The sequence below is a fragment of the Dicentrarchus labrax genome, unplaced genomic scaffold (genome assembly GCF_905237075.1).
Source record: "Dicentrarchus labrax unplaced genomic scaffold, dlabrax2021, whole genome shotgun sequence".
NCBI classification, from domain to species: Eukaryota; Metazoa; Chordata; class Actinopteri; family Moronidae; genus Dicentrarchus; species Dicentrarchus labrax.
In genome coordinates this window covers 5,188,110-5,289,167 of record NW_026136716.1, presented here as the reverse complement: position 1 = coordinate 5,289,167, position 101,058 = coordinate 5,188,110, and the positions used below count along the sequence as shown (strand labels likewise).

General features: G+C 41.1%; 1 protein-coding gene across 14 annotated transcripts; it reads right to left on the bottom strand.

Moving 5' to 3' along the window:
- Positions 1 to 1,074: 1,074 nt before the first annotated feature.
- On the bottom strand, positions 1,075 to 94,642 carry tns1a (tensin 1a). Of its 14 annotated transcripts, none has more exons than XM_051427505.1 (35): positions 93,731 to 94,642; positions 72,783 to 72,897; positions 68,282 to 68,319; positions 50,018 to 50,056; positions 47,421 to 47,462; positions 40,964 to 41,013; positions 39,881 to 40,052; positions 39,651 to 39,701; positions 39,391 to 39,513; positions 38,535 to 38,599; positions 37,913 to 37,996; positions 33,255 to 33,367; positions 33,080 to 33,140; positions 32,888 to 32,963; positions 32,412 to 32,556; positions 31,752 to 31,817; positions 31,363 to 31,488; positions 16,808 to 18,493; positions 15,157 to 15,237; positions 14,598 to 14,761; positions 14,092 to 14,236; positions 10,009 to 10,083; positions 9,443 to 9,469; positions 9,000 to 9,081; positions 7,691 to 8,244; positions 7,511 to 7,597; positions 7,104 to 7,232; positions 6,930 to 7,025; positions 6,773 to 6,850; positions 6,000 to 6,071; positions 5,670 to 5,696; positions 5,136 to 5,304; positions 4,567 to 4,635; positions 4,434 to 4,463; positions 1,075 to 4,278 (listed from the first exon to the last, which is right to left on the bottom strand). In XM_051427505.1, the coding sequence occupies exons 1-35, from the start codon at positions 93,824 to 93,826 to the stop codon at positions 4,149 to 4,151; spliced, it is 5,163 nt and encodes a 1,720-aa protein (XP_051283465.1). In that variant the 5' UTR covers positions 93,827 to 94,642; the 3' UTR covers positions 1,075 to 4,148. The 14 variants fall into 14 exon arrangements, with proteins under 14 accessions (XP_051283465.1, XP_051283475.1, XP_051283461.1 ...); XM_051427515.1 differs by having other exon boundaries at positions 14,155 to 14,236; positions 32,427 to 32,556; XM_051427501.1 differs by lacking the exon at positions 93,731 to 94,642 and adding an exon at positions 86,632 to 86,924.
- Between the last annotated feature and the right edge of the window lie 6,416 nt (positions 94,643 to 101,058).

The following is a 101,058-nucleotide window of genomic DNA, read 5'->3' as shown; positions in this document are numbered from 1 at the left end:
GATCTCAGTTCCATAAATGCTTACAAATGTTATTCAAATGTTAAATTTAAATCTTTTTAATTGTTTCCACCATCTTCACAGCATTAATGATGGCTGTGTCCCAGTAAGCCATGATATTAAGCATGTTTCCATATGTGCAGTTTAAATTTGTAGATAAAAACTTTGAGGTTTGACTGATGTTCTTTAAATCTTGCTTTCTTTAATCTTTGTTTTAAGAATGTCATGTCATTGTGGCCTTTTAATTGCACCCAGCTGGAGAACTGCCACCAACAAGTGTCTATGTTAAAGCACCCAACTCCTAGTATTTGCATTCATTTATATAAAATTTGGTTGCTCTATTTTGGATGGAAACCTGACTGGCATGACAGGGAGCCAACATGCACAGTACCAGGACGCTGAAATTGAAGCAGCTTAAAACATCTTCCATTAAGACGGAAACTTATGGGTTTCTCTGTTATGACCGGCAGCTTGGCTTAACGAGAAATGTGTTGAAATGCAAATAATTAACAATAATAAAGAGATAAATCAGCTTCCAAGAGGGGGAAGTACCAACTAAAAACAGGCAGTAGTTTGACAGTATAATAATGTGGCGGGGGAAGTAAAGGTGAGCAGGGCAGCGGGTGAACCAACGGTCACATGTACTTTCAACTCTTCAATTCTTATGCAAAGCTGTTTCATACAAGAGAAAGGTTTCGATATTAAACAGAGGTATTTCTAATTTAACTGTCACCAAAACCTTGCTTTTTGCCACATTTGATTCATATGAAGTACTTTCACTGACGTTGATCTTCGAACATGACAGGGACACACAGCACTTTGTGAGCCAGCTGCTCTTCAAGTGAACCTCATATTAAACGAGACGAGGCTAATTCAGGCCGGAGCTGCACACCTGACAGAGATACTGAATGATGAAGGCTTGGGGTTGATGTTTTGCTGCCTAAACCAATGTAAAACAAAGGTAGATGAAGGAAATGATCAAAAATAATTTAGTATACGGTCTAAAAATAAACTTTTGGCAATAAAATAATGACTTAAGCCATTTATCGAGTCACAAAAACCAAATGAACACCCGCATTGCTTTAATGTAACTGATTTGTATTGCTTTAATGTTTTTTTTTCTCCTTAGGAACAGGTAAGCCATGACAATATAATGTAAATGATAAGCGCAAACATAATCTGAGACCCTTTTGTACATCCATAGTAGCACATTCATACAACATGTCCCATCTGTACACAGGGTTTACAGAAATCACTTCTTTTTCACTGAAACAAGGTAACTCTTGACCCAAAGCCAAAAGGTACAACACAGTTTATTATTATTATTTTTTAATTCAGAGAACATTTATTTTTTTTGTTTTCTCCAAATGACTAAAAATGGCACAAAGCTTGTTAGTAGTCGATTTAAGTGCGCTGTACCTCTTTGCTTTCAATAAAGCGCCACCGTACATTCCTCCATTCGTTAACACTGACCATTAAAACTGGGATAATGTGATAATGCGACGATGAAACGAGATTTTTTAAAACATGTCGGGAAAAATAAAAGAATAAATAAGAATAAATAAATAACTGAATTTTCGGGAGGGCCAGAGAAGACACCTTTGGCAGTCTGACAAAGCTGCAGCTGTAGAGCTTTAGCATCACGGTGAGACACGTCTAACTTTATTTACCTCCATCACTGACACCCATATGGAATTTATGTCATTATTAAGTGCTTTGTTTACACACTTCCAGTTGGGGCAGGCCTGTTCTATCTTGAACAGGCGATGGAGGTGGACACATTTTTGGAGACAGCAGTCGAAACAAATATTTTTTAAAAAAGTCCATGCTTTCGTCATCTGCAGCTGAATGTCTTGCTGTGTAAATCCAAGGGGCCCTTGTGTTACTTATATGACCAATAACACACATTTCTGTGTCCTGGCTGGTTGCCCTTACTTAAATTTGCAGCAAAATGTGTGTAGTTTTAAGTGTGAAACACAAAAATGGAAACTGAGTAGCAGTTGAACATAAAAAGCGACATGCAGCCAGTCAGCATAGACGTGTAAAGTGTTTGAATCTTTGGCAAAATTATAATCGTAACTGTCATGGGTGCATACAGCTGTTTTCATATTGCATTTGAGGTTGGCTGCTGAGCTTTATCGTGCTTCCCTTTTTCTAAAAACGGCATGTCTTTATCTTAAGATCTACCGGCTACAACGCATTTGCTTCTATGAGTGTGTTTCAACAGCAGAAACGCACTCAAATGCTTTTGTCCATGCAATTCAGACTCTTGGCTTCTATCTCATTCATGCCCTACCTCGTTCTGAGAGAACGGAAAAATGAAAAACATGACAAGCCAAAAACAAACATATACATGTACAAAGTAATGTACACCATATATTCAAACACATTTCAAAATCGTCAGACTTTGAAATCATTAGCCAAAATAAGTATATATTTTTTTTTCTCAACCCCATTAGGTAATCTTCTTTATCTAGACTGTACAATATATGTATATATGAGTAATCATGAGGGACCAAAGCAACAAAAATAAATACTTTTTCGCTATGTCACCTTTCAAAGTAGTATATCTATGTACATTTATATCAATATCAATTTTCCTTAGCTTATTGTGAATGGTTGAGCGTGTGTTCAACAAGCAGGCATTTGCGCACAGTGTGGAAACTCCTTGTGTTTTTTGTTTTTTGTTTTCCTTTTGCCCTAAAAGGTATCTAAATGTAAATTTTGACGACACCGTGGAACGAAAAACAGACCGGACTGTCCTTGATACAGTGAAAGGTAACCCTGGCTCAAATGGACCAAAAATCATGAAAAAAAAATAAGTAAAAATATAGCATCTCACCATCATGTGACTACTTCAACAATGGGTTGTCTACTTCTTTTCAGGACTCTGAGAAGAGTACAAAAATGTTGTCTATTTCATGCAGTCTTTGACAAGTCATACAACCTCAGTGTACTTGTCTAAAGGTTTTTAAGTCGTTTTTAGCACAAAGCATAGAATGTTTTCAGTGATGTTGAATGTAGCTATGAGGGAGGATGCATTTTTGGACAACAACATGCATAAAGAACAGTGCATAGGTCCAGGTCATGGGGCCAGTCCCTGGTGATTTCCAGTGTGTTTCAGTGGCAGCGTCTATCAACAGATCCACTACTGCAAGCAGTTGATGATGGGCAAGTCAGGGGGCAGGGTCCAAGCCTGAATCAGTGGCGCCATCTTGTGGACAAACAGTCTTCCTCTCTCTGTCTGCCTTGCTATCAGGAGCTTGCTGATTTCAGGCAAAAGTAATCCGATAAGCGAGTTTTGAGAGAGAGATCAGGCTTGGACCGGAGGCCGAGGTGATGCAAGTGTTGCTGCACTGACACAAAGTGCGGTGACCTTAGCGTGGCGTGTTTTTTGAAGTCTGGTCTGCTATGCGCAGTTTAGATCAGTCGTTGTTTCACTGCAGAGCCCTTTCCAACACACAACAGACCCAGAAATGACCACTCTAAGGATTTCACAATGACTTTTGTGGAAGGTAGAAGAACCAAGCTTAAAGATCAAGCTAACATGCATAAGGTCTTCAGACACTGTTTTGCTAAAAGCCATCAAGGCCAACTTTTTTCCTGAAGACAAGTTCAAGAAGAAACCGTATTTCTTTTCTTTTTTTTTTTTTTGTTCAACACTTCATCTTTTGAAAAGAGGAAATAATAATGGCTTAATAGCTACATCGTTCTTGCACTTGTGTTGCAACTACCTTTGGCAAATCAATCAACGAAAAAGACAACAGAAAACCCTGAAACATACGAGTCCTTACGTGTTCCCCGACTGTACTTAGCATTGTTCCTTTAGTCTTTAGCTAGCATTTTCTTCTAGCACAGGTTACCCTGTGAGGACATTTTTCTCCCTTCAATGACCTCCATGTTTGTCACGTTCACAGCTCCACACCACACATCCACTAGCTCCACTCTGGATCCACACCAAATGCTTCACTCTTCCAAAAAAGACCAAAGTCAAGACAAACCAGCAAGGCAGAGAGAAAAAAAAGAGAGAAGGGAAACAGAAACAAACCAAGAGGAAACAGAACAAAGGACATCATCAAGTCCTGGCGAAAAAGACACCAATGACGAAGGAAGATTTCAAAATGGCCACTGCCATTTGGGCGTTGGGGGTTTCACCGCTTCATCATTTTGGAGACGAAGCTGGCGATGGCTGAGGCGGGCTGATCTGGATCCAGCTCAGCAAACAGGTGGCTGACATTGTCTGTTGTGCTTCCTTGTTTTCTTGCGACAAATCCAAAAAGCCTGGTGGGATTGAGACAAATGCCCTGCAGTTAGTGCACGTCTGTATTTAGTATTTTACTTCGAGCCAAACAATAACCTACAACCCAGATGTGTTTGTAGAACTGGATGGTGAATTAGTTTCTGTACCATTCCAGCTTTAAAGTAGTCAAACTTACTTCACTGAGCCACCTCCCTCTTTGCCCCATCTATGGAAAGAAAACACAAGAATTGTTTTTAATAACACAATCAAAAAGTAGTTTTTCCAATATTGGATATCAGGACAAGAAAACAGGTCTTGAAGTCTCTTACTTTCTGTCCTGGGGATCAGTGTCACAGTAGGTTACCGTGTTGATGGGATAGTGTCGCCTGAAGAAAAGTCTACAACAAAAGAAAAACACACCTAAGTTATCATAGGTAGGTAGTGAGTGTGTTAAGCAAAGTTTGTGTATTTATGTATGTGGGTTATTAGTGCAATTGTGAATCTATTAAAACCAGCATGTGTGTATTTGTATGTGATTTAAGCATCTTTCCAGTTCCTCTGATGGGAAAATCTGTTGCTTTTAGCCTTTAATGTCTGCCAGATTTTCTTCTTTTAAATGATCACTTTGGGTCACTAAAGTACAATATAAAAAAAAATCTTAAGCATAGTGGGTTTAATAATAAAGAGTCACATTGAAGTGGGTAAACAAGATTTACATGTGCAAATGTCAATAATAGATAAACTGTTCTGTGCAATCCTCTCCTTTGATTTTAGGTTTTTATCATCATGGTAATTACGGCACTAGGTTTTCAGGACACATTTTTTCCTCCAATCCTAAACTTTTCTATACATTTGCCACCCCAAGGGAAGGAGCTGCTTTTCCCATGCGCTGACTCACTTCCTCTGACTGTCGGTGAGGGTGATGCCTTGTGACGACACTTTGAAGTGGACAGTGGTCGCAGCAGGCAGAGGGTTGGTCGCTAACGTCTGAGTGATCGCCTTTGCAATGGCCTGAGGCCCCGTGAGAGACTCCATGTCCACAGAGTTGATGTACAGAACATTGCACGCTAGAAGTAAACAAAGAAAAGTTACAGATAAATAAAAGCAGACACAGGAGGAAATTCACGTGCATGCAGTTTAGGTGATGGAAGCTGCAGTGAAAAGCTTCCGTGAAGGATTTTGTGTAGTTACGTTTCTCATGCAATGCACAGTTTGTAGCAAATTTAGGAATCCTGCAACAGTCCACTGGCTGCGACTCTCAGATGCATGCATTTGAGCCTTTTTTTATTCCAGAGGTTTCATTTAAAGTTGCTCTCAGATGCAGATAAAACTGTAACTCTCTGAAGGTATTGTTTCTGTGAGAGCAGGCATCACCGCATTCACATTCAGTCAAAGTGCATGATGGAGCAGAGCTGTGCAAACCAGTATTTACCATGGGCGTCCTCAGGAACCTTCTGAACTGTAAGGTAAGGGTGACAATGTGTGCAAATTAACTGACTGATGGATTGAAACCACAGAACCGATTTTCACAAATAGTTTATTGCTCTTTTTTTGGTTTGGAAATTCAATTTAATACTGTAAACTGTTAGTACATGGAACTTCATCTAATGGGAGAGAGTACTGCAGTGGTAATCCTTTAAAAGTAAATTCATAGATGCTTTCCGATCTGATGATGGAAGCTGAACTGACAAAGGGACACTGTGGGACTCCAAACTATCTCTCAAATTGCAGTGAAGATTCATTTGAAGTTCTTCCTGCTTACCTGCTCCCTGTTTCAGAAGCTCAACAACCGGATCAGTAGGTGTGGCAAGTTCCAGCGCCTCTTCGTTCGGGTCTGTGAACGTCAGAATAGAATAAATAATAAAAGTAAATGTCAATTAACAAAATTAACATTAAGTACTGAATAGAAAGATATTTTAAAAAACTGTGTTTTGCATCACCTATTTTATCTTTTAGATGCGTTTTTATTGTATATTGTGATCAGATGGCAACACATGGGCCGTGGGAACCAAGGTCATTTGGCAAACCTGGGATGTTTAGTGATGAACTTTCTCTGTCTAATTAAGAGACCCCTTAGAGGCCCCCATCTCCACAAGCATTATCTTATTTGGCTGCATCCTTGAGAGCAAAGCCTAAATAGTTTATTTTTATCAAAAAACACCCTGTATCCAAGGACAAGAGAGGCAGGTGTATTTATTCCTTGTGTAATGGCGCCATCAAGTGGGTAAAGGCTATATTACAGAAGTAAATTTGGGGATTTAAACATTTATGCCTGCATAAATGTCTGGATCCATAATTCACACTCTTTGTATTTCAGATTTGTATGTACTTCTAGGAAGATTAATTAATTACTATCTAAGAATGTATGTATGTATGTATTTCTTTACTACAAAAACACACAAAAAAATACTTAATAGTTAAAAACAAGCAAATACTAATACACCACAAATAAATGCTTGTATTATTTTGAATTCCACTGTATGATAGGCTTCACTTTTAAACGAAAAGTAGAAAATAAATGAGGGTAAAGCTGACCTTTGGCGGGGATCATCAGCTTACAGGGCAGAGCCAGTGGAGTCATGGAGTGTTGGTAAACCAGAGCAGAAAGACAACCTACAAACACAAGGTAATCTCTCTGTTAGACCGGAACACCTTCGACACATCCACAAGACAAACAGAGCTGTAAACTTACCAAAGTAGGGTTCATTGGGACAACCCTTCAGACGAACGCCTTTGGCGCTCGTCTCAATCAGGAAGTGTCTCACCAGCTCATTAGTCATGTCACCAACTGAAAATAAAAGTTCAGATAAATGAAATGATCTTTCAAATAAAACATTATTATTATTTCAAAAATGTGTTTCCTTACCTTTTTTGTTCTGTTGGATGGTTGGTGGGGGGCAGGCCACCTTCATGGCCAGGCCGTAGGCTCCGCGGAAGGAATGGCTGTCCCTTATAATGAACGCCCCGGGCTCCCTGTCTTTCAGCAGATTGATGGCTGAAAGAAGGACAGAGGAGGAGACAGAGGAGAAGAACGGGAAACAGGAAGGTGAGGAGATTGGAAAGGATGAGGCAGGAAGGGAAACGACCACAGGACAACAAGATGAGGGTCATTGATTAAATAAAAAGGACGAGAGGACAAAAAGGGGATAAACAGAAGGGCGAAGACGATGAAAGGACAATACACAATCAAGCGGAGAACGGCTGTCATTGTTATTTTACTCTCTTTCACTTTGCAATCAATAAATTCATGGCGGACGGTTGTTTAACGCTCACCTTGCTCTCTGGAGATGTCTGGCTTGTACCAGTACTTGGAGGTGTCCTGGACAAACTTAACATTCATCTTAATGTCTGGATAACCATCTGTTTGGACCACAGAGACAAGGAAAAGGATTACTTCAGAGGACACTAACCTTCTGTGAGCTGAAAATATTACCTCATCTTCCTGCGCCTCACCATATATGGACTTTGAAACATCTGGGAGCGTGTGTGCACCAGACAGGTTTGGCGTGCTGCCACCGCTGGCCGGTGCTGGCGTCAGGTTCTTGTTGTCTGTCCTCTCTGCATCTCCGCTGGACATGTGCCTCTTCTCCGGCAGCTGTGGGGAGACAGGGAAAGCAGGCGTGGTGGGCGGTTGGGCGCTCCCCTGACGACAAGCAGCCCCCAGCTCATCAGGTGTGCTGTGGCCGCTCGCTGCTGTGCGGCGCCCCATCAGAGGGCTGGGAGGCACACCAGCGGCTGCTGCTTTACGGCCAATCAGAGGGCTGGAGGGGATGCAACCAACTGGAGGTGGGTGTCTGGCCAGGGAGGGGCTGGCTTGACCCAGGCGTCTCTGGAGGGCGGGGCTCGGCGGTGTGTTGGTGGCCACTGTGCGGTGGAGGGTGTTGGGGCTGCCGGGGACGGTGTGGACACCCATGATGTTGACCTGGGAGCCCTCAGGGGAGGCGGGTCTGTGAGGGTAGGAGGGGGCGGAGCTGTGCGGGGCAACGTCTGAAGAACCAATCCTCCTTCTACAGACATAAAAAGCAAAAATCAACTTTAGAAAATATATTTTGTTGTATTCTCTATCTGTTCATGATAGTAAGTATGCAAAATACTAAGAACATGTTTGTTATGTTGACTTGATATTGATTTTTAAATACTGAGTAGAAGAAACTGTTCACAATTTGCTTATCTATTCTTATCTTCTCCTCCTGTGTGGATGAAGAGACATTTAAGGAAATTAGTGTAATTTATAATCAGAATATTTTGTGTATTTCGTCTTTTTGTCTCTTTTTCCTTTAGTGTAAGCAGGGTTTTTTGGAAATGAAGAAACATTTGATGTGACGGTATGAAACTATGAATCTGTACAGCATACCCTCAATTGTTAATATTAAAGATGTATGAGGGATCTTTAACGTCGTATTTAGGCTAAAATCCAGTTCCAAAATGCATTTATTCTAACTTCTGCAGGGGTCAAATAGGAAAGCTCATTTTAAAACAGTAATTCCACAAATTTGTGAAATATATGTGTGTTTTGTATAACTGACAGCAAAGTAACTAATAATTAACGGCAATAAATTATATCATATATAAAATGAATCAATAAGCTTCTATTCGAAGTTAAAGTTATTCCCCAGTCAAACCTTGTCATTAACCTGTCTGACTTCATTGGGGTCAAGGGTCAACACCTTGACTTTCATGTATTTCCAACAGCATTACAACCAATCAATAAAATAGGAGACTGTATGGGACAGCTGGGATTTTGCTCATTAGGACTACTCACCCATCAGTGCTGTGGACGGGACTGCTGGAGGAGAGAGGAGCGTTGAACGGTTGTGCTCTGGAGTCCCCAAAATTGTAATTATCTGAGGAACACAAAGCATCAAAACACACACAAACACACACACACACACACACACACACACACGCACACACGCACATAGTCAGTCTCAACTCACACAACATTTTATGTCCAGAGTCAAATGGGATGCAGATATCAGGCGTCGGACCCAAACAGCAACGTTGAAAACAGAAAATTATTCAAGTCATTCTTAATACAACAAACATTTTGTTCAAAGCTGGGATGCAGAACTGAAAAAGAAACCACTTGGTTGCAGTGAAACATAGAAATGTTAAAAAATACAAAACAAAACTAGAGGTCAGGAGACTGTGCTGGTGTCAGGTGCAGACTTCGCTGACAGTGTGTTGCCACGGAAATGTCCTTACCTTGCTCTCCGTCATTAGAGTCAGAGTCTGACAGCAGGAAAAGAGATAGAGAGCGAGAGGAGAGGAAGATGTGTGGAAGAGGAGGAGACAAGGAGGACAAACTTGAGTGCAAAGCAAGAACTGGAGGGTGTGCGTTAGCTATAAGTGAAAGCATTTCAAGGAGTGATTACAGTTTTGAGCAGCAGAGGGCAGCAGACACTAACAATCCCAATGCTGGAGCCAGTTTCTGCTCACTCAGCTACATTGCTACAGTATGACATAATGCAGAGATGCTGCACAAAGTTAAAGCTTCTGTATATTTACTGTTATACCCCTTGATCTTCTTACGTAACTCTTAAAATAATCAAATTCTACTGTGTGGAATGATCAAATATTCTGTATGTTTTTAGCCACTATCTTAGGCAACTTTGGGATCAATCCTTGGGATAAAATCAAGAGGAAGCAAGAACAAATTGAAACTATGTGCACTATATATATGAGAGTGTCTTTAAGATGTTATGGATAATAACCCAAGTTTAAAATGTGCAGGACACTGAGTGAATTATATTTGATGTGCGTAAACTGACCTGATCCACCCTGTTGATGAGGCTTCAGTCCGAGTGCTGACAGAGGAGTCTTGGCCAGACCTGGAGGAGAGCGAGCTACAGGGGGAAAAAGACGTACAGAGAAAGAGGGATGTAAAGGAATGTTACAACAAAACAACAATGATGACAGCGAGATGAGAGCTGCACATACAGGCCATGCCAGGATGTAAAACAACCAGTGTAAGGCATGACAAAGGAGCAATTCTTTGACATGAAAATGCATTAGATGGTGGATTTACATGTCTGATGTGCACCTGGTTGCACGCCATGTAAGATTAATAAGTTATTTTTAAGAGGTCAACTTAAGTTTTTGTAGCATTGACTTGATTACAATAAATAAAAATAGTAAGTTCCATGGTCAGAAGGCCCAGAGAAATAGTATTCAGTGTTCCTCTAGCCTTGCAAAAACATAAGACCTAAGGAATAAAGCTAGATTTTTATTATTTTTTAATATCTGCTGTGTTTCCACATGCCAGATCAGGTATAAACATGACCGCAAAATCGAAAAATATGCTTGATATATGCTTGAGAAAAATACAGGTAAAATAAATACTAAATAAAGTACACACTGTTTTGTACTCTCAATAAGTGATTCAATGTGTAAAGGTCAGGTTCCAGTATTCCCTATAAATCCAAAATCATTTATTTCTTTCAAATACATTTTTTTGCCACTTTCAAAAGGAATTTGCTTGAAAAATGTCACTTTAATTTGACCCCAAACTAGTCATGACGCTGAAAACGAGCCAATGAGCATTCACCCACAACACAACTATGCAGTCATGAAAATGTTGGAAGTTATGGCATGCTGCGACCAAAGCAATGACTGGGTCCAGGTTAGATTGTGGCTAGATTGAAGATGGGATCATATTAATGTCGACATGCGAGATGGAAGAGACACGTGGAAGTGATCCAAAAAGTGAGGAGTTATTTCCAATATGAGATGCCGTCTGAAATGCCAGTGATGAATCTAAACACACTGATGCATTTCTCTCAGTTATTGCTACCAAAGTAACAATGTACAGTGACACTATGAGTAAACCAGCTAATTAGCTGCATAATAAAATCTGGAAATTGGTTGATTTAATTCCAGGTAATGGACATCTAGTCTCATTTTGGAAATGAACACTTCAGTTTTATTAATCCTCCATTTACAAAAGAATCCATGACTGGGATTCAGGCCCAGTGCTCACTTAAGGTGGCATGGAGAGGGGGTGACGGGGTGGGTAAATATGAAGGTTTTTGCAGGGCAGATTCTTACTGCAACAGCTGTGTGTTCAGGACTGACTGCAGGGGAGGGGGGCAGGGCAGGGCTGCTTTACAAAATAATCCTCACAGTTAAATAAGTATTTGATTAGGCGTGTGTCTGCGTGTGTGGCTTTTCCTTTCACTCTTTCTTAATTTCAAAATGTCAAACATAGAGAAAAGATGTAAAGGAAACAGAGAAAACCTCAAGTGCAATGAGAATCCAGCAGACCTGATATCATGCAACACCGGTCAGAAATGCTAAAACGTTACATTTATTTTGCTGAAACAAGGAGTTGTGTATCTTATGCTGAAGATTGGCTGGTTGCAAATAAGCCATCATCAATGTATTCCAGTGATGAAAGAAAAAAATGATGAAAAATGCTACATTATAATTGCTAATAATTCACAGATGCCTTATGTTGTACAGCCATTGCGCGTGCATGACAATCAATCTATCCATCCATAAGTCCATATTTCTATATATTTGACTGTAAAGTACAAAGTTTAAAAAACAAAAGATAAAGATCAGGAGAAGAATTAGAGGAAGAGAAATAAAAATAAGGAGAGGAGAGATGTTATTATATGTAATCATATTACTCTTCTGCTTCATTTTACAACAGTGATTCCAGTCAATTACATTATATATAAATGTGTTTATGGCCTCCACACATACACATAATGGCCTTGTTGGCCTTGCAAACAATCTTCTTTACACTTTTCTTTTCTCAATTGGCATCATGAGCCCTTGTGCTTAAGAACCATGATTTGCACAAACCTGCTCGCACCTGCTTGTTTGATGTCAAGCCGTGCAATGCTTTGCCTGTTTTCCCTGAAGCAAATTCAAATGTTTGTGCAATGTTATTGGGACATGGCCTTTATCGCTGTATGTTTACAACATTTTTTGAAGACTAGGACCAAAAGGGAGGGGATATGTGTGTGGTTATTAATCTTTTATGAATTAAGTGCTCCGCTTGTCGGTTCTGTTCACAAGTCAAAAGTTTGCGAACGAAGATGATAAAAATTGGATGTTTGTAGTGGAGATAAGAATGAGATGTGTTTTAAATCTTTTTTCATTGATAAGTGAAATTAAAATGGTACCAGTGTTGTTCCAGGGCTTTCCAACTCCAATGACTCTGGTGGAGTCAAACAAACAATGCCAATGGTCAGAAATAAAAAGAATGATGCATTTTTGTTTTTTAGTGGAATAGGACAGTTGTCTTACTGGCTGTTTGGTGTTTGTGTTTCTAAATAATGTCATTTTACTATTGCATTTACTATTTGCTCTCCCTGAGGTTTCTTCCTTTTTTTATTGTATGGTGTATAGATTTGATTTGTCATTCTGGGTTTTATAAATTGAACTGACGTCACTTGACCTGACTCGGGAAGATTTAGCATCTTACACTCATGGACTTGCTGGTGCTATCTTAAGAAGTGTATTTAGCAGCGTATTTATGTTTCTGGGTTGCTTTTTGTCTACCTTCCCAAAGACAACACATGGTAATGAGCTGTTAGCAAACCCTAGAAAACACTGCGGCTCAGTGAAGGAAGTGGCTCACTCTATGCAAAACACACTCTGCAGCACAATCAAAACCTCTTCACACCCTCAATATGCTGCAAGACGCTCATCGTTCTTTGACAGAAGACAGTGATGGATCAAACCTTCACCTGCGTCCTGCTCCTGCTGAGCTTGTCTGCAAGCTTTGGCAAGTACGTCTTCATCAATGAGAATGAGTACTGGCACGATGCTCAGAAATACTGCCGGCTGCATCACACAGACCTGGCTCCTGTCAGTAATAAACACGACATGGATCTACTTCAACAGATTGTCGGCGACGTCGAAAGATATTGGATAGGACTGGAAAGGAATGTCACAGACAGAAACAAATGGACCTGGTCAGGCGGCGGGCGGGTGTCCACATTTTTCTGGCAAGATGATGAGCCCGGTAACCTAGACGAAGTATATGGCTTTGTTGTAGGCAAGAAATGGCACGATGCAAGACCAGACAGTAAAATGCCCTTTGTTTGCTACAGTGTGGTCGTGGTGAGGGAGGAAAAGACTTGGGAGGACGCTTTGGAGTACTGCAGGGAGCATCACCACGACCTGATCAGTGTGGCGTCAGAGACAGAGATGTTGCTGATCCAGAAAGAGATAGCAAAATTCAAAACCACGGACCACGTCTGGGTCAGGTTGCGTTTCTTCTCTGGATACTGGCTTTGGGTGGACAAGCAACCGTCGAATTACGAGGCCTGGGGTCAAGGGGGCAAGCCTGTGTGTCCTGAAGTCAAGCTGCGGTGTGCGGCGGTTGGGGGGACAGGGCTGGTCCACACTGATAATGCAGGGGTGAATACTGCAGTAGATAATGTGCTGAATGATTTGGGAGGAAGTGGTTGGGCTGCAAGTGTAAAAGAACGAGTATGGGAGGCTCATGACTGTGAGGACAAACTTCATTTTATTTGCTCCCGAGAGTTTACCTTGTGAAATGTATTTTAGGTACTGTTGGTTAATTAGTACTTTACGGTTTATTAGTTTGTTTGTTTAAGTTAAACTTTTTTTTCGTAAAACTGTTTGCTTAGTTTTTAGTGGGTTGTCACTTTTATTAGTTTTTTTTTATGTATGTTGTTTCTGTTGTACAACTTAACTAGAATTAAATCAAACATAAATTAAATCAATAAAGTAAAAAATGTTTGCGTTGTTCTCAATATTAATTCTTTCCGGGCTTTTCATGCCCATCTTTTCATTACTTAAATATTTTTTTCTCAGTTAGAAAAAGACAAAAGAGACTGAAGAGCACCTCTGCTCTGCAGGCAGCGTGAACCTACACATGTTGAAGTAAGGAGTCTGTGGCGACACAGGGAAGCTGGGGGTCTGGGGGGAATTCTCACCACCGCCTCCAAAGGTAGGACTGTTGGTAAAACTGTCTGACTCGTCGTCCTCGAATGCCTCCCGGTAGCTGTGCATGGGACCCTGGAAGAGATGGAGAGGGGGCAGGTATACCAAAAATCTATTTAAATATCAAAACAAACCAAAGAAACGATCCACTAGTTTAACTGAAGAATAAGTGGACCTTGTGATAAGAATTTCTTTGTCAAATAAAACTGATTAATGAACTGAAAAAAAAGGCTGTAGGAGCAGCATTGATGTAAAAATTTTTCCAAATCACAACGTGGGGCTGTTAAAAGGGACAATCCTGCCTACCCTGCTCACTAAATGAGACACCAGTGATTTGCAATACTTGTCCCCTGATATATGTTGCAGGGGGTTGCATGTTATCTGTTGGTAGAGCATGGCTCAATCTAGTTTCACACCATTAAAACTCAATGCTAACCTCTCTGGGCCTTCCTCCCGGGTTGAGGGCCAGATTGTGGGCGAAATCTGGTGAATCCACCGTCGGCGTGTTATCATGGCTCCTCTGGTACTGTCCCTCACTGGTGGTGCGACGCCGACCCGTCTCCTGTGTCACTTCTGGGGTCATTCCTCTGGAGCGAACCCCTGAAACACCCCAAGATATTCAAGTAATCAAGCAATCAAGCTTGGAAGTAAAGAAAAGAAAACATTCATATAGAACATCAGCTTCTTTATGATATTTTCCATGTAATTAAGTATAGGTTTATTGTCCACTTCTGTAAGGAAACCAAGACATAACCTTAACCTGTCCTTATCAAGAGAGCCATACAGGGAAAGAGAGAAAGACGTTTGTAAAGGAGTGAAGCGAAGGGAATAAAAGAGCAGTGGAAAAGGAGAAATAGAATCTCATGAAGAAAGTAATCATGAGAGATATAAAAAAAAAAAGAAAAATGGTTGGGAAGCAGAAAAAGCTTCTACAAATGCAAAAAAAAATTAAAAGAATAAGAAAAATAAATTAAAGCGAGGGAAAGTGAACAAACCAGAGAAGGAATAGGAGCGATGGCGGTCAGATTGTTGCGGTGACATGCTTTCACTGATGCCCCGAATACGAGCGTTGTACTCTGTTCCCGGGGAGGGAGGTCAGGGTTGTGGGTGGAAGTCAGGAGGTGGAGGAGAAAGGTGGAGGAGGAAGGTGAGAGAGGTGCAGAGGAGGAAGCAATGGTGGGAAGGGATGTCCATACAGCAGGGAGATGGATTGAACAGAAAAGGAGAAGAAAAATCAGAACAGAAATGGATCTAATGAAAATGAAAGGAAAATGAAAATTTGTCAAATGAGATGAATCTGACTCATAGTTCAGTAAAGTTATATAGCTGCAAGGTGAAGTTATTTTAATACTATAGGGTTGAGGATTATATCATGTATAAAAATGGTTAAAAATGGGAGGAATTTACAACTTTTTTCCACTGGGAGGCGCCTGGGAGCTGCCACATGGTCTTACATAAAGGTAAATATGAATGCAGACAATGCATGGAAGCTGGAGCCTCCGAACGTTTGGCTATTCTTACTCTCATCTCATCTCCACTCTCACCAGCTCTGCTTTATTTCAGCTGCAGAGCTAATTTTATGACTACAGGTCATTCCTTTGGTACGGCACCCCCATGATGAATCTGTAACAGAAACTGCTGGAAGCTGCACTGCGGGCTGCTTGGCGCTAAAGACTAAAGATGCTTCCAGCTAAAGTTGAAACTTTACTAAATAATGTTTGAATGCAGTCCACTGTCCAATCCTGTAAGCCTTGTCTGTACTGTGGATGCACACACACTGATCTAGAAATTTAAGGACCATACAAGAGACTATAACAAACTATTTACAAAACAAAAAACTTCATGTTACAGCTTAATACTTTCAGTTAGATTCTTGATTGTTTTTAATTCCCTTCCAGGAAGTCATTGTTTTCTATTCATTTTATAATAGCAGGGAAATGAAGCTGACCTGAGACCTGTTTTGGATATGAAATCAACATAAATTAACTTCATGACTGTGTTTGTAGTTGGAGACGTTGTTACGTGACAAAGCAGATTTGTTTGAACTTTCCCATGGACTTTCCCATGGAAAAATAACATTAGTGAAATATAAAAAATAACAGTAGATGTAAAAGCAAGTCGCTACATTTTGATTTTAATTCTGTTTCTGAAATAAATAAAAATCAGTGGGAAAAAAAGAAAAATCTAAAACAATATATTATGCTTTTGGAGAACTGTCTGCAGTGCTATAAAAATAGATGTATATATTATAAAATATGTTAATAAACTATAGTGTTTGTTTAATATGTATGTGTGGTGACCCATGTCTGTTATAAACTCTGAATGCACATCTTCCTTATATCTCCTGTTATAAAAATAAATTAATATTAAATGACACATCGGATGTAAGCTGCATTAATGAAGTTTTCTTTCTAATTCAGTAAATACCTAAACTGTACACCATCTCAGACATATTAAGCTGCAAACCTTTACTGAAACAATAAAATTTGATTTGATTTGTTGAAATGTGGTGCATTACAAACAAAGCCTAAAATATAACAAAAACACTGAAAACTGATTCACTCAGTATTTCAGTCACTCCCTCCTTTCCCTGTCATTCATTCAGTCATTCGTCCACCCACTTCAGACAATAACGCCAAGCCTTACCGGCAATGCGTTGAGCCACCAGGCCCTCCAAGTTTAGTGTCTCCTCCTCTGCATCTTGTTCTCGGGGCAAGGATGAAGAAGATGTATCCTTGGGCTGGGGGGTGAGTGCGGGGAGAGGAGAAGAAGAGGCACTGTAGCCTGGATAAGGAGACGAACCCTGCAGGTCAGGCGAGTGGGAAACCCCGCCACCTGGGTACGAGTTCACAGGCTTCCCTGGAACCTGCTGATTGAAATTAGAGGAGGGATCGGTGGGATAGTGGTAGGTTGCTTGGCGTGTGTGGAGGTAGGGCTCTGGGGTGTGTGTTGGGGTGGTGTTTTGGTGTTGGTAGCTGGCATTGGATCTCTGGGGAGAGTACACTGGGGAGTCCATAACTGGGCTCTGGTTGGGCAATGTTGAGACTCTCCCAGCTGACCGCATGGGCTGATGAAAGGAGTTGTTGACAGACCCAGAGCTGCTGTAGCCGTGGATGGCAGAGTCTGCTTGGTATGAGGGTCTTGCAAGGGTCTGGGAGAAGGGAGCCTGGGATGAATTAAGGTTGTTCTCTCCAGGAGGTGCACTGTGGGATTTTGACATGTGGGAGTTTATTGGGTCCAGGTCAAGCATGAGCATGTTGAGTGCCTCAATGGACTGCTCAATATCCCGCTGTGAGGCTGAGGTGGGGAAGTGGGGCAAGCTATGGGTGGACTGAAGAGGGGGGCCAAATGGATCATCTGGGAGGCTGTACTGGTGCCAGGCACTGAGACCTCTTTGAACTGCCTCCCGGCTACTGGTGCTCCTCTCTGGGGCCCTGGGCATTAGTTTAGGGTTGGTCTCGGGGCTGCTGGCTGGCGGATTCCCAAAGGACGGTGAACAGTACATTCCTCCCCCGTTCTGGTAGTTGTTGAATCCCCCCTGTGGCGATGCAGAGTCCACCGACCTCTCTTGCATCGCCGTGGGAGTTCGTACTCCATGCACGGGCATCTCACTCAACTTTTCCCCAAGAACACCACTCTCGAGGTAGGGTCCGTCGTTCTGCCTGCTTACTGGTGTCTGTGATTGATAGTAGAGGTCAGCCGGTGTTGCCTGACCCTCTAGGGATGAGAGTGTCCCCAAGCTGTCCACACTGTTGCCTTCTTGGCTATTGGGCAGCTCGTCGTCGAGAATATCGGTCTCACGCTCGTCTGTTGAGGGAGCGCCAACTAGTCTTGCGTGGCCCCCGTTGACGTGCACCTGCGCTGGGACCAGGTGTCGGACACCTCCTCCTGGACTGGTAGACGTAGACAAGTAAGCTTGTCGTTGAAGATTTGGTGCCTCAAGGCCACTCAGAAGCTGGTCGAGCTCTCTTTTCTCCTGTGGGCTGAGCGGTGGGTGGGTCGCTGTTGGGTTGTTGTTGTTCACTGCGCTATGCACGGATTGGCTGTGCTCATCAGTACGATCAGTCTTGATGGATGCGGTAGAGTTGCCAGAATCACTGCTCACGGAGAGAGTGTGGTCGACGGCAGGGAGGGAGGCGTGGCCTGTCACTGGCAGGGTCTGCTCAGTGGTTTGGAGGGGATGGTTGGGGTGTTGTAACGGGTTCTCTGCATTGGTCAAGGGGTTTTCGTGGGCTGGGAGGCCGTTGATGGTGACAACTCCCTCCAGGGAGTCTTTCTTGCGGACCCGGGCATATAGGCTTCCATCAAGTGGACCTTGGGTGTGACCAACATCTGAAAGAGATGCAAAGAAACATATACAGAAACTATTAAAGAAGTTCTATGTTATAGAAACCATATATAGAATCGAAACATATAGGCGACACATTTTACTTTTTTGTACTGTAGATGATTTAGATGCGTATGCTTAAAGTGACTTGTCTTGTCTTCACGCACCTTCATTAGGTTTTATTTGCTTTAATCATCAAGTCACATTTGCACGGGACAGGATCACTCACAAGCACAATGACCCCCTTCTGCACCCATATTTTTACCCTGAGGTTCAGCATGTAGCCCAGCCACCAGCAACACAGCCTTTCCAGCTCTATTAATAGCCCATTTGCAAGACTAAAGCCCTTGTCACGTTCCGTCAGGGCAGGCCCACATGGTCTGACGTGAACCAGGGTGGGTCCTGTCCAACAGATTGAAACAACTGGTCTATGAGCCAAAGAGAGGTGTGCCAGTGCCAGTTTGACAGCCCAGAGCTGGACTGGGAGAGGACGAGCTATCTTCCTCAAGTTGATTTCTGGCTGCTGAATCATGCTGGCGAAGTCAGACTGATTGCCTACAAATTACACAATCAACATTTCCACTAAATGATTTCACAGGAGTGTGAAACATATATGCATATAACATATTTATGGCATAGGCATATTTTTATGATCTTACTTTGTTACCAATGGGGCAGGGCAATGTTTCATCTCAACTGAAAGACTGAACCAATTCTTCTGGCATGGCTATGCCTCAAATAAAAACAGTCGCAAAACAGTCTGTAAACTTCCATAATAACACTGGATGCCATGCAGTCTCTCAAAAGCCTCATTTTGAAGTCCAAAGGGAAAGGGAAAGACAGCAATTAAAAACATTAAGCATGGGGGAAAAAAATCACCATCTGTTTAGAGCATCATAAGTGCGTAGAAATTAATTTTACATTCCTCAGACACTCATAGGCCAACTCATGACATGTCCTTTTTGGAATTCATGGTGAAAAAATACCTTAAAAAAGTTTTTTTTAAAAACTTAAAATGTTCAAAACAGGAAACAAAGCACAACTCATTTGTGGCACATGGACACATAAACAGAGGTCAGATATAGTAGTGTAATTCTCACAGTGGGAGATAAAATGTGTATTTCAATTACAGGCCAGGGCACTATTTCAAACTGTAAAACACTATACTTGCTTCCATGAAAAGCAACAATCACACGTGCACTAGCTCATTCTGTGGTAACACTTATGCTTACAAGAGGAAAATAATACACCAATACTGGCTTCCCGTATTCAGTATACATTTGCAAAGTGATATAAGACATATACATGACCGTGGCTGGCTCATATGCGGGATGTTCCAAATTGAGCAACCCCTGGAGACAGATGGTGGATCACTCGGGCCGCAGCTATTTCAAAACCCATGTCAACAACAACTCACAGGCACAGTAGCAACAAGAACGAGAAGGCAGATGAGGAAGTTGTAAACACAGTTTGTTCCTGTGGTTGTTTTTAATGATCACAAGGGGATTAACATTATGAGAATAAATTACAAGGTTTAGGGTTACATTTTGTTCTAAGTTTGATTTAAGTTGTTTGTAATTTAGACTAGTCCAACATTTTGAGACAAAAGTATATTTAATGTTATTTTGAAGACAAAATCAATAGCAATCAAATAATCAAAGTTGACAACCCATGTTCCAAATCCTGGATATCTGATTATTATATTTGTATATGACTGCAAGTTAGAGTTAGAGATGCTTCTATGCTATTCTTATTCCTAAAATGCTTCAAATCATAATTACATCTCACATCATGGTATCACACTCCTTACCTGTACTGTAGAACCCTCTGAATTTTTACTTCATCTTCCCCAAAACACTCAAGAAAGGGTAAAATATTTCCTCTTCTTTAGCCAATTAGATTGAGATCAAATGGCAGCATGTTGTCCACATTTTAGCCTATACATCAAGTCCTTCAGTAGCCTCTCAGTGACTAAACTCTGCCTCTGTGCTACTTCTCTCACTCTCCCTGTCCTCTCTGATTCATGTCCTCTCATCACCCAACATGTGCTGTGCCGGAGGGGGGCGGGGCCTGGCCACTGAAGCTGCCGAAAGGGGTGAGCTGGCACTCTGGGACGATCTCTGACTGTTCCCGGCAGCGGGGGAGGGACTCCACCACTGCCACCATCATCTCCCAGCTGCATGTAAAGCGATGTCGTTTCAAATAAACTACAACTCCCACGCCATCTGTCTGCCCAGGACTGCAGCACCCATGCCTGGTGATGTCATCAGAGGGGATACCCTCACTCAGGGTCACCCTCCTTCCCCTTCCCCTTAGTATCTGCAAGTCTAACAAAGCAAGATTTAACCTTTTTGCAGAAAAAACTTTCACTGCATGGCATAAATCTTTCATAGATGTTTTTTTTTTTACTCTTTACGGCCTCAGCTTTACGTAATCTACAATTTTTAAAAACTTTGTACATTGTCCACCAGCTGAGCTCCATCTCTCTTTGACCCTAACCTATAACAGAATAGGCAATGCCCTTGTTCTAGTCCATAAAAGATGATCTATTAGTGCTTTATGGCAAAAACGACTCAAGTTTGCCAGGGTGACGCTTTTTCCAGCTGCTGGTTAACCCCATCCCGGGCTTACATCAGTGGACCAGACACTGTTATTTGACATGTCATGGCTCATAGAGAAAAGAAAGGAACAGACAAACTAAAAATGCACAAAGCAACGTTTTTTGGGGTAAGAGAACCAAGATGTTGCTGCTATATTGTGATTATAATTGCATTACCAGGAAACATTTTGATTTATTTTTGATTTGGTGTCTCTATTTGGTGCCTGTTACTGGGGATGCTGCCTAAAAAGTTTCCACTGAATCACTAACCTAACAGAAACCACAAATACCAACTTAGACTGATTTTGATCCAAATCATCTAAATCCAATAAAAAGGTCTGCATATTTTTGAAAAAAACATTATATTTTTTAGAATAAAGTGATTTGCAAATTCGCCAAAACTCTAAAATCTATCTGTTTAACCAATCAGTTACAAGCAAGTTTTTTTTTTCCATCAAAATGTCTCCAAAATGTTTAATTTCTCACTCCCAATATATGAAATTGCTGATATTTTTCAAGGCTTTCGTAATTGTATGCCAAAAGGATCCAATGAAGACAGAAACGTTACAGGAGTGACTCTCACCTCCTTAAACACCTTCCTTGCTATTTTTACTCGCTCACCAACGGGAGGGAAGAGGACTGCGAGTATCATAAAATCATCCTGCATAGCAAAGAACGGAAGTGCCAAACAACGTTGGGCATGACAGGTATTTACGAAACAATTCTGGCAAGGTCACAACCTTTACATTTGCCCCAGACTCGTGACACAAGAAAGCACCCTTCAACTCAGAAGACCAAGGGAAGAGCAGCTTAGCTGTAAAGATTTGATCTACAGGGTTTTTTAAAAATTTATCTAAATGAATGTGTGAAATTTCACAGCATTTGACACCAAACTAGGGTTGGTGCCACCCCATGTCTACATTTGCCCCTGCAACTTTTGATCACATCACATGACCTTCCTAAGATAGGAAAGTGGCTAGAAAAAAAGGAAATTTTAACATTTACATTTACATGACAACTAGGCAAACTCCATCTGCTGAGGGAGATTGTGTGATACGATCAAAAGCTCCATAACAGCTACTGAGTGGATCTAAATTTAGGTTACATTACTGTTGCATGCTGATGCAGTTGTGAGAGTTGGTTGCCAAAAACCACCCATGAGACACCTGCATAGCAACATCGATGTGCTGCAAAATGAATTTGGTTATTTCTTGTACTATACAAGTTGCTGTTGTCAAGTTCTGGATCTTCTTTGAACACATACAATCATCATCAAAACTGTAATAGTATAAGGCCATTATGGTATAATGGTATAATGGTGTAATTACTGCCGGGAAGGAGGAAATTGGTCCAAGAAGTTATGGCTTTCAGAAAAATTTAAGTGTGCAGAATTAGTATTTTATAACCTAAAACATGCAAAATTACAGTTATTGGTCCTTTTGGCACACTGGTATCTTACTCCAGGAGCTGAAGCATTTACAGCACTGTCTAAAACCCAATGCATCTCAAAGTGGACAGTTGACAGTAAGATTACTTTATGTTGACAAGGTTTATATATGTGTGAAGAATAAGATAAGACACTTCCTACATTTGACTTTTCATTGAAATATGAAGTCAGAGATCCAGATATGATCCAAGTCTGACGACATACCAAAACTATGTAATGACTGCACCAGCTACTGCCCAGTCAAATCCAGTGACCATGATTCTGAATGGGACAAACAAGCAGCTCTCCTATAAGTAGAACAAATAGCTTTCTTCTGGTGTCAATAAATAGCAGCAGCAGACCTCAAATTAGATCAGTTGAGTCACCAAGGCTTGACTAACACAAATAGCTAACAACTTGTTTCCTATGTTGAGGCAAACAAGTGTAACATGCCATTCTCCCTGCTTCAAAGGACAAAGCCAAATTTTCCACGACTGATATACATAGTTACTTAGTAAAATCGAAATCAAGTTCAAGAAAAAACAACATAAAAAAAAACAACATATTTATTTTAGCATCTGATCGGTCCCTTTCATCAATTTAGCACTAATATTCCCTCCCTCTGTCGCTCGCTGTCACACACACACAAACACACCTGTCTCTATATTCTCTCGTGTGACAGGTGCTTTCCTATCTTGTGAAAGTGCCAGAGGCATTGCTCATAGAGCTGCACACACAAAAACGCACAGACATACACAGCACCTGCCTCTTGGCTGTATCCTCTTAAGTGTTCGCTTCAGTGTTTCATTGCCACATCGCAGCCTTGGAGACCATTAAAAAGCCATTTAAACACCTGTGGCCAATGGTTTATTATAAATAGACAATGTGCTACAACCACTGTTATTGCTGCAAATGCACCAGCTGGGATGGGGATTATATACATAGTTACAGAAGTACATTTGAGATTAACAGACACAGGGTGATTGAGGTGGAACATTTGTCAACACACCTATAAAGCAGTGAGAACATGCTGGACACTGTAGCTGAATGTGTTTCATGCACACATACTTAATAGATTCCCCCCTGGGTTCTTGGGCTATAAAACTGTGTTAGTTCAGTCAGAATTATGAACTAACACTCATGTGAGGAAGAAGAGCTTTTTTACAATCAACAGAATCATTTAATTGTACAAATTTTGTGATTTATTTTACCTACTGTAACTCTGGTGATCATATTTGCCTCCTTCATACATCACATTCAGTTCAGGTTTTATTATCTAAAACTGATGTTTCTTAATTAGAAACTACACTCACCAAAAATACTCAGATTCCTAAGGAAAAGAGGTTCCTAAGGGCTTGCTTTATTTTCTCTTTTTTTCCTACAAATTCATATTTTTCTTCTGTAAATCATTCTAATTTCATTTCATGCAGATGACACCATTTTGTATATCATAGTAACTTAATATCCAATCTACAGATAGGTGGAACTGGCACCTATGGATCTTAAACTGGTATTCATTTCATAAAGAAAACATTGCATCATTAGAAAATTGCAAATTCCATGAAAGGACTGCAGTCTCACCACCAACCAAGGGTTTTTGAGTGGATTTTTCCTTTGGATTCTCTTTGAGTGCTTTAGAGGTTTCCATGGGTGGTGGAAACTTAAAGATGGGCCTGACACTCTTCTACTGATGACCTTATAAAAAGGGCTGAACCCATTTTTACATATTGCCGACACATATAAATAGAAACAAACCTACCGTTTACACGCATAATTAAATAGTCCCATGGTGGGTGTCTCATCTACTTTGGAAAGAGGACCGCGATGATTTTATTGGATAGGGTGTATGATTTCATGTATGTATATAAATGTATATACGACACACACACACATGCAGACAGACAGCGACAGTAAGAGATATTTAGAGTGAGCGGGTAGACCTGTGCTAGAAAGTGCTCTTTGGAGCTGGGAGAAGGTCTATGCGTTAGGGGGAAACTGGGTGTGCATGTGTGAGAACAGTAAAACCGGGAGGTTAGGAAAAGTGAAGCCCCCTGCATAAAAGAGGGCCAGGATGACAAAGATGAAAAGAACCGTTTGTTCTCCACAGCTCAGCATAGACAAACCAAAACAATGGTAAACTTGAAGGAGCAGGGAGAGAGTCTTGCACTGCAAAACACGTCCCTTTAACATAGTAGTCATTTTCAAGAGTTTTTTTTCTTGCTTGGTCATCTATTCTGGTTAATGTTCTTATGAAAATGCAAATGTATTTATCTCAGTTACAGGTATTTTTATTTAAATTAAATGAAAAGACTTTGGCTCTTTGGAATCGTGTTTTTCTTGAAACAAGTAGAAAAACATGGCAATATGGTGAGTTTTCCACACATTGCACATTATTCCCAAAGTAAATAAAAGGTTATTTTGACATTATCACAGTGATAGAGGAATGAACTTGAACACAAAACAAGTGAAACTGCTGCCTATTCAACTTCATTATTTATAATGATCTCAAGGAAAAAGGTTTAATCGTCAGTAAGACAGATTTTCCAAAGTAACTTTAACTTGTTTGAGCTTTTTCTTCTGAAGATCTAAACTGCCCCTTTCATCAGGAGGCACAACATGTTTGAGTCAGTAGGTGATTCTTACAGTGCAATTATACACACTGACATGCAGTGGCAGGCATGTTTCTAAAAGTGAGCCATTGCAGCAGGATGTGACATTCACCTTAACAGCTTTCATATCATCGTGACGACGGCCAGTCTGCATGCCAGCAGTGGGTGACTGGGTTTGACTGACAACTGACTGACTTGTCTTAAAGACCTGTGAGACACAGGAGACACTGCAAAAATACCCCTGTACAGCCCTTTAATCCAGCATTTGGGCTTAAACTCTTCCTCCTCTTAAAACTGGTTTTAAGAAAATCTTTTTTCCAGTGCAAATTCTTTTTGTGCACATTGTCAATGACTGAAGGACCTAATTTTATTTATTTTAAGGCTATACCCTTGTGTAGTGTGTGTGTGTAGAAATCGTCCTTTTATTAATTTATTCCAAGATATTTACGTGAGCTTCTTGTAAACTCCAGAAAAAACTCTGGAACTTTTTTTTAGTATTATAAAGAAATACGTTTACAGTAGAGCATGAGCGAGAAAGCCACCCTCATAAGGGATGATGTGACAGTCCATCAGTGAAAAAGGTGTCATGGTTGGTGTATCAGTGACTGGCACAAGGAAAACTGTCGTGGTTTTATATTTGCCATGTCTGCCTCTTAGTCCATCTGTCACCCAGTGTCCAACTGTCACAGTTTGAGGTAACGTGACGTGACTGTATCAATGTCTGTCTCCAAGATTGCTTTTCAGGATGATGTCATCCATCCGCCTGTCTGTCATCTGAGTGACTGTCATAAAACGCTATCTGTCTGACTGTCTGTATATCTGACTGACAACCAGCTACACTCCACATCTGATTCATGTCGACTCTTCGCAGGAGAGGGAATGTCAGATCAGATTTGAAGCTGGGTTGATTTTTTTTTAAGGGATTTTTGGTTGGTTACTTTTTATCACTTTGAAAAGCTGAAAGGCACAGTGTAGAGTTTTTGACTACCAGTGGTGCTATGGAGCAATGTGGGTCCACATTTTGTTTGTAGTGCTCAGTACATATGTCGGCCGCCCGTTTCACACTGACTCACAGTTGGATGGTGGTCAAAGTGCTTTATGAGGAGGGAAATGCATTCAACCTCACGGGTATACGGACAATGTGTTTAAGTGAGTAACACTAAATATAAATATAACTTTTCTTTGTTTACAAGAAAACTCCACAGGGAACCTTTAAACTCAACTATTGTGCCTGCACAATGTAAAATGTCTCTAAATTTCAAAAGTCAAATCAAAATGCATAATTACTTTAAGTGGCCACTCCCCTTTTGACTGTATTTATATTCATCAGGAGTAACAATCTGTAGAGTTTTAATGTTCCACATTTTAAATAGTGTTTTCCTAAACATAAATAATCGAGTACATGGTCAAAGAAACAACAAAATGCGTGTTTAAAAGTCGCTCCAGCCGAGTATTAGTTCAAAACCAGAAGGGTCAAGTTAGCATCTTTGCACGTCAACATGAAAAAACATATACTGCCAGGGTGTCATAACAGTACCTCGGACATAAAAAGAGGACCAACAGGATCACTTCAGGATAATTTGCTGGCCTGCATGTCTGCCTCTGTACGACTGGCTGTCTCCTAACTGGCGGGTTGGTTTTCTGTGCATCTGTCCATCCATCTGTCTTTCACTCGTGAGGATTAGTAGCTGTCATAAAAGTGCATCTGCCTGCTGTCTACCTAGATGCTGGTCTGTCATCTCTGTCTCTTTGAGAGTTGTGTGGCGCCGTGTTTAACCCGCCGACTTAAGCTTTTGGATTGGTATACCTGTATTGATAGCAAATGTGGATTTCTTCTGAATAACTCCCTTTGGTGCTGTTTAAAAAAACAGCTGTATCTGGGGAACTTACAGCAATGCATGCAAAAAGAAAAAGACAAATTGAGTGCAGGAAAACAGAGAGAAAGTCATCTCAGGAGACATCTAGACAGACAGTAGGAGAAAGCAGGCATTAAGAGACAAGGACTGGCTCAGTGGGGTTTCCAAGGCTGGGATTTGAACCTGCTGCTACAGCTCACCGTGCTGTCAGCAAGAGGTCTAACTAGAAGCATTATGTGCTCATGCAAGACACACACAGGGTGCTTTTAAGATACCTGACCGCTTTCCATTTCTGCAGACTTAGGCTATGCTTCAGACTTCGAACTTCCAGTGTAAAGCTTTTCTTAAAACACTGGGTTTGATAGCAAGTGTGAACAGCATAATAAATGTATATATATATATATATATATATGGTACAGTTATGAACATGTGGCAGCGAGGGCTTGACACAGAGAAATCGAATTACTGAATTTAAAATCAGTTACAACGTGGTCTTTTTACAAAAAACAGCACCATCAACTTCAGTTACTTGCTATCTAGTCATTTGTACCTTAAGCTGGAATTTCTTTTAAGGATATCTCATATTTTGGAGTGTTCACTTCTTTTCACTTGCCTTGCAGCACCCACAAAAACCCTCCCTGCAAAAAAAAAACATGAATATGTAAAATATATACAGAAAAGTTGCAAATCTTCAGGACAGTTTTCAGAACAAACCCTACATGCATTGTATCCCAGTACGACCTCTCTGGAGCTCATATGAAGTTACCAACCAAGGTCCCTAATAGTTTTGGTATACCCAAATTGCAGCCCGCTCATAAAATGTTCCACACACAAATTGCTCCCTCCATGACTCATTTTATGTCATATAGGTGCCAAAAACACAGGATGCAACACTGTTGACATGGTAACACAATAAACAGACAAACAGACTTAGTCAGACTTGACTAAATGAACAAAAAGTTGTATTCTTATCGTTTTGTCTGGACAAAACAGTGAGGAGAATTTAGAAGGCAGAAACCTGTATGATTTTGCCAAGAAACTATTTGACCACTATAAAAATAACACAACTTTTGCAATATTATTTAGCATTGTTTGAATATGTTATAGGCAGTCAGTCATTTAAACTTTGGTTTCTTATTTGTCAAGAAGGTTGCTTGTAGTAATCCCAAGGCCTTACAGTACTCACCAACCAATGCTGTTTAGCTGCTCTCTGTCTCCCCTCGATTTTACCTCTTTCCTTAATCTCTCTTTTTTCCTTGCTTCTTCATTCAAACTTCAGCAATACACACACAAAAAAACTTCTCTTGCTTTACACTTTTGGCAAATCTTTGCAAAAGTCTGGTCCTCTCTGCTTCTCTGTGCCTCTCTGTGTCTGTCTCTCTATCTCTGTCTCTCTGTCTGTCTCTATCCAGCTATTCCAGACATGTTTCAGGGCTCAGCCCCAGCCAAATATGGGAGGTGGGCGGTAAACAAGGAAGACTGGGCCCGCTGCCCTACTGTACACCACACACGCACTGGAACACACACACACTTATTCTCCTGTGGCAAGACACTACGTTTAGTGGTTATTCTCAAGGGATCATTATATTCCTAGAACACATGCTGCATCAACGAACACAAAATACAGGTCAGAAACTTTAGGTATTATTTAATAGCCTAAAAAAACTAAACTAAACTAACTAATATGGAAAACTGTACTTTTTCTGACTTTTTGTCAAATTAGAAACGTATGAAACATCCACTTGTTCCACAATACTGTATGCTGATGTAACCATCAACGACCACAAAAAATAATGCCACTGTTTTTTCAAAGTAAAGACCAAAATTGCCCAAAAGTCTCTCCGAATGTTTGGTTTTCTTGCTTTCATTTGACAGAGGATAACCATGTTGGAAGTGACTTAAAACAATCTTATACTTTGACCAACTCTCAGTATTTGTTGTTTACACCATAAAACAGTCTCAGTTTGTGCTGTAAGGCTGTTCTCGGACTGGATTGGATGAAATGAACTTCTTTCTGATGTTAAAATGCGACACATGTCAATTTTAAAAAGCAGATTTGTTCATAGCAGTGCAGTTGCTTTCTGGCTGTGGCCCAAACGGTGGCCTTCTGACTTGTTTGACCTCTGGGTCAGCAGCTGCCACCACATCACGGGGCTATTAGTGGAGCAAAGGCAAGCCTACAAATACAAGGTGCACTGCACACACACACACACACACACACACACACACACACACACACACACACACTGATGCACACTTGAACATACCACATAAAAAACTGCAAAAGGCCCATATGATTGTGAAAAAATTTACAGGCACAGACAGACGGCTAAGCACAACCATATAGCACAAAAATAGCAAATACTGTGTAACAGCAACACAAACAGCTGGACAATAGACTTCACACACACACACACACACACACACACACACACACACTTTACTCCAACACGATCAATAACTGCTTAAGTGCAACACTCATTGCAAATACCTTCTGTTAAAGAAAGCTAAGGACGCCTCTCCACACGTCATGCATCAGTATGAAATGCACACAACTCTAAGCCGCCTAATCCTGCAGACCCTTTTAAGACACCCATCTTTCGCTGAGTCCTCTCAGCTGGATTTCCAAGGTCACTGGACTCTGTTAAAAATGGTGTCAGGATGATTTAGTGGAGCCTCAGATGCATTCAGACATCAACGCCCAAGGATGAAAGATTCGTTTAACACCCGGGCAAATAAACAAGTCTGAATTCTCTAAATAATACCTGGTGAGTGATTAGTGTTTACTGTACTGTGTAAAAATAGACCATTCTGTCATGGAGCTTATCAGTGTTATTCATGTGGATTCAGTGTATGTGGTCACCTGGATTTGCCAACTCAATGTGTATTTGACACCTGATTAACATTCTCTCAGTGCCTATTAATAATCTTTTATATGTTAAACTAGTTAGCTACTTTTTCTGACAACAAAACAAAACTTTTTAAACAGTTCTCCTGCAATTTTGTTGAATCAGTTTTTGACTTTGTGTCATCTTCCGAACCTTCCAAACCGAGCAAGACCTGCTTCGTTCCCTGTAGAAACACACACTGTGTTCCAGCTTCCTCACACACTCGGATTCTCACGTCCAAGTGTAAGGGCGAAGGCTGCAATTAGAGAAATGGAGAAACTGGCCGAGAGGTTTTTCTGCTGAGTGCTGAGAACGCCGCCACCCATTCAATTAGGATCAAACTTGCAATCCTGGCGATTCCCACTGACCTTCTTGCAGCACAGCAATTATCGCAACGGTTCTCTGGGGATGTTCATAAAAATGAAATGGGTCTTTGTGAAGCCGTAAAAAAATAAATAAATAAATAAAAAAAAATCCCATATATAAAAGTGGATGCAGCACTACAATTGTTGCCAAGTCCTGACTCGAAGAGGGTGAGTGTATCCTCCTGTTTGTGCAAGTTCTATCTATATCTCTATACTATATTTTATGCCTTAAAGCATCTGAAAAACTGAGCATGATGTCTTATTATCTATGTTTGGCTAGTAACCTACAGGTCATAATTCTATTAATCACTTCTTAGAAACTAAGTGAATGTCCATGTATGACTGAGGAGGGGGTACAGGGTACCCAGATTTCAGAAGCAACAGTGGATGGAGGTGGGTTTGAGCACTTGTGGGTGCGTTTGGGTTGCTGGAGTCTCAGGTTACAAACCCCCTGCGAAGGGGGCAGCCAGTCGCAGGGCGACTGTCGCCCCCCTATTTCTGCAGCAGCTATTTAAAGGCCTAATTGACAGGCCGGTGGGGGGGGGGCAGCTCAGAGATGAAGGGTTTAGAGGAGGAGAGGTGGGTGAAAAGTAGAAAGACGTATCTTCTCGTCAGTACGGTGCAGAGATCTTGACCTGTGGCAACTCAGGAATTTGATTGATGTGCATTGAATTTTAAGTGAGGGTCTAAAGTGCATGAATTAGTGAAACTGAATTCTGAGATTAGTATCTGAATTAAGGGAAAAATAATTTGGTATTTGTTTATTTGCAAATCAAAATTCAGTTTGAAAGGATAACGCTGCTGTTTATATGACCTTTTCCAATTAAAATCATGATTTCAGCTACCCAAGGACTTGGAAATTAGACTATCTCTCCACAGAGGTATCGAACAACAACATTGTTCTTTCTAATGTAATAAAACAGAAATGTCTGTGTGTTAAAGAGTGTTGTGTGTCTGCAGAAATCACCTTTCCCTTCAAACAAATACTGTCTGTGTAGCCTAGGGCCTCCATGCTACTATGAGTGAAGACAGCCCATCCATCAATCTGTGTGTGTGTGTGTGTGTGTGTGTGTGTGTGTGTGTGTGTGTGTGTGTGTGTGTGTGTGGGTGTGTGTGTGTGTGGGGACATACTGTGTTCGCCATCCACAGTGTCCTCACAGCGCTGGCTGAAGCTCTCATACGAGTCCCAGCGGATCAGATGGTCCTGGGTGTTGTAGTCCACAGAAACGCTCGGCCCGTTTTCCAGGTGGCCCAGGCCTGAGGGACACATGGCATGATGGGTAATGGAGTCCTCCCACAGAGCGTATCAGCTGTCTAATCAAATGATGTCATTCCAAATGCAAATATCTATAATTGGGGAATTTATTCCAACAAAACCGACTGCGTCAATTCAGAAAAATGTCATTATCATTATTAATACACAAGTCTGATAAAATATTTTGTAGATTTACAGTTTGTATAATGTATTTCTTATATTCTATATATTCTACATACATTATATGCATACAGAAATGGATTACCTTTGATTTTTTCTGGTCCATACGAGAAAACAAATTCCACCTTCCCATACTCTGGGAACCTCTCATCTGTACAAACACAGTATAAAAAGGATTTTCTTTGTCAAATAATTGACACAAACGCACACAAACACAATATGTGGGTGAAATATGATGTGTTTAAACATGCATGGAGCATCATAGTCTAACAAATTCTAAACAACACATACAACAGATCAGAGGTTAAGATTTTCAGTGTCAATTTCAATGTACTTTAGCAAACAACAACACTCAGTACACAAATCAATGCATTATGCATTCATTTCTAGCATTAGAGTAAACAATGAAATTCAATAATGCTCAACTTTGGATGATAAAGGCAATGCAAACATTGTGCTGTTTCAGTGTTCAGATACTATAATGTCTAAATACTTCAGTGAACTCTGGTTGGGCTTTATTATAATTAGCTTCTCATTTATTTAATTTCCCTTCCCTTTATATTACTGTGAGTGAATGCTGAGCTGCATTCACCACCAGAGGACCCTGTTCACTATAAAAATATTGAGGAACGGTGTCCTGCTGCAGCAAGAACTCACAATCTGTATTGTATTTTTCTCATGATCACACAATAATACAGAGCACAGTCGAACACAAAAAACACATATACGGTAAAAACACACCCACCCAGAGGGCAGTTACCTTTGAAGGTCTCATCCAGCTCGTTCTTCCCGAAAATCACCCCGAGGTCGTGGATGGCACAGGTGTGGAACTGCACCCTGAACACCACATCTCTGGTCGGGTTTCTGAACCGCTTGTGGTAACACTTCAGCTACGGTAAGAAAGGGAGAGTCGGGTTATGAAACATCAGTACATGAATCAATGCATCAGGCAGTATCTCTGCATTCTGGGAGAAATATCTACTCAATGTTTGGGATTTATATCGCAATATTTATTCTATCTGGCACTTTCTATCCATATTTTTCAAAATAAAAATATTACAAGCAAAAAAAATAATAATTCTGTGACACATTAAGAGAAAGATGATGGGAATATGTAGCTTTGTTGTTTTAAAAGAAGGAGGGATTAGGGTAAAATACAACAACAAGTCAAGTCTAGATCAAAAGAAAAGGAAAGTATCAGTATTATCAGCAGAAACTCACCAAGATGTCTCCCTTCAGAAGCAGGCCGGGTTCAATGGTGATGCAGATACTGGTGTTGCTGTCTCCTTGCACGTTGCTGCAGTAATAACAACAATAACGTCTTGTTAAAATAATAACTGGATTCAATATAGGCTCAGCTCTGCCTTGGATTCAAACACAAACCACACTGAACTGGAATAAAAGTTTCCATACTATATTCCTGATGTATAGACTGGTTGCATTGCCTGGTAGATCTTCAGGAAAGGACGGCAGCCTGTGAAGCGAAATTAATTATAATGATTTTGATGCCACAACTCAAGGAGCAATCCTTTAAATAAATTCAAATGTAGCACTTCTTTCGGTTCATTTGGCAGCGGCAGATACTCACCTCCTTTGGACTCAAAGTTGGGTATGCCGTGCATGATGACATGATGCAGGAACAGAGGCTTGTTGTTGATTTTTATGTGTCCAGACAGAAGGCCGTTGAAGTATTGCACATACCTGCAGACAAAAGGAAGCAGTGTGCCTAAGTCATGGAATACAGGTTTAAACATAGAAACTGTGCACAAATTCCACACTTTATACTAAAATGATTGATTATACAAAGGGGTTTTTACAGAATAATCAACACTGTGTTTCTTTACTAACAGAAAGATAGCTGCTTCCAATTTTGTAATTTGGAAACTTAACAAAGATGCCAACAATTTTTTTTCCAAATATTTAATGATCTATTCAGATATTAGATTTAAATGTAGCTTTCTTGTTAAAAATGTTTAATGAAGGAGTGCATAAGACTCTTCATAGAGACTCTGCATAAGACATAAGACTTTTCTGCGCATGTACCCAAACCTTGCTGTGGAAGAAGTTTTTTGATGGTGGCACCGAATTAAAGGTTGTGTGATCACCAAAATATATTCATAAATATCTTCACTAAATTCCATGGCAATAAGTTTGATACTTGGTCTTATCCCTCCTCAGGACCCTCTGGCTTCATTAAACACCAATTCCAAAAAGCAAAAATCCTCATCCTGTGTGCTTCACCTTTACCGCCCGCCAGCTCCAACAGCGCAGCCAGAACTGAATTCCGCTCCGACTATGAAACAACCTTTATCCACGACGGGAAATGTCAGAGTGAATTGGTGTGTACAGAGGCCAGTTGGGGGTCTGTCGAGTTAGTGTGGTCTGGTTGTTAATGATGATAATGATGATGATACCAAACGTGACCTTGACCATGGGGTTGCCGCATGCAGACACCTCCTCCTCCTCCCCCCCCCCCTTGTTCTGCTGTCAGTGGCCAGATGGTTTAGCCTCTCTTTAATTCAATTAGACTGAGCGGGGACGCCCTGAGAGCACCGCTGAGAGGAGGAAGTAACTTGTAGCTACAGTGTGGGTGTTTGTGTCTTATGAGACGTAATCATGTTCTGTTCTTTTATCAAGAAAATACCCTTTGAAACGTCAAAAGGCTGTACAAATGCATATTAACTGAACAGGACTACAGATAATGTTTATTGTATGAATTTCAGGCTAGTGGTACTGTTCAAAGTTAAGACCATATTTCCTCTACCTTCTGTCACAGAGAATGTGTTGCTTGTCCTTTGAAAACAAATATTAAACACAGTTATAGGGAGGTCCCAGATGCAGCTAAGCAAGAAACATGACTTAAATACCAAACCAAACAAACTGAAAACGGTATTTTGAACATTTAAAGTCCTGTACTAGCTACTCTGCATTGGCTCCCTATAAAATGTAGAATTGAATTTAAAATCCTCCTCCTCACCTATAAAGCTCTTCATGGTCAGGCCCCTTCATATCTTAAAGAGCTCATAGTACCCTATTACCCCACTAGAACACTACGTTCTCTGAATGCTGGGCTACTTGTGGTTCCTATAGTCTCTAAAAGTAGAACAGGAGCCAGAGCCTTCAGTTACCAAGCTCCTCTCCTGTGGAACCAGCTTCCAGTTGTGGTTCGGGAGGCACACCCTACCACATTCAGAGTAGGCTTAAGACATTCCTCTTTGATAAAGCTTATAGTTAGGGCTGGATCGGTGAGTCCTGAACCATCCCTTAGTTATGTGCTATAGGCCTAGACTATCGGGGATTTCCATGGTGCACTGAGCTACTCTCCCTCTCCTTCTGCACTCATTCATGTCCTTTAATGCATGTTACTAACTCCACTTCTTCCCCGGAGTTCTTGTGCTTTTCGTCTCTCGGTTCTCTGGATCCTGGTGGAGCCTCCTGCCATGGTCCTGCTTGACTGCCATTGCCAATACTGTTGTTGCTGTGACCTGTCTGTCTGTCTCTCTCTCTCTCTCTCTCTCTCTCTCTCTCCCCCAACTGGTCACAGACGACCACCCACCTAGGCCGGATCTGTCCTGGTTTCTGCCTTTTAACGGCAGTTTTTCCTTGCCCTTGTCGCCAGTGCTTGCTCTGGTGGTACTGTTGGGTCTCTGTAATTAATGTTAAGAGTTCGGTCTAGACCTGCTCTATTTGAAAGTGTCCTGAGATAACTTCTGTTATGAATTGGCGCTATACAAATAAATTGAATTGAATTGAATTGAATTGAAAAAGTGACACAATTAAAAGCCTATGATGCATACTGCAAGCTATGTTGCCCCTCCATCGCATGACTTTACAACTCCATCTGTCAAGGTACCAACAAACCTTGTTCCCCATGACTTAATGGGCTGTGTGTGTTTACTTTTAATGCGAGTGGTGAAACCGAAGACAAAGTTTAAAATTAACTAGCAAAACTTTCCAGCATCTGCCACCAGTTATGTTTCCTTCCAAACACGGTGCAAATTTCCAAATTAAAAGTCATCAAAGGCAACTATTATGTAATCAGAAGAGCCGCTCTTTTGTTACTAGAGTGGTATTTTGTTTAGGATTTACACCACTTTCATTAATGTTTTTTCCCTGTCCACACATACCATGTGGTCTGCCACCTTTTTTTTTTATTAAAGTCACGGGGCTTTCTGGGAGAGAGGAGGTATGTATTGTAATGAAGCTTCACTTTATTCCTCTATGAGCGAATTTCCTGCTTTTCCATCACTGCTGTTTTCCCACACAGTCAAAGTGCCTACATTCGTAATTTTGATGTCACCCTGCAGTATCTGACCAATTATCGGAGATCCTGTCATTCTGTCTTTCAGTGTTACTATTGCACCATCATGACATTTTACTCCTTTTATCTTCATATGAGCCTACGCCTAATAAAAAGCTGATGCACACTGATGGAGCGTAACCGCCAAAGTCTTTCTGTGTTGTATTGCAGGTGATGGCGACACCTCAAAGTTGCATCTACACTGTAAACTAAAACATCCTGATAATATCGCTGTATCAAACACTTCATTTTCACATTTTTCCTTTATTGAAACAACCTTTTCACCTCATGAAAAGCATCCAGACATGCCTCCTCACAGAAACCCTGATTGGCAAAATGTCTTGAGTGTGACATTGCTGAGCAGTCATACGAATAGTTGACACCACTTTATGTTCCTAACATTTCTATTCAGATTTCCTTGTGAGCAACTTTAAAATGCACATAAAAACAAGATAATGGAGCCTCACTTAGGCCGTGAAACTCTGCTTTCATTCTGTTTTGTGCCATGAATCAATTCAACACATTTTCTAGCTGAATCTGACCTAGTGGCACACAAGAGGCAGCCTGTCCTCCCTGCAAGGGCTCAATTTGTTTACTGTAGTGTTCTAACATTTCACAACCAACATGGTAATCATGTAATGATACTAAAATGCTACATGTAACACCTTTAATCCAAACTTTTACAAGTTTTTAGAGGAGCAGCAGATTTAGCTCATCTCCTACTCTTAATGTTAATGTCACACATTCCAGACCATAATACTGGCAGACTCCAGGGGCAGAGATAATTATATCTGAAGCAGGAAATAGCAGCGGGGCAGAGGGCAAGCCTATAGACCTGTTAGAGAATGGCTGGCTGTCTAATTCACTAGCTGAAATGAAGTGGTGTTAAGTCCCCTGCTGTTTCCTGTGTTTCTCCATATATTCCCTGTAACCTTTGTCCTGCTCATCCTTTCCAAGAAGCGCTCAGATCGGTATTCCTCTCTCCGCAGGTGAAGAAGAGAGGCGGTGAGGGGTCAAGCCATTAAGAAGTTGACTGTCTAATAATGCAGCGGGGGCTAATAATATGGCAGGAGCAGATTTATGACTTAAAGGAGGATGTCTTAGATGATACTCCCCCTAGAGGGAGCTGCATTCAAAATAAGAAATTGTTTAAATACCTTTAAACCACTCTTGATTGGTTTGACCCAGTCTGGTTTGGATTTTACTCTGCTGTTTAGCTCTCTATTCATGGAAAGGACATTATCTCAAAACACTCAGGACTAAAAGTGGAGAGGAATTGGAGGAAAATATGCTCTGATAGCCTGAGAAGGCAGGAATGAACTGCCACCAAGCCCCTGCAGCCTCCCCAGAGACACCAGTGGAATCCCTCAGACAGACAAGATGGATCGCTTCTATCCGTGCCATGACGTTTACTCGCAATTATCCCAATTAAAAGTAAATTGGAGATAAACAGAAGACACAACAGGAAAGAATTTCCTCTGTGAAATATGAAAAAAATAAAAGAGGAGAAATGGAGTTGGGCCACTATACTGATCAGTCACTTTGTGTTTTTATTCAGTCCTTTAATGGGCTGTTCATTAAAACCCCAGTGAACCCATCAGTGTTATCCCATCATAGCTTAGCAACTGTAACTAGGCAGGTAGGCATGGAATACATGCATACTTGAACACAGAAAGGTGTTACAGTCTCCAAAACCAAAAATACAAGAGCAACAGTGTTAGGAATGAAGGAAGGAAGTATTCATTGTGCATTATTATGTGTGGGTACAGGTTATGTTTAAATAAAAAACCCACTGATGAGTTTACCGTAACACATGATGCTCTCGTTAGCCACAATTATCGGTATCTGTTCAGGAGTAAAATCTGGAAACAGCAGACTTGGCGCTGCAGCAAAGGTCAGACTCATAAAGCAGGAGTCAGCAAACAGGAAGTGAGGTAATAACTGACCTTTTTTGTGACGGCTGACCCACAGGAAGTGCTTTGTCCTCGTAGAAGCGCCTCATTGCGAATCTGTCCAACGCCTGGTCAGCACTGCATGACACAAATTAGACATATTAGTCATATTATAGTGCATTTTGAAAATTACAAAGCGTCAACAATAACTGGATGTATTGTGGAAGACCTGCTTATTTTTAAGTTCGCGATTTTGAAATGCCCCCTGGCCTACATCTTTTACAAAGCAGCTTTAAGTCCTCCTGGCTCCATCCCACCTATTAACATCTGGTTGCATTAAAAGAGTTAAGAGACATTTTTGGAGTGCTTCTGCTCACAAAGACAGAAAAATAAGCTGTCCAGGATGGAGTGTTTTGCCATAATAATCACATCGGTGTTTAATTTTCAAGGCTGCTCAAGACCAAGACCTCGAGGCCTAACTATGATTGATTAATGCTCTTGTCCTTATGAAACCTTGTGAGGAGGAGACATAAATAACCTAAATCACACTTTTTCAATACGGACAGCCAAAATTCTTCACCTCTGCTGATCAATCTCTTCGTTTAAACTCAGTCCAGCCACAATCAATGTAGTACTGAACACTGAATGTGTCCACTGATTCTGACATGCTTGATACCTTGCGGATATGTTGCTGTAGTGCATGTACGCAGCCACCACCACCCCGGTTCGACCTCGGTTCCCCTGTCACACAGAAACAGAGACAAAAAGACTCAGTTACATGATTTAAAGTTTCAAAAGTTATAAATTATTATTTGTTATTTCAAACTGGAATCATTTCAAAGGGATCAAAGACTTTTGTATTAATAAAAAAACAACCGAAAAACAAATAAATCCTCAGATGTGACGGACAGGTCAGTAAGCTGCATGAATTAAATTTGAAAAGCTGGAAGCATAAATAATATGAAATAATCTTTAATCTCTCTGCTGGTTCAATGTGACCGGTCAGACTCAAAGCAACAAATCAATTCCAGAGTAAACCAGGGAAGCTGGAAAAAATGTTTTCCTTTCTGCTGCATCTGTACAGCATGTGCAAACACTGTACAGTAATGTATATTTAGAGAGAGAATGGATTTTATGATTGAATAGGAATTTATGTTGATTTTAAGAGGTCCATCAGACACCACATATGCTATCTGTATGTCGCTGTAGATGAAAAGACAAAAAACAACTATATTTTTCACATTAAAAAGGAATAGTTAGACATTTTGGAGCTACACTATGGTCTCCGCTGGTGGTCTTGCAATCTCATAGTGACATATAGTCCAGCACATAACCCCCTGTAAAACACCCATTTGTTATTTTTGTACTGATTAAACAAATGAGGTGATAATAAGCGATGTTTAGAGGTGCTGGTAGGTAACTATTCCTTTGAGAATATCACTTCAAACAGGGCACAAGAAAGAAGACGTCAGCCAATGATTCCTTGACAATTCACATTCTGAACAGTTGTGTACCGTTTAGCCCTGCTTTACCTTGTTATGTAGTACCACTACGTTGCGTGGGTCTCCGTTGAGCCACGTGTCAATGGCCTTGCACATGCTGCAGATCTTGTCCAACGCCGGTGCATGGTGGTCTGGCCAGCCAAACTCCAGAACCTGAGGGGGATTATCAGGACCAAAAGGAAGAAAAACACTGGGTAAGAGGAGGATGTGAGGGGTTTTTATGGTTTAATGTGTTTATGTGTGTCTGGATTCAAATAACAAAGATTATGCAGCTGCTGAGGTGTTTGTACCTTGTGGTTTAACTTTGATAAGTCGCTCCTCCACTCGCTCAGATTGAGAACCTGAAAGAGAACAAATACAAATATATCAAAGCGCTAATTGTAATTTCTGTACTGATCAAAATCAATAAAGAAATATCCATCAAAAAATTATTTTCTGAAAGCTCTGCCAGAAAAGGACAGGAAATTAATATAGGATATAATATTAGATAATAATATTAGATAAAGGACGTATCTCTCACCAGATAGTGCTCGCCATGTTTGGACCGCAGCATCGTCGCCACCTCCTTGAGGTTGGTGGTGTAGCTGCGTTCCTCGGCGCCGGCGGGGAAGCAGACAGAGATGATCCTCTCTGTGATGTAGACCAGGTCCACCTCATAGCTCTCCTCCATGGCCTGAACCACACTCTGACTCCTGGAGAGGCAGAGGGAGCGAGAACAGGGTGTCATGGTGGAGCTGTACATCTCAACTACACAGTTTGAACATCTGCCAGGCTCTCCTTGATTATGATACAGAGGCCCTGACTGCAGAGGAAGGAGTGTGTGCTTCTGTATATCACCAACACAAAAGATATTTTCTTTGATAAAAGTAAAAGTGGCTTTACAGTCTGTACTTCAGTGCATTTTGATTTTTTTTTATAACATCATTTCATTTTAATTCTGCTGCAGTATGCCTGCAAAACAAACTGCAGTCCAATGTTCAGTGATTATCATCTTTACAAGGACTGCTGTGAATCTTTTTTTTTTACAGCTGCTGTGAGAACATTTGTAGAACTCTCCGATTTCTCTCGAGGACTAACGACAGAGTTCATCACAAACATCCACTTGATCAAATGTAAACTCCAGCAGCTCACTCTTATATTTCTTGGAAAGGAAAAGGTTTACAATCCTTTACTGGCTGTTGACATGACCTCTGCTGATATTATGCAATTTATTTCACTGGCCAGTGGGCATACAGTAAAGCCCCGCATGAGAAACAGCCATGCCTGAAGAATAACAGACAACATGGAGGTGGAATGATGATTTACATTCCTAGTAAAACTGTGAAATATCCAGCACAAATGTTTTTTTTTAAATGTTCATATAAAAAATATTGTTGAGTTGTGGATGATAATGGTTTTAAGGGATGTATTACTTCTCCGTGAATTTATTTAAGTTTTTGGAAGTGAACAAAGATGTTTGGATTGTTTTTGGTTAAACTTAAAACTTAATTTACTTTGTACAGCTTTACCATTCGCACTGCTATTTTATTCTGATGAAATAAGTGTGCACATTTATGCGCTCACATACAGTTTAACACAATCATATAACAATTCTATGTCTTACCGCGACTGCTTTCGCCTTATCTCCACACTCTTGCAGGACCTCGTAGATCCCTGGAGAGCACACACACACACACGCACACATATAATACAAAAAAACACAAAAGAGGGTGGGGGGGGGGGGGGAGAGGGAGGGAGGAAATGATTCATAGGCAAACTGCATCTGGTAATGATGATGATGTTATTGAATTATAATCTGACATAACCTATTAGGGAAAAGTCAGATCACAGAAGCAAAACTGAAACTGTTTTTGGAGAAAAAGGAAGATACAGAGAAAAGAAGAGGAAGGGGGGAACTGAAACAAGGAAAAGGGAAAGGGAAGAGAAGAAGTACAAGAGAAAGACAAAGGTGATAAAAAAGAGCAGTAAAATGAGAAAAAGTAGAAGAAGAGGAATGCAAGATGGATAAGCAGAAGAAGAGAAGAAGAGGAAAAAAGGAGGAGGAGAAGAATAGGTTAAGGTGAAGAAGCAGGATAAGACGATGTAACAGGCAGATGAGAAAAAGAGAGACAATAGAAGAAAGAGAAAAAGAAAAAGAAGGAGAAAAAAATGTAAATGATGAAGAACAGAAGAAATGAGTTGAAATGAAGGAGAAGAGAAGACTGGGTATGAGAAGTAAAAACAAAAGAAGCATGGGTTATGGAAATAAAGAAAGAGAAGGAGAGAGGAAGAAGAATTAAAAGAAGAAAACGAGGATGATGAAGAAGAGAAGGGGAAAAGAAGAAGCAGGGATGAGGGATAGGGAAGAAGAACAAGATGTTCAGAAAGAAAAGATGAATAAAATAAGAAGACGATAAGAAGAAGAAAGGTGAGAAGAAGAGGAGAGAAAAAAAAGTCACAATACACCAGTGTGTTCCGGGAGAAAACCACCCTGACTCAGGTCTTGTCAGGACTTCAGCACAGGCTTTAATTATCCTGTCCTGTATCTAGTTATTTACTGAGGAAAGAGTGGAAGTCCTGACTGTTTCACAGTGACGGGGCTGCAGAGGGGAAATATTACTGAATATGCTGTTCTGTTGAGGAATCTCTGCATAATAGATGCTGGAGCTGGCTCTTCCTCTTACTGTTTGGCAACCCGGGGGAGAACTTGTCTCTGCGAGTTTAGCTGCCATCGAAAAAGATGAAGCCATCCAAGAAGATAGAACGACATCTGAATTTATCTTCACAGACATCGCCTCTACTTTTTTCCCCACAACGTCAAACAGAGTGAGCATTCAGCTTCACCGGTCAAGTGGTTAAACAGAGATCTTGGCAAGAAGGGCCTCTTATCACGGCACAAGGTTAAACACACACCAAAAAGCTCTCCATATAGCTGCCGAGCGGCCTCTCACAGATGAAGCTAATCCCACCCCCAAGAGCCAAAATAGGAAGCATAATTCTCTGTGATTTGACAGGAACCAGATGCTAGGCGGACCCGCGGACGCTGGTGTTTGCAAAATGAAACAGCCTGTTCGCATTGGGGGCTTCAGGGGTGTTATTACGCCGGTACATTTCACATCACAGGGACAAACTGCTGTTTTGTAGCAACACGGGTGCATGAACGCCTCGTGAAAGTCAATGCCGCATCTAAAGTGGCGTGCACTATCTATCCATTGAAATGCACCTTTCACATGAGAAAGCTGGCTTTCGCAGATAAAGGCTGGTTGTCAAATCCCATGAAAGGACCAAAACCAACAATAAACATATTTTCTCTGTCGCCAAAGTCTGATATCTTATTCTTCTGCACCAAAGAGCTCCATTCTTCAGAAACTATTGAAACACATCAACAAGCCACACCATTGCATGACATTGCTAACCCCTTTATTACCATGAATCTCACATACGCCATCCTCTTACTCGCTTGCACAATAAATGTCTGTTAATCCACGGCTGAAATTAGTCCCCAACAAATCTGCTGCTTCCTCCTGTTTGAGTAATCTTTACTAAACACCATAGCGCCCGGCTGTTCATCTCCAAATGTAATAGATGTAGTAAAATAAGTAAGTAATTGCACTGATCTCTACCATTTAGCCAGTATGATGTGCGTGTGGTAGGGAAGACTGAAAGCATTGAAAAATGGATTAATGCTAATGTTTTTTTGTTTTTGTTTTTTTATGGGGATTTTAAAAAAAAAAAGACAAAGAAAAAGAAAGAAGAAATAGATTAATGTTAACCATATACTAAGAAATACAGAAAAAAGCTTGAAAGACACATATTTGTTGCACATTGTAGCATATATGTCACCAATCCATCTGCTGAGGAAGACCATGCATTATGATCAAAAGCACCACAACTGCAACAGAGGGAACTTGTGAAAAGATATCGCCAGGGGATAAGATACAACAACCAAAAAAAGAAACATTTAGCAGCAATTTGGACTTCCTGTTTGGGAGTGGCCTACCTTGCTGAACAGGTACCCAGTGCTCCACCTCAAGGATGAACGCAGGTGGGCAAAACGCCTTCCAATGGAGCTGCCCAGAGGCATGGCTAACCACTTCTCTATGTTTTACTATTTAGATCATAAAATAAAAACTATTACAGTCAAGAATTACAGCCATAATTTGCCACTGTATGTCCATAGTCATTTAGTTTTTTTTTTTTTTAATCGGAAACCATCATAAGAAGCTCAGTCTTCAAGTGCTGAAAACAAAGTAGCTCCAGCTCCTCCTGAGAGAAAAAAAAAGAAGCTAGATTCTGAGCTGTTCGTGCCAAACTTCATCAGCGATTATGTAATATATGATGATGCATTCGTCCTCTTCTTTCCCCTCTCGACTGCCTTCTCCCTACTTTCTCTTGTCGTCTCTCTCATGCCCACTTTGTGTTCCCTGGAACTGCCCCTCCCACGGTCTCATTATCTCTCATTATTACTGTCTCTCTCCCCCCTACTTCTCTCGTCTTGAATCCCTTTTTTCCCAAGCTATGTGTTTGTGCACTGCATGGTTCCTGTGAGGATATACTGTTATATGTTTGTGCTTGCCTGCTGCACATGTGTTTGACCTTAATTACTCTCAACAATCTAGTGGCTGAAGCGATAGATAAGCATAAAGTACAGAATGAAAGCAATATCTTTCAATATTTCCCTGTTGGTTTAAGCAGTAAAATGGATAGTCATTACAAGTGTTGTGAAACTGGATGAAACTTTCTTCCTTTTCATGCTTTGTCATACAAACTTATTTTTGATTTACTGTGTCTGGCGCTTATATGCATGTCTCACGCTCTCCTCTTCTGAGCAAGAAACTGATTTGAATAATCCCTCATAAAGCAGGCCCCACACGGACTCAATTATGGTCACAATGGGGCGTTTGGACTCAAAACCACCGTGGATGTATCCTATGGACTAACCAAATAAACATTACACCAGCACTTCCCCCCTTCTGCCCATACACCATGCGCACACACACACGCACATATATGGAAAACCCCATATGAGGATGATTTTGGATTCAAGCAAGGATTCCAGGATAAAATATTATATAAAATCTGATGGGTTTTTTTGGAAGTCCAGCCAGAATGTATGGCTTTTAACCAAGCACAACATGAGATAACCATTAAACTTGAAGGGAAGGAAACCTGATGTGATAAGAGGTAACAACCACAACAGAGATGGTTTGGTTAAATAAAACACATGGGCGGTAAATTGGGATCACAACCTCGGCTGAGGATGCAACTCATTTAGATGTGAAATGTCTGGTTAAAGGGGCATAGCATTTACTCCCAAACATCAATATGTCACTGTCAAATTGTTTGTGACAACTTTCTATAATTACAGTAAAAACAACAAGATCATGGTCAAGACAATTAGTAGCCTCTGTCTTTGTATTTTTAGTGCCAGCATTTCTCGTAATTATATCCGCATTTCCCATAAACCCTGTTGCTTGCTGTTGGAAGAGGATGTTGCTACTTGTATCAACCCTTAATCCACTGTTCTGGTGTTTGGGCATTACAGTAAAGAGGACAAACACAGTCTTACACGTCTTATTGCACTCTGACAACAGCACCCGCTTCCTGTTGATGGTAAATAATGACACAGAAGTAATGTGGTATAGATGTTAAAGGAATATACAGAATAATCTATCCTTACCACCACCAAGGAGGTTGTGTTTTGGGTGCTGTTTTTCTTGTTTGTCAGCAGGATTATAAAAAAAAACTGCTGATGGAAGGGTGTAGCATGGGCCAAGAAAGAACCCATTCAAGTTTGGAGTGGATCTGAATCACAGGGAGGATGCACAAATTCTTTTCTATTTTTGTTAACAGTGCAAGATGAAGTCAAGTCAGTGCTAGTGCTTGCAGATTTGCATACCATAGAAGACTTCTCAAAGGACTCAAAATCTACTTCTTTGCCGTTTATCTGTATGTTCAGTATGCTCTAAACAAAAATTATATTTCTGGCACAATTTGCTAACATATGGCATCCGTTTGTTGCCAGATGAGTTAGCTGTATAGATGCTTACACTGGTTGCTAACAATAAATGCAAACAACTAACTAAAGTATGCTGGTGACAAATAAAGTATTGTAGCAAGCAAGGTAAAAACTACTTGGTGGTGTATTCCTTTAAAATGCTACATTGAATTGATCCTCAGTCCTTGTCAGTCTCTCCTCCGTCTCTCTTTCTCTGTAAAAATGCACAGACTGTAAATTAATCTCCATACAGCCTGGTGTACACAGAACAATCTGTGTTTATAATCGCACTCTAAATCACCACGGAACTTGGAAGAGAGAAAAAACAGAGATGCAAGACATCAGTGCTGTTTTTATCTCGTGAATAAATCAAGCTTCTGGTTTCATGAAAGGGAAAATAAAGACAAGGCAGCCCCCTTATAATCAGAAAACATTTTAAACAGGCTAACATATTTCTGCCTTTGTGACTGCTGGCTTGAATAAACTGTTGTCTTTTTGCATTAGTGGTGGTGATCTCCTCTCTTATTTTTCTGGAATCTTGCCGTCTTGGAAACCCACCACCCGTGCCCACGCCCTTCATGGTTTAGCAATGTCAAGCTAAACATGCATGCCTAGTCTCGGGCCAGGCCTTGGCAGCACTTTCTGGCACAGATGAGGCACAATTTGCAGTGAACTGGCAGCAACAGATGTCACGGCAGCTTATCTCATTTGCTAAGGTATGTACCAAATATTTCTTTATACTGGCACCGAGCAGAGAGAGGGTTAAATCATTTATCTCAGGCCACTTGGTTGTATTGAGTCATGGGTGTGCTGCTGGAATAATCATGGACCTGTTTTTATTGTTTGATTAATAAATGAATGCATTTAATAAAAAATATAAATGGATTCAATCAAGTTGAATTAAAGTGATGCATAGAAAAACAAAGGAAAAAGTCTTGAAATTATATATTAAAAAATCTTTTTTAAAACTTTCTTCTACTTATTTGATTTACTGTGTCATATTCCACAATTAATTTCTCTTAATGCCTCCCGTTTTATCATTAACAGCTTCAATTTCATGGTTGCTTTCATTTAGAGACAGGTCCCTTTAATTTAAAGTTATGTAAGCCGTGTGCCACCCTGTGATTGGCTGGCAGTTATGTATTGCATGGTGCTGCCACCTTCTGCAGCTTGCAGGAACAGGTGGTGGGATTTGCGTGCTGGGTCGGAGCTCAACAGCCTCAACTACGGCCAATTATAATGAAATTATTATTTAACGGATTATAGTTAAACACCAAAAAAGGATGGAATTATTCCAGTGCCACACTACAGACTCCATAGAGTGTAAAAGAAAGAATACAGAATGATGTACCATGTATGGATAGACAGTTATAGTAGGTTCTGTGGTTAAGCATCAAAGAGGACTGTAAAAACACTGTAGAAACCTGAAACTGGTAACCTACTAAATTAATGGTGTTTTTACTTGCAAAACAAGGTTAATACAACAAATATAGCATCTTTAATGATGGCAGCTGAGTCACTATTGTTGATAATTACTCAGACTTCAATTATCTCTTTTGCTGTCAATTCAAGGGAGAAGATAACATTCTGCTGTGAGTGTCAGCCAGAAGTATAGGGACACCAGAAAAAATTTGATTGTTAAACATTGTTGCACACAATATGTTGCTTAAAAAGCCTCCACTCTTCGGTTTCAGGCCTTCCACCAGATTTTGGGGCCAGGCTGCAGGGAATTGCCCCCATCAGTGAGGTCAGCCACTGATGTTGGGCGATGAGGTCAGGCTCGCAGTTTGTCCCAAAGGTGTTGGATAGGGTGGAGGTCAGTGAACTGTGCAGGCCAGTCAAGTTATTCCACGAAAAACTGGTAAAACAATGTCTCTGGTCTTATTGAAAGGCCTAGCCCAAACTATGAAAAACTGTTTACATACAAATGTATGTGTAAAAGGGTGTCCACATACATTTGACCATATAGTATACATACGGATTGTTATTCCAGCACCTTGCTGCATAACAATCACAGCATTTATGAATGAACAGCTTTTTAAAGCATGTCTCCTTGGCATTATAAAGAAGAGGTGTTACTTACCGGTGTATCTACATGCTTTAATGGCAGCTGAGGAGTGGGAGGCTGGAGAGAAAAGCGAGACAGAGTCAGGGGGTTAGTCATTGTTTCTTTCACACCGAGGAAGAAACAACACGGTGAGCGAAAGGATGAGAAAGAGACAGAAAGAGAGAGAGAAGGCGGAGAGACTACATCTTTTATAGACCTCTCTCTCTCTCCCTGTCTGGCTGTCGGTGATACACCAGACACACAGTCATTCTATTAACCTTGAGGAAAATACTCTTTGATCTGTACACACTTTGCCTGACAAACATAAGACTCTCACCCTCCTGATAAAGGGAGTCCTTTTCTCGGACTGGCTTAATTTAACTGGAATGATCAGGACCTTTATGGTTCTCAAAAACTCTTTCAAATTTAGGTTTGTACAAATAAAATGTAACAAAAAGCAAATATTATGTAATGGAAAGAAAGAGACAAGACACTGTGGATATTCAAACTTAAGGGGAATGTTTTTGAACCAGTGTGGAGGGTTTTTAAAGCACCTTTAAGGACAAGGTGCATAATTTTGCTTCTCAAATAAACCTAGTGCAGTAAACGCTCCTATTTGGAAGACAACTGATTCTCATTATTTGGAATATAAAATTTTTAATCATTTGGCTTAAAGGATCATTCTTGACTTGAAAATAGCTTGACTCAGTGTTGACTTACTAGATTTCCTCCAGAGCTTTCAGCCACAACTCAATGTAATTCAATTCAATAATTCACTGACATTTCTGGTTATAAAAAGAAAAATGCAACTGCTGAATTTTACAGTGGAACAAATTAGCAATATGAAAAAGTAAGGCAAATAAAAACACTAATCTGGTCAAGAAGTGTAAGAGAGGGAGGGATAGAGAAACAGAGACAGTATGTGAGGTAAAGAAAGAAAATATGTGACAGAGACAGAGAGAAAGTGTGTTTGCCTGTCCATAAACACACACACACACACACACACACACACACACACACAGCTTGACAGTGATCCATGTGTTAAGGAAAATCTCTTAACTGAGTTAAGTACAGCGTCTTAGGCTGATGCGAGCTCTATAAACAAACCCGGGGACTGTTTAACAAGCTGCTGCAGTCATTTAAAAAGGCCAGCGTCCAAAGTAAATAAGTCAAAAGTAGTTACTGTAGCTTGGAATGTTCCTAATTTGGTCATATCATCGGTGGTTAATCTTGAAAATATAAAACAGGACTGACTCACTTTTTATTCGACTTGATAGAATATTGACGAGAAAATCAGGAGAATGCTCAAACTGCATCACGCCCCACTGTCTGCTGTTCTTTATATGGAAGTGAATGTTAACTCCCATTTTAAGCTCATTAAAGTGAAAATGACTCAAGCCTCAGTGCTGCAGTGCATAAATCGCATTTTGTCTTGTAAAGGAGCAATCCCCACAGGAAAGAAAAATAATCACTTTAACAGAAGCTTCTAGCCTTTAAATAGCAACCGGAAAGTCTAAGACCTACACAGGGTTTTAAGATACTGTCTTAGGGTCTAAGGGTCTGTGGATAATTTCGTCTTTTTCTTGGTTCACACGTGAAAAATTACAAATTTAGATGCTCAATCTATGTGTGTAAGATGCATAATTGCAGTGCAAACACTTTAAATCCAGCTGAAGACCTTTGTATTCATCTACACATTTACATTTTTAAATGTAATATTGATGCAAAAAAATGTAAAAAAATGAATGAATAAAATATATATGCATATAAAATAACACAAACATGTATTAAAGGTACCCTGTGGAGCAATGTTTTTATGACTGGGTCCTAGTTCTGTTTGTGCTTGTAAACGTGCACCAGGGCACCGATTCACACTTTTCAACTGATCTAAAGGGAGCAATTAACATTAATGTGCCAAGAAATGCAGAAACACGGCAATAAAGGCAGAGAAAGGGCCCAGGGGATAGAGTGGGTCATCCACCACCCAGAAGGTTGGTGGCTTGATCCCCGGCTCCTCCTCCTGCATGTTGAAGTGTCCTTGAGCAAGATAACTAACCCCAAATTGCTTCTGATGCTGTGTATTGGTGTATGAATGAGGTAGTTTCTGTTTGTGATTAACCTTTGCAATTGCTGTGTGAATGAGCGAATGTGGCATGTAGCATTGCAAAGGTCTTATGATGTAGGAAATACATCCAGCATGTTTGTTAGACTTCAGGATATTCACACTGTGTTTTAGTAAGTGCCTTGCTCATGGGCATTTTTATAACCTCAAAGAAACTGCTGCCTCGTGACTCATCTCCATCATCATCAAACCACCATCAAATTCACCTCTACTGCTGAAAACAGGACGCAGATGGTGTCTTGTCTTGTTTTGAGTTATACAGGCAGGATTTTCCTCTGAGGAGAGGAAGGAAGCTCTTGTGGTTATAGAGTCTGACCTTTGACCTCCAGCAACAACCTCACAGTGCTCCCTGTGTGCGGTTCTGCCACAATTCCAAGAAGGATCATTGCATTTCGACGAGGATTTGAGAGGTCAACGAGATCTTTAAAAGTTTCCGCGATGGTCCCATTAGTGCGCAAATTTCACACACATACCGCACAAAACACAAGTACAGGCACATGTTGACACTCACCAGCTCATAGTTGGTAGTCGTTTGACATGACGTGGTGACCTGCAAGTGGAGAAACAGAGAAATCGTGAGGGAAGAATTCAAGTCTGCTGAAGAAAGCATGCAAACTTTAAGTAGATCACATTAAAGAAAAAGGAACCACTGCTGTAAGAATTATTTTTGTAAAGGAAGAGACATGTCTGAATGTTTCCTCCTGAATGCATGAGTATTCTCCAAATCGCCCTCAACAGTTCAGAAATAACCACTGCCTTAAAAAAAGGTCCTTCTGACTGCTTCTTTGCATGGAAAAACATGTCGGGGGTCATTCCGGGCAATGTGACACACACAAGGGTTTTACCATCATAATATGACTTTATAATTCGCTTTGTATGATGTTCTTGCTGATCAGCCTGTCTGAGAGAATCCAGGCAGACACAAAGCGCCTCATTAGGCATGTCTAAAGCAATTTCAGCTGTATCCAATAACAACTGACTGTAGGTCAAACATCACGTGAGAAATTCTGATTCATACAGTGTATCCTCGTAAAGGGCGATCCTGGGACCCTAGGTGTCGTCCTCACCTGCTCTGTGACTCGACATGCACCTCGAACACATGTCAGACCATACAGAACATATGCCAGGATTGGACTACACAATATTTTTTCCTTTCCAGATGGTGTCTTATTAGGTGATTGCAGAGTCATAAATTCTTGCTGTGACTTGGCTGGGAGCGAGGCAGATTACATGCTGGACACTGACCGACTGCCGGTATCCGGTAGCTTGCCTGTATTTTAATTGTTATTGCTTTTCTGTATGAAATTTTTCTTTTTTTAGCAGTAAGCATAATCAGGTAATGTATCTCTCTATGCAACTTTGTTGTATACTTTTATTATGTCACTGGGTCTGCTGATTTTTAGTCTCATTTTAGGGTCTTAAAGTAACTTAAAATAATAATAACTTAAAGTAACCACTTGAAATTAGGATTTATGGTGGCTGGGGCAGTTTTGGTTATGATATAATGGATTTGTAGTATATAGTAGTATGTAGTATGTAGGGTGTTTCGAGGATACAACTAATATTATCGATTAATAACTGATGTTTGTCTATAAAATGTCAGAAAATAATGAAAAACTGCCTCAAGTTTCTTATTCTTTTTGGTCAACAACTAAAACCCAAAGATATTCATTAAAGAAACGTTGAATTGGAGTAGCTGAAACCATCAAATGTGTCGTATTTTTGCTTTAAAAAATGACTAAAACAATGAACTGTTACCAAAACAGCTGCAGATCAATTTGCAGTCAATCTGACTCACCGATTATTGACTTATCATTAACGATAAATTCCTTGGGGCTAAGTGGAGCCTTTGCTACAACTTCATTACCCACAATCCTACAAGCAGCTCTTCACAGAGTTTAATACAGTTATTTTTATTATACAGTCTTTCAGTCATACTGAATCACGACTGAAACACAGTTTTTTACTGCAGCAAACCTGCCAATGTCATAACATTTAAGTTGCTCCATCACATGCTGTTACTGCTGCTTAATTAGTGCTCACTGATAAAATGCCACATAGTGACATTTTATATTGTTATGTCTAGCTGGGTTTATATTAATCAAGAGTAAAGGTGCTACAGGATAGCTTTTTTAAAATATTATTATCAAATACATTACACAATACATCAACAACTAGCACATTAATGTAGTAGCTCTGATCTCAGGTCAGTTGTATTGCAAGTGATAGATCGAGATCCCTGCTGAAAATGATTTTACTGCCCACCTTCCTCTTTGCAATGCAGTCTCATACCGCAACTGTAAGAGAAACTGAAAGCTTCAGCTCTTGTGAAACAGCATCCCACCCCCACTTTGTGCTTTGCAACAACATGTTTTTGCCAGTAAAACATTAAGTTTCCCAACAAATGCGGCTGGGTGGCACACCAGTACTACAAAATGCAGGCTAGAGTGCTGGTACCTGTTGCCAGACCTCCCAGCAACAGTATCACTTGTCCCCTAATTATACTATCACCTCAAAATTAGAGCGGTATTGATTTCCTGATATTGCAAAGCTACATGTAGCATCTTTAAATAGCAGCTGGGGCAAAAACAGTTTGCTCATAGTATCCATGACAGGCGAGTGTGGCTCCTAATAGTCTGTATTACCCACTGCAACACAAATCACTGATTGCGATGCATAAACAGGCACTCTCTGGCAAGCTGGGTAACATCCACATGCAGGTGGGGGTTCACGGATGCATACGTGGGCACAGTTAAACGAGTGCGTGTGGCGGCCAGTACTCCTAACGTGTTGTGAGATGACGGATGTTTACGAGAGGTGAGATGAGAGCACGCTATCAGGAGACAACAGACGCAGGCAGGAAGGAAGCCGCTGTAATTAGTTTGCTCTGGGAAAACAAAAGACTCATTGACTTTGTAATGTTATCATCAAGCGTATCAGAATACAGTAGTTGGATAACATCAGCAGCAGAACAGATCCCACCCAGTGCACGCTGATACGCAGTGTGATGGCATCAGTCTACCAGCCAGTGCTGATGTGGTTGCGTGCTCCATCAATAACATAAGGAAGCTGACCATTTAAGAGAGCCCACAAGCTGACTAATTTCTTTGTTGCATTACCGGCGCCTTAATATGTTACCATGTACTGGCTGGTGCTTTGTTCTGCACACTGCAATGCACAAAGTCACTGAAGATTTTACAGTCCAAATCTATGTGGTTCAAACAGTGACCAAGACGACGGCTTAACGTCCACTATTCAATAAAAGGCCAATATCAGTCAGACCCTGCCCTATTTCAATGCATATACAGTGTGTATACATGGGAGAGTGGCTATTCATTTTGAAGTGAAAGAGTTACACTGCAGGTTGCTGGAAAAAAAGACACATTTGTCTTTTTCAACTGCTATACGAGGCCAACAGAAGATGAAGTTGCTAGTAACAGGAGCCAGAAGCGAGTCGGCTCATGCTTTCTCTTTACTGTGCCTTCACTACCTGGGGCCGTGGCTGACATTCATATATCAGTGTTGGCGGTCCTAGTGGCTCCAGGGCCTCGTAGCAAGAGCATCTGCCTTTATTTACAGCTGACAGGAGGTGCTGTTCTGTGCACTGTACTGTAGCATACGCCTGCAAATGTCCTGATGATGGCTCCCTCCAGTATTGATCGAAAGGTCAGAAGTGTATAGTGATGACTTTGAGTTTCAGTGGCTATTACGTCTAAAGAAACCAGACTATTGGTCAGATCCCAGCCATATGAATCCTGAATGATTTCTTTAGGAACATATATTTGTGCATGTAGAAATGGTTTGCAAGGAATCAGACATGAACATGGCTTGCAAATGTTGTTATCACATTGCATATTTAGTGAGGCAGTCGTGACAGTAGACAGCCAGAGCAGCAGACAAAGAGAAAATACAGACACAACTTCATAATCACACAATCTTGCATTCCTTTAAACACCATGTCTCAGTGTATCTTAAAATCCTCACCACATTACTGTGCAACTAACCGAGAGAACAACAACTACCCTGACTTCATCCATATATGGTGGGTGCAGCTGGAAGCCAGACTAATACAGGCTTCACATGGTTTTTACCAGCTCAGACGGATAAAAGCGCAGGAATCTCCAAGAGGCCCTGCCACGCGCTTCAGTGCTGGATCAGGGCTTACACCTGAACTTCATCCATCTGTGATTGTTTATGCAACAGCATCTGTGCCATCTCAAAATCTGTAAAATGATCCAGTTCATTTTTTTTGGTATTGCTCAATAGTGAGAAAAGTTGGACAGTTTTACCGTGTTATCTGTGCATCTTTTCTGCAGCATGTAATCCGTAGCAATGAAATTCCTCGCAACTGAAGATTTGGAATGATGAATCATGCTGTCTTGTATTTGTTTGTCTCAAGAATCCACAGGATCAACAACACCAACAATTTTCCTCACCTTATGTCTTAAAAGTGATTTAATTCGACAAATATCGTAACTCATTGTCCATTGTTATGTTCATGCTCACATATGACAGCTTAATTTTCTCCTGATTCCACTTAAAATAAAACAAATGCTGAACTAATCTTTGACCTCTGAATGAGTTTCCCAAATCACTTCCAAGCAAAGTGACCAGCAGGCCACAAAGAAAACTCTCCCTGACAGTGAGAGAAAGAAAATCAAAGGGGGTTTTAGGCTTTTAAAACAGGGAGCTTATAATCTCATGGAGTCACAAGGGGCGTCTGAGAAGCCACTGAACTAGAACAAGGAGTCAAGCGAGCCACTGAGGGGCCCCGCCGGAACCTCAACCCTGCCGAGAGTCCTCATTAGGGAGCAAACAGAGGTGAGGTGAGACGGGACGTTGTTGAAATACCTGCAGCAAAGGTTAAATGGCTCAGGTGAGTCTCGACAGCTTGGCGGAGATTCCATCCTATTTCTTGATCTCCCCCCCTTCACAATGAAAGCGTGGATCAGCAAGAGCTCTAATGATTTCAGCAAAAGTGCTGCTCAAGTACTCAAGTGGGCTTATATGGAAATGGAGAGTGCAGAATATCAAAGCATTTCTCTCAAGCCCGGTCCACTGAGTTGAATCATTGTATAATGAGTAAACGTTCTGCAGTTCAAGCTGGATAGTGATGAACTGTTTTCTCTTCGCTCTCGCACACTTCAAACAGGCTGGAACAAGCATCCTCTGATAACCAAGGGAGAATAAGACTGCCTTGCTCAGCAACCTTTGCATTCTTTGTTTGCATTTTGTCAAACAATAAGGGCAGCCACATAAAAAAAAGGTATGAAATCTCAAATTTTTGGAGATGAGATAAACATTTACTTTGATGTCTTGCGTGGGAGACCCATCAACATTTTTCGAAAGATTTTTTAGAAGTAGAGTTTTTTTAAACTTCTTTGTTTGAGTGTTTAAACTTGGGAAAGCTGCAGTATTTCCACAGATTGTTGACCTTTTATCCCTTCAACTCTGCAATAATCACGCTGATCTTAGTTTATCTACTATCTACAGCCTAACTGATGGGAGAAAGCATGTGTTTGCCACTGTGCATAAATCATCTCATTGGCTCTGATAAATAAGCCTGCCATTGGTCCAACCACACTCAAAATTCCTCAAGCACTCCTCCTGCCCACACAAGAGCCACTGCCGTGGTGATGGCAGTTTGCCTGAGAAAGTAAATTCTTCACTTTCCAAACGGGGGCCAAATAAGGACTGAAGCTCAAACAGCCCCTTTGGAGGGATTTATACATCGGCTGGGTTTCTGTTTTACTTGGAGGGCTAATAAATCCGCCGAGCGCTGTGATGGTGGAGAGCGTGTTCTTTTTCCACTTTGACATTTTGACATAATGTCAAGTGTGTAACACGGCATGTTCGACTGGGTGGCAGTGTGTCGCTGGCAAAAGATTGCGCTGGCATTGTGGTGTGATGCCGTCAAATAATATCTGATGTAGAATTTAAAAAGAGAGTTAAATCATGTTGTAGTAAAATAATGGCAAAATAAATGACTCATGCAGAATGCTGCCAAAAAAGAATACTGCGTGGGAAAGTTTTACCACTGAAATGCTATCTATCATTTATAGGAGAGTCAATTTCTCAAGCTCATGATTCAATATCCTTTAAAACAGAGAATCCGCTCCGTAAACATGTTATTTTGTCAAGGGTCGAAGCTCTTTGGTGGATATCTAAATTTGGAACCAAACACTGTGAAACATGCCTTTCAGTCTGGGCCGGTACAACTTCCAACTGCTATTTCAGAGGCACCCAAACAAGATGGAAAAGGGCTGGTGTATACACATGAAGTCCAAATAATTGTTTTTGTAAAGTAGAACACACTGCCTGTCAGCTCTTTCCACTGGCGTCCATCAGCACCCAGCAGTGCTACACAAACATGGCCTCCCCACAGCATGAAAACCATCCTGTGATGTTCGAGCAAATGACAAGACTGTAACTAGATGAAAAAAAAAACCCTGTTCTCAGTCTTCTCGTGAAGAATCCGCTATCTAAATTCTGTGGATAACACAAGAAGGGGATATATTTTTTCACATGAGAAGAAAATCACTACCACATGGTTAACACACCATAAATAAGCATAAAAATTGGTCGACAGGCACAATCGTTCGTCTCTAACCCTAAATGGTTCAGACAAAATATACCACAACATACAGGAGGTTATTTACAATGAGAGTCATCATAGCGGATTGCCTTCTTATTTCAACTATTTTGATTGCCAGTGAGCTCAGATTTGTGTCCAACAAAGGCACTAACATTATTTCACCTCGAAACCGACATGCTGATGTTGGATTTGAGGCCCCAAGGAACTTCATCAAGTGGACGCACAAGAGGCCAAAGACCATGGATCATTGAGGAAGCAGCTATGTGATCATGGTCAAGCCACAGTGAATGGTGAGCGGGCTCTGGCTTGGCTGCTTCACCCCTTGTACGGTTACAACCAAATCACTGCGAGCTACAGATGACAAAATACCCCATTAAACAAGGAAATGATGAATATCAGATGTGCAGTTGTGGCTCATATTGGACACAGGTTGAAAACCTCCAAAACTCAAAGCCCGCCTTGGAGTTTTATGCAAGAGGGGCATGACCGCATATCATAAATGTTAGGTCATTTAATCAGGGTTTCAATTGTGGGAGAGGTCTACCATTTGGCACAGATTTAAAACCAAAACTCACCTGATTTGCAAGATTTTGGGTTTCCACTCATGGGAAACAATTTGTAATAAAAACGTTTGCAACACTTTAAAGGCCAGGCTTCTGTGGAAGTTAAAAACAAGCATGTTTTCATCATTACTGGATGGAGCCGATATTTTTGGGCAGTGCTGATTGGTCTGTTCCGGACAGCGTTCGCCTATCAGTTCCTGTTTAATTAGGGGTGGCTACAGGATGATTTCTCTCATTTGACCACTAATAGCACAGTGAAGCGAGAATAAGGAAAGAACGCCAAGCCAAAATCAATGGTATACACACCGAAACGTGCAATAAAACATAGTCTTCCTTGAACACAAGATGCTAAAAAGGATTTGTGAATGCACTGCTGCTGCAATTATTTTCTACAAAAGCCTCAATTTATGCTTGTGTCTGCAATTTTCTTACAAGTGTAAATCTGCAAACAGTTTGTGTCATTTTGTATTGAAATCTTCTATTAATCTAACTTGTTTTTATTTTTCCCTTGCCAGCCTGTCACTTATTGACAGAAATAAGTTATTGGGTAGGCTGAGCCTCTACTAATTCAGTCTTGGCCTCGTGTGGTTGCATGTTAAATGCCATCCTCCCCGGTCACTACTGCTTTTATAACACTTCCCAGCACATACTTTGGAGCTGACACAGCTGCAGGATCTTGTAGTTTTCACAGTTTACCAGCCACACTTTCTGTGTGCGTGCTTTTCTCAGGAAGCCTACAGTAGACAATCTTAAAATTCAATCTGAAAGACAAATGTGATGTGTGACACAGGAAATCCAATTTTATATCTGCACAAATCTGTGAGACAAATTGCACTTTGGCTCAAAGTTATCTACTTTGAACCTTTCGAGATGATTTTCCGCAATTTATGGTGTTTTTTCCTCCACATTTCTCTTAAGGTTGCCAAGGTCTCACTCCTCTGATGTGTCAAAAGATGAACTACCCTGCGGAAAACTAGGTATGTTATTAAGGCATGGGAGAGACAGATGGAAGAGACAAACAGTTCAAGAGGGATAGATCTACAGGGACAGCAGCCATTCCATAAGCATCACTCTCTGAGAACATCTTCATGTTATGAGGCACAAGGGAGACATGAGTTACGGCTCTTTTGGCAGTTTAAGAGGGTTTCTGGGCAAGGTGGAGAAAGTGGTAGAGCATTTTCCCCTGAGACTTATGACCGGTGTGAAAAGTGTGATGCCAGGGCAAGAACACCACGTTCAAGGTTATGAAATGTCTTCAAATGAAATTCAAAAAGAGCTGAGGAAAAAAGGGGCGTGAAGTCAGTAAGTGTTTAATTTTGGCACCGTAGTAAAATTGCATTCCTTTCTGTTGTTTTGAGTCTTCAGTGGGGGACAGGACATACAAGCTTTGCGACCTCTTGACCATTCATGTTTAACTGCCATCCTCGTGTTAGCCCAAGGTCAAAGGTGAATGATTGCCATCATCAGTCTGCATCCCCACTCAAAGGTGTCAGAAAGAAAAACAAGTGTGAGAAAAAGTGGAAGGGGAAGGCAAAGACAACAATCAAAGAAAAAAGACAGGTCCTGCAAACATTCTACTTGACCAGCTGCTCTACTTTATGTCTTGTAATGCCAAAGCAGATGCAGGTCTCGCTGACAGAGAAAACACGTGTTTCCCTGCTGTGTTGACCAGTTGCTCCCGATCTCTCTGCAACTCTGCCGCCACAAATCAGCCCTCGTCTGGTCATGAAAGGCTCTTGAGCCTCAAACAGCAGCTCAAGTAAACTGTCCCGTTCCCATGGGAACAACTTTCCCATGAGTGTGTGACGGACTAGCCTACATCCAAAACATGCAGAGTAAAGCATTTTGAAATGACATCCAAAAACCCTTTTTGCTGTGTGTACTAAACTCATGCTCAAGCAGCCTTTTCATGCACTAAAAACACCCAGCTTAAGGTCCTGTTTCTGAAGACCCATTGTAAGCTATAACAGAATGCAAAGAACTACAAATTCAGAAAACTTATTCAACATGTCAACCAGCCAAACTACAGATGTAATATACTTAAAAAAACAACAACTCTGAATCTGTATCTGAAAATCCACTCTTCCAGAGTCTTACCTGCACACCGGTGGCACTTTTTCTCACGCTCTCGCTTCTCTCCCCCTCTGCCTTGTTTCTATCTCTGCATTCTCCCTGCCTTCAGACCCCCCTCCAGGAGAGAAAGAGGGCAAGAGAGGGAGTACCAAATACAGACTCTTTCCTCCTCCTCCTCCTCCTCCTCCGCCCCTCTCGCTCAAAACAACAGCAGTAATCCCAAACGCGTGCCAGAGAGCTACTGAACTTGATTCTGTGTATGTGTGTGCGCGCATGTGGATGTGTGTGCAGCCTCTGGACTGGACCAGGATACACTCTTTATGCTGCTGGCTTTGGTTCCTCCTGTCAACTGCCAAGAAATTTTGAAACACGCTATATAAGGCCAAGAAAGTGGCTTGGGGCTCCTTATGATTCCGGTACCCAAAACGAGAGAGCAAAAGCCGTCCGGGGGCAGACAGTAACTGTATCCCTCTGTATCCCTCCCTGTGCTAACGCATTCTGTCTGTCTATTTCCCTCTCTCTCTCTTTCTCTTCCCTCCTTTCTCTCACAGCCCTCGCTGTAGCCGTTGACGCATGCTTGACAGAGGGAGAGAGAGGGAGAATGGGAAGGAGAAAGAAAACTTTTCTGTTTTCTGCACTGAAAACAATCTCTCTCAATTTGAGTTTATAATGGTTTCTAAAGACCTACTTTTTGGAACCTTTTTGTTTTGTTAATACTGGATTTACTTGCCCATTGTTTGACTCCACAGCTGTATGTGTAAAAACATTTTTTTTGTAAGTTTTATACGTTATTTGGTAGGTTTCTGCTTTGCATAGAAAGTGATTAAAGGTTATATATGAGATATAAAACATTAATATAGCAGGAAACAACTATTAGCTATGTAAAGATACAATGAACAGCTGAGTCTTGGTGTCCCAAGCAGAGAATGGCGTCATACTCCCTCTGCCTGTGTTGCTATCGTAGCCTGTGGTTTGTTTACATAGCCGGTCTGCTCCGTGTGCAGTAGTAGTAAAGTGACTGAAACTGCTGTTTTTCTCATCTACCTTGGTGAATTATGTATTTATATCAAAAACAAAGCAGAGTTAGCGATTGTTGGAAAGGTGGAAAGACTAAAAAGACTGTTTTGGTGAGTTTTATATGACCGTTTGTTTTGGTCTGAGATGTTGATGCTCTAGTGCGACATCCAGAGGCAAGTGAATTCCGTATATATACCTTTTAAACATAAGAAAAATGTGTGATTATATATACACTATATTACCTTAGCCAGTGATGGCTAGTTTTGGGGGGCAGGGGCAAGATAAATAACAGGGGCACCAGCTGCATGCGGCAGGGCACCGGTGTGCAGAAACTCGTGATGCATTTACGGGGAAAACAGTTCAAAACCTTTTTCAAGCATGGCAGCATACATAGCACTTTATCACATTCTCTCCACTGGAGGGACTTCCAAGACGGTACTTTCGCTGCTGTGTAACAACTGTACTTTTACTTGTTGACAGCTAATATCTATAATGACTGTCATGCATGCACATTTACTCCAGAGCAAAAAACCTGAAGCAAACCGACAGGCTACCCCAAGATCCGTCTTTTCTAAAATACTTGGAAGGGAAATATTTGCGCCCGCTGGGTTTTAAACACTTGGGGTGAACTCAGCTCTTGACCTCCAGACGAGGACTGAGGTAAATTGGGCCATCAGTCATCTGCTAGCACCCGGTTATTAGGCCTGTACCGTTTGTCTGCCAGCTCTATCTCCCGACTACCGCGCTGCATCTATACCACTGAAGGGCGTCGCTATGGAGACGTGCTGTGATGGCTCTTTGATGTGACGTGTTTGCGCCGGGGAAACAGACTTGCCTCTGTGAAGGGCTGCTGAGGAATGAGGAGGCTTGGCTCTTGTGAATGTGTGTGTGTGTGCGCGCACGTGTGTCTCATCATTTTCTCACTCCCCCACCCTCTCTCTCTTGTTCTACCTTTTTCACTTTCATGCTTGGATAGTTACTCTCTTTTGCATGCCAACATTCTTGAACGCTCCTCATCCCTGCTTCTATGCACGTCTTACTGTGTTTTTGGTTTTGCTCCATGCACTTTTTCCCTTCGGAAGATAAAGCAGATAAAAAAAAGGAGAACCTTAGAAGGAAAAAAGCTGAAAAGGAGTCATGGAATAATATGTTCCATCCCTTATTGTGGTATAAAAAACATTTTAAATATAGATTTTTAAATGTATTGTTAATTTTTTTTGTTTAAAGGGACAAAAAGGTCTTTGGGGATATGTGATAAATACTCCTTTTGAGAGGGCTGTCAAGTGCCCATGTGCGAAATCGAGGTGGATGTTTGTTTGGTGGCTCATACAACAACCGAAGATTCAGGACAAGACGTGTTTCCATTCTTGTGGACAAAAAGGACATTAGACAGAAAGAAGCTAATGTTGGTTATTGTTTGAAGTCTGTGGCTCTGTCTGGCTGTTAGTCTGACAAACTAACTTTCAGCATATGACAGTGATAGTGTTTTATGCAAATACGGTTTGAAATTAAATTATTTTACTGGCTGTATAAGTCAGGGTTGATAGAGAAACAATGGCATTCAATCAGTGCACATATTTTCTCAAAAGACAGCACAGGACATGTAATACAGAGCAGGAATGCAGCAGGAAAAACATGTAATTTAATTTTAATTTGACTTGAAAGTAGTTAAATGTTTAGATGCATCAAAGACATCCTATTTTGTCTATCATGTTTTGGTTCACATTTTTCCTCTTTCTACCAATCGACCAAACCTTTTCAAGTCCACACAAACTCACACAAGCTGAGTGACATAAATAGTCCAGAGATTTACAGTACATGGTAAAAATGGGGTTGCACCAGTGCTTCCTGCAATATTAAAGAGCTTCTGGGTTGCATTTTATAGAGCATGTCATTTGCCAGAGGGTCTAATTAAAGGCCTCTCCCAGTTTTCACACATCCACACGTGTTAGGATGTGGATTAAAATGTTGGGATGCCAGGATTAAAAACCTAGAATTTAAAACACTTGACCTCAAAATTCTGCACTGGAGGAGGCCCAGCTTCGTTTAAGTCGGGTTTAGCCGAGTTTGGAATCAGACTCAGACACAAACCAATCCGCTTTAAAGTCACTTTGTAACAATAAAAGTATGCTGTTACAGTTACAGACTCTGAGAGGTTTCTGATAGCAGTGTAAAGTTTGACAGAGCACCCTCCCTTTTTCTAAAACGCTTGGCTGTTTCTTGCACATCAGTGCTCGTGTTATGTAAGCCGCGAGTGAGCTCAGCCCGACAGAAAGGGATTTTGGGGCACTGGAGATGAAACAGGACTGTCTGAGTCTCCTCACAGCTATGATATCCCATGGATTTTCTTTTGCATTACAAAGGAATTTGAATCTTCTAAAAATAGACATTCAGGACAAAGGGGTATTTACTTAGCTTGAGGCTTTTAACAAGTTTGGTGAAAACCTGTTAATTGACAGAAGCATTAACACAGTAATTTTTTCCATTTATGTAACTGTAAACTGTTTTTAATTAATGCTTAATGACACTTAAATAATCTTCTTGCCACGCTATCACAAATAGTTTTTATATCAAATTACATTTACATACATAATACCGCTAGAAAAAGTGGTAGTCTTTTCATTTTAAAAATAAATAATGAGGTAAAATAACCATCTACCTTGCCCATTGTTTAATACACTACAGAATACATTATGTATTATGCTCTAAGAAGAAGCTGCTGCGGATGCATCAACAGGAATATTCTCCTTTGGATTTGAATGTGTCTCATACTCTTTGCGATGTTATTCTTGGACTGCAACCATGACTCACTTCCTAGTGGTCCTTCTTCACCCCCGGTGCTGCTCCAAGATCTAAGAACATCTACAACTACAGGAAGTGGAAAAGCTTGATTACATGAGCACTTTGTTCGGCTCCAGCTGACAGCAGTGATAAGTAAACAAGTTGTGAGACTTTTGTACTTGCTGGACAAAATCTTGCCAATGTCCAGTGTTGAAAACATTGAGAGCTGTGGGAGGGTTGTAGCAATAGCACAAATGGCCTCTGAGCCAGAGAAGAACCTGGGTTAAGTGTCAGCAATTCCCTACAGAACCTGGTTCAAGTTGCTGACTTTTACTGTTATTATGAGAACAGAATTAAACTAGTCTTACATGACATCCTTCAGTAGTATCATAACCCCAGCCTGCAATCATCTTGCTTTTGGTCTTGCCATCAAAGAATTTGCTTGAGACAGACCCAACTTTAAGCAGGCTGCAGACTAGATCAATGGAAGTTCTTTCCTTTACTCAGACATGATCACTGGTCACCTACTTTGAGCACTATTTCAAGTAGTTTAGGAGTCATCAACTCAACTGTCCGTGTAGTTTGCTGGTTTGCGATGCACAACCTAACAAGGCTCAATTCATTTTCTTTGGACTTGTTTAGTGCTTTAATCTGAACCCTCAAGCCCAGACAAAAGAAAATGCCTAAATGGCAATGTCAAATTTACCCTAACTTTCCTTCACATTGCTTTACAGTTGTACTCAAAAGTTTTCCAAACAAATTTGTCTTGCGGCTGAGGTAGAATTGCAGCAGCGACACATTTGGCATGTCAGACAGGACCACACTGTACTTTTTGTGTTTTTTAAAGCGCAAACAAGTAAACAGCATTTTATAAAATGAGCACTCTCCATCGTTGTTGTTTACATGAGGAATGCTTAAACTTGCGCTCTCACTCGTCTTGTCCAACCCCTTCCCATCATTCCTCTCCGGCCTTCCCTGCCAAACCTCGCCTGTGTCTTCCAACCCGCCAGCCCATCGAACTGCACAAACCACTGCAGCGGCATTCCAGGAGGCTCCTCCAAGACATGGCAGGGATAAATCATAAGGAATAATGAGGGCTTGTTTCCATGGAGGGTGAGAGAGAAGAGAGAGCTTATAGACGCTGTGCTGTCCAGTCAACACATGAAAACAAGCATACTTGCATAGAAGCCTACTGATGGTACCCTACTGGGTGGATCTGTTTGCATATTTTTGTTGCAGTGGTGCCAAATCGAATCCTGAGTCCAGGCAGTGGAGTGTGTTGATCTACATGTGACCCAGAATGAGTTAACCCGGAAAACAGTAGGAAACATTCATGAAATATGGGCGAGTTGCCACAGCGATGACACATATGTATGCTCACATGCATGCATACTGTATGTGGTCCAGATGCACTGCTGTGCTGGACATAAACTTCGGGTTGAAACTGAACAGCTATAGTTCCTTACAAAGAGCTGCACTGTATGTTGAAAATGTTTTGTGACAATTAACCCGCAAGGACCCCTGCAAAAGAGATACAGACTAGATAAATCTGAAGGGGATGCAAATTACTTTTAAAATACTCAATATTTTTGAATTCCTAACTCTCAGCACTATGGAACTTTTTAGGACATTGTTTTGGATTTTTAACTCATAAATGTGTTTTCAGCCACAATAGGCAGCTGTTCGCAATGAAAGAGCTCAAATAAACCAACTGGATGTTACCTTGATCAAACCAGAGCTAAAGGACAGTGAAGTTTGGACTTTCATTTATCAGGTGGCCAGAAACACAACACAACTGCCAATGTTGCTCCATGTCTGTGTTTGCGAACACGTGCTTTCAGTTTGTCCAACTACTGCTGCAACTACTGTATAGCAACAGTAATACTGAAGAATTTGCAGAGTAATTGAAAATGAACCATGTGTTTATGTACAGTTAAAATGAGGGATCGAAGTCTTAAAACTGCTGGACTGAGTTATATTTGAATCTTACATGACCAGGGGCCCATTAAACAACATGAAAAATTGGTTGCTGCCTTTGAGAAACATAAATTTAAATACAGACCTTACTCATCTAATTCATGACACCAAAACTCCCTGGCACAACTTAAAACACCCCAGAGAACCCACAAAGTCAGAGTCAGGTATGAGGGCCCAACACACCAGACTGCTGTCTCACAGAGAGCTTCTGTCTCCCACCCACAACTTGGAAGTCCAGCCAGATTTCAGGCAGTAACCCAGTCACAACACCCCTGTCCCCGACAAGCCTCCACCTCACCATAGACAACCATAACAACTACATTCAGGTCACTAAGTCTATACGCTGCGGGGCGAGAATGCATCTGTCGCCGAGCAAGAACGTCCTCGGGGCTCCAATAACAGCCGTCCACACAGAGATGGTTGCGGCCGGATGGAAAGGAAAACAGAAAATGAAGGGTAGCCAGAGACGATTAGCTGTTCTTCATCAAGGCACATTAGCGGACATCTGTCTTTTGGATGTTCTGCACAGACATTTTCATAAGCTTTAAAAGTTAATGATCGAACCGCATGTGGTTACAGATTTTCAAAGTTTAGCAAAAGGAGTCTGAGAAAGGGAAACATATCACTAATCGTTTCACTGACAACAAGATTACAGGGAATTTGGCAACATGTTTTATGGACTTTAAAGGTGCAATAAATCATTTTACTGCCCAATTGAAATGAGCATCACTTTCCACCTCCTCCCTTTGGAAGGACAGGCTGAAAGCCATTTATCATGTCCTCAAAGTAATTAAGCAAATTAAAAAGTAGCTGTATTATTACAATGTAAAGTACGATATTAGATCTAACACTAAAGCATCTTTCCTAATGTCAGTGTTGTTACAGATACTTAAATTCTACTTCATTTTTATTGTAGGGTTTATTGTACCCTGAGCCATAGCCAGGAATCCAAGTGCAACCACATCCTTCTAAGAAACTATCCACATACAAACAAAAAATATCTACAACATTTTCTAATTATTTTCCAATTTGTTTATATTTTAGATATCAATTTAAATCATTCAGCAGTATTTGCTGTAGTTTTTTCTCCGTACCTGATGGTCTACATGGTATTTAAATAATTTTAACACTTGTATGACAATCATTCTAAGAGACATTCACACAGTACAAAATCAGCCTTGTGTAATTACTGTGTAATTGTTGAATGTAAACACCTATGGTTTTTAAAACTCCAGTATTAACATGCAATACATTTATGGATGATTATTAAAATATTTCCCAATTTCAAACCATCTAAATCAGTTTAGAAGTAATTATCCCATTACAAATTCTGACCTCATTAACCACTTTTCATTATATTTGTCAATTCTGAATTGCAATAAAATGACTTAATTATGTGAAAATGTACACAAGGCAAAAATATAAACAAATTCATTAAGTGTTAGTGGGTAAAGTGCATACAATTACTGTAGTATAAACACATTTAAATACATATATTGTCTCACATCAGATGTTAAAAACATTTACCTTCATCACACCCTCATTAAAATCAGAATAGGCCTCATTAAAATGCCATAAAAACATAGAGACGCTGCATAAAACATAATAACACTACCATTAAAACATTCAAACAACTGTCTTTTAATGTCTCGGTTACAATACAGAATAAAAAGGGAAACTGCGGCAGCTTGAAATAATAAACACATAAAATTAAATCAATGCAGCGCAGCAGTTATCTTCACGTCTGGTGGACTGCAAACCGCGGGCGACAACCTCATTGTGCTTCATGACAAATTTACTGTCCAAGGTCAGCGTGGAGTCAGCCGAAGAAAGCATCGCCGTCTGCCTAAATCCACACTCGTATTTGCACAAAGACTTTACTTTTCCGTGCTTTTACGGCCTGAAACAATGAGCATGCCACTGCCATATTGTGTCCTGTTTATGTTTATCCGAGGGTCATTTCGCTGGATAAAGCCAGCATAAATGTTTGGCCCCGAGTAAACCAATTTGAGGATTAGCTCATTAGCAAATAAGGATTAGGACAATCATGCCAGAGCTCTAATTTCTAACCAAATTTACCAAATTTAGTTCTTCATTTTCTCAGACACACACACACCTCTAACCTCCTCCTCCAAAACATTTACTGTCCAAAGTCTGTCACCACCAGAATGAATGACTCATGACTCCGGCTATCCTGATTATTCCCCCAATTGCCACCACAAATGGCTTTGCCTGGTTTTAGAGGTATTTGGGAGATTTTTCCTCTGATGTTTTGGGAACACACAGCCTTTGTTCCTATAGTAATATTTGGGTAGAGCGATGGTTTTAGGGATGTTTTTGGGGAAAGGGAGAGGAGGTAAGAAACAGGGCAGACTGGAGAGTGGAGGAAAAGAGAAGAAAGACATTTCAACATCTCCCCACCAGTCACAACTAAAACCACTAAGAATAGCCTTGTTACGCTCTTCCCCTCCGCCCTTTCCCTCCGTCATTCATTCCTCCCTTCCTTCCTTTTCATTTGCTCTCCCCATGCACTCTTCCTTTTTCCACTGCAGATTGGGATCAAATGTGGTGACTGTGAAGAGGTAGAACTGTGGAATACGTGATTCGATGTGAGGAAGCAGAGACGATCCACCACATGGTTCACTTCCTCTTCAGTTTTCAGGATTTTTCTTTTCAAACATTCTGTGGCTCAGGATACAAACAATGGTCCTCGTGACTTTTCTTTGCAAATTAATGTATGAATGCGAATTATAAAAGGTAGAAGAGAGGCAAATACAGGAAACTAATTTGAAGAGTTTTAGCAATTGCTTTATGTTCATTACTTTAAGATGCATGCAACTTACTGGGCAAAAGGAAATGCACCTGTGTTAAAAAAGAAAAAGCTTCTTTGGTGTTCCAGGTACCGATGTATGACCCAGTATGATTCAGGACAGATGGGTTTTAAGTTCGAAGGCTTGTCAGATGCCACTCTGCTCCGGGGTTTAAAATTCTATGAGACAGATTTTACTATAATCGGCAGATAAATACCAGAACTACAGATATGGTCATATCAGCATTCCAGTCAATTGCAACATTATGGGTAATAAATACATCCATGGAGATATCACCAATACAGGAAGTGAATGTTTTAATTAATCTGTTTTATCGGGTTCAATAGAAGTGAATGAGTAATGGAGCAAACACAGCCTTAGTCTGAAAATGCCTTTAACATTCTTTTCATTCATAAATGAACGGTGGTAAACAAAAATATGAACTCATACGAACTATTGTTTGTGTTGCTGTCTCTTTTCTTATTCAAAGCAGCAACAATTAACTTTTTATTTTGTGTTGATTCTGGCGCCCCCTGTGGACAAAAGCTGTAGTGTTTGGATGCCTTGTTTCATTGATTTCAAGGGCAATCTAACCAAATCTGGTGGTGGTCATTAAGAAATACTACATAGAAATAGCCAATCTCCTGCTGATGGTCTTTTGCTGCTAAAGTAGGTCACATAGAGGCATCAGTATTAAACTGACACTGTTTAATAATGCAGTTAAACCTCCTTGCAGTTGGTTCAATTTCATCAACAATAAAAAGTAAAAGATAAATATATACCAATGACCAAGGTCATGTTTTATCTACATGTTTACATGTTAAAATGTGTGTGAAGGTGTCTAATACAGATGTGCATTTTATTGCATACGTGAGTGTTTACTGCTACATGTTAGCATGTGGGTGTGCATAAGTAGTAGCTCACTAATAATAAGGAGTAAAAGATGTTCAGTGACTTACCTTCACTTCACACTTTTTATGGCAGGATAACCGGCACGCTGAAAGAAAAGAGACAATGTTGGGTTTGTAATGTCATTGTTATTTAAACAGACTTGTGTAGACGTGGATGTAAAAAAGTCACTGAACCGTAAGAATACACACTTTTATATGCACAATCTCGACATTAGATCAATGCATGAATAAGGTTAAATATACATTTTGCAAGTGCAAATGCAAAAAGGAACTAATTTTATGGAAAGAAAATCCTTGATGTTTCTCTCTAAATTGAAAATAAAATAAGCCGGCATGTACATAAATGTTGCATCAGAATTACACTGATTGCAAAGAAGATGTCATATATTCAACCGTTTCCTCAACAGTGTTTGCTGCTCAATGTGCTGAGAAGGGAAACTGCAACAAGGTCAGCTCTCATCCTGTTGCTAAGATGCTGTGGTGCTGCCCCCAAGTGGCCACATTCAGCAAACATCCATCCATTAATTTGTTTGTATTTCACTTTTTGATTCAGATTCTTGAGCTTAAAGTTAGAGCCTATAGATAGCAGTGTTAAAATGGTCAAAGCCTGGTATATATACGATTATATGAAGCAGGTAAAATACCAAAACTATGACTGGATGCTTCCTAAAAGAGGTTTGAGTATGAATGAGTTAAATATGTTTGTCATGAGAGACAGAGAAAGTGAGAGTATGTCAACCTCCAGGCATGAAGCGGCCATGTTTTGATGTCTGGGCAGGTACGACCCCTTGACCCCCCACACCTGCTGCCTCGCTGTCAAACTAGGTGGTCCCCAGGTGGTGCGAGTGTGTGTGTGAGCAGAAAAGTGAGCAGGGGTGAAGTGACGATGGTGTGTGAATGTTCTGGGTGGTCTTACGGAGAAGCAGACTGTTAGAAAAATACTCTGGTTGATTCAGGTAAACCTGTGTAATTGTGATAAATGGATTATTTGGTCATTTTGTGTGTTAAGCACTGATTGGTAATTATTTGGAGATGGTAAGTGTTAAGTGAATATTTGTCCATCCAATTAGAGAAGCAGCTGTCCAAACTAGTGTGAAAAAGTAACTCTGATGGGAGTGGGGGACAACTTAAAGGTGTGTAGACTGAAGTATTTGTAACTTCTGCAGGTCAGGGTTTCCGTCCTTTGAGCGTTGGCTTTAAAAGTTTTTGAAAGTTAGCGGTCTGACAAAGTATTCTTCAATAAGTCCACTGAGGACGGGGAGGATGGAGTTTGTTCAGTTGTCATTAACAAGACCAGACAAGTTAACAAGACAACTCAGCCGTTTCCTTGACAACTGAGTAAACTTGAATTTATCAACATTAGTTTTTTACAGCATCTTAATAGAAATGTTTGGTGGGAATGAAGTAAAGTGAAATTTTTGTTATATTAGATTTGGTTATATTGCATTTTATTGTCAGATTTCTCTTAATTCAGAACAGTATTTCTGTATTTGTAAGAGTTGTCTTTAATATATTATTGACTCTTATTTTAATAATGCACGACTGCTGCGTGTGAACGACATTTGTGATAAAACACCTGTGCACATCCTACACGAATTCCAGGTTTCCAGAATTAAAATGCACGATTATATTATTTTCTTTCTTTCTTCTCTGCGCAAATAACTGAAGATATTTCAGCATATTTTTCCTTTAAAGTTCCTTTGCAGTTTCCAGTAGCTAGGAAACCTGGAGCTGATCCACGCAGGCACCAGAGGGAATCATTATCATCATGTGGTTTTATACACTGTTAATGAGTCCTACTTATCCACAGGAGGTGCAAGTCTACCCTCACACTGCTTCATCTCAGAAAAGTAAAACATACAAAGAGCAAGTTAACCAACTAGAGACATGGTGCACACATGAATATATTCTACATTTTCTTGCAGGTTATTGTAAATCGGAGGAGAGCAAACAAACTTTGACAGGTTCATCCTGTGGTGATCAAAGCTAAAGTGACATGATGCTCTGTTTGAGCATATCGCCTCAATACTTGTCACTTACTTATCTCATTTTTATTTTAAATAATTTACTAACAGTTTCTTTGGAGTTACATTGTGAATGTAGGTTGCTGCTGGACATATTCTAAATGTCTTGTCCAGATTTCCACAAATTCTGCCTGACATATTTGGTATCTTTGGAAAGCTTTGAGCAATGTTTTTTGCTGCACAGTATGATTTTGTGATGAGGGTCTTAAGAGATGGTGTTGCCAGTCTAGCACATAACCCTACATATTTCCAAATATGATGAACTATTCTTTTCAGGGGGTTAAAGGCACAAACAGTAAATCAGAGGATCCTGCATGTGACGATCTCAGTTAGTTAGGACGTGTACATCCTCAACATATGCACACATCTGGAAGAGCGCACAACACATTGTCTTATTGTCACATCTTATCTCTTGGCCACAAGCCCTCTAGCGACGTGGCCTTTCTACCGGGGCGCCTGGCAACACTTCCCGGTAACTGTAAAAGGCAGGAAGGATGCTCGGATTAACATGTGTCTGTTTGCTGGTCTGCGAACATACAGCACAAGGAAAGGTTAACAATAATAGCACAAAAAGACATCTTTCACTGATTAAACCGAGCCTGCGCCAATAAAGCTGCTGTAAGACTTCAGGAGGCAGATTTAGCTGGATGACTTTAAGCTTTACCATTTGGCAAGGAACGCTTATTGCAGTCTACTGTATTTTAACATAGAGGATGAATGAAACAAAAGAGGGATGAAAGGGAAAGTAATTCTCCTGCGCTCCCCTTTGCACTCTTTTTCCTTTGTTTTCCATGTCTATCTCCCAATCCCCCTCTACCCCAATTTCTCTCTCTATTCTGCCTCGCTCTACCCCCACTGCACACCCCTCTTTCCCTTATCTAGGCTAATGCAGCAGCAGCAGTCATGCTAATTTTAACAGCAAATCCTCAGCCAAAGCCCTATACAAGCCCGCTCTCCTACTGCCGGGCTTCTGAGTGTTTGTCAGCTCGGCATCTGCTAAAAGACGCTGGGTTTATAGTTCAAAAAGGAGAGAGCGAGAGCGAGTGGAAGTGTGCAAGAGAGATGGAGAGGAAGGAGGTAAGAAAGAAACAGAGAAAATGTGAGGCTGCCCGGGAGTCCTCTAATGTTAATTTCCCCTGGACTTTTCTTGGAGCTACAATAAAACCTTTAGTTCCTCTAAAATTAGAATTGAAAACATGTGACTGGATAGTAGAGGAAGACGGGGAGGCTTAAAGGGAGGGAAGAAGAGGGGGACAAAAAGCTGAAACAGCAGACACCTTCATAAATACATACTGTATGCACAGTGCAGTTAAAACAAAAATGGTTAAACCAAACGAGGGAGATGGATGCACAGCCTAAAAGACATACAGAGACAGATGTGAAATACATCTGGAAAGGAAATAAAACCTATACAGCAGTTCTGGATTGTGCTGCGATCTATCAAACATTGAACAACGGCGATTTCACCAACATTTGCTGCTCTAAATACTTGATAACTGCGAGGTCCTTCCTGGTAAAAACAAAATCCTCTGCTGACATAAAGGGATGCATCTCTATGTCTCCAACAGCTGCCAGAAACATTTCATATCATTTTAAATTGAATATCTTTGGGTTTGGGGCTGTTGGTTGGACAAAACAAGCAATTTGAATACCTCAGCTTGTGGTCTAAGAAATATGATGGAAGTCTGTAATATTCTGACATTTTATAGAGTAAAAAAAAGGGTTTAATGGTAATCATTTATTTGCAGCCACACTCAAAAGCCTCTTAAGTGTCACTTTCTACAAAATGTGTTATAAATGATGATATTTCGTCTGTGTGAACCTGACAGCATTGTATAATCTAGACTTTGTACCATAAAATGTTTTTGTGCAATTTTCATTCAAGGCTTTATTGCTGGGGATTAAAGAACAGCGGACCTTGAGACAGTCCTCCCAGCCAGATCATCGGGACCAGCCCATTATGGATAGGAGCCATGCTGGCCCGGCTCACCCACTCCCCCCGTCCACATCACCCCTGTCCTCCAAAGCTTCCACTTGCTCCCTGGATCCAATTCTTTCTCCTCGCCAGGCCCCCCTCCTACCTCACTGACCTGCTCCACCACCACACTCCTTCTGGCAGTCTCTGCTCCTCTGATGCCAACTTCCTGCCTGCACCACTCAGGACCAAATATCGGACCTGAGTCCACTCCATAGCTGCCCCCTCCCTCTGGAACTCTCTCCCCAAACCGAGACTGCACTGATCTGTCTGTGTTCGAAATTACTGATCAAACCCCATCTTTTCAGAGCTGTTTTTGATGTTTAAATACATTTTACAAAATTATTAGTTTATTTTTGTAGCTTCTCTCCAGCCCCACCAGCCATCCAGATCAGGAATCAGAACATACTCATGAATGAATCGCTCTTTCATCCTTTCCAGGAATTTTAACCCAGCCACTATCTGGTCACAGATCACTCGTTCTTAATCTCCAGTCTGCTCAGATTCAAAGTTGAACTCCCAGCGGAAACCGAACATCCCAGACGCTCACCTTTGCAGATGAGGCCCTCCTTGGTGATGGCCTGCTTGCATATATCACAGCTCTTGGCCTTCTTGAATGGCTTCAGCTTGAAGGTGTGTGTGTGGACGCCCTCCAACTCGTCGGGCTGAGGGAAGAAGAGGAAGGAAAGAGAGATCAGGAGAGAGTTGGTTGGATGGATGCCAGCAGGTCCACAGCCAATAGAAACACATTTGGTATTCAGCAATGATATATTCGTCTACAGCTGCACACAGGGGGTTGATCTCTTTGATGGTCTCTGATGGTATTTGGTTTCAGTTGAACAGTTCACTTGTGTCTTTGTTATATTAAATCTTTTTATTTTTTTTTTTTACTTTAGGTCAATAGTTGTACTTTGTTCTGCTAATAGGTTGCGATAGTGAAAGTACTTTCTTTAGAGTAGAATACTAATCTTTATGTCATTTATCAAGCATAATACCAAATTCACTGGTTCCTTATTCACAAATCAATTTTTTGGATGTTCTTTGTTTGTTTTTTTTGTCTTTGCAAATTGAATATTTTTGGCTTTTGGACTGTTGGTCGGACAAAACAAGCTATTTTAGCTCTTTTCACCTTGGGCACTAAGAAACTTTAATTTGCTATTGTCTGACATTTTATAGACTACGATGACTTTATTCGTTGGAAAAATGATTTAGGGTTCAACAAATGGATAATCATTAATTGCAGCCCAATTAATCTAACGTGATGTTTCTTAGCTCAGTTTATATCTTAGATTATTATAGTTGTGGCACATAAGGCAACATAAAAATCTTGTGACATTATATATCATCAGGTTCTAATCATCCTAAAAAAACATGTCATATAATCACACACTTTCATAACCCACATTATTTTGTGTCACAATGTTGCATGCACTGACACACACACACCCACACACACACACACACTGACATAGTCCGCCCATCATCAGAGGATGTTTTCACTTTGAAGTTCTCTAATTAAATGACTAATTAATGATGAAGAGGAGAGAGAGAGAGGGGGAAAAAAGCCTCAGAGCAGCCAACAACCTCAAAAAACTCTAGGAATCATGTACCCCTATGTGTGTGTGTGTGTGTGTGTGTGTGTGTGTGTGTGTGTGTGTGTGTGTGTGTGTGTGTGTGTACATTTGTGTATCTGCGTCTATGTGTGTGTATGTGTTCGTACTGTATATGCATGTGTATGTGTGTTTTGGGTGCTGGAACATTTCTCGGAGCAGCCTGAGGACACAACAGCTCTAGAAAAACTGCACCAAAACCTGAGCAGAGCAGTGACGCAGGAATAGTGCACACAGTGTTTGTCTCCCTCAAAGCAAAGGCATTGAAATGCAGATGATGATGACGACGATAATGATGATGGTGGAGGTGCAGGTGATGTGTGCGTGTCGCTCGGCAGTATAACAACAAGGAGGATCCCTTAAAAAAAATGAATTCCGTGACTTATCTCATATATTCCTGACATGTGGTGACATTTCCAACACTTTCAAAGCATCGCTGTGTTAAAATGTGATTTTCCCTCCAAACAGCTGCACATTACTCAGTGTTGATTTGATTAGTTTAACCTGGAGCATTCAAAATGCAGCCAGGAATATGTAACTGGGTCACTAGGATTCCCTTTGAAGGTGCATTAACTTTAAAGCAGCTCAACCTGACATTGAATGCTTGAGAGCGTAAAAAAATGATATTTTTGGTCATCTTTTCATTCATTTATGAAACTGTTTTAAGTCTGAGTGATGCATTTTCCTTCAGACTTACTTAGAATGGAATTTATTAAAGGCTTTATTCGATTGTACAAGGCTGTTTGGGTTAGAATGATAATATTTCCCCAATCTGAAGGTCAAATTCATAAAGAAACATCTCTTTTCTCATTTTTTTCTTCTGACAGTTTCTTTCTTGTTGCTCACCCTCCTGGATCTCTGCATACTCCTCTCCTCTCTCCCAAGCTCTCTTTTCCCACCATCCCTCTGTCTGAGCAACCTCCTTGGTGAGTCATCATGATGATGTCATTTCCTTTGTGTATTTGTGCAGCTGGGCCATTGTAGGACTGTAAATCTTAGTGCTCTTTATTGAAAACAATATTTTACACATATTGTTCCAACTATCACCTTGAAAGGATGAGTGAATGAGTCCTTCCAGGAATAATTAACACAAATTTAACCAGTCCCATGAATCATCTGACATTTGCACTATACCTGAAAATATTTCAGCTTCAAACGGAAGAGGGCTTGTAAATTCTGCATAATGTCCCAAATAATCAACAAGCCAATTTTCTTCCATGTTTTTCAATAACTATTTAATACCGTGTAGGATCTTGAAAATGTAACAAATTTGAAAATGCATGTGAGAGCTGGAAGCTGTTAGCTGCTACCGTGCTACAGCAGTCCATTTTAAAATCTTTTAGCACCACCTACAGGTGAAATTGTATCAAATTCCACAAACTTGTTAAGCATCCCCATCCGTACAACTTAGCTGAATGTGGTTAACATGGAATATTGCATTAAAGATATTCACTCATCATCACACTAAATAAAGTGACAGCTAACTTGTTAGCATTTAGCTGCAAAAAGATCCCATCAGTTGTAGCCAATGCTGTCAACACATATCAAGGCTGAAACATGCCTCTCTATGCTGTATGTACAAGTGAGCATACACAGGTAGTTTGCAGTTAAAACCTCCTGACAGAAAGTTGGATGAGCCAATCTGCTTGTTGAGATTTTTTTGCACATCAGCTCCTCTATAAGCCAGCAAGAAACTTCTGTTTTAAGCTTTATGGATAGCTGCACTCGAACCTTTGACTCTGCCACGTGTTTCTGTAAGACTGCAAATTGCATCACAGTTCTTAAAAAAAAAAAAAAAAAAAAAACAGGAGCAAATTCTGTCATTTTTGGGTACAACAACCACAAAATATTGCATCCAGCGGTAAATGGACTGCATTTATACAGTGCTGGTATCCAAAGCTTACTGTGGGCCTCACATTCACCCATGCATGTACACACACACATGCAGTACTACGACTAATATAACTCTTGTGAACAAGACTGCAATTAAACCCACTACTTCCTCTACTACCAAAATTAATTGGAATCACTATTAGCACTACAGCTATAACGAGAACTACTCCAACTACAAAGCACTCCAGGTGTGATGAGGCTCACTGATGAAGACTTAGTTATATCAACCTTCTCTTCGTTGTCTTTGAGCTAATTTTCTTGCTCTCTGAAGCTCCCTGGCTTTTTTTTCCTTCTTTCTTTTTTCTTCCATGTGCCGCAGTCAATTTGGCTCAAAGCTTTTGCAAAAGTGTATTTCTCAGCGTTTTCGCTCCCCTATCTCCCTAAATCTTAATGGCTTTTGTCACACTGTGACACGCTCGCTATAAGCTTTAGAGAGGAATCATGGCTGACCTTGGCTGCACCGAGCCAGACACAGCATGTTCCAACAGGTAGCTTCAAACAAACAATATGCTACATGCATGCTGATAATTCCTGTAAAAACCTCACTTAATAACCACTCTGCCGTCCATCTCATTAATGGCATTTTTCCTTTCATGAGTTGGCTGATACACTGGACAGCAGCTCAGGTTTGAATACAGTTTCATTAAAGTGAAGGGATGTAATCTGAGCTGAACGATATCCATCATGCTTATTGGATGACTGCTGAGATGGACAAAATAAAAGGGACAAAGTGAGACAAAAGCAAACACGGCAGTATAATATGGGAAATGAAAAGACATTTTAAGATGCAAATATGATTTTTATGTGGAAAAGTTAAATCATGTCCAAAAATTTAGATAAATCTTTAAAAGATTTTCAGACTAAACATGAGACTAAGTTGGACATCTTTTTCAGTGTGGGCCTGGCTGGGTTTATAAATAGCAGTTGAAGCACCTTGGTGCCACTCTACAGCCCTGATGTTAAAGATGACCTGGCAGAAAGCCGCCGGCTAAACCAATCAGACGCAGCCAGCTGTGTCACAGGCAGGAGCCATGGTTACCTGGCTGCCACGGCAAACAGGGTCAACGTGTCCTGTCAAACAATGATGGATGAGGTGGGATTTAAAAACAAACAAACAGACAACCACAAGTTTGCACACACACAAAAACATATATGGACACCTTGGCATACAGGCCCACATGAGTATCGCCACAACAGGAACGCGAATGGTTCTTGGATGGCTGCCATGTAGCATCTGGGAACTTTTTTTTTGTTTTTCAGAAAAAGAGGGAAAAGGGCCTCAGTAACTTCAATTGAGTAATCAACAAAGAGAAAAACAGGGATCATACTTAGTGCCTTCCACAATGGAAATGACCCTCAGAGTTTTTATTGGCTCATACAGACTGGGTCTCGTTTAAAAAAAACTTTTTACTCAGGGGATAAAGATGTTGGTAAAGCTCACAATTAGGCATGTAATCATAAAGCCAGTTCACTAATGAATGCCATCAGTTTCTTAACCATCCAAAACAGATTTTATTGTCTGGTAGGAAAAAAAAATGGCTTCTTGACGTTCATATCAAGAAAAGGTTTTGCCAAGAAAAGAACAGCCAGGATAAAGTAATCTTTGCTGCCCAATAACAGGCCTACCTTTACAGAAACTCCTGAACTATCATAAAGGACAAAAAAATGCTGAAATCTTCATAAATGTTGTGATTTTTGTTGGGAAAAATCCCAAGCCCTGTCTCGTGTTAGGAGGAGACTCCCAGGAGAGGCCAGAGAGAGAAAATGGAAAGGAGAGTTATGTAGAGAGACAGAAAGGGAAAGACAGAAAGAGAGGGGAAGGGAAATGGATGGCGAGAAAAAAGGGGATAAAGGGATAGAGTGAACGGTCTAAGAGCCGAGGATGGAGGAAGAGAAGAGTAGTTGTTTCTGTGAGTGTGTACCTACGTGTGTGTGTGTGTCCAGGCTTATACACAGCCGGCCCAGTAAATCAATGGCTTGGTGCTTCTCTCCCCCAGTTGCACTTAGCTAATGAAAAGCATCACTACGCTACCTCGACCGCGACCCCACTTAGAGCCAAGATGTGGGAGCGAGGGAGGGAAGTGAAAGAAGGGGAGGGAGGAGAAGTGACTCTCGAAAGCACTGCTCTTACCTTCTACGCAGGGACAACAAATGAGTCCTGGCGCACACAACCAATCACAGTACATGTATGTAGTCATGTATGTACACCTAAAGACATATACAGATAGTGTTCATTAATTGTGAATGTAAGAGAGAAGGATTTTAGTCTCACATCAGGAATCAGATAAATATCTTTCACTTCCTACTTAAAAAATACACGATGGATCACATGACTGCAGTTGCTCATAGTGACGAACCCACAGAGTACTGTCTAGTTTGACAGTTTGATCTAAGTTTGGCGAGTTGAGCTTCGCCCTAAAGCATACCCTGCTTTATTGTCTATTTTACTCTAAATTGGACCATCATTTACTCAATGAACATCATGCTGTATGGAAGAAGACTTGAAACTAATGATAGAGACCATAAACTCATTAGGAAACTGTTCACTAGCTCATAAATCAAGTGAGAAGTTGGGTATTTTCTCCATAAGAGTGCATGGTATTGCTTTGAATTGCAGCCAATGGAGCTGCCCCCTGCTGGCCTTTACATAGAATGCAGGTTGAAGACACTTCCGCGTTGACTTCACTTCACAGACTGGAAGCTCTGTCCATTATATATACTGTCAATGGTGGAGACCAAAAACAAAGCTAAAATTACAACGGAAAATAGACCATATAGGCACAATATGACACAAATGAATGTTAATATTTCTCCATAACCTATAGGCCGGGTGTGTAGCCCAGTATGTTCCCCACTTATTCATTTTAATGATATCAATAGAAGTTAAAGCTTTAAAGGACCAGTGTGTAGAATATAGTGGCATCTAGCAGTGTAGAAGCAACTCCCTTGCTTCATCCTCGCCTTCCAAGCAAGTAGGATATACTAAGGTGTCCCTGAAACGTGCGAAAAATGCAACAAAATACTTAATTTAGCATGATCTTTATGCTAAAGTTCTCACTTATATCAGAAACTGTCTGCAAACCAGACCTTGGGAAACATAAACATAAATAATACAACCAGTTCCTGGCCCACCAAGCTTTTCTGCCCTTTAATGTGTTCTTGGATTACCACTGTACACTTGACAAGATGGAGGTCAACACAACTTCTCTGATCACCACAGCCGTGCACATTTGTGCATTATTTATCTCTTATCTATCGCTTCTCTCTCTTATATGTATCAGACCCATAGACTTAAGAGGTCCTCTAAAGCCCCACATAAAAATTCACCATATTCACTCTGCCAAAAGCGAGGAGTTCTAATATAAGACTAAATGTTTGTAGTCTGAACTTCCTGTTTATGCCAGGTGCATTGTGAGCTGTCACATCTGGGACGAAGGCCTAGACACTCAAAACCACACTCACACTCACGCTCACACACACATACATCAATACAAACTTCCCAACATGTCTAATGTAAAACTCCACATGTGGTTCCATTTAGAGCTCAGTTAGAGGAAGTCTTTCTGCATGAATTGGAAGAATGGTTTAAAAAACCCAAAGAGGGGCATGTCGGAATAAAGATGTACGGTATCATTTTGCATAATGATGTAATTTGACACAAACCCTGAAGTCCATTAATCGCTCAGTCAGTGTCCCCTAATGTGAAATAACTGTCTCCAAGGAACAATAGTGAAATAAATACAGCCCTTTAAACACTTAGGATAGAAGTTGAAGACATTTTTACACTTTAATTGGGGTTTTCTGTATAATATTTAGCAGGATTATTATGTTCTTCACTGGAGCACACAAAATGTGGTCATCTTTTAAAAAAAAGTTTCCAAACACATAAATATTCATCTGAGCTTTTTATTCCCCCTGAAAAGACTTTGTGGAGATACAATTGACAGCGTAGAAGGCCTAGAGGCTGCGGTAAATATCCTCTCTTTCCTATAAAGGCTGTCCATTGTAAGATATATACTAGGTGAGAAATAAAGTGAGTGAGTGTGGTGAATGGATGTCTGAATGAGTGACTACCTGGCTGATGGATGAGGTGAACAAAGGGAGCGAATGACTCACCCAGACAAAAAAAAAAAAAATAGACAGACAAAAAGCGCCAAAACCAGCCAAAAAACGCTGGATGACATGACTCAATGAAGTCAAGCGTGAGGAACAGGCCCCACAGAAACTAACAGGCTGGGGAGAGAGAAGTCCTGCAACCCCCCCGAGACGAAAAAGCAGAGCCACACCTGCTTTCAATTTCCACCAAATTGAAATTCTGTCATGAACAATGGGTGCCTTTGTGAGACGGAGAGCGAGAGAAAACGAGAATGAGAAACACAAAAAGAAGGAAAATGAGAAGCAGGATAATGTTTGTAATATTTGTGTGTGCGTGTGTGTTAAGTGTTTCATACACTCTCCTGCTCTAGAAAGCAGTTTTCATAAACATGTGAAAACTATGGCAAGGTGATGACTTCCAACTGCTGTGAGGGCGAGGACACTTGACTAAATGCTGGGATCAGAATACGGCGGGATAAAACTTCATGTCATATAATGCACACACACACACACACACACACACACACACACACACACACACACACACACACACCCGTACAGTGGTCATGAATGTGGGTATTAAGCTACAGAGACACTGAAACAGTTTTTTGTGCCAAGCTGTTTTCTGCTGTAAAGCTGGGCATTTTAATATGGGGCCTTATGGACTCACTTCCAGCCTCAAGTGGCCGTTTGAGGAAGGACACTTAGTGTGTTAGATTAATGTAGTCATCAGATTACTCGTGTCCACATCCCATTTTTGTGAAACTTTGTAGGACTCTGCATCACTTCACTGTAAACTCTGCTCTCATTGGCAGCCTCTGAATCTGTGATGGCACACACGCAGATGGCATTTCAAATGGCTAAAATTAGCAGTGTGGCTAAGATCAGGCTACAAGACGGTTTAGATGAAACTGCGCTGCCAAACCGTGTTTCTTTCACCAGCTTTACTCAGTACAAGAATCAGGGGGATCCAAAATATTCTTCATGTTGAGGACCCTTAATTTATGGACATTTTTACAGTAGATGGGAAAATAACAGAGGGGAGAGTGAAATCTCTTATCAGGATAGTCATTATTCTGGTTATAACCCCTGAGGGGCCTTCTTCACTGTGATTATGAGTACATCAGTGATTGGCAGCACAGACGTACCCATGATCATAGTAAGGCACGTCAAACAGTCTGTTTCTGTATAATCCATAGGCACAGTTTGAAAAGCTTTCTATAAAATAGTGAAAAGTATAAGAATAAAACTGGTGAAGAACAACAAAAGACGCTACATTTCACTGATTCCAACCAAAAGAAGCCTGTCAGGGTGTTGGTGGAAATTGACACATTTGGTCACCAGGGAATCTTCTCTGGGATCACAAACATGAAGGACAGTTCAAATCAAAGGAAGTCACAAAAAATACATCAATCAGAATTTTTTAAATTTTTACACCATTGATACAACACCTTTCTTCCCCTGTTTCTATTCAGTCTTCATAAGAGTATGGATAAGTGAAAAAGACCATAGATTTGAGTTCAGGATGTTTTATTTATGGCGCTGAACACAGCCGATCCCACCGGACTGACACTGTGGGCCGGATGCCAGATTGTAGTAGATCTCTCCTTGAAGCTGAGAAACTGTATCTGTTTGTGTGTGTGTGTGTGTGTGTGTGTGTGTGTGTGTGTGTGTGTGTGTGTATGTATCTATGACTACCTTCCTGCTCATGTGTGCGTCTGATGTTATATGGATGAATCAAACAAGCCCACACACATTTTTGTGTGTATACGTGTGAGTGCAACTGTTCTACTGTTTGCGCGAATGTGCGATATGATCAATACCAGGTGCAGGCGGGGAGACACAAAGATCAATGAGCTGTGATCATGAAGTCTAGGCTGCTTATGATCATTAGCCAGCTACTAATGAACTTAGAATGCCATGTTTGCTAATGAGCTCTCCCCTCTTTGACTCCATCTCAAGGTGAAAAAAAGCATGCAAAGTGAGAACGGGACAAGACCACAACAGAAATTAAGCTTTGAAAAGAAGATTGCAAAAATTCTGTGTTCCTGGGTGTTACATACACATGCCTTGACAATATGTGAATGGGTGTGTACACTTGTGTAAATTGTCTCTATTTCTGCTTCAAGTTGCAGCATCCTGCAGGAACACCCAATATGACACAATATAACTGAAGCTGAACAGATAAGTTGATGCACAGAAAACAAACTGGCAAATATTTCGATGATTATTTCATCTAGTCATTTTTTAGAGCAAAAATGGCAAAATAAATCACTCGTTGCAGCTTGTTAAAAGTGAAAACTTTCTGGTTCTTTGTCTTCTACGTAAAGGTAAACTGACTATCTTTGGTTTTCTACTGTTGGTTGGACATGACCAGATATTTTAAGACGTCACCATTGGCTGTGGCAACATTTCTAGACCAAACAATTCATCAATTAATCCAGAAAAAAATTCGAAGAGGATTCCATAATGAAAATGTTTGCAGTTCAGACATAACAACATCACAAACTAAGGACTCAAAATCCGGGGGACACCCGTTCAGTTTTCACAGGAAAAGAAAAAAATAACTAAACTTTTGTACACTAAAATGTATTGTCTTTTTCCTCATTTTCGACCCACAGGTTGGGACCACTGGAGTAGTAAAAATAATCAACATTTTTTTGCTTGTAAAAATGCCAAAGATTTTTTTCAAATGTGAGGATTTCCTTTATTTTTTCTGTTTTTATATAATTAATTGGAAACAAAATATTTTAGTTTTTTGGACTGTTGGGCTACAAAATGTATAGACACCATGAGCTCTGGGAAAGATTTTCACTGTTTTCTGATAATCTGATAAAGTATTTGCAGCCCTAAAGTGAACATAAGTTTGATTTTCTGCAGTGTTAGTTGTGATATAGTAATTATTCTACCTTCTACATACTTAATCCCATCTATGCCTTCAAGCATAAACATTTACTATGTGTGCATCATCTACGGACTGATCTACAGCATCCCAGCCAGCATCTACTAAACTTTGTGGGCAGAGATCCAGACTTGGGTATGAGATGCGGGGGCAGAGCAGTGCAAAGTGCCCAGGGGAAGTGTGCTGAAGCTGGGTCTCGGGCCGGCTGGTGGTGGCCCGGGGGCCTGGAGGGAGGCATCCGGTCACATCGCATATAAATCACCTGGTCACAGATACACAGAGCATTGTTTAGCCAGAGTGACGGCTATACACTCTCTGAGGACAGTCTGACTCTCAAAGATACAGTACCCACACACACACACACACACACACACACACACACACACACACACACACACACACATGCGCAAATGCACTGGTTAGAAAACGAGAGCACGGAGAAAGCTCTAGTGAGAGCTAGAGGGATCTCTGGCTGCGGACAGTCAGCCTGTGTGGCAGTTGAACAGCACATGAGGTCCCTTCAGAGGCTGTGAACCAAAACTAGGTCTGAGTGCAGTTTCATGTCATTTGCAGGTGGACATCATCATCAAAACCACAAATATCTTCATCCTTATTATTACATGCTAGAAAAAAAGTAACTTTTCTCTCCTGTATTTTCGTCCAAACCACACCAACAATACTGTTGTGAGGATAAAAAGAGTTTGGACAGTGTCCTGAAGCCACAAGAGAGTACATGACCCCTTATATTGGCCAGTGCTTAAAAAATAGCCCATTAAATAGGATTTATAGTTAAGTAAGAGGATTATTCTCCAATGTTTTTTTAAATGTTTCACTTTCACTTTCAGCACAAATTAAAATAATAAATCGTTTGAGTGAATAAAAAATGCGTACATAAAAAAAATGCAAGCGCAAACAAAATCAGTCTGCTACTTGACAATCTTTGACTGACAGGAAGATCTAGCCCTTCTCCTTTCAAAATAAACCGATAATGAGGATGCTTTAGGAAATTAGCCACCCTGCGCATAGAGACGCAGAGACAGATTCATTACTCAAGAATCTCCTCACTCAACGCAGGCTAATCACGAGGCAGGGCTAGCTTTTTTTATTAGTGGAGGGAAATGACATTCCTAGTACACACCAGGCCACACACATATGCACGCACACTCACATGCAGAGGTGACACACGGAGGCGTGGCAGGCAGTAACGGTCCAATCAAAGTCTGATTGATTTTCAGAGCTCTCGGGGGATTCTGTTCAGTCAATAAGGGACTCTGTTAGACAACTGATCTGAGCCATACATCTTGACTTACAGTGTTCCAGCTGTCGTGTACTGGACTACAGCACAGAATAAAACAAGTAGTTCTTATATCCTTTTATGTTAGATTATACAGTTAGCCTTCTCTCTGCCATAGTGTATTGTAAGGGTTACTGTTACTGTTATTATCTGAAAAAGGTTGAGCTCTATTCTGGTCATAAAAGGTTGGTGAACTGAGATTTGGTGCATACTTGGGAGCAATGCTGTAACTTTTTGTATAGTAAAAATGTATTTCCTCATTTTCATTGTTCATCTCAGGTTTATCTTGTGACCCCTGAAGGGTATCGACCCACAGGTTGGGACCACTGGAGTAATAAAAATAATCAACATTTTTTTGCTTGTCAAATGTGAGGATTTGCTTTATTTTCTCAGTTTTATATAATTGGAAACAAAATATGAATTAGTAATTAATATTCATATCTAAATATGGCTACCATAACAGATTTCAGTCTTTCTCTCCTTGTTTTGGGGAAAACGACTCACTTTATTGTGGAGCCATGGTTGGTGCTAAGGTCTAAGTGGCAGTCATAGTGACAATATACAGAAATATTAAGCCTTGAAATCCAACGAAGAGGTCAGCCAAACTTCTTGATGACTCCCAAATTGATTGACATTTTACAGTTAATAAAGTTTATCTGGTGATGTTAAAGGTATGCATAGAAAAAGGTCAGATTTTGTATCATACTCAAATATCTGTCATTTATATGACAGCGTGGGCCTAGCAACGTGACCTTTTCAGATGTGTAGTGTTAAAAAAGTCTATGTCAAAGTTATACTAAATGCATGATTTGACTGTTAAAAATTTTGTTTGGCAGATGAGAGGGTTTGGCATAAGAAAGCACCTGCGGTCTGTTCAAACTTGGGACACTGCAGAACATCATGACCATAATCCCAGGTCCTAATGGAGCACCCTGACACTGGCAGGAAATCCTTCAGTGAATATGTTCAAAATCATATCCTCGGTGCTGTGTCAAATAACGGGTGTTATTCGCAGCAGAGCTGTTTAGCATATTGTATTTGACCAGCGCTGTAGGAACTAGCCTGCATTTGTGGCTGTTTCTGTCAGCATGTCAAATCTAATATTCACTCTGTGTGTGGGGTGATCATAAATTATTAATAGCATGTATTTGAGGAGCTTTCTTAGAACCCGCTTTTGCACGTCACTCTGCCTCTGCTCGTTACTCCTCTTCCTCTCTCTCTGCTGATGTCACAACCCCACAACACTCATCTGTCTTCCTCTCGCTCTCCTCTTCAACACTCATCTCCTTTTTGTTGTTGATTTGAATGGTGATAATGTTGGATTGTAAGCTCCTGCATCTGGACAAGTCAATGTCTTACTTTGCATATGAACTGTGTGGGAGCTATTCCTCCTCCCTGCCTCTTTCCCCCTTGCATCTAAATGGCCCTCTCCTCTACTGCAAGCTACAGAAAAGTAGGGCAGATGCCTCATTTAACACTTGGGTGCGATCATTACACACTGTGTATACATTATACAACAAAAAAAGCAATAAATCCACCTCCTTCTCCAATAAAGAAGGTGATACACTGCAGCTTTTACACTGTGGGAGCATTGAAAAGTAGGTAATGTGTGATGTGGCAATATGTTAACATACAGAACCAAGCAGTTTTTTCACTCTGTGGCAGAAGAGCAACTTAAAAGGCACATTTTGCATTTCACATGAACAGGAGGAAGGGTTTCTAAAACACAAAATACATTGCATGCTTAAACCCTTAAACAGTGTCTCGTTCGTATGTCCAAATCCACATCCTTCCAGGTCCACACACATCTTCACACATGTCCAGGGGAGTCTTAGCGTGCTTGACTTTCTTTTAAGAAAGATGCTGCGTGGAAAGCCCCCAGTTCCTGACACACTCAGTCAGTCCCAGATAGGATGAGAAGCGAGCAGCAGCAGATTAAATTATACAGGAGAAACCAGAAATAGCTCTAGTGCCGAGGCCGCGTGGACTCGACGCAAGAACACGCCGATGCAAGTAGCCACAGAGCAGTCAACTAGATTAGTCCTGCCCGGATCACAGGACGGAGTCAACTACTGGAGATCTGCCCGCTCTAGTATGTGACAAAGAGATCTTCTGAACTTGACCTCTAGTGACCAAAGGAGGAAGGATGTCAGTGGAGAAATCTAATCTCCAAGTTTGGTTAGAATGACATTACACCTGTGTAAACTTTGTCAATATTGAACCAGACTTCCCTCAAAACTCTAGCCAAATATTAACATTGAACACATACAAGAGTCAGAAGCAACCGTGTTGTTATGTCAAAAGGAACCATTGACCATGAACTATTCACCTCTTTACACTTCACACATAAACATAACCACCCACTTGACAACACCATGGAAGGTCATTTAGATGAAGCTGTGAGCAGAAAAAAAGCCATTGGATAAGTCATAAATGTGACTAATGTAGTTTGATCTGACAAATACAATCTGCTCACTTCTTCACTGCATCAAAAATACTCCACTTTCTCTAGCCTTTCTAATAATCTTGGTCTTTTTTTCTATGATGATGTAGACCTTTTGCTGATTGCTGGCACCTGCACACACCCCTGTCTGTGATTTCTTACCCAAAACATGCAAGAGAGGCAAACCCAGGTCCTGGCCCTCCCTGCCAGAGCCGAGGGCAGAGACAGAGAGACAGAGGGCATCCTGAAAAAAGTTCCAGGCTCACGGCAGAAATCCACGGTATTCCCAGAAATTCCCGCCGGTTCCATGTTGGCTTTGGTGACAAAGATCCATGCCAGACGTGCGAGGTGCACAGAGGGGTTGAGAAGGCAATGCTGCTCTCGTTTTCTCTCTCTGATGGCCTTAGTCAGTCTCCCGCATCTGAGCTCCCTCCCTCTCTTGCCTGCTTGTTCTACGTCTTCCACTCCTGGTGTCTCTCTCTCTCTCTCTCTCTCTTACTCTCCCTCTCTCTCTTACTCTCTCCCTCTCTCTCTTGTTCACTCACTCACTTTTGCCCTCCTCTCTGTCTTGAAGTGTGGTAACTTTATTCCACGCAGGAAAGGGGGGAGGTGAGTCCTGGACTTTATTTTTCTCCCTCCAAAAATCCCCTCTCCTCAAATGATCCTTGTTAGCCCCTCCTTTCCCTTTCCCTCTTCACCCCTCACACACACACACACACACACACACACACACACACACACACACACACACACACACACACACACTATTCATTGACCAGCAGCCACCCCTTTGGCTTCCTTGCATTGCATACCTCACCTCTTTTTCCCTCCGCCTCTCCTCTGCAAGCATGCTCGCTCATGTCTGCGCTAATGTCACTTCAATTTTTCATTGGCAACTCCTGCCTCCCTCCTGTTTCCAGATCTCTTCCTTCAAAAATGTCTGCAGGACTCAGAAGCTGCTGTGACGCAGCCCGAGTGGCCGGACAAACCACACACAGTGAAAAACTACCAGTTACTGTACTTGCTGCAGACGCTGGTAGGATGATTAGAAAATAGCTGAGCTCATCATTGTGGTGCACAGATATTGCACATACAGATGCACGTGCAGCCTCATGCACACACTCAAAGAAGTGCCATGTGCACATACGCACACAATAATCACGGGCATTACTCTTCATGCAGTAAAAGCGGTGACATCATTTACGTTGTTGTGAGAGAACTGACATAACTTCTTCTTATTCTGAATTTTATTTTAAATGCTCTCTACAGGTATTTATTTAATTGTACTGTATAGCATTATAAAGATGACACTGCCATAAGGTTGTGTCATGTACTGGTTTTTAAAAAAATCTCTTTTAATATCACTGTAATAATATGTTAATGTTTTCAGTGTCTAAGGCACCCACTAGCTGAGTTAATTCAAGCTCTGTGTAGGTTACAATGAAGCTTTTGACTCTCTAAGCTTCCTGAAAACTGATTCAGTTTCCTGCTACAAAGGCAATTTGTTATAAGATGAGTGGTTTCTCTGACCAGATATCAGTTGTGTTCATACTTTATGACACCACCATGTCAAATGTATCATCTTTTATTGATTACAATTGTGTATATTTTATTGTTGAATTTATTTTTCCTCGTGAATATTGGTTATAAAGATACATTTTGAAATTCTACACATTTAAATGAAACGGTTATCTGAAGTGATTCACACTGAGCACGTAGGGGACCAACATCTCACTGGAAGAAACTTTTATCTCATAAAACTGAATTTAAAAAAATGTCTTTAACCTCCCTGCATCCTTGCATAATACCTATATGTGTGTTTTTCAACTTCCCAGGTCCTCTGTGTGCGTATGTTAAACAATTTTACATGCATGTATGCAAACATTCCCGAGCACCCGTGTGAGAGATTGCCATATGCATGTGTACATCTATATAAAGTACAGCACTGAATCAACATTATATCAGCGGTGCGGACATGTTACATCACTCCACAGTCAGATCCATAAAGGGCTAAGAGCCAATTCATTTTGAGAAAACACCCTCTATTGATCCCTGCTGCACTCTATCACTTCCACTGTAACAGTTACCTCAAGCCATAGGCTAACCTGACACATCATCTGTGTGTGTTTGTGTTTGTGTGTCTCCTTCTGTGCACACTGCAGACACATTGGGAAAATGCTGCTGGTTGTGCTGCAGCGGCTGTGGTGCTGGTTTTTAAAATGATTTGGTTCCTGTGTTTGATACACAACAGCCACTTACTCCCTGCTGCCAACTGGTCTAAACTGGGTTGCTAGCAGCCTCTAGTGGCCTCAAACCAACCCTCAGACAGTCTCTGCAGATGGTTAAGAGTATGCAGAGATTTTGTAAATGCACATATATCGCTTATGCATGCATCTCGTGTTGTTTTTTTTCTGTCTGGATGCAGAATAGCCATTTAAGTGATACTTCACTACCTGCAAAAAGCATTGATTTTGGGTGTGCTATTGGGAGTGGTGTATTTTCTCTGTACAACATTTTTGCACAGTGAGGTCAGGTTCTTATTCCCTTATTCCCAATGCAACATGCCGGAGCTCACTGAAAACACACAGGCAGGGAAACAGGCACAAGCGCGCGCACACGCACACACACACACACACACACACACACACACACACACACACACACACACACACTTACACATACACTTTGTTCCCACTGAATTGTACTCATGGAAAAGGGAATTTAGACCATCATGGGACAGTAAAACTCTCCATTGAATCCCAGACTAATGACGTTAGCAGCCCACTATACCTATTTAAAGGTTGGGGGAACTACATGAATACACACTGGCAAATGGACAGAGAGAGTGATATTTGATCATCAGCTCCACCAACACAAACACAACCCAGACAAGATGTTCAAATATTTTGCTTGTACTATACACTGAGACTATACACTACAAAACTAAGAGAGAAGAGAAGAAGGAGAGAAAGGAGACAAAAAAAAGAAGATAAGTATTCCACATTGACTCTGCATTTCTCCTCTTCTGTCGCTGGAGAATCCATCACATTAAAGCTTTAATGCTAGAATAACAAAGCATCCATCATGTTAAACGCCGGCCCAGAACACAGTGAGCCATTCAGGGCAGAAGTCTGCAATTCTCTGGGTGCGGTACCTGCGCACCGCTAGCCACGGCCGGTCGACATTACTCAGTTGAAGAAGGTAAGTTGGGAGCCTGTGATAAATACAAGGAGCAATGAATGAGGTCTTCATGCATATGCTGGAGAGGCAATCTAGAGGGTGCGAATAAAGAGCCATTCATTGGACAGGTTTCCCATCACCCTCTTCTCTTTTGGCTGTCTGCAGTACTGCCTGATGTGAATTTACTGCCCGGGGGGACATTAGTTAAATGAATAGGGAAGCTAGTAAACACAACACACAGAGGGGAGGAGAGGAGAGGAGAGGAGAGGAGAGGAGAGGAAACAAAGGATGAGAAGGTCCCCTACAGGAGGAAAGGAGATGCAAAAGGCAAGAAAATTTGATGAAAAAGAAGGAAAGGACCTGAATAAAAGGAACAGAGGGAAAAAAGAGAGGAGAAGATGAAAGGACATGAGGAAATTCAATAAAATAAAAGGAAAGGAAAACAAAGTAACAGAAAGGAGAGGAAAGGACAGGGAGAAGAAAAGTCAAATAAAAGAAAAGAAAGAAGAACAAAGCGACACACAAAGGAAAGAGAAGAGGACAGCGGTTGAAACGACAGAGAGAAAATTCAGTGAAATAAAAGAAAATTAACTGAGCACCAAAGAGGACAGGAACGCAAAGGTAAGGAGAGGAGATGAGACGCGGGGAGATATGACGAAAGATTCAAAGGTAAAAGGAAAAGAAACAGAAAGTAAAAGAAATTAGAGAAAAGAGGAGACATGATGTGAGGCTGACAGGGAATTTGGGAGAGGGTTACCCTAGTACTACAGTAGTGTCACCATAGTAACACACATAGAAAAAACCTTTATACATCATCAGCTCTCCTCCTCCCTCGCTGTTTCCCCTTCTCGTACAAAACCACCACACATTCACAGTCAAACACACACATACCAACATTATATTCCGAGCCCATCTCCTGTTGTAACCCAGCCCCATCATGTGGGGACTGTGCGAGCTGCGTTGCCATGGAAACTGAACACCTCACAGCGGTCCTCGGAGGGAAGACACAGAGCCTTACCTCTCCACTTTCACCTCCCAGCTGGTCACGTGAACAGTTCTAGTGCTGCAGCTGTAGCGACGGAGCAGCAACAGACTGAGTGGTTGTCATGCACACTGCAAAAAGTGTCCTAAAATCTATTTCTGAGGCAAAATCCATTTATTTATTTGTACAATAAAAAAAAAAAAAAACATAGAGCCACTGAAGAGTTCACTTCCAGCACAACGTCCAGCTGATTTCTTAAATCTGGCCACTTAGCAAATATATTGATCAGCCAACTGCTGTTGCAAGGATAGGCAAAACACATGCTGAGAACTTTAACAGATATATTGTATATAGTTGATCATAGGGCAATCTGGGAACTCACCAGCAGGGGTGGAAGTAACTATACAACTACTCATGTTATTGGAATTATGTCATTTTTTGGGGGGTATTTGTACTTTTTAGTAATTCAGGGATACACAAGGCGTAAGTGCAACAAAGCATCCCAAAAGCTAGTCATTGTTTACAGTCCGATTAGCAACTTGAGATACGAGAATGGTAATTTCTATAAATAGATATTTACATCAGTTCTAAATCATCGTCAGATGATAGCTGATGGGTTCCGAGTTTATCGTTCAATGGGTTCCGCCTCTTTTGCTCTGCACACCGACTGTTTACTGACATGCAACCTAGGCCGATTCAAACATGATGCGTCAATACTACTTGAACTACAAACGGACTACAAACTGAAACCCTAACGCTTCTGATACCAATATCTTGTCCTTTGCCCACAGATTCATACGCATATATATCTGTTTATGGTTTTGATGATGATCTTGCATGTGGAAATTGCATATATTGACAACTATATACAACTGGCAAAGGCATGCGCTGTGCATTTTGTTTTTGACTCTTGACTCCCATTGCAGTAAGAATACATTAACCTTTAGAAAACACCTTTTTAGGAATTTTCTAGAAATTAGCATCAATATCTGGAAACAACAGAGAGTAAGGCAGGTTGCTATACTGGGATCAAGAGAAATGAAGGAATGAAAGAAAATAACAAAACATTATTATAAAATAAGACTCTCAGGACTCAAAAATAGACAAAAATGTGATCCTCGCATGACCAAATAACATTTTTATAATGGGGTGTACATGAATGTTCGTATAAGGAACAAGGGTACAAATGGAGACCGTGCCTAAGGGTACAATATCCATACCTTAACAAGGGTACGTCCCTGGTGGCAAGAATCTGTCCCGTTTTACAGTGTAGGTACAAGAGTTAAAGATGTGGCTGAACCCACCCCTCTCTGTAATGTCTATTTGAAAAATGGTGCAAAAACCTTCGATGGATTTGCATGAGAAAAAAAAAAATCAAACAATAGGAAATCTAATTTATAGACTGATGAAAAAAAGGCCAATGCTGACAGGACAGGTTAAGCAAAAGCTGTGACTGAATGAACATAATGGGCTGGGGATTCATTGTACAGGGTCGTGGAGCTATATAATGAGTGTGTGTGTCTGCAAAGGCACTAACAAGCTCCACACACATTTACGCACACATATGAGAGAGTGCGACAAGGGGAGCGTGGTGGGATTGAGCGCGGGTGTAGAGATAAGGAGCTGCGGCAATGGGGTAGGGGGGGTTGCTGCTGGTGTTGGTGCTGGTGGGAGGGTGTTGGGGCTTGAAAAGACGGGCGGCTGCAGCACTGCACGCTACGGCGTCACCACGAGCAAAATCCCATCGTCGCCAGACTTTATAACACCACCGCTGCCCAAACAGTTCTCATACGCAACAGCAGAGAGCTCGCAGTCGAGGCAGAGTTACGGCACTGCAACATTCAAGTTTCAAACCATTCGACTGGTATTTGTGTTCAGGATCGAAAGCTATTCATGATGCAAAATTAACCAAAGATGAGGATAAAAATGAACGATATGAGGACACATGAAAGCTCCAAAAGGTGTCTTTGCTTTATGATAATATTCTCACAAGGGGACAGATTATTTTTAAAAACTGCTGAGGATGCAGCACATTAGGCTGATATGGTCAGTGTTTCCTCCCTTAGGGCAACTGCCATATAAAACAGGTCTCTCTTTGCTTTTCGAGATGGTCAATGCGTTTAAAGAAGAAATCACCTCCTCAAAATGATCCACCCATCACCATTCATCAGAGGATCACCTCAGGCACTGTTTCTGGTGTGCTCACATGTGTGTAAGTGTGTGTAAAAGGAAACAGTGCCATTTAGATATACCAGAGTTGTGACATAATGATTGATTATTTGCAAGAGAAGAGACAAAAAAAGATTGCGGTCCAAGTTTTGCTGATAGCACTGGCTCTGATGAAACAGACAAAGAAACAGAGTGTGCAATCAGCTGATAGCATTCAATGAACTCCGTTTGGCCTTTCTTGCTCACACACATGTACCATAAGACCATCGGAATATGGCGCAGCGATGAAAGTCTCACAACCCCATCATCGAAAAGGAGCAAATATAGCATGACATGCAATGGCAGGAGATGAATGGCGGAAATCAACAGCTCCTTCTTGGGAATACGCAAACCCCCAATAATGGTGCATTACAATTCTGCAGTTGTGAAGGCAAGGTGACCTGATGTATCAGGAGCTACTATTGTTTGTTCCAGGTGGTTGCTGCAAGTGCCTGGCTCTAGTGGCATATCCAAAATCCCCACCATCTTTTATCTGGAGCAGCTGCTTGGAGACCACTTGGAGATGTAACACTGACCTTGAATCAGCACTTGAGGAACACCAACCAGTCTTCCACAGCCCATGGTCCATGACCAGTCGCCAAGCTCCTTTTCACAGCTACGTCATTTGGTGGTTTAGGTAAAGCTGTATGCATGTAATGGTTGGGTGGTATGATTGAGAACAAGGCCCATCCGGATGTTTATTTCATGCAGGATGAGAATTCCAGATATGTTTTTTTTGGCATTTATTGGAGAAGAAAGTCAGCTGCATGGGTTGACGTGAGACATGAAAGACGAAACGTGCAGAACTCGTTCTTTAAGTCCACCGAATCCTTTCTCAGTCTCACATTTGCAGCAACCCTTTCACCACCCCCCCACTCAGTGAAGTCTTACCTTGTCTCGCTTGGCCCCCCGCAGAGGGAAGAAGCAGGCGAAGAGGAACTTGCCCCAGCTGATGACGGCAGCCAGGCACCAGTTGAGGCGAGCCATGCCTGCGTCTGTCCCGTCTCGTCTGCCAGCCTCTTATCTCTGGGATAGGATCCTGCAACCTCCGTAAAAAGAACGATGTCAAGGGGGGGGGGAGGAAAACCTGCAGAGAAAGGAGACCCTCTTGTCTTAGTCCGTGGAGCAGGAATGAATTGAACCCCTTCCTTCAAGTCAGACGACGAATGAGGATTTATGTTCCTTTTAGGGTTCTTTGGACAATTTTGGCTACCTGTCTGGTTATGTGTCTGCAATTCCAATTTGTGGGGGGTTTTGAAGGGGGGTGGGGTGGGGGGGCACTGTGAAGCTTCTGGCGTCCCACAAACAGACTAGAGCCTTGGATGGTCTAGAGGGACCCAAAGCATCAAGAGTCTAAAAACTGTCTTCCTTCCTGTCTTTCCATCCATCTGTGTGTGTGTCTCTCTCTCTCTCTCTCTCTCTCTCTCTCCCTCGTCTCTTCTGTCTCCACAGCCCGGTCTAGATGAGTCAGTCCTCAAAGTGTGATGAGCACCGTCGGCTGCATAATGCGAAGAGCCCGTTGCTGATCGACGACACTGTTACACGCACACACACACACACACACACACACACACACACACACGCACTGGCATGCCAACATTCACTGTCTCCCTCACACACACATACACACACACACACTCACGCACATGTACGCTCGCCTGCAAAAAAAAACAAAAAAACCCCGCTGTCCTGGCACATACATCCACAGGCAGAAGAGCCCCCCTCTTGTCACACGGCTTTCCTCCAGGCTCAGGATCCCCAGTGCTTCGCGCTCACACACTCCGCTCAACACACTCGTCTCTCCCTCTCTCTCTCTCTCTCTCTTTCTCTCTCTCTCTCTCACTCACACATACACACATGCACTGATGCTGCAGCACTTACTCGGCCAGCGCGGGAGGAGGGGAGCAAGAGAGTGAGGAGGGGGGGGAGAAATGACTGGGAACATAACGGTTGGAAGAGAGAGTAAAAAAAAAAAAAAAAGATGGAAAACAGAAGGGGTTTCTGTTGGGAATGACAGATTCAGTGTATTCATTCAGTGTTTATATTTCAGAGTTGAGGTAAGCGTCGCCGGAGAGAAGACGGCGATGTGTGTGTGTGTGTGTGTGTGTGTGTGTGAACCAAAGTGCGCATCAAGTAGTGATCACTGGGAGAGGTGGAGGAGCAACAGAATGGGCTCAAACAATGAATGGAGGAGTCAAGATGGACGGATGAGAGACATCAGGAAAGGAGAGTCGAGTCGCAGGAGGAGAGGAAGGAGGTGGTGTTTGAGAATACTGAGCAGAGAGTACTGGTGAACACACACACACACACACACACACACACACACACACACCAGCATGCGCATTATATATATCACACACACACACACACAAACGGACACGCAGCAGCCGTCACGGTGCAAGGTGGATACAAGGCAGGCAGAGGGTGAGACGATTGTAGTGTGTGTGGAGAATTGGGTCGAAGGGAGAGAAGGAGGGAGGAGAGAAAGAAAGGAGAGAGGATGACAGAAGAGGAGAGGAGCGGGGTGTTGAATCATTGTGTCTTGGGTGATTATTTCCCTCTCTCTCTCTCTCTCTCTCTCTCTCTCTCTCTCTCTCTCTCTCTCTCTCTCTCTCTCATACACACACATACACACACGACTGCAGGTGGTGCACAGGCTCGTTCACTGTGCTGCAGTCTCTCTACGCTTCAGTGGGAGCACATTTTCACTGCAGAACGCTTTTCTCTGCTACTGCCAACCCCCCACACCACCACCACCCCCAACAACCCCCCCCAATCCCCAACCCCTCCCACCCAGAACACCACCGCCACACCAACGCAATCACAACACATCAAAGCAATGAGCAAGGGAGATAAAGTGTAGAGAGGATGCTGTTCTGTCAGCCAAAGCTTGCTTAGCTTGAGGGGGGTTTGGGGTTTTCGGAGGGCTGTTTAGGGGAACATAACACAAATTGTTTGGCCATATGGAAATGCGCTGGCAATAAAAGACATACAAATCTTCCCACTGACAGAGAATTGCTCCCATCAGAGCCACTCTTCATATTATCATATGTACTGAAGTCTGCATTCAATACACCCGTCAGTATATAAATACAGCATGTCATCTATCTGTATAGGTTCCTGTGTGAATACAATCATGCGTCAGTGGCTCAGTTAGTACATTTTTCTTAAAAAAACCAAATGCATTTGCAGATCTTCACAATAAATGCATATTAGGTCATTTATTAATCCATTTTGCTAATGCTCAACAACTACCTAATGAATGAGAGAAAATGGGTTTTACATGGCACATACTAAATATATGAATAATACTCATGATACTGTAGGACAGAGTGAAAAGAAGAGCAAAAAAGTATAGAAAAAAAGTATAATAATAAAGCATGACTTCCAGAGGGGAAGTCTTCACTATAATCTTGCACATTCCAGGTTTGATTTGAGCCCATTAACTATTTCATTTCATAGATGATTCTCTATATATTCCATTTACTTAGCTTTTTCCACAAACACTTGCCCATCTTTCACAACCTTCTTCAGCGAATAGAACTTATTCCAGTATCATCATCAGACCTTAGTAGAGGACTTTGGTAATAACCAAAGTAATGAAGACACAAGGAGTCAGCCCTTACCACAACCATTCAACACCTTAGGATCTCTGCTGGTACAACCCAAAAAGCCCGACCCGCCTGCAAAGAATGACTGGTAAGCTAAGGTATAGGACATCACTTGCAACAGCTGTGATTATACATTCCGCATGACCGGAGAAAGAGCAAGGAAGGTGCATTCAACACCATCTGTTATAATGCCCCAAATTTATGACCACCTGTTATCACTAGAGTTGGGTACCAAACGCTGTACTAGTACTAACCGAATCTCTCCAGTACTACCAAATACTGATTCACGTTAAATCGATCTGTGGCAAATTTCGGCATCGGAGAGCTCATCTGGGTGAGAAAGTAACTGTGAGTAAAGAGAGAAAGAGAGTAAGCGAGATTACGTCACCCCTGTAGCTTGTTCAAATCAAAGTGAGTCAGGGCAGTGGCGAGCCAAAAGCAGAACCCGATGCAGACAACACTCGCTGCATATTTGTAGTGGTGTAACGGAACGTATGCAATCAAGAGTTGCAGTCAAAATACAGACTATGGTCTTAACCTCCAGGATAAGCCAGGTATATACCACGGTTGGGATAATAGCGATATAGCAATTCTCTGCGGTCGACATATGATGTCAGTATGATGTTAATGCAAAATGGCAGCTCTATAGAAAGAATCCCATGCTGTCTGAGTCTGATGCACCAGCACCAAAACCTGACATATACCCTTGATGTCTCAGATCTGGCTGCTATAGTCAGAAAAAATCTATGTAACACCACACATCTATGCTTGGCTACTTGTCTGCAGGAATAAGAAAAATGGCCCTCCAAAAAGCGAATGGACCCAGAAATGCAAAGCCGACAGTGTATTTTTCCTTTATGTCAACATTATTGATGATGTCCTGTGGACCTGCTCCTTTTACACTGAACTGGTTCCCTGCCTTACTTTGCAAAGGGTGCAACACATACATAGCATTTCTTTTACAGAGATATGAAACCATTTAGATGTTACACAAATTTAGAGTAAAATAGGCAAGGGGAGGCATTTTATTGACAAGATATTCAGTCATGTCCATTTTCATCAGTAATATTTCTGCTTAAAGAGGACATTTTGTTTCTGCAGCACAGTTGAAAGAGGAATATGTTTGTGTGCAGCACATTATTCTACAGCAGTGTGCACTGTACATCTCAGTGTGAGACTGGGCTTGTGTCCCATTCTCTTGGCAATGCGCTGACCTTTCTCATTAGGCATAAGCAACTTGCATAATCACTGCTGACTTCTATTGACTGGCCTGTCACACTGCCTATCCGTTTGACTGGAAACTCTGTGAAAAAGTGCGGGCTGCCAAAAAAAAGTCTCCCTCAATGACTTTCTCCTGTCATCTGCAGCAGGATTGGAATCTATCATTTTTCACCAAGTGCACAAAAACAGGAACTTTGCAATGTTAGCTAGGATTGATCCTCTGTTGGAGACTAAGGATTTCTGTCAACACTGTCTATCAATATTTATCAAATGTTAGCTATTTTTCTTTTTATCCTTAAAAAAACCACTATCACATTGATAGGTTCAATCCTGTTTCGTTAGTGTAACTTTGTTTCAACCAGGTCTCAAGCATCAACATCCTGTGTGTTTTCATTTCAGGAGCAAGGTTATGTACATTTTTCATCACATGCAAACAAAATCTGAGTAAATCTAATTTGAGGTAATGCTTTCCACAACAAAGACTGTCATGAATTTTTTATACATACAGGGCATATTTTCTATTAACTGTAATCAACAGATTTGCTCCCAGTCTGATGAGATTAAAGACAAATGCTGAAGGTTTTCTGTTTGGCCTGACTATCTCATACAATCTCCTGTTGGAGGTAGACCTTTCTGTGTTACTGAAGATGGGTTCTGTAAAGTAATTACCGTTCTGAGGGTAATAAACGGCTACTACTACTACGACAACAACTACTACTACAGCACTTTTACCACATCAGCATGGCTGAGTGGGAAAAGTCCTGAATTAACTAAAGCTGTCTCCACTGTATTTAAGGGAATAGTTTTTAATTTAGTGAAATTTGGTTATTTGTTTTCTTGCTTAGAGTGATGAGACAAGAAGATTGGTTACCAATCTCATGTACTATTGACAGGTGGATAACTTCGCTTAGTATAAAGACTAGAAGATAGATAGAGACTGGAAACAGGTAACAAAATCCGTTACCCAGCATCCCTAAATCTCACTAATTAACACGTTGCATCGTGTTTGTTTAATTCTTGCAAAACCCAGAGCTAGTTTCCAGTCTCAATGCTAAGCTAAGTTAGCCGGCTGCTGGCGATAGCTTCACTTTTATACAAACAGAAAGCAGGATGGGATTCTGTGCTGTGCTCAAGGACAATTTCACAAGACGGATTGAAAATGTGACCTTCCAGTTGTGAAAAAAAAAAACCTGTCCCATCCAAGCATATCAAACTCACATCATCAAAAATAATTAGTAAAAGCAGCTCACCGCCAGTGTTTGCAGGCTTTCTGTGTGATGTCACACAGGCCTTTGACGGAGACAGACTGGCCATGGTTGTGATTGACAGCTGGAAAGCCTGGTGTACAAAGCTGCAGGAGAACCGAGAGACAGAAGGAGGTGCAGAGTTTAGTTTTCTGCACCAGCATCCCATTCACATTCCGAGCACAGAGTGCGCACTGTACTGAGCAGACAGCAGATTAGGTCCCATCACACACCTCATCATTCACTAACACGCAGACTCATCTGCCTCCCATTTCTCTCCCACTCATCCTTATATTCCCTTCTTTTTCACTTTCTCGTCTCTTCCATTTGAACTCCTTTGTTTTATTTCCCTCCCTTTTTGCCCTTTTCTCAGGATTATTTGAGTGTTTGTGTTCTTTATTATTCTTCATTTCTTCCACTGCCCGTGCAAAAACCTTTCCAGAACAGATTTACATACCAAGACATATACCAACCGACCATTTTCCCACTTTTTAGTGATATGTATTTTCAAGACTAAATGAATGGTAAGTTTGAATATCCTTTGCAGTGAAAGTGTAAATCTCAAACTCTGAAACACATACATGGAACGTCAGCGCACACACACAGAATACAACCTCCCATGCCCTTGCACTGCAGGCATACCGGTCCTGACTCCCGGGTGCAAGGTGCCATACATAATACATAATAATACATAATAATGACGACACCTAGTTGTTTCAGAAATGTCCCTTTTTATCACATCTAATCCAAGAGAAAGCACTGCAGAATCAGAGGTGACCCTTATGGCCTGTGATCAATGATTCAGTCCATTAAGTAAAGGTGCTTTGATCAGTAATTCTCAATGACACTGGATCATAGTACGTCAATGATCCCAAATAATTCAATATTTTAACCGACTGAATTAGCTAAATCTGATCTTATTTATAATTATAATTATTTCTTAAAATAAATGCGGCTCAGGAAAACCACTTAGAGAAAATATCATGTTGTATTACACTCATATGGAGGATGGAGTCCATCTATGCTTGGAAAAATCTCCAGGTGACAGGTTCTTCTTTAGCAGGAGCAAATTATGTATACGGACAGGGAAGCACTTGGATGCGCTTAGAGTGGAGGTCTATGAGCGGTGACACTTCCGGGGCCTGCTGCCAAGGGAAACTCAGTTATCCAGCAACGTCTCTTCCCCTCCCCTCCCCTCACACACACACACACACACACACACACACACACACACACACACACACACAGTGGAACCTTTCTTCCGACCCCGAGGGAGAAGGAAAGACGAGAGGAGGGAAGGGGGTGATGATGAAGCTACTGACAGGGAAGTAGATCTACACTCCCTCAGGATATTAGCAACAATATGATCAATTTTTATTTTTGTTTGCAAAAGTTCTGCAGATTGAAGGTGCAGTTAAAGGGCAATTCCAGATTATTACAATTTGGATGTTGTTTGTGTAACTGTAATGTTACCAAAAACTAATAGAAACACTGGCCAAACCTACAAAAATAAGATACTAGTTGTAATAAATGGGAATCATAATTTAATTACACTTAATTATGCAAATCACATTCTTTATATGCCAAATATTCTTCTTCTGTATGTTTTTTCTGTGTCTATCTACTGCTTGGCCAACACATACACAAACAAATACATCAAAACCTGAAGCTTGATCAGCAGAGGTGTGCTATGATGATTTTGTGAGCGATTCACCAAACCGTTTTTCACATGTACACGCACACATCTCACCAAATGTGGTCAACGGGCCCTCATCTTGCTGAAAATATCCCTCTTTCGGCGATAGGAGGTACGGTCTGGACCCTAGAAGCATAACTGTGAGAGGTGTGCCTCAGCTAAAATCTCTATGAGTTGAAGCCTCTGACCCACAGCAGGTACCATCGGCATGGCAACCCTTAATTGGAGCTGGGAGCACACAGCTGATTGAGATGACTTAATTAACACAGTTTGCTTTAAACTGAACTCAAATCTTCTAATATTCGAGATAGAGAGACTCTAGAGAGAGATAGAGTAACTGTATTTTAACAGTAAGCGCTGGATGACCCTTGTTTTTCAAAATAAAGACCCCAATGGCTTCTTAACAGGAGGCAATGCACCAAGCATTCAGTTTCTTGAGAAATTTTA

Bases quoted from the DNA above. Each gene is read 5' to 3' on its own strand.
- tns1a (XM_051427501.1), bottom strand. From the start codon at position 86,778: ATGGAACCGGCGGGAATTTCTGGGAATACCGTGGATTTCTGCCGTGAG. The intron at 14,762-15,156 runs GTTTGTTCACTT...GGGGTGTTTCAG, and splicing joins TCGCTCCTATTCCTTCTCTG to GGGTTCGCTCCAGAGGAATG. The intron at 14,237-14,597 runs GTTAGCATTGAG...CATCTCTTCCAG, and splicing joins CGGGAGGAAGGCCCAGAGAG to GGTCCCATGCACAGCTACCG.